Here is a 113,133-nt window from a genome sequence, read left to right on the forward strand (position 1 = left end):
TAACCAACTTAATTAAACTGAGCTACACTTTGCATTTGAAGGTAGCAACTCTAACTCAAACATGAAAGTAAGAAACTTGAACCCTTCTCTTGTTTACTGGAAAAATTCAATTAAATTTTAACTGGTCACCACTTGAAGCAGCTGCACTGATGTACTTTTCAAGTCTGCACTTAATTTGTGGAAAGAGCTGTGATGGATGTGGCTGGTTGAAGAAAATAACACAAGATTGTAACCTTGAGCTTTTAAGTTCTGCACCACAATATAGTGAATTATTTAGCATGCCTTTTGAACTAGGCTTGAATTTGTAGTCTCTGTCTAATGTTGTGATATGACCACAGTTCAAAAGTTTTAATGATCAATATTCTGTTAAAGCTCAGTTAGCTGCACAATTACAGCCACAACATTTGCACTTTACCTGATTTTTATTCAAGCACAGCTTTGTAATGTGTTCATGGAAGCTAATTTTGAGAACCAAAAATTATTTTTTTGGTTTTAAATATAAGCACTTCTTAATTGTAAGAATCACTCATTTGTATACAACCATAAGATTCCTGATTTATCACTTGTGTGTATTTACTGTTAATAAGCAACATTATGGAAGTCTAATAAATAGATTCAATCTTTTTGCCTTGGGCACCAACATCAAAACTTGCATCCTGTCTTATTTAAGTGGAGTAAGATGTTAAGACTTGTGGTACTGGATTCAAGTCAAGTGCTCCATTTTGAAAAAGGGCATCTTAAGAAATTAACAAAAAACTGACTTGGATTGAGTTGAAAACTGCCAAGGATTGATTCTTGAAAACTATAGCCATTTTTAATCAATGTTTAGGACTGCAGGACATTTCAAATGCTTTACTCAAATTCAAATTGTTAAATGTATACAAAATAGCCAGGTCTGATTTTTGTTTGAGGCTTAACCATTGAGCAGAGAATGCCTGCTTTTCACAATAATGCTCAGGCAGATTGGTGTCTACATTGCTCCTGCTGCTGACCATGACCCAATGAGTTCTGCTTATTTTTTTGATTTCTTATTGTCACTAGTACTAGAATACAGTGACAAGTATTGTTTCTTGTATGCTATACAGACATACTGTGCATAGGAAAGGAGTGTGCAGGATGAGTCAGTTAGCTAGGGTGTTGCAAATGATCAACTTCAGGTAGGACTGTTCAAAAGTCTGGCAGCAGGGAAGAAGCTGTTTTTGGGTCATTTGGTACATGATCTTAGACTTTTGTATCTTTTTTCCAACAGAAGAAAGGACCATATCTAGGGTGCGTGGATCCTTGATTCTGCTGGATGCTTTTGAGGTAGCAGGAAGGGTATAGTCAATGAATGGGAGAGTGGCTTGTGTGATGGACAGGGCTTTGTTCATTACCCTTTTGTAGTTTCTTGCAGTCTTGGGCAGAGCAGGAGCCATACAAAGCTGTGATACAACCTGAAAGAACTTTCTGTGGGGCATCTGTAGAAGTTGGTGAGTTATAGCAGACATGCCAAATTTCCTTGGCTTCCTGAGAAAGTAGAGGCATTGTGGGCTTTTTAAACTATAGCATTGGCGGAGGGACCAGGACAGGTTTTTTGTGATCTGGACACTGAGAAACTTGAAGCACTCAACCATTTTCGCTTCAATCCTGTTGATTATAGATGGGCATGATGTGGAGGTGCTGGCGTTGGACTGAGAAACACAGTAAGAAGTCTCTCAACACCAGGTTAAAGCCCAACAGGTTTGTTTTGGTAGCAAAATCCACTAGCTTTTGGAGTGCTGCCCCTTTGTCAGGTGATTGAGTTCTATTCACAAATGGCATATAAACACTACAAAATAATGATTGGAATGTGAGTCTTTACAGATAATCAAGTCTTAAAGGCACATACAATGAGTGGAGAGTATTAAGCATAAGTTAGATGTGTATTGTCTACAGACAGGTCAGTTTGTGAGATTTTGCAAGCCCAGGCAAGTCATTATGGGGTTACAGATAGTGTGATATGAACCCAAGATTCTGGCTGAGGCCATCCTCATGTGCAAAACTTGGCTATCAATCTCCGCTCAGCGACTCTGCACTGGTGGCCTTCACAACTCACGACAGCACAGAGTTGCTGAGCAGAGACTGATAGCCAAGTTCTGCACATGAGGATGACCTCAACCGGGATCTTGGGTTCATGTCATACTGTAACCCCCATGACTTGCCTGGGCTTGCGAAATCTCACTCACTGACCTGTTTGTAGACAATACACATCTCTTTAACCTATGCTTAACGCACTCTCCACTCACATTGTGTACCTTTTTAAGACTTGATTTACCTGTAAAGACTGGCATTCCAATCATTATTTTGTAAATTGAGTTTGTCTTTTATATGCCCTGTTTGTGAATAGAACTCCCAGTCACCTGACAAAGGGGCAGCACCCCAAAAGCTAGTGGATTTTGCGACCAAATAAACCTGTTGGATTTTCACCTGGTGTTGAGACTTTATCATTAGTCATATTCTCCACTATGCTTCCTGAAGTTGACTGTCGTTTTGCTGACACTGAGAACAGTAAGTGTGTAAAGGAGTATAGTAGGGTTGAGGGCACAGCTTCGTGAGGCACTGGTGTTGATTGTAGATGGAGGTGTTGCCTATCCTTACTGATTGATTGTGGACTGAGATAGGAAATCTAGGATCCAGTTAGAGGGAGGAGCTGAGCCCCAAGCCAGAGTTTGGAGCTGAGTTTTGTAAGAATAATGGTGTTGAAGACTAAGCTGAATCAATGCAAAATGTTTAACATTTTATACCAGTAAAAGAACACAAACCATCGTATGGATGAAGACGTTGGATGTCTGGATGGGTTAATCAAGCAGAGGGGTGAACAGCAGCCAGAAGGATGTCAGAAAATTAGTTATGTTATTGGCAGTGTTGGAAACCCCTTGTTTGGGTTTATGCATATTATGATTACTGGAAATTAATTCTGAAAGTGAGTCACCACTTAGCCGGTCCAGTTAAAATATGGGCACTGATAGATCTATTTCTCTTTGAAGTAACTTTTTTAAAAGTAAACATTTTGCTGCTTTTTAGACAGTTTGACGTCATATCCTAAGTGCAAACAGGAAAGTCAGGAGCGTACAATGTAAAACAAATTAGAGAAGACAAATTTGTGGAGGAGATTAAAGACTAGACAACCACATAAACAGTGAAGTAATATTTGGAACTTGTGGTTGAGTGTAAATGTACAATTGCCATTCCCAAAAAATTTCATTTGAAATTGTAATAGCAACTTATTGACTGTCATGTTGCTGTTAAACAGAACCAATGGCAAAGAACAGTTGGGTTAATAAATTAGAGCATCTAATCATTCCAGACACACTCAGGAAAGTGGAGCTAAAGCTGCAATCAGATCAGTCATGGACCAGAATTTTCTAATCCTGTACACCCTGCCGCTGCTGCCAGTATGAATGGAGAATTTGTTGCTTGGTCAAACCTCCATTTGTTGTAACAGGACTGGAGAATCCCAGCAGTGGGCAAGGTCAGAGAATCCCAGCTACAATCTTGGAGCAGGGTCAAAGCTACTATTTCTTGTATTCTCATATTTCATAGAAAATATGCTTGACTTTGTGATATTTCCCTGAATATTCATACTTAAATCTGGATGAACTAACCATCGGATTTTTAAAAATTTGTTTTCAGAATGTGAGCAATGGTGACAAAGTTAGTATTTATTGCCATTCCTAATTGTTTTTATGATGACCTAGCAAGCCAGTCAGATAAAGAAGCTCACATTTCATAAGGCAATTAAGACCACATTTGTGTTGTCTGGCATAGGTTGGGCAGATTTCTTCTTGAAGGAAATTAGTGAACTAAATGGGTTTTATGACCATCCAATAGTTTAAAGTTTCTGAACCATGCTTATTCCAAATTTAAATTCCCCCAGCTGCTCTAGTGAAATACAAACTCCCTTCCAGAGCATTAATCCAAGGCTCTGGAATACTAGTCCAATAACATTACCATTCTGCTATTTACCTCCATTAATCAAAGATTCTTTTATGTAGGGTCTTATGACAAACATACAAAATAGGAGCAGCAGTAAACCATTCACCTCATCAAGCCTGCTCCACCATCAAATGTGATTATGGCTGATTTTTCAATTTTGGCACCATATCCATTTTTGGAAATTTCTGATCTGAGTTTTGTTTTGTGGAGTTTTTTGCATTTAATTTTGGCCTTGGTGAGCATGAGGTGTTTCTCTGCCAGTATGAGTCAAGTGTCTCACTAAGAAGTTTTTACCAAACTAGTTTAAATTTAAGAACACACTAGAATATAACAAAAGAATTAGCATAACTTTTACCAATTACAAGACTTAAACATGACAGTATAACTGAACGGCCAGTTATTTCTGTTCCAAGTTAAAGCATCATCCCTCAGACTGAGTTAGCACAAAAATGGACAGAAATCCAAGCCAGCAGGTTTCAGATGGATATATCCTTAAAACTGCCACTTCAGAGGTAAACTTTATCTCTGATAGCTTCCAACACAGATGCATTCCAGAAAGTATGGGGTCCCTATCCCAAATATACAAAAGGTTGTGCACCACTTTTGCCATGTTTCCATTGCTTTATCCTCTTCCATCCTGTTACAAACCATACTGAATCAACTGCATTGATTTCCTCCTGTCTTTTTCTATGTATGGAGCAATGACCAAGCCATTTGAGGCTGTGTTGCATTATTTGTAAGAATAGGAAAAACTAAAATGATTCTGAATCCCAATCTCTAGCATTTGGCCCATAAAACCCTAATTTTCCATCGCTTGCCCATAGCTGTGGAGGTTGTAACAGTACAAGTGAATATGTAGAAACTACCAATGTTAAAAGCATCTCTGACTCAACCACCCTTTCAGGCAATGGGCTCCAGACTCCATGTTGTTTCTTCTCAACATGCCTTGCTTTCTACCTCATCTTGAAATCTATGCTCCCTGGTTTTGTAGTAATAGAAAAAGTTCCTATCCACCCTATTGATGCCCTTATCTGTAATCTTGCCCACTTTACAAGGCTTCCCCTTCCCCCACCCACCTTTTGCTGCTCAAACAGCCCCAGCCTATCCAATCTTTGCTCATCGTTCAGACCTTCCAGCTGAGCCAGCATCCTAGAAAATCCCATTTGCACCTTCTGCAATGCAATCATATCCTTCCTATAATGTGGTGACCAGAACTCTGTGCAGTCCCCTAGTGTAGTCTAATTAGAGTTTTATGCAGGTCCAATTATTCTCTCTGCTAATAAAGGCAAGTGTGCAGTTCTGGGTCCCTATGATCCTTCAGCACTTTCCAGGGTCCAACTATTCATAGTGCATCCCCTTCCCTTGATAGCCCTCTAGGGGAATTTCACAGTAACTTCATTACAATGTTAATGTAAACCATATTTGTGACAAACTAATTGCATAACTTCACACTTTTCCAGGTTGAATTCCATTTGCTATTGCTCTGCCCAAACTCTTGATATCCTCCTGCAACTAAAGCTGTCCTTGTATTCACCACCCTCCCAATTTTTGTCATCTCCAAACTTCTTGATCATGCCCCTACATTGAGTTCAAATCATGAATGTACACCACAAATAGCAAGAGCCCCATCACTGGGCCCTGCAGACTTGGAGTCATGGAAACATCTCTCTGCTTCTTGCCCCTCAGCCAGTTTAGGATTCTGTGGGCCCTTACTTTCTTGATTAGTCCATAAGACATTGGCCAAGTGACCTAATTCTGCTCCAGTCAAATCTGCTCCACTGTTCAATCGTGGCTGATGCTTTTTTCATCCCCATTCTCTTGGCTTTTCCCCACACCCTCTGATCCCCTTATTAATCCAGAACCTACTTATCTGCCTTAAAGATGACTTGGCCTCCACAGCCTTTTGCATAGGGAGAGTCTGCCTTGAGAGACTTTATCAGAAACATTGCTAGATTCCATAGACCACATGAAATGCATTAGTTTCATCATTACTCTAGTTATTTCAATGTGATTAAATTTGTCAAACAAAACCTTCACACAACAAATCCATGCTGACTATCCTGGATTAAACCATGTCTGTCCAAGTGCAGATATATTCTATCCCTCAGAATTATTTTTAGTAACTTTCCAACCACTTATAACTTTTTTTTAAATAATGGGACAATATTAGCAGTTCTCCAGGTTTCTGGCACCTTTATCTGTGACCAGAGAGGATTTGATATTACTACTGGTGCCCCTGATATTTCTTACCTTGCCTCCCTCAACAGCCTGGTCCTGAAGGGAATTTTAGGGGGGAGGTATTAAGCTCCTTCGTACAGAACAAAAGAACCTTATTTAAAACTGGCCAAATTATACTTCCCAAGTTCAAACGAGGACCTTGGTGTGCCAAAATTGAGAAACTAACAAATACATCAATTTATACAAAATAGGATAAGAGGGGATTCTATTCCATTTGGCTCAATATTGAAGCTGATCAGTCTGAATACTCCTTGCAAACTCCAGGCAAATGTGAGAATCTGATAATCTCGAATTCTGAGTGTAGAAGCTGGTCTGTAATGTTCTGGTTTTTCTCTCCCATACAAGGTAACATGGATTTTTCCTCTAGGTCTCATGGTTCATTGTTCTGACACTTGGAGGAATGGGAAACTTGAGTGAGGAGTGTTCTTATCTTTTATCCAACTGTCACCACAGTTGTCTCATCAATATGATATCCCAAGACAATTTTTTTTCTTAAAACATCCCTGCCTCTCAATGCCAATGTTCTCCCAATGGAAAACACCTTACTGTCCACGTAGACACAGGGAGAACGTGCTCGCTCCACACAGTGACCCAAACCAGTAATGGAACCCAGGTCCTTGGCATTGTGAGGCAGCAGTACAGGTCACTTGCTGCAGGTATGTTATTTCTTCACAGCTAATGAGATTTCTATGGAGGAAAAACCAAAAGGTAATGGTAACCAGTGGCACAAAACATTAAACAGCCTAGGGAGGAGCCTAACAATTGCTTTCCAGATACAAAGGCTTTTGAACAGCTTGTGGGATTAGCCTTTTAGCAACACCATTAAAGCAACTGGCTGAGGGATGCTTTAAGCAAGTTCCAGTTCAACAAAGTGCCACCTATTGACCTAGTCCTGATGGTCAATGGCAGATCTCTAAAGATGGAGGCTGACACTAGAACCGCAACTACAATCAAGTATTTGGATATCTCCAAAAAGGTTTGCAACCCTTGAGGTTGAGTCATTCAAAAGCTATTTTATCAACCTATATTGGAGAGATGCTAAGGACAGTTGCAGAAACAATATCTTAAAGGAGCCAAATAGCACAGTTAACAGTTTTGCTTTTGTGGTTTGAGGCTGTTTGGACCAAAAAATTGGATTGGCTGGAGATATTGAACATTCTAGATGGATGTTTCAAGAGCTCCTATGCGAAAGGAGCTCAGTGTCTTATACACTTCATCGTTAAGTAGAGTTGAAAAGATTGGAAAACTTGGGGGGTATCATTTTAAAAAAAAGAGCTTTTTGAATAGGCTGTACCCATAGTCCCCGTTTTGAAGTCAGATTGCACTGAGAATCTGTGGAGACTAAGTTAACTGTATACCAAGTAGACCAGATAGACTGATATTCATTCCAAGGATCGAAGACCTTATGCTAAATTAGTAGGTGTTTTAGTTATGCATACTAGCAGCTGGAGCTGGATGAAATCTCCCCAAAAGTTGGTCACCTTTAACGCTCACAATGTTATATTGGTACACTCACCTGTTATTGAGGTTTCCTCAGCCTCCTGCCATCTTCCAGCATGCATTGGAAAGCTTGTTGAAAGGCATCCTCAAAGTAACACAGGGCAAATTGAGAAGTATTAGGAAGTTTTAAAATAGTGTGCACCCACTCGAAATGCACTTTCCAAGCAGAATCTTGGCTTCAAGGTAAATTACAAGGGTCTGTATCCCCCAGAGCACTACTGTTCAAACTTTTTTTTCTGGTGCTCCACTTTTACTAAATGACTGTCCCTTGTGACCTATATCACATGGCATGTGTAATGAAATGTAATCTTTCCTTTTTTTTTTGGGGAGTCAGTTTCAGTTCCATTTTCCAATTTATTCAGGTCAAATTCTAGCAGAAAGGAAATTGGAAATTTCCCAAGTTCAAAATGTCTGAAATTAGACACTCTTACTGTGTATCAGCCTTCCACAGAAAATTGACAGCCATTTATTTGTGACAGATTTCTTGATGCACCTTTGGAATGCAAAGCTCACCTGATCAACGTCCTGCTTTGAGGTGGAAACTTTATGGGGCAGTCATTGCTTGTCTGTTTGTTCCCATCCCATCAATAAACTTCTGTGATGGGGGGATATCTCCCAAGAATAGCTACATTTTGCTGCATCAATAACTACATTTTCCATTGAAATCTGTGGCTAATGTCTCAATTATCCTTTGTGACATAAGAGTTGTAATTTAAAAAAAAAACCTCAATGGTTTTCCTGTTTTTTCCATATTTTTATGCATATGACGTAAATAATGAGTTGGATTGAGACAATGATCATACTCTGACCTCATAGCCTGTGTTCGTTTCAGGAAATTTGAGTCTTGGGCAGAGGCCATTGATCAGGCAAGCTGTAGTACTGCTGCTACAGTTGCAACCTAAATAGGATTTCCTGCACATTTGAAAAATACACCTCTTCTAATTCTTATCGTTTTCCCTTCATAAAGTGCATGCAATTTGAATTGTATCATACAGCATGAAGCTTTTCCTCCATCAAAAGTCTTCATTGCTGGCTATATCATTGTCTGAGAGGTCCTCATTATCATACTGCCTTCTACAAAATGTGCACTATAAACAGAACATCCTGTTGTTTTTTTTGACCAGGATCACAGAAAGTCCCACTTTTTTTAAAAACAGTGGTTAGCATTGCTCCCTCACAATGCCAGGGACCAGGTTCAATTCCCATCTTGAGACACTGTCTGAATGGAGTTTGCACAGTCTCTCTGTGTATATGTGGATTTTCTCCAATGATTTGTATTATCTTCAAATTTGGGGGTAATACACTTGGTTCCCTCTTCCAAATCATTAATATGTAATGTTGAACGGTTGGGGTCCTAGCACAGATTCCTGTGGAATGCCACTAGTCGCTGACTGCCCATCAGAAAAAGACCCATTTATGCCAACTTTTTGCTTCCTATTTTCTAATCGGCTTTTAGTCCAACTCAATACATTATTGCAATCCCATGTGTTTTAACTTTACATAGTCTATTATGTGAGACCTTGTCCAAAGCCTTATGAAAGTCTAAATAAATCACATCCACTTGTTATTCTCAGTCAATTCTACAAGTTACATCCTCAAGAATTCCAACAGATGCATCAGGCATGATTTCCCTTTTGTAAATCCATGCTGACAGTCTAATCATATCACTGCCTTCCAAATGCTGAGTTATGAAATCCTTGATATTGGACTCTAGCAATTTCCCCAGTACTGACATGAGGCTCACTGGTCTATTGTACCCTGTTTTCTCTCTACCTTCCTTTTTGAATAGCAGGCTTACATTAGCTACTCTTTAGTCTATAGGGACTATTCCAGAGTCCAAAGAATTTTGAAAAATAACCTCCAATGGATCTATTATTTCCAAAGTCACTTCCTTAAGTACCCTGGGGTGAAGATCATCAGGACCTGGAAATTTATCCATCTTCAACCCCATCAATTTGCCTAAAACCATTTCTCCACTAATGCTGATTTCCTTTAGCTCCTCACTAAAACATGTTTCTGTCAGCACTTCTGGTACATTATTCATGTCTTCCTTTGTGAAGACTGAACCAAAGTACGAACTTAATTCATTTCAGCCATTTATTTATTCCTTTTTAGGAATTCTCCCATTTCTGATTGTAAGGGTTCTACATTCAATTTTGTCTTTTTTTCTTTGCAGAACTTTAGAAATGTTTAGAGTCAGTTTTTATGTTCCCCAATAGCTTCCTTTCCTACTCTATTTTCCCCTTCTTAATCAATCCGTTGGTCCTCCTTTGCTGAATTTTAAACTGCTCCCAATCCTCAGGCCTATTGCTTTTTCTTGCCAACTGAATATTTCTTCCTTGAATCTGATCCTATCTCTAATTTCCCTTGTAAGCCATGGTTTGGCCACAATTTTTTTACCACTCTTGCATTAAACAGGAATAAAAAATTTCTGGAGTTCACCTATTCATTCTTTAAATGCCTGCCACTGCCTGTCCACTGTCTTTCCTTTCAGTAATATTTTTGAGCTCATCATGGCCAATTCATGCCTTATACCACCTGTAGTGAGGCTCCCAGGGAGCTTAGGCTGCAGCAATATAGGAAAGGGTTAACCAGGCAGCCTGGCTGGTAGACACATAACAAATTTCAAAAAACCATTTCCCAGACTGCACTAGACAGTCATACCCCAGGTGATACTCCTTGGAGATTATAGCAACAATAAAGAATCAATACCGGTTATCATGACTCCAGAACATATAGAGAAGATGTGCAAGTTCCATTGTGTCTCTGGAAAACTAATCCAATATTGGGGTCATGGTGACAATTGACATACGTTTGCATTCTTGAAGGAAACCGTAGGGCTTTGGTAGTCATAGAATCCTATAGAAGAGGCCGTTCGGTCCATCAAGTCTACAACTACAATCTCATCCAGGCCCTATCCCCATAACCCCATGCATTTATCCTAGATTGTCCCTTGACACTAAGGGACAATTTAGCATTGCCAATCCACCTAACAGTGCAGAAAGAGGCCATTCAGCCCATCGAGTCTGCACTGACCACCCAGGCCCTACCTCCATATCCCTACATATTTACCCGCTAATCCCTCTAACCTACGCATCTCAGGACTCTAAGGGCAATTTTTAGCATAGTCAATCAACCTAACCCACGCATCTTTGGACTGTGGGAGGAAACCAGAACACCCGGAGGAAACCCATGCAGACACAAGGAGAATGTGCAAACTCCTCACAGATAGTGGACCAAGCCAGGAATCGAATCCAGGTTCCTGGAGCTGTGAAGCAGCAGTGCTAACCACTGTGCTATCATGGGCTGTTGGAGGAACCACTGTGCCATCGTATTGCCCCGACTAGGCATTACAACAAGGTAGGCAGGATATGTGCAAAATAATGATTAAAGATAAAAGCACAGATCGATGGAGCAGCACAGTGTGATTAAAAAACAGAACTTTGACAAGTTTAAAGTAACTAGATGATGATCTAATCAAAATCTCGCATGTAACATATTGTAACATGAACAAGTATAAGAATGTGTAAGAACCTATGATTAGCAGAGTAGTTTGGAAACAAGCTGGAATTACAGCTCCGGTGCTGCTCTCCCTCATGCATGTTGAATAAAGCCGTTTTTGTTGAAGCTGTAAACAGTCTTGTAGACTCGTCGTTCAATTCCTCCAACATCATCATAGTTACCTTTATTGAGATTCAGGATCCTGAACAGGATCAGTTTATTGGGCAGTGAGAATTTACCTGGCGACCCCATTTTCAACATCCTGTGATCTCCCACACTTTAATAAACACTATTCTAGAGGACAAAGCTAAAACCATCAGTCACATTGTCTAAGAATGTGATGGACTTAAAATAATTTTTAGGAATGTTAAATTATTATGGGAGGTTCCTGCAGAATGTGTCCATGACTTTGGCTCCATTACACCAGCTGCTGAAGAAGCATCAACATTGGAAATGAGGAGAGGTGCAAAAATAGGCATTTACTAAAGTAAAGCAAACCTTACAGTCATCAACACTACTTATACATTTTGATCCAATTAAACCAGGCTGCATAACCAAATGAAATGGGCACTGTCCTTTCCCACAAAATTTCAGACAGTATAGAAAGGCCAATTGCATTTGTGTCAAGAACCTTATCAGATGCTGAGAAAAAATATTCTCAATTAACAAAGAGAGTTTTGCTGTAATCTACGTAATGAGGAAGTTTCATCAAAATATATGAAAGCACTTCACCATTTTATCAGATCTTAAGTCTCTGTTAGGATTATTTCAAGAGGATAAACCGGTACCACCAATTACCTCTGCGAGGGTACAGAGATGGACCTTGTTGTGAGCTGCATACAGCTGCTCTTTCCAGCATAGACCAGAGTCAGAAATATTGAACGCAGATACATTCAGATGCCTCCCTCTTCCACAGATAGTATCATCATTCCTTGTGCCACAAGGAGTGATGATACTTTGCACCTGTTGGAGACATTGCTTATTTCATTTGAAGTCCTCAACATACAGGGATCCATTTCTCACCAAAGTTAAGAAGATGGTGCTACAAGGTTGGCACTATGAGAAGTCAGAACAGATCAGAGCCTATCTATAGTGTAGCGTGGAAAATACGTGAGCTTGGCATGTTACTGTGACAGGGCTCATGTTATAGTGCCACTCCAGGGGTGACAGCTTTTACTACAGGAGCTGCATGATGCATTCCTTGGACAGAGCAGGATGAAGGCACTGGCCTGAAGCTATATTTGGTGACCTGGCATCAACAAAGGGATTGAAAGAATGGTCAGCCAGTGCTTGAGTTGTCAATCCCATCAGTTATTGCTGCCATCAGCAAATATGCATCTGTGGAGTGGCTGGGCCAGCCATGGTCACGACTGCACATAGATTTCACTGAACCATTTGTGGAACATATGTGCTTCTTCCTTGTTGATGCACATTCAAAATGGTTCAAAGTTGTTAATGAAGTCTACAATGGACATAGCCGCCATTGACAGTTTGGGCAGATTTTTGCCATCCAAGGTATCCCTGAGATTTTAGTGTCCGACAATGGCACATTTACAGCTGAGGCTTTCTGCCAATTTGCCAAGTCAAATGTGATGCACTTACCACTGAGCCTTGAATGGCCTGGCAGAGAGAGCCGTATGAATATTTAAAGTTTCTTTGAAAAACCAATGTCAGGCCACTGATATAAATTTCTTATTATTATACAATACTGTGCTGAACACTACCACTGTGGTTATGCCAGCTGAATTTTAATGGGGTATCGTCTACATATCCACTTGAAATTGGTGTTTCCAAATTTGTTGGTAGCTTGGTGGCTAAGTAAGCCTTCTAGAAAGAACACCACAACTCGAAGACAGGGGACAATGTATTCAAGGTCAACGACCTAACCATGGGAGAAATTTTGGTCCTGTTCTTTCTCCATTTCTTCCTCACAGCCAGGCCGCTCCACCACCAAAGTTTCATACATATTGGAAAGACAAGGTTGCTGTGTGAAAAAACATACATGTGGATGTGGTCTTTCTAGATTTTCAGAAGGCGTTTGACAAAGTACCTCACAAGAGGTTATTGCAGAAGGTCAAGGGACATGGAGTTGGGGGTAGGGTGTTGGCGTGGATAGAGGATTGGTTGTCAAATAGGAGGCAGAGAGTGGGGGTCAACGGGTGCTATTCGGATTGGCGGATGGTGACTAGTGGAGTGCCCCAGGGGTCGGTGCTGGGGCCTCAGCTTTTTACCATTTATATAGATGATCTGGAGGAGGGAACCGAGTGTAGGGTGTCGAAATTTGCTGATGACACCAAGATTGGGGGAACGGCAAATTGTGCGGAGGGTGTGGAGAGTCTGCAGAAGGATCTAGATAGGCTGGGCGAATGGGCCAGGAAATGGCAAATGGAATTTAATGTTGGCAAGTGTGAGGTGGTCCACTTTGGTAGGAAGAACTATTACTTACGGGGCGAAAAACTGCAGCAGGCGACAGTGCAGAGGGACCTCGGGGTCCTTGTGCATGAGTCGCAAAAACCCAGCCTGCAGGTGCAGCAGGTGGTCAGGAAGGTGAATGGGATGCTGGTCTTCATAGCGAGGGGGATTGAATATAAAAGTAGGGAGGTCTTGCTGCAGCTGTATAGGGTATTGGTGAGGCCGCAGCTGGAGTACTGTGTGCAGTTTTGGGCGCCGCACCTGCGCAAAGATATTTTGGCCTTGGAGGGAGTGCAGAGGAAGTTTACTAGGCTGATACCGGAGTTGAGGGGGTTGAGCTATGAGGAGAGGCTGAATAAACTGGGCTTGTACTCGTTAGAGTTTAGAAGAATGAGGGGAGATCTCATTGAGACATATAAGATGATGAATGGGATGGATAGGATAGAGGTGGAGAGACTCTTCCCACTCAAAAAAGACAGTAGGACTAGGGGGCACAGCCTCAAGATAAAAGGGGGGCGGTTTAGAACGGAGTTGAGGAGGAACTTCTTCACTCAAAGGGTGGTGAATCTCTGGAATTCTCTGCCCGTTGAAGCGGTGGAGGCTGCCTCGCTAAATATTTTTAAGACGCGGGTTGATGGGTTTTTGATAAGAGAGGGGATTAAGGGTTATGGGGAGAGGGCGGGAAAGTGGAACTGAGCAGCGACAGATCAGCCATGATCTTATTGAATGGCGGGGCAGGCTCGAAGGGCTAGATGGCCTACTCCTGCTCCTATTTCTTATGTTCTTATTTGAAGAGAGTGAGACCTGATCCATGGGACCAACAGGTGTCTCCTGTTGTGGATTCATGTATGCCAGTTATTGGTCCAGGGATACCTGCAGCCTTTCTGGACTTTAGGCAGCCTCCAGCTTCTTTGGTCAAGGAGGAAGAAGCCTCTGGGAAAGATGTTGACTCTGAATAGATGAGTTTGCTTTTGCTTCTGCCAGATCTGATTCTTCGCTTGCTGAAGGACACAGTATTGAGTTTCTGCATTCCATCATTGTTTGGAAGTCTCCAGATGACTGACTTTGTGAATGGACTTTTCCTATGGTGACTGTAATATGATACTGTGTTTTTGTGCCTAAGTATTGTGTTTCTCCCTTATTCTCATTCTTAGGCAGATTCAAGAATTAGGGGGAGGAGTGTGATAATGTGGCCCTTTAAGAGGTGATCCTTTGCAGACCACTTGATTGGTCTGGAACCTATGGAGCAGTGTATGGAAGCCAGGCCAATCAGGAACAAGGATGAGTGGCCTGGGATGGGGAGGATGTTCAGCTAGAACCAGGGAGGAGCAGAGAATAGATCTTTGCAAATGTTCTGTCCAACCTTAATCTTGCATATATAACATTAGTTAATAAAGTGTTTGGTATTGGAGACACATTGAGTCACCTCCAAATTTACTGCAGGATTATATTATGTTTGGTTTTGATTTGATTTGAATATTTATTATCAAATGTATTAGTATACAGTGAAAAGCATTGGTTCTTGTGTGCTATACACACAAAGTATACCGTACATAAGGAAGGAGAGAGTGGAGACCGTAGTGTTACAGTCGTAGCTAGGGTGTAGAGAAAGATCAACTTAATGCAACATAGGTCCATTCAAGTCTGATGGCAGCAGGGAAGAAGCTGTTTTGAATTGTTTGATATGTGTCGTCAGACTTATGTATCTTTTTCCTGACAGAAGAAGGTGGAAGAGGGTATGTCTGGGGTGCATAGGGTCCTTGATTATGCTGGCTGCTTTTCCAAGGCAGCACGAGGCGTAGACCATGTCAATGGATGGGGGGCTGGTTTGAGCAATGTATTGGGCTTCATTCATGAACCTTTGTAATTTCTTGTGATCTTGGACGGTGCAGGAGCCATACCAAGCTGTGATACAACCAGAAAGAGTGCTTTCTATAGTGCATCTGTAAAAATTGGTGAGAGTTGTAGTGGACATGCCAATTTCCTTAATGTCTTGAGAAAGTAGAGGCATTGGTGGGCTTCCTTAACTATAGTGTCTGCATGGAGGGACCAGGACAGGTTGTTGGTGATCTGGACACCAAAAAACTTGAAGCTCTTGACTATTTCTACTTCATCCCCACTGCTGTACACAGGGACATGTCCTCCACTATGCTTCCTGAATTTGATGAGAGATTGAGAGATTATTGTTGTTGCACCAGATTATCTCTTTCCTGTAGTGTCTTGAGATCGTTTGAGATCCAACCAACAGAGTGGCGTCATCAGCAAACTTGAAAATCAAGTTGGAGGGGAATCTCTAAAATGCTCACCTACTGATACGCCTTTCACCTGCCTGGCCTCATTTCTTAATATTGGGTTCAGAATTGCCTCCTCCCTTTTTGGGTTTTCTACATAATGACTAAAAAAGTTCTTCTGTGTGCAATTTAAGAATTGCTCACTCCCTACCTAGCAGATTGAAACTATCCCAGTTAGTATTTGGATAGTTAAAATCCCCTAATATTACTGCCTTATAAATACTTTTGAAATGTATTTACATATTTAATCCTCCATCTCTCCCTAACTGTTTGGGGGCCTATAGTACACACTCAAAAAAGTGTGTTTGTTCCTGTTGTGTTTTTTAACTTCTCCCCATCTGGTCTCATTTGATGATCCTTCCTCAATATCATCCTTCTTCACTGCTATAATTTATTTCTTGATCAATATGGTTATCCCCCTCTCTATCTCCTCTGAATATCCTATAACCCCAGGAATGTTGTGCTGCCAATTTTGCCCATCTTTCAGCCAAGTCTTGGTCATAGTTGTAATATTGTATTCCTGCATGCCTATCTGTTCCTTCACTCATTTGTCTTATTCCTCAGGCTCCTTGCTTAAAATATATTTTCTTTAGCCTTGCTAGACTTACCTCCTTTTTATTAAACCTACGTTTTCTCTATCTTTCTGACTCACTGTGTCACAGAGCCATAGAGGTTTACAGCATGGAAACAGGGCCTTTGGTCCAACTTGTCTGTGCCGCCAAGTTTCTACATTAAGCTAGTCCCAATTTCCTGCATTTGGCCCATATTCTTCTATACCATTCTTATACATGTAACTGTCTAAATGCTTTTTAAAAGACAAAATTGTATCCGCCTCTACTACTACCTCTGGCAACTCGTTCCAGATACTCACCATCTTCTGCGTGAAAAAATTGCCCCTCTGTATCCTTTTGTATCTCTCCCCTTTCACTTTAAATCTATGTCCTCTAGTTTTAAACTCCCCCAACATTGGGAAAAGCTGTTTACTATCCACCTTATCTATGGTCTTCATTATTTTATAGACCTATATAAGATCACCCCTAAGCCTCCTACACGCCAGGGAAAAACGTCCCAGTCTATTCAGCCTTTCCTTATAACTCAAACCATTAAGTCCCTCGTTCAAATGCTGCCCATTTCCTTCTAGGTGGTAGTGGTTGTGGATTTGGAAACTGCTGTCAAGGAGTTGTGGCCTTATTTTGTAGCCTTGGTTCATCCATGCTGCAACTTCGGATGTCTTGTTAAAATTGTACAAGACATTGGTAAGGCCACACTTGGAATACTGTGTGCAATTCTGGTCACTTGATTATAGAAAGGATATTATTAAACTAGAAAGAGTTAGAAAAGATTTACTAGGATGCTGCCGGGACTTGATGGATTGAGTTATAAGGAGAGGCTGGATAGACTGGGACATTTTTCTCTGGAGTGTAGAAGACTGAGGGATGATCTTATAGAGGTCTATCTTTTCCCAAAGGTAGGGGAGTTTAAAGCTAGAGGGCATAGGTTTAAGGTGAGAGGGGAGAGATACAAAAGTGTCCAGAGGGGCAATTTTTTCACACAGAGGGTAGTGAGTGTCTGGAATAAGCTGTCAGAAGTAGTAGTAGAGGCAGGTACAATTTTATCTTTTAAAAAGCATTTAAGATAGTTACATGGGTACGATGGATATAGAAAGATATGGGCCAAATGCAGGCAATTGGGATTAGCTTAGGGGTTTTAAAAAAAGGGCAGCATGGACAAGTTGGGCCAAAAGGCCTGTTTCCATGCTGTAAACCTCTATGACTCTAACTCACAAATCCTGGATTCCTGCTCAAGTCTGAGCCCTTGCTCTCCCGCATCAGTGTCAGACTCTGACCCTGCCAAAAATAATACCTCCCTGCACAGATGGGTCCATCAATTCTCCTGCGTGGGTGCTTGCCCCCACCGTCATCACCTGATGTCCCATTGCAAAAAGGTGATAAAGTTGAGATTGTGGACGATTGGAAATTATTGAAGAGGCATGTCATGGTGCATGCAGGATACTGGCTGCTGAGTATTGGATGTATGCGAACTGTAAGTCGATAGGTTCGCCAGGAATGTCATTGGGAATCAGCAGTGAGGGTGGCCTCTTTTACTTACTCACAGATGTTGGCCTCTTTTAAGGTCAAACCAAATAAACTCAAGTTAAGTCAGGACAAAATAAAAGGGGCAGCTCCCCGAAAGGAGGGGGAACAGGCCAAACCAAAGTCCAAAGGAAACTTGAAAACATCAAATTAAAATGTTATTATTAGAGTCGATAATGCACCCCAGTCCCTGCGGTGCGCAAGGGGGTCAGAAGGCGTCAACTGTGCCAGCGGACAACAATGCTCCCTCTCCAGGGACACCTGGCCGTGAACGTAGCCGTGGTCGAGGGGCAGACAGTCAGGATGGATGGCCCCCTCGATCACCCGCTGCCTGGACCTGTAAAGCAGTGAGAGTGGCATGAATGGGAAATGGGTATATTAAACAATTTGTGCAGTCTTCCTTGAGATACTGAGCTACTCTTTCACAGTCATAGGAGAGGTTGCCCCAGTCAAAGATGGCCGACGGCAGCGACTGTTACTGAGGCCGTGATCACGTGACAGGGACGGCGGGAGCGCGAGGCCGAAGAGCGACCGAGTGAGGAGCTGGTGTCGCCGGAGAGCGCGGGCTGCCAACATGTCCTACAATTATGTGGTAACAGCGCAGAAACCGACTGCCGTGAATGCCTGCGTTACCGGTAAATATCGTTAGTGCGGAAAGAAGCGCCAGCTCCTCTTGTGTTTACTCTCCCCTGCCCGGGTTTTGGGGAAGGAAGAGCGGTGGGCTCGGGCTGGTAGGGTCAGGCTTTGAGTAAGGCCTAGTCACAACATTCAACAGTGAGTGAGCAGCAGCAGGTAAACGCTGCAGTGATGTTTGGAGCAGTTAGGGAGTGCACAATTACTTCAGCTCTTGATATTCATACGGCCTAATGGTTAAAGTAGGACGTTAATGTTAAAGGAACATTCACTACGTTGAAAAGTGTGTGTCAGGCCTTGTGTGTTTTACTTATTAATATCTTCTAATTAACTTAAAATCTTGCACGGAGAACTGCTTTGAGAAAACCCCTCCCCAAGACAAAAGGTAAAAAGGGCCAAACAGTTTTTATTGAAGATATTGCTTCCTTAAATTTTACCTGCCTGCAAAATTGAATAAATATTTTTGTATAGATAGGCAGCTTCCCCTTATTTATTAGCCACTTTTTCAGATGTAGGTCAAAATAGTGTGTACAGTTGTAGCGGTTAATTGTACCAATAGGGCAGTGAAGGGCTGAATTCAGGCAATTTGAATCACACACTTCTTTCTTCCCTGCTAAATGTACTGAGGTGGCCAGATGCTGTCCTTTGGATGCCAATGCTTGTTGATTCCTTGTATTTAAAGGCACCTTTGAGCCTATACAGTAAATATTGTAGGCTGTTGCACTGTGTTTTATCACAACCAGATTCAATTCTCTACGTACATAATATCTGTACATGTGTACTTCTAAAGGGGGAACTGTATACTGGTGGAACATAAGAACAGACGTTTGCCTTACCATTGGGTGCTGACTATATTTATTCCTGCATTGCACCATTTTCACCTCTGAGGTACTTTGGGACATGAAGATGCTGATTGTAGGGTCAATAACATATCACTTATCTACAGAGTAAGCAGAAATTTATTTTTAATACTTGAATTTTATTTATGAGCTTCACTATATTTGTTTGGCAGCTTGAGCCATATACCTTTATGATGCTCATCTGTCAAAAACATTCATGGTTTTCTGTGCCTTTTGCCATTTCTCCAAATTAAATGGGTTTGCTGAAAATTTTCATGAGGATGTTGCCCTTCTGCTGAACTCGTTTGGCATACTGCTCACATTAATTTTTATAAATTCTATTAAGATGCTCTGTTCCTCCATTGTTGTGAACAGGATAGCATTTTTAGAATGCAGTCTGCGCACTTGCTGTATCTTTCAGCTCCCATTTTAATCCCTTACCTCAGCCAATACATTTGTTTTACTTAAAAAAAAGAAAAAGCACAGCCTCAAATACTCTTCATTGAATTCCTCAAGAACTTGGCAATTTGGAAACTGCAGCTGGAACCAAATACAATAAAAATACACAATAATATACATTAATTCTCCATTGCTGACTTCCTGCACCTTGATATGGTTTGAAGAAGGATGCTACTAACTGTGAAGAGAGAGCTTGTTATCATGGAAAATAACAATAGTAATGAAACATGCGCCAAACTGATGCTTCCAAAAAGCAATATCATCTTTTAACCAGCCAGTTTTAGGTTGGATGAAATGGCATTCACATGATAATTGCTGGGTCAAAATTGTAGGAGTTAAGTTCACCACATGCGCTCAAGAAGACCTGCCATCCCCTGGAGAGCAAGTAGGAATGGGCAATAAATGTTGATGTTGCCAGTAATAGCCTTTTCCTGACAATGAATTAAGAAAAAACAGTCATGTATTGTTTTTGAAGTTTTTTTAAAGTTTAATGGGGCAGCATTGTGGCACAGTGCTTAGTTAGCACTGCTGCCACACAGTACCAGGGACTTGGGTTCAATTCCGGCCCCGAACGATTGTGTGGAGTTTGCGTGTTCTCCCTGTGTCTGTGGAGGTTTCCTCTGGGTGATTTGGTTTTCTCCCACTGTCCAAAGATGTGTAGGTTAGGTGGTTTGGCCATGGCAATTGCTAATCAGTGTCGGGGATTAGCAGTGTCGATAAGTGGGGTTATGGGGATCGGGCCTAGATGGGATTGTTGTTGGTGCGGGCTCTTTGGGCTGAATGGCCTACTTCTACATTCTAGGGATTCAATGATATGATTCTATGAAACGCAGAAGGAGACATGAAATTAAATAACTGAGTTTTTCAAACACTTTATAATAGTATCTGTGCAGAGAGAAATATAATTGAATATTTTAAGTCCAACACCTTTCCTCTCCTGAACTGGGGAGTGGGCCAGTGGCATGGTTACCCCCAGAAGTTAGAGCTGGTTTTAATCCTGTAACTTTTTCCTGGGTAACTATTTTGAATGTCAGATTCAGTCAAAAGTTTTGGAGGGTTCCAGAAGGTACTTCTGGGGTATGACACCAAGCTGCCAATCTGTAACTGTCTACCACAAACAGTGGTTGAGGTAGATATCAGCGAGATTTAATGCTAAACTGGATAACAACACAAGGGAGAGAGGACTAGAAGGGTCTGGTGATGGTGTCACATGATGAAGGGTGGGATGGGGCTCACACAAAGCACGAATGCTATCAGGCTGAAGATCCTGTTTCTATGCTTCAGATTCAGTGTTGAATCTGGTAATCACGACAACAACTGCAGGTGGCAGTGAATTCTACTCTGAGTAAATAAATATCTTTTTTCATTTTTCGAAATTGGATTTATTAGTGAATACTTTACTTTGGTGCCTTGTTTTGGAGTTCCTCACAGGTGGAAGATATTTTCTATAGCTACTCATTCAAATCCCTTCATAATCTTCGAAATCTCTCATCAGGTCACCTGTCAGTCTTGCCTTTTCCAGAGAAAATGTCTAGACGGTGCATTTGTTCACTAAGATAGCAAAGCTCCTAAAACTTGTGATACTCAACATTTTTATTGTGGATATTCCTCAATTGGGGTTCTGAAAATTGATTTCTTGGTTGTTCCTTACCTTTTTACCAGTGCTTTTTAGTTGTTTAGGTTCCACGAATCAATTCTTGTCTTCGCTTTCTTCTGAGTTCAGATTATGTTTCAAGTTTCGATTATACTTCATTTAATAAATGGGATATGAAAGAAAGTAATGCATATTTGTTTATAACATTTTCATTTTATTTGCTTGGACTGTAAATGAGGAAGATTTAAAAAAAAAGGTATGGATGGTTATTTGATACCTGTTCTGACTTTCTCATCAGGTTTACGTGGTATGATTTCATGTCTGAAAACATTGGTTTAAATTTGTGTTTTGTTTTAGGTCACTTCACCTCGGCAGATGATCTGAATTTACTGATTGCCAAGAACACAAGGTTGGAGATCTATGTGGTTACACCAGAGGGTTTGCGCCCTGTCAAGGAAGTGGGCATGTATGGCAAGATTGCTGTAATGGAGCTCTTCCGACCAAAAGTAAGATATGCAAATATGAGTTAGAGTAATTTGGTCAGAAGCAATTTCTATATATTCTGCCAATTCTCTCCCTTTCTTGAGGCACATCCTTTGATATTATAAATTAGCATTTTTCATGAGATTCCGGGCAATGAATACCCAGTGGTTGGTTTCGTTTATGTTATGACTAGAGTCCTATCTTGTGTTCACTGCTGTCCCAATGCCCAAGTTTAGCCCAGAGTCACCAAATAGTGACCAAGAAAGGGATCACCAGCTGATTTTTTTCTTTGTTCCCCCCTACCAGTTCCTGGACTACTTGCAACTACTTCATTACTCCATTAAAATTCCCATAGAAGTTGACTAATTCAGCACATGGAGGGAAGTAACTGAGGTGCCCAAATTGTTCTTTTAAGTAGGTGGTTCAGTGCACAAAGCTTCGGCAATATGTCTCTACAGAAATATTCAAGTTCTGTACTACCATTCAATAGTTTAAATAGCATCTTGGCTTTGTTTGTAAAATTTTATTTTCACCCTTTATGGCACACTGTGAAAGGAAATCCATTGCGTCCAATGGTTAATGGAGAGAAGTCAAATATATCTTCCTGTGCTGTGAGTCATTGGTAGATAATTTCAAATGTACTATTAATGGGGAATTTTTTTCGGATGGATTTGAAGAATACTTGATGCGAAATCTATCCATGAAAAGACTGATAAGTGTTGCTCTGTTTTGAATCAGGGAGAAGGCAAGGACCTGCTTTTCATTCTGACTGCAAAATACAATGCCTGCATTCTGGAATATAAACAGAATGGAGAAAACATTGATATCATCACACGAGCCCACGGAAACGTACAGGTAAAATTAAGTTATGCTTCTGCATCCTGATCTACATGAATTTTGTATTGGAGTATTTTAAAAAAAAACTTAAATGCCTCTGGGTGGGATTAGAATTTGTTTTAGCATTTGAAGTTAATGCAGGATGAGTAGTGCAGCTGCAGTGGATAATCCTGAAATGTTTGGACGAGGCTTCATGCCTGTAATTCTTAAAGCAAAACAAACTTGGCACTCCACCTTAAGTCCCCTTTATGCACCATCTATATGTTGCCTTTCTGTACCATCATCTGCAAGCGTATTTCAGTTTCTATGTGTACAGTAATGACACCCAACTGACTCTCTTGAGTGCCAACATCGAGTTCATCGTTGTAATCATACTATTGAACTATCTGCTTGAGTTGAACTTTATAACAGCCGAATACCAGCGAAACTGAGACCATATTGATTGGATTTGCTGATACCCAAAGGCACCTGATTTTGAGTGGATTGACATCCCTGCCTAACTATTCAGACTGAATTAGTGGCACATCATCTTGGTGTTTTATTTTGGTATTTTAATCCCGAACTGATTTTCCTAAAGTGCATTTAAATGTGCTGTGTAAAGTTAGGTACTCAGTTTGAAGCTTTTGAAGAGAAATAGGTAATCAACAGAATGAACTACCATGCAACGCTATTTATGTTCACAGCTCAGCCATGATTATTTTCTAACAGCTCAGGGAGAATTAAAAATAATACTGTAAAATCCAAGGTGTGTCACTGCTGTTCACTTATTGTTTAATAAATCTGTTTGGCAGTTACAACCTTATCCACAACGAAGTGAAGTGTATGTTCCACTGCTTTTATAAATAAAGATCTCATGAGTATAGGGAGGGAAGCGATGGCTTACTGGGTATTACTACTGGGCTGATAATCTAGAAACTCAGCTAATGTTCTGGGAACCTGAGTTCAATCAGAGGATATAATGGCAGATGGTGGAATTTGAATTTAATAAAAAAAAACTGGAGTTAATCTACTGATGATTATGAAACCATTGTTGATTGTTGGAAAGACCCATCTGGTTCACTAATATCCTTTAGGGAAGGAAATTTGTCATCCTTGCCTGGTCTGGCCTACACGTGACTCTAGAGCTACAGCAATGCGGTTGATTCTGAACTGCCCTTGGGCAACTAGGGGTGGGCAGTAAATGCTGGCCAGCCAGTATTGCCCATGTCCCATGAATGCTTAAAAAAAAATTGTGTAACCAGTAAGTTGAAATGCATTCAAAAGTGTTTTCTGTTTAATCTTGGAAAGCCTACAAGCAACCTAAATATTGGGAGGGCCATACCATGCGCACTTATTATTCACATGTTGATACCAATTTTTAGAATAAAAATATAGACTAGAGGTCCAAAAAATGAGCACTTTTATGTCTCGCTCTAAACCCTCAAACTCATTCTGATTCTGCTTTGATGCTTATATTATATCCTCTGTTCAGCCACCAGAGTTGATCTTTAACTATTCTGCGCCCACACTCAAGAATGCCTTCCAAAACAATTTTTCCTTGAAGTTCAGTTCTCGACTTGAAAAGTCACCTAAAAGCCTATCTTAGGGTGGCATGGCGGCACAGTGATTAGAAATGCTGCCTCACTCTGCCAGGGACTAGATTCGATTCTGGCCTCTGGTGACTGTGTGGAGTTTGCGTGTTCTCCCCATGCACGGGTGCTCCAGTTTCCTCCCACAGTCCAAAGATGTGCAGGTTAGGTAGATTGGTCATGCTAAATTGCCCGTTATAGTTCAAAGATGAGTAGTTTAGAGGGTAAGTGTGTGGGGTTATGGGGTTAGGGCCTGGCTGAGATGCTCTGTTGGAGAGTCAGTGCAGCCTCGATGGGCTGAATGGCCTCCTTTGGCACCGTAAGGATGCTGGGATTCTTATTTAACCTTGCTTCTGCTCAGAAGCCCTCTTTTCCTGCTGGGCTTTCATATCTGTGATGAATTATTTTATGTAATATTTATCTATCACACAAGTATTCAATGAAAACCAAAAATGTTGAAGATCACTTAGAAGGCGAGGAAGCATACATAGAAATAGAAAGTTAAATTTTCAGTTTGATGACGTTTCATCAGAATATTGACAAACATTTAATAATATTCATCCTCTTCAGCTTCATGTAGGCGCCTGAACACCTGGTTGTCATTCTTAAACAATGCTAATACATCTTTGATGTTGTTTCAGGATCGTATTGGCCGCCCCTCTGAGACTGGAATCATAGGTATTGTGGATCCTGAGTGTCGCATGATAGGTCTCAGGCTGTATGATGGGCTCTTTAAAGTGATTCCGCTGGACAGAGACAACAAAGAGCTGAAGGCATTTAACATCCGTCTGGAAGAGCTGCATGTAATTGATGTGAAGTTTCTGTATGGCTGTCAGGTTCCAACTATTTGCTTTGTCTATCAGGTAAGAAGTCAGATTTTGTATGTGTGTGTCTGTTTAACCCTTCCGGGCTTAAAAATCTTTCTAACCTCCCTATTCAATTTACAATCATACAATCCCTACTGTGCAAAACAAAGTCATTGGAACCATTAAGTCTGCAGTGAACCTCTGACAGTGGCCATTGTCCTATCCCCGTAGCCCCACATATTTATCCCACTAATCCCGCTAACCAACACATCTAGAAATACTAAGAGACAATTTAACATGGCCAATCTACCTACCTTGTACATCTTTCCATTGTGGGGAGGAAACTGAGCCACCTGCAGAAAACTCATGCTGATACGGGGAGAACGTGCAAATTCCCCACAGGCAATCACTCAAGGTTGGAATTGAACCCAGGTCCCTGGTGCTTTGAGGCAGCAGTGCTAACCCCTGTGCCACTATGCTGCCCATTTGTTAGTGATTATTTTATATTGATGTCCTTTAGGCTTTGCTCTCCCCTGCGTCTACTCTATGTCAAAACCTTTAAGATCTTGATTACTCTTTTGGCGTTGTCTTGTCAAGAAGAAAATACATACAGCATGGATTCCTTCCTACTAGGCATACGGCCACATTACTGGTATCATCCTTAAATCTTTCTTGCACTACCTAGTACTTCTGTTTACACCAAGATTTAACATGATTTTTTTCAACTGTATTCTGTCAGAAATGAAGTCTAGCATTTGATTTGCTTTTTTTTGTGGCTTTGTTTATCTGTGTTGCTACTTTCAGTGGTTTGTGCACTTGGGCTCCAAGATCTTTTGTTCCTTTACTAAAGATAGAAAATAAGAAATTAAGTAATATGCAACCTGATTGTTTTTCTTGCCAATATGTAATATCTCACTTTTATCTATGTTGAAATCATTTGCCAACTATGTATAAGTTTTACAAGTTTATTAATGTTGTCATGTACTTTACAGTATTCCTCAGTACCAAATTTCCCCTGCCCACTCCAAAATTTGGTGTGTTGTCTGAAAATCCAGAAATTGTTTTGATTCTAAAATCATAACCATTAATAAAAATGTTGGCTAAACAGTGATCCCAGCACTGATCTTTGTGAAAAATCACTTTCCATTTTCTGCCAGGCTAAATAACTTTTCATTGCCCCTGCTCTGTTTTCTGTCTTGAACAGCAAGAAATCTTACACCAGGTTGTGAAACTTCTTAGTGTGCTTACCCCAGTCCAACGCCGGCATCTCCAAATTCTATCTTGAAGCCAGCTATCTATCCATTCTGCTGCTTTTTTTCTAAACTTTGCATTCTGGGACCTCATTCATTAGTATATTAGCCCTTTTGAAAATGTTGATAAATTGCTGCCTGCTCTGTTACTACTTCAAAAAAATGTAATGAGGTTGGCAAAGCAAGACCTTCCCTTTTGAAATTCATGTTGATGACTCGTTATATTTTGGTTTCTAGATGTTTCTCTAAGGATTCCATTACTGCCAAAAATAAGCTGACAGCTTTGTGGTTACCTGAGCGTGTTCTGTCTCCTTAAATATAGGTATAATGTTAGCTATTTGCCAATCTTCTTGGACTATACCTATATATATATAAAACATGAATTGTTAAATTGTGATAATGCCTCTGCCATCTCTTCCCTAGATTTTTCTAAAATGTTATTCATCTGGACAATGGTTTTATTCACTTTGATTAGTTTATTTGTTTCAGCTCTTGCTTTAAATGCAGTTGTCCATTTCTAATTTCATCATCCAATGTCATATTAACCTTTTCCTTTTCTATGGTAAATATTGAAGCAAAGTAACTATTTAATACTTGTTATTTCCCTAACATTTGTGATAGGGAATTTATCACAAATAAATTTTGTGATTTATGCTGTTCGTCATTCGCCTTATTCTGATCACAGCTTTCCTTTTATTAGTTCATGCATCTGCAATATATTTTCACTATTTTGTTTTATGTTCCTTTGTTACAGTTTACCTGCCTGATTATTTTTTCACTTGCTCCTTTATCATGCTCTCCCCTGCTGTCCAGGTACTCAAAACAAAGAGTGATTAAAAGCATATCCATATTAAGAGGATAGTCAGATAGTGGCAAAGTATAGATTTGCACTTAACATTTGATGGCAGTCTTATTCAGAGATTACATACACACAGTGCAGAAGGAGGCCATTCAGCACATCAAGCCTGCACCGATGACACTCCCACCCAGGCCCTATCCCCGTAACCCATGTATTTATCCTGTTAGTCCCTCTGATATTAAATTTAGCATGGCCAATCAACCTAACCTGCACATTTTTGGAGTTTGGGACGAAATCAGAACACCCGGAAGAAACCCATGCAGACACAGGGAAAATATGCAAACCCTACACAGACAGTGACTTGAAGCTGGAATTGAGCCTGGGTCCTGGCGCTGTGATGTGGCAATGCTAACCACTGTGCCACCATGCCACCCTTCTTCCCCAGGGAACAGTGGAGGCCAGGGTTACTGATTGCATTCAAGGCTGAGTTACTTGACAGATTCTTGATGTGTGAAGTACTTGTACTTCATTGTAGCGATGTACTGGATGGAAAATGAAAAGAACTGTCCTTGTAGTTGGAGCTGCTGTGTTGAGTTTGAGGTGAATGCACATTAATACTGCAGAATAAATAGGCCTTTGCTTTTCATCAAACCTGTACTGTACGTGACATTGAATACTTGGAAAAGCTAGATATCTAGTAGCTAAGCTAAAGTTTACTGAAAGCAAAGTTATAAAGTGTTGAAGTTTGCAATGAATTGTTTTCACAATTTGTAGTTTTCTTCATTTCACTGACAATTTGGTTTATTGTCAGCATTCTGTGTTGGAGAGGGCACACAACATTCTCATCCTTTCCATGGATCTCAGCCCTGCAGGTTCAGTTTTATTTACTGAGCTTTCCTGTTTCACTGTATACATTTTTTATGGATGTCATGCATTTTTAGCAAGCAGGTGAAATCATCCTGAGGCATGTGATTCTCCATACCTCACTGCAGTAACGGGTGGGAAAGTAGTTTTATGTTCTTTTTATCCCCAACAGTTTTTAGAGCTGGATAGGTTATGACCAAGATCAGGAACTTGCCTCACAGGAAATTGCCAACTTATTGATATACTTTTAAGATTCCTTTTGAAATTTTTTATGCTGTTATAGGATCCCCAGGGACGTCATGTAAAGACTTATGAAGTATCTTTGCGAGAGAAAGAATTTAACAAGGGACCCTGGAAACAGGAAAATATGGAAGCTGAAGCATCAATGGTCATTGCAGGTTGGCATCTTACCTTTTATAAATAAAAGTCCTTGGAACTGTTCTACTTTAACAATTTATGCTCAGAGGGTTTGTTGAGTGAAGGCAATGAAGCTGAGAAAGCAGTCATTTTCCTCAAGTTACAATAAGAAGAATGCACAAAGATGCACTATCCACATTAACTGCACTAAAACAGCTTTTGATTTAAATACTTGTGCAGCTACACAGTAAAGTTTAAAGTACCACACATCAAAATATTCAGGCTGCTTGTGACAAAAATTTAGAGGAATCATTGATTGTGAGCCTTGTCAGCATGAATAGTGGACCGCAAAGCCTGATTATATTCTGAACTGCTTTTCTTCATTCATTCAAGGGATGTGGGCTTCGGTGACAAGGCCTGCATTCAATGCCCATCCCTAATTGCCCTTGTGAACCACTGTAGTTGATATGGTATAAGTATACCCACACTGGGAGTTTGACTCAATGACAGTGAAGGAATGGCAACATATTTCCAGGTTGCTATAGTGAGTGGCTTGCAGGGAAACTGCTGTGTGAGGTGTTGCCCTGTAGCTGCTGCCCTTGTACTCTTAAATAGTAGTGGTCGTTGGTCTGAAAGGTGCTATCTCAGAGCCTTGGTGATTTCCTGCCCTTTCTAGCAGAGGTCACTAAATAGAAATCAGGATTAGCAATCCTGATTAATTCTCATTACCCTTTGTTAGTCAATTGCAACATCCCTGTTATTGTCAGGCTGATATCAGTTAACTCACTGGAGACTAGTAATTGAACATGAGATCCTGTTGCTCAGTATACTTTGGTATCAGGTCAGACAGTGAATTTGGCATTTTTAACAATCTGTTGAAGTAGAATACTTACAAAATTTTCTTCCACCCTGATCTTAGAGCTTCTCTATATTTCATTGGTTGGTAGGTAATGCTTCATTTTATAGTCATTGTGTTGCCTAACAAAACATCATCCTTATGGTGCTTAATTTTCTTTTGAAAGTTGGTTGGCCACGCTCCCTGACATCCCTAAGTATCAAATTAAATCAGGTTGTCTTGATTAAAAGTTGAATGCAAAGAATAGTTGCATTGTAGTTATGATCGATTGTACATGTGTTTTGTCAGTTCCAGAGCCATTTGGAGGAGCACTAATCATAGGACAAGAGTCCATTACATATCATAATGGAGACAAGTACCTTGCAATTGCGCCACCAGCTATCAAGGTATGAAATATCAGCAGAACTCAACAACAATTCTGAGCAAAATAATGGAAAACCTTTGAAACTTTAATTTGAAATATGTGTGGATTCCTTGGTCACTTGAGCCTAACCTGAGCTAACTTGTCTACTCTCTTGTTTCTAGCCTTATGCAGTATAGTCCTTTGCCATTTTTTCAGGTTTCTGCATGTAAAGACACTGTTGGCAGGAAATAGGACAGCGTTTCTGGCTGATGTTTTATTGTGGCAATGTAAACAATGAACTACCCAGTACTTGAAAAGTATGTTAGAATTTTTATTTGCTACCTTTTAGAATGCATCCTCGCAAGTCTCAACAGATCTGTGATGTTGGGTCTTCATTATGTTCTGTCCTTTCAAGGCCGACATTATGAAGAAGGACCAGATGCTACTAGAAATTGCACTGATGTAGAAGGTTGTATAGAGATACCAGACTTCTCATGCATTGTTTAGTCTCATTCTCCTGCCTCCAGCAACCCCTGCAAAGTAAGATCCTGGCTGCGTGATATTATATATCCTGCAAATAGGGAGTTTTCCAATGCTTTATCATTCTGGATTGCTTCTTAGTTTTATACTCTCTGTGGTAGTACTGTTGCTACTGAGTCAGATGGTTATGGGTTCAACCTTCATAAATAAAAGTTGAACATGTAAACTGGGCTGATATTTCTGAGAGCTAGTAAGTGTGTGCTGCATTATTCAAGATGCTGTTTTCCAGATAAAATTTTAAGCTGAGACTTTATTCAAGGGATGTAGAAGAACCATAATGTGTCCTGATCACGAATTATGCTTCACCAAGACCACTGAAACTGACTGTTCATTATCTCATAGTGTTTATGTGCACAGATTCGCTGCTGCATTTCCCTGTATAATAACAGTGCTGAGTTATTCATTGACCAAGACATTTTGGGATGTTCTGAACATGAGAAAGGTACTACATTAAATATGTGTTCTGTTTTTTCCATATGTGGATTAAGAGATTTGGAGTAGAAGGTTTTATTGCTTAAAGGGTAATGCAATTAATAGTGAAGGACGTCAAAAACATTGAAATAGTTCTTCAGAGAATTGTGCTGTCAAGGAACCTTGCACAACTGCCATACTTCACCTTCAGCTGTGCTGGAGACAGGTGTTTTGAGCATAATTGCCTCATTGGCTTAGATTTTGCAGTTAGCAGTGAAATAAGAGTCCTCACCATTGACTTTAGAGAAAGGTTTGCTGATTAATTTAACAAGCTCTGTGGTGAGAACTTGAGCTGTCTCAACAGTTAGTTGTAGCTTTGTTTAATGAGGATTCTCTCTAACGGCAGTGATGCCATCAAGCTGTGCAAATAGCCAATCACATGAGAGTTCTCGAGGATGGCTAACTGGGAAATAAAAAGCCCTAATAATCCAATCACTTTTTAACAACTTTACAGGGAACAACATAATGATTGGAGCATCGTACTCATGGGGTTCAGCTAAAAGCTAAATTTGAATAATCTTAAAGTTATTTAATTCTAACAGAGGAATTTAGAAGCATTCCACAGGTATAATTTTTCAGGGTCAGATTTGTTGTTCAGCAATAGTTATTACTCAGCTGAGCATTAAAGACCACATTGTATCTTGACAGCAGGGAGGTTTTTGCCAAATAGTTGGATTTCACTGATTGCAGACTTTTGTGGAAGGTCCACAGCGCAGTTTGTCGCAGTGCAGTGAGATAACAGACTGTGATTTCAGGAAATCCTAATTTCTATAGTGCTGTTTGTGCCCACTGGACATCTCAAAGGGCTTTAAAACCATGATATACTTTCAAGTATAGTTGTAATCTGTTGTAATCTAGGAAATGCAACAACCAAATTGCACACAGCAAACGCCTATAAACAGCAACGTGATAGTGAGCAGATAATCTATTTTTCTGATTTGATTAAGAGATGAACATTGGTCAGGGCACCAGGGACATTTTCCATGCTCTCCTTCAAAAATGGGGCCATGTGATTTTGTTTTGACATTGGGCATGGGCAAACATTTAACCAGAGGACCACCTTTGGATATGGAAGTTGTAGTGGAGGGGTGGTGGTTGTGGCCATAAACACTGAATAAATGAAGAATTATAATAAAGATACATTTTGGTACAAATAAACATAAAAGCTTAATTAGTAAGATAAGGTGGCTCACCACAGCCTTTTTAAGGCCAATTAGGGATGGGCACACTTGTTGGCCTAGATAGTGTCCTCGCACCCTGTGAAAGAATTAAAAAAAAGTCATTGTTGTAATTTATTACATACAATAATAAACCACATGTACCCACTTGTTCACTCATTCTTGGCTCAATCCAGTTCGGAACCATTGAAATTTAAAAATAAATCTGAATACTTTATTATAATTTATTTTCAATTATACCACAAGATTTCACTTTTAAACAAAACAAACTTTATTACATATGGAACAAATACAACAAAGCAAATATGATTAACCTGACAAAATGGTTTCTATTTTCACATATTTCTTCTTCCAAGAATTGTCTTATAAGACACATGAATCTTAAAAGTTGTTTACTTCTGTAGAGACCATCCATAAGAATGTGACAGTCTTTCAGAGAATTCTTCTTAGCTCTAGTTATTCTTAGAGATAAAATTTTATTTTACCATCTCTTGAAAAGATCCCCCAGTCTCTTACCTTGGTTACTCTTCAATACTTTCAAGCTAATTCAGCTGAGTATTTTCTTTTGCAAAATATGCTGTGGGGCCTAGATTCTCCCACTAGCTTCAAAATGAACAATATTCTAGCTTCTGTTCCCTCAAACTAAGGTTAAGCCTGACCTGCATTTTACATGGCCAGTGATGACTTAGTCCTTTATTCTGCTTACGGGGCAGGTCTATCCAATTGCCATTTACTTTGGCTAACCTTTCAGTTAGCTGCAAATTGCTTCAGTTCCAAATTAAACCAAACTCAGTAAACACCCAGACAGGCAGACTTGCAATGAAACGCACCATGTCTAGGCACAAGGCCCTGACCATTGGGCGGTTCTGTGTGTCCTGTGATGGCCACTGTCTGTGGCAGTTCTTGGACACCAATCGGTTTCAGTCTGCATTGCCCGTTGATAGGTTCATTTGTATTTGTTGTGCCTATTGACAGGTAGTGGAGAGTGACGTGAAGCTCTGATTGATCTCCCCCTAAAGCTGGAAAACATTGATCCATTGTTCCTGAGGTGACTAGGAGGTAGTGAGGCCACAAGGTGAAAAACATCTTTGTTTTCTCAAAAAAAAAGCATCTGGTTTCTCGATCTTGATCCAGGGTTGAGGAGGGCAAGCAGCCAGCAATGAGGCAAGGTTGAGTTGAAATGTGAGGCACAGTCAATAATGGGAGCAGGGGCAACTCGGGGAGTACTGGCAGGCCACAGCCAGGCATCTTCAGCCAGCAGCCAGGCAAGCTAGTTGTCATGAAGATAAGGTGTAAGATGTCAGTAATCGAGAGCCCAGACCAGGGCTAAGGAGGGTTGGGCAGGCCATAGGTAGGCAGCCAGCAGCAAGGGCAGTGTTGTCGATCAAGGTGAGGTATGGGTCATTGAGTGGAGCATCCCCAGGCCAGGGCTGAAGGGGGCTGGACAGGCAAGGCCACTGCTAGGCAACCAGCAGCAAGGCAGGTTCATCAAGTGGGGTGAGGTGCAAGGTGCTGGTCGTCAAGGGGAACTAAAGGACAACCTGACCCCCAGGCTGAGGAGTCAAAAAAAACCTGCTCTTTGAGGAAATTCATTTTCTTTAAACTCAAGATCAATATGAATTGACACTACCAATTTGGCAATCAAAAATGCAGAAAATTGATGGCGAGGGCAAGAGAACGAAGCTAGGTGAAGAGACAATTGTCATTTTACTTCAAAAAGTTTGAATATTGAACAGTGCATCAACTGCATATTCAACCTCATCTGCCAAAAGTATGGGTGAATTATCTTATGATCTAGATTTGCCGGTTTCCAGAGAAGCCACATTGCCTGAAAAAGTTGAACAAGAAGTGGAATTTGAAATGGCAGTGGAATGACAAGGTATTTCTTCTGTTGAAGTGAGGGAAGAAATCTACCCTGAAGACGTTGCTTTGGACCAAAATCTGTTCCACTGGGCATGTTAGATATTTTGTACTCAAAATTTTGAGAAAGAAAGATTGATATTGGAGGCTGAAAGCAGTTAGAAATCTTCATATGTCCCATTTTCTGGGGGTGAAGTCTACTATATGTTTGCAAATTATTCCCTTACTTGAGTGAAAGGAAACAAACCTTCGTTGACGTGTACTCTTAACTGGAGAAATGTTGGAAGAAATATTGCTGATTATGAAACTTCCAAAGCTATTAAAGCTATGTGTGCATTCGTTTAAAGGTGCACATCTGGAAGAATATGCGTTATGGGCTCAGTTTGAAAAGAAGTGTTCTTACCAAAGGAAAACACTAAATCTGGTATTATCATAGTCAAACTGCTGTTTTCTTTGTGACTCTTAAGAAGACATGATGAGCCATCATTATCAACTTGAAGAGGTAATATTTTGACCTGCTTTGAACATCACATTGAATTTCACGACCTTCTAAAAGAGCATTTGCAAAGTTATATTGTGGCTTCAGGAAAAGTTGTTTTAACGCACAGAACCTAAAATGATTTTATCACTATAAAGGTAGGGCAGCTCAGTAATTCAGTAATGATATAAAAGGTGCCAAATACTATTCCATAACAGTTGATTCAACACCAGATGTGAGTCATATGGACCAATTAACATTAATTTTAAGATATGTGACTAGCGACAAAGTTGTAAAATGATTTATTTAGTTTGTCCAGTTATAATCCCACTCTTCTAAGCATCAGAGACAATTGCTTTGGAAATCTACAAATCTAGGTTTAGACATCAAAAAATATTGTTGCTAATGCCAGAAATATGGCAGCAAAATGTTCAGGTTTATAAGCAAGACTGAACAATGCAAATGTGAAATATTCATCCCACGTTCCAGTCACTCCTTGAATTTAACCTGCAATTTTGCAGCTGAATTCTGTGAGGGAGCAGTACACTTTCTTGACTTTGTTCAAACTTGTTTTTTGTTGTTTCCACGTATCGGTGGGATATGTTGCAAATACAGTATGGAAAAACATTTGATGGTCAGATTTGACATCAGGTGGCCCACTTGTGCTGATGCTGTTTGGGCTTTGAAAATGAACTTTGTTGATATAAAGGAAAACTTATTAGAGACAGCCCTATCAAATTCAGAAAACCATGTTTGAAAGTTGGAGCAAAATCCTTGGAGAAGTTGAGAAGTATGATATTGTTTTTTTACTGTTTTACGGCATCGTCTACATCAAAGTATTAATGCAGTCACCAAATTTCTGCAGATTTGATACAGCTTGATTAAACGCTGCACAGTTGTTTGCCTCAGTTAAAAGGTTTGTCACGGAAATTCGAAATGACTGTAGCTCAGAAGTGGAACACTAACATTGACAACAAATACATGTACCTTCAAGAAGTGTACAAAATATAGGAAGTTATTTTTCTTTGAAACTAGAGACAATGAAATCACTTTAAAAGGAAAGAGAATGTCATTGTTGAGTCTGTTGATGTTATTTATGACAATGATGGTATAATTGCAGAGTAAAAGGGAATCTGTGAAGAAATCTTTATTTTATCTGCTTTTTGACAGAAGTTTGGATGAGAATGCTAAAGCCACTGATAAGAAATTAAGTGAATTCTACTGGGAGGACATAGACACAAAAACAAATAATTTATTTCATTGGTAGTAGAATCCCTACAGTGCAGAAGGAGGGCATTCATCGAGTCAGCACTGACTCTCTGACTGTGTCTTACCCAGACCCTCTCTCCCACGCTTTCCCCGTAACTCTGCACGTTTACCAAGGTTAATCCCCCACCCATATCTTGGGGCATTAAGGGGCAATGTTGCATGACCAGTCCGTCTAACCTGCACATCTTTGGACTTTGGGAGCAAACTGGAGCACCCAGAGAAAACCCACCCAGACAAGGGGAAACATGCAAACGCCAAACAGATAGTCACCCAAGGCTAGAATTGAGCCAGGGTCCCTGGCAGCAGTACTAATCATTGTGCCACCCCAATGATGAGCTCTATGCTTTGAGATCACTAGCTGATTTGTACAGACTTGTACATGAAAGTTTGCGGGACAGCTTTTCCAAATGTGGAAACCATTCCAAACTTTTTTGAACAATACCTGACACAGATGCTTCGATGAATGTTTTTTTTTGTATTGAAAAGAGTTGACAATTGTAATGACGATAACGTAATTGATGATTTTGTGAAGAAAACGTATAGAAGGAAAACTATCTAAGAGAAGCCATGCCAGCAAGGGTGAAACAAGAAAATCTTAATCTGCCTCTCTTCCATGTGTTCTCGTTTAAATTCTGTTTTTCAAAATGGACCATTTCTAGTCTGATATAGTGGCTGCAGCTGGTCACGTACTGATAGTTCTAACCACCATCGCTCTCAAGACTGGCCTTGAGAAAGTCTCTTCTAGGACAAAGAATGGAATCCTGCCGGGCAAAGCCACTGATATTGGATTTGGGCTCACTGGACACTCCATTCACGTGAATTTACGGCAATAACCTCTTTGATTCTGAGAGAGGATGGTAGGAAGTTAACTTTTATTTTTCAAACTGAAAGAGACTCTGAAATGTACAGATTGTCTGCGAATGCATCTTGTTAATTAGAATATTTGTTCCTACACTGAACAGGGCACACTGGCCTATGCTGCAGTGATGTTATTGGCTCATTTGTCCATTTTATTGCTCATCAGGTTCCATGTTTGTTCGCCTCAAAGCTTGTATTATTGACCATTTTTACTGTCATTCTGACAAGAGGTATATTTGGATTTCAATTCAGTAATTACTCGTACAGGTGTGTTTTTACAAGTTAAAAAGCACTAAAGCAGTTAAGTGGTGATTAATTTGTGTATTTTTGTGGCTTGGGCCTTTGCGTTTTGTGGGATGAGGTTAAGTAGGCATGAAGTTATTGGGAAAGGGAAATTAGATAATTTGGGGGCTACAGAAAAGGTTAGCGTGGGGCCCCTCAAAGTACAAGTCTACCACTGCCCCCAGATAAATTGAAACCAGAGAACTTAATCTAAGTTCCACCCATATCCGTGATAAGATAGCCTCTTTGGGCTGTTCTCAAATCGACCTTTTAATCATCCTTCATTTGCAACTTTCTTGATCTGATTAATTGTTTTTATTTACAACTTTTCAGGACTTAATGCTTTTAAGCTAACTTAGCTCAAAGCTCCAAATCCAAAACATCTGGATTGATGTTTTCTGGTAATCTCGAAAGCCTGTTATTTCAACTACCTCTCTAGCTGTTAACCTCTTTTTGATTTCTTTTGATTTATTATTGTCACATGCAATAGTATACCGTGAAAAGTATTGTTTCTTGTGCACTATCTAGATGATGCATACAGTACGTAGAGAAGGAAAGGAGAATTTGCAGAATGTAGTGTTACAGTCAAAGTAGGGTGTAGAGAAAGATCAACTTAATGTGAGGTGGGTTCATTCAGAAGCCTGATGGCAGCAGGGAAGATGCTGTTTTTGAGTCAGTTGGTACGTATGCTCAGACTTTTGTAATTTTTTTCCCAGTGGAAAAGATTGAAGGGAATATGTTTGGGGTGTGTGGGGTCCTTAATTATGCTGGCTGCTTTTCTGAGGCAGTGGGAAGTGCAAACAGTGTCAGTAGGTGGGAAGCTGGTTTAAGTGATGGACTGGGCTTTATTCACAATCCTTTTTAGTTTCTTGCAGGCTTGGACAGAGCAGGAGTCATATCAGTCTGCGCTACAAACAAAAAGAATGCTTTCTATGGTGTATCTATAAAAGTTCATGGGAGTCATAGCTGATATGCCAAATTTCCTTAGTCTTCTGAGAAAGTAGAGGTGTTGGTGAGCTTTCTTAACTGTAGTGTCAGCATGGATGGTGGACCAAGACAAGTTGTTGCTAATCTGGACACCTAGAAAACTTGAAGCTCTCGGCCATTTCCACTTTGTCCCCATTAATGTAGACATGGGCAAGTCCTCCACTATGCTTCCTGAAGTCGATGACTATCCTTCATTTTGTTGACATTGAGGGAGAGATTTTGTCGTTGCCCTAGTTCATCAGATCCTCTACCTCTTTTCTGTGCTCTGTCTCATTGTTTGAGGTCTGATCCAGTATGGTGATGTCATCAGCAAATTTGAAAATCAAGTTGGAGGAGAATTTGGCCATACAGTCAGAGGTTTAGTCAGGGGTATAGTAGGGGGCTAAGGACACAGCCTTGTGGGGCACTGGTGTTGAGGATGACCATTGAGGAGGTGTTGTTACCTATTCTTACTCATTGCGTCTGTGGGTTCTGAAGTTCAGGATCCAATTGCTGAGGGGGGAACTGAGCCCCACATCATGAAGTTTAGAGATGAGTTTTATAGGAATAATGGTTTTGAACCTAGAAGTGTAATAGACTGCTACTTGTTCTAATTGCATTTATCCCATAAGTTAAACATTAATTTTGAAAATTAAAAATTGCCTCTAATGTATTAACATGAACCATGAACTAGGTATTCATGATAGCAGTTGGCCACCTGGGGCTGATTGAGGTGTTACCCTTGAAAGTTGTTTGGAAAAAACATTACCTCACCATAGTAATAAGAGAACTTCAACTTTTGTGTTTAATTGTCTGATCCCAACAGATGCTGTGGCAGTTGACATCATCAGTTATAGTGTCAGTTTGTAATCGCTGTCAACATTCAGCAAATTGCACATGAAAATGACCAGTTCAGTGATAGATATGTTGGAGTCCTGCTGGAGCCAGTAGATGTTCACTATCATGGGTCAGATAAAGAAACAGAAAATTGGAAGCAAAATGAATTGCTTAAAAAAGGCTTGCATTTAGATAGCGCCTTTTTACAATCACAGGTGTTCTCAGAGTGCTTTACGGCTGTCACTGTTGTTTACCAATTTGCACATAGCTAGGTGCCACAAACAAATAAATGATCAGAAATCTTTTTGATGACACAACGGCAAAATATATTGATTGAGGGATAAATATCGGCCAATACACTGCGAGCTTCCTTGCTGTTCTTCAATAAGTGCCGTGTGATATTTTACGTCCAGCTTGGTGGCAAGGTAGAATCTCAGTTTAAATTCTCATCTGAAAGATGGTGCCTCAGACAATGCAGCATTCCTTTAGCACTGCATTGGGAGTTTTAATATGCTTCCGAAAAGTAATCAGTTCATAGGGAATATGTTTAGGTGGGATAATTTGCTTGAAGACATACTGAGTTGCCAAATGTGGAAGAACGGTCAACAGTATTGATTACAAAGATGCTTCTTCGTCTTGCAGAAGAGACTATCTGTGCCTCAAATGGATGTGGTGAGGCACAGATATAAATGGTGCAGAATTAAAGACAAACTATTGATTAACAGAATTGGATGGTTGAAGTCAACCAAATGCAAAAATGCTCAGCTCATTTAAATGTATTGCAAAGGAATCTCTAACTTTTGGTTTAATCATATCATGTAAAGACATTGACTATCATGAAATAAGGATGGCAAAAAGTACAAAGGTACTGAACTATACTGTGAATTACTCAGTTTAATTAACCTGTGTATTGACAAAACATCATTGCTTCTCACCATTTCCTTTAATTTGATAAGGTGCTTATTCAGTTATAATTGGAAGTTAATTACTGTTGAAAAATCTCTGGATTGTTTTGGAAGTGAATGGTCTTCAAGTCTTGTTATTTTGAATGTGAAAGGGTCCTTAATTGTCTTATTTCTTCTCCTTTCTGCCAGCAAAGCACGATTGTTTGCCACAACCGTGTGGATCCCAATGGATCCCGGTACTTACTGGGAGATATGGAAGGTCGTCTGTTCATGTTGTTATTGGAGAGAGAGGAGCAAATGGATGGGAACATTACTGTCAAAGACCTCCGTGTAGAACTGCTTGGAGAGGTCAGGACTGCAACATTACCCTTTTAGTGAACTTGTGTTGGCATGTGGCTATTTGTCTGATATAATAGCCAATTTAGTAGCAATTTAATGTGCTCAAATGATATTTACTTTGCCATAATAGCAAAAAATGGGCTAATTTAAAAGAAATGGGTTAACACTGCATTAAATGAAAATGTGTGTTATGAACATTGTCAACATTCATCTGCCAATATTAATTCCTATTCTTAATTTTTTGAGGGAAATCATGGATCATGTTTTTGCCCTAATTATTGTGTTATCATATTGCAACGACTGAATTATTTTTGCCATTGACTATAGTTAGAGGAACTTTAAAAACACAGATTTGATGGCAGCTCTTTCACCCACCAGTAACTTTATGGGTTTGTTATGCTGCAGTATGTAAAACCTTTCATCTTTCTGTGTAATTCTCAGGAGCATTATATGCTTTTAGAATGAATAACTTGGATCAAGCAATGAACTATAAACACAATGTTAATGTCATACTATTATGTTAAATCTCACTTGTCCTTCATAGACATCTATTGCTGAATGCTTGACCTATTTGGATAATGGCGTTGTATTTGTTGGATCTCGTCTTGGAGATTCTCAGCTTGTCAAGGTATGTAATTTAACCATAATAGCTCTCTTTGCCTGCCGAAGTTTCATTAGTTTTATATGTATATAGTCGTAAAAACTTGGTGCAGCATGTTACTGGACTAATAACTGTGGCATTGAGTGGATGTTTCAATCTAATGAGTTTGTGGCCTTTCATCTCATACAGAGTGAAGAGATGCTACCTTTATATTCTCCTTGTATTCACTATCTGGGAATTATTTGACATTGGGTGGGGAATGTGGGTGGAGGAGCATTACATGTTCAGTAAAATTATATACATAGATAGAAAAGCATATGTAACAAACCGAGATATTGTTGATATTTTTCTATATCTGAGTTATCATGTGAAACATTCTGTTTCCCTGGTAGGTATTTTGTTATTTCTGACCTCAATTGACTTTCCTTGCTGAGTACACTTGCTCCTATTCCTCTTCTACTGAAAGGTGTGTGACATTGACCCTGGGCAAATGACCGTCTAATTTTAAGTTTCCTCCCTATGAATAGACTGTTCGTGGCTCTTTCCCATCTGCTGATGGGACACTTGAAATTGGAGACAATGATGTGGAATTCACACATTCCATTCGCTAATTTGGTGTGGTGGAATATTTCACACATGGTTTATGGAATACTACGGTTTCACAGGGGTTTGTTGATTTGCAATGGATATAAATATATTCAGCTGATTCATAGAGAACCTGTGATCAGGACCATATGGCAAAATTCAACGAGTACTAAAACACGAGTAACTGGGGTTTTTGAGATCACATAAACATTCATTTTCTCCATCTTAATTAAGTACATTTTGGAAGTATAAACTCAAGCCAAACGTATGTTTCCTCAGGATACTTAGCATCAGAAACGTGCAAATTAAGTGGCATAAAACATCTTGGCTAAAAAAATTCAGTTTTAAATCTGTCTTTGTTATAGCTAAACGTGGACAGCAATGAACAAGGATCCTACGTTGCTGGCATGGAAACCTTCACCAATTTAGGCCCTATTGTGGACATGTGTGTAGTAGATCTGGAAAGACAAGGACAGGGCCAGGTAAGGTGGAGCGTTTCGACCTACTTCTCTTTATTATTCTATGGCTGTTCTGTCTTTTGAGGAGGAGATGAAATGATCGTCTCACCATTGTAAATCTTTTCATGTATTGTTAAAATATTTGCATGGCATTTACAAGGAGTTTATATTAAGGTGAAGAGTCTTGTCAGTATGATTGCGCCTATCAGTACAGTAATTTCACAGGCTTAAGGGCATGGGATGTAGCAAGGTAGTTAATCAGAGATGTTGAAAGCTATCCTACCTATTCTTTGGTGACTGGTTGGATTACTCTTGTTATGGTGGCCAAAGCCAGTGGTGATGTCTTGCTACCCTTTTTGAGTTAGCTGTATTCTTTTTATGTTTTGGGCTTTCTTTTTTAATTTAAAGGTGTTTGGAACAAAATCAACCCCTGCTGTCCATGTTTAGCTGTAACGAAGATCATTTGCTCTGGTGCTGTGTTGTGATGTTTGATTACTCAGCTGGAGTCTGAGTCTGTTGTTAGGTATTATCAGTAAGCTAGTTGACTTCATTTGGAAAGAGCACAAGTGGGTCAGGCGAGAGCAGAGGGAGGCAACCAAAATTGACTTCTTCATCCCTAGGCTAGGGAGAGAGGATATTAAAGGGTACAAGGAAGGGGAGTGGGATTAGACCGGGTGGGACATTAAAGGGTGTAGGGAGTGAGGGGGAGAGTGGGATTAGACTGGGTGGGATATTAAAGGGTGTGATCAACAAAGGAAGACATGCCTGTGCTGTTGAAATTAAGTTACTTGCAGCCCTAAGTTAATTTGAGTTTGTTTCCTTGTTTGGCTTGCAAAAGAGCACCTTCTAGCTACCTAGAAGGGCAGATTGTGATGAGGATATTGTGATTCTGCAATGGCACATAGATTGGGTGACGGTGAAATCTTGACAAATGAAGTGTAAGGTCATGAACATTAATAGGAGGAAACACAAGGGAGATTATTATCAAAATGGGAGAGAGACTGCCAGTGAATGAAGTACAAAGAGATCTAATGTTCTAGTGCATGAATCACAAAAAGCTAGCAAGCAGGTCCAACAACTAATGAAGGCAAATAGCATTTTGGGCTTTCTTGCAAAGAGACTGGAGTTTAAAAATAGGGAAGTTTTATTGTAATTATAGAGTGTTGGTGAGGCCTCACCTGGAATGCTGCATACAGTTTTGGTTCCCTTACCTTAAAAAGGATATGCTAACATTGAAGGGAGTCCAAAGGAGATTCACCAGACTAACTCCTGAGATGAGAGACTAAATGGTCTGGGTCTGTATTCCTTGGAGTTTAGAAGAATGAGAAGTGACTTTATTGAAACATATAAAATCCTGAGGGGGCTTGACAGAGTAGATGGTGAAATGTTTTCACTAGTGAGAAAGTCTTGAATAAGGTTACAAGATAAAGGGTCGGTCATTTAAAACTAAGGTGTGCAGAAAGTTCTTCTAGCAGAAGGTGGTGAATCCTTGGAATTCTCGTCTCAAACTATTTAAAGTGAAGGCGGATCAATATTTGAGAAGTGAAGGAGCAGAGGACAATGGGAAAATAGCACAGCAAAGAAGCTGAGGCTGGCATAGATCAGTCATTGGATAGTAAATGGCGAGGCAGGCTTGAAGGGCCCGGTGGCCTACTCCTTCTTGTATTCTTGTGTACTTTATGTTAACTGAGAGAAAACTAGCCTATATTTCTGACTCGTGCATACTAATAAGAACTTTGGATTTGGTTTGCTTATGAAGTCCTTCATGCTCAAGTAGCTTACCAATAATCACTGTCTAGGCTCAGCCATAACAGTGGTCACTTTCAGATTCAGGAATGCAACAAATATCCAATTGATTGCACCTTAGAGTTGAGAAAGTTAACTAAATGTTTTCACTCTCAAGATTTGTTAATTAACAAAAGAAAATACAAAGTCTTGGCAATTTCAGACTTTCAGCAGTGAAAATGCACCTAGTGACACACCTTTCTGGTAGCATGGTTATAAAATTCTGGGTTTTGTAAGAATGTTGTATGTGTATGTGACTGATCATATCTTTCTCAATAAAGCTGGTTACTTGTTCAGGAGCATTTAAAGAAGGTTCTTTGAGAATAATTCGGAATGGAATTGGGATCCATGAACATGCTAGCATCGATCTTCCTGGTATTAAGGGTATGTACTCAAAATCTACCAAATAAAAAGCACCATCTTTGCTGTGATTAAATGTGTTTTATAAACAGTTCAGTGACATATTAAGATTTGATTTATGTGTTTGATAGTTTTGAAATAATTTTGATACAGCCTTGCTTGCTTTGCTGTTCCCTATACCCATCCAAAATGGATAAAATGATAGTTGACTTCAGTGTTATGCTTCTGATGTCTTAATTAATTTTGTGATTTCAGTTCTGTCCAAGGTATGAATGTAACAGAAACTCTTCAGATTTTTTTCTGAAGACTCTGATTGGGTTGTGGCTCCACATTCAGTGGCATACCTGTGATTGCTTGTTTAGGCAGTCATTTGTGTGAACAATCAATCAGTCTGGATCAGTAACCTTGATTATTTCCTTCCATCACTATCCTCGGCATTTTAAAGCCAATCATTTTGGTCCAACTGCTGCTGTGATGAACTCATTCTGGCAGATTCCAGGGTTCAAAACTGGGTGCAATCTTTTGCTGTGTGTGGGGATAGTAACACTACATGCGATGTACTTGCTTGAATCGTTTGTGTGGGAGCTTGATTAAATAGAAAATCTGTAGACATGTAATTAGCTTGGGTGACCAGCCAGTTACTCAAAAAAGCTTTTGCAATGTGCACCCCAACATTTTTATAATTCCTACAACCAATTGTAAATTTATCCCTTGCAGCTGAAGTTTTCGCATGAAGAAGGGATGCTTACTGATATACCGGAACGAACCAGCTAGTCAATAATGAGAGAAAGGGGAATAATTAGGAAAAGTGAATATGTGCCCTCTTGTTTTCCTGACTGCATAATGTTAACAATTTTTACTTTTTTTGATGCTGGTGATCACTGAGGGAGTGCTGCCTTATTGGAAGTGCTAGTTGTTGGAATGGATGTTGAACCAGAGCTTGGTCTGCTTATTTTCGATATTCAGTGGGCATTAAAGATCTGGTAACATCTTTTCAAGGTGATCCAAGAGCCCTCCTCTGATGGCCTTACTCAGCCAGTTGCACCAAAAAACAGATTAAGCTGTGTGCAAAATGCGTATTCTGTTTGCATTTTGAGATTTTTTTTTTCACTTCCTGAGTATTCTATCCTTCTCAGGTCTATGGCCACTACGTTCTGATTCCACTCGTGATACAGATGATATGTTGGTACTGTCGTTTGTTGGACAGACTCGGTAAGGAGCTGTTCCCTTACATTTTTACTTTATTGTTCTGTGCATTGGCTTCTGCTTTCTAATTTTTAGCTGATGAATAATATCAAATTGGTTAATTGGAAAAGTGACAAGATGTGCAGGGGGTGGGATGCAGGGAGGGGTGGGGGAACCTGCAGAGGGAAAAGTGGGGGTGGGACATGCGGGTGGGGTTTGGAGTGGAAAATGCTGGAATGGACATTACTGCAGGTAGATTGTTCAGGAAATTTTCAAAATCTCGACATACCCACTGGTGCAACATGGAGCCATGAACTGTTGGGAGTTAGCAGCAACTGTGTTCTGTGAAGAGCATGCCAGAAAATATACATGCAACGTTTGTTTACCAGTGTGTTAAAACAGTAATGAGAGTTATCTTGCCTTTAACTTAAAGCACTAGTTTCGTACAAAATAATGTTTATTGTTTTTGTTACTTTTGGTTTGTTTGTTACAGTAAAAGTCTTGAAACTTGAAATCTTGTGCAATTCCTTTGAGTGATCATTGGGAATTCAAATATCTAAGTTATTGGTCTCTGTGGGGATTGTTACAATTTTCAATTTGAACATATAGTTACCCTTTTATTGAGTTCTCATATAATTGCCTTTCTATTTTGTTCCCTCTTTTGTCCATTTTGTTTTCCATACAGTATATGATAAAAGGCATTTGACTTGTTTCCCGGTTTTATAGTCAAAGGCAAACTAATGGTTGCTGGAAGCTCACAACTAAACCAGGTTAATTAATTTTTTGTCCTGCTTCACTTTGCCTACCTTCTTATGAGTCGCAAAAACCCAGCCTGCAGGTGCAGCAGGTGGTCAGGAAGGCGAATGGGATGCTGGCCTTCATTGCGAGGGGGATTGAATATAAAAGTAGGGAGGTCTTGCTGCAGCTGTATAGGGCATTGGTGAGGCCGCAGCTGGAGTACTGTGTGCAGTTTTGGTCGCTGTACTTACACAAGGATATTTTGCCCTTGGAGGGAGTGCAGAGGAGGTCTACTAGGCTGATACCGGAGTTGAGGGGGTTGAGCTATGAGGAGAGGCTGAATAAACTAGGCTTGTACTCGTTAGAGTTTAGAAGAATGAGGGGAGATCTCATCGAGATGTATAAGATGATGAATGGGATGGATAGGAAAGAGGTGGAGAGGCTCTTCCCACTCAGAAAGGACAGTAGGACTAGGGGGCACAGCCTCAAGATAAAAGGGGGGTGGTTTAGAACGGAGTTGAGGAGGAACTTCTTCACTCAAAGGGTGGTGAATCTCTGGAATTCTCTGCCCGTTGAGGTGGTGGAGGCTGCCTCGCTAAATATTTTTAAGACGCGGGTTGATGGGTTTTTGATAAGAGAGGGGATTAAGGGTTATGGGGAGAGGGCGGGAACGTGGAACTGAGCCACGACAGATCAGCCATGATCTTATTGAATGGCGGGGCAGGCTCGAAGGGCTGGATGGCCTACTCCTGCTCCTATTACTTATGTTCTTATGTGCATGTGATTTTTTTGAAATAGTGCAGATGGAATCAGAAACTTGAGTGTAATTGGAACACAAAGCTAAAAATTGACTGAGTTCAATCATTTGGAAGAAATAAACTGTTTTCACTGGCGTCTTGCATTCTTACTAACCTGGTGTGAGCCAGTCAATAAATGTTTCATTGTCATGACCTGCAATGAGTGATCTGCAGGAGTGGGGATAGGTCCCTAATCTGCCTCTTCCAAAGTCAAATCACCAGCTGTAACTCGCTGTTCTAGTGTTTTCCTTGAACAGAAGAATCCACCAATTTGGGTTCCAGTTAACCCAGGAATCTGATGAGGAGAACTTGGAGAGAGAGAAATTTTATTGAAAAGACTGACTTTGAGCATGTATTTTCACTACCTGCAGTGTGCTGATGCTTAACGGGGAGGAGGTGGAAGAGACTGAAATGCCAGGCTTTGTTGATGACCAACAGACCTTCTACTGTGGAAATGTGGCCCATCATCAACTCATTCAGGTGTGAAAGATCTGGGATACAGCATTTATTTGTCAAGTGGAAGCATATTATATCTTGGTACCATAGAATCCCAACAGTGTAGAAAGAGGCCATCTGGCCCATCGAGTCTGCACTGACCCACGTCACCCTACCCACGTCCTGCCCTTCCAATCTATCCCTGCAAATTTATCATGGCCAATCCACCCAATTTGTACATTTTTGGACTGTGGTAGGAAACAAGAGCACCTGGAGGAAACCTGTACAGACACGGGGAGAATGTGCAAATTCCATAGTCACCCAAGGCCAGAAATGAACCCGAATCTTGGCACTGAGAGGCAGCAGTGCTGATTACTCTGGCATTGTGCTGCGCCATAAATCAGTGGCCCCATCTGCCAACTTGTAATGGCAGTATCAGTCAACTAAAGAAAAAAGTGCTGCTGTTGTAGCATTTATAGTTTTTTTAGTTAGTAAATGGCACAATGTGAGAACAAATGTAACTTAACAGAAATGTACTGCCATTGGGTTTGAAATTCTATGCCTTAAGTTTTTCTGTTATCAGAAAATGATAATTGCGTAATAAGCATTCCATAACAACTACTTTCATTATCTTAATTTTTTTTTCTAATCTGAGTTAAGCCCTGTTCACATAAATCAGATAAATCTAAACCAACCAGTAGCTGTTCTATCTGTCTATCCCCAACAATCAGCAAAGTGATGAAACACTGACAACAATGCCACCACATGTGACTTGGTCACCAGTAAGGTACTAACAGCTCAGTTTATTTTCCACCATATCGCTCAACTATAGACTTATTAGGCTTTGTCCAAATACAGATATAAGACCTCAGTTAAGAAGGTGAGATACCCGACAGTATGCAAATATTATCTCTAGTGCTTGTGACTTGTGTGCAAATTTGGGACTTTTCCTCTTCCTAAAAGTTTTTGTATTATCCATGCTAGTTTGTGTGCCTTAGGATGAGTAATTAGCTTGTACCCCTTATATATTATTCATTGCCAAGATTCAGTTGTAGCATTTATGTGCCATTTCAAGTGCCAATGAGTGTTTCATCATGCAGATAACGTCTGGTTCAGTGCGACTGGTCAGCCAAGAGCCCAAATCACTGGTTAGTGAGTGGAAGGAACCAAATGGAAAGAATATCAGTGTTGCATCCTGTAATAACAGCCAGGTGGTTGTGGCAGTGGGCCGTGTATTATATTACCTGGAGATTCACCCTAAAGAACTCAAGCAAATCAGGTAATTGACCCATATAATGGTGACGTAACGGTAATGGAATTGTAATTACAATAGTTATGGTTCTTCTTCATTTCACATCAACCATCCTATTATCCATCAATGTAAATATGCCACTTTGAGGAGGTGGTGCAAGGCAGTTTTGTGCTCTTACCCATACCAGTTAAAGCAAGAATTTACACATGTATTGCCCCTTTCTTGGTCTGAGGCTGTCATTAGAACATAGAACATAAGAAATAGGAGCAGGAGTAGGCCATCGAGCCCTTCAAGCCTGCCCCGCCATTCAACAAGATCATAGCTGATCTGACGTGGATCAGTTCCACTTTCCCACTTTCTCCCCATAACCCTTAATTCCCTTGTCTATCAGAAACCTATCTACCCGTGACTTAAATATATTCAGTGAGGTAGCCTCCCACTTCAATGGGCAGAGAATTCCAGAGATTCAACACCCTTTGAGTGAAGGAGTTCCTCCTCAACTCCGATCTAAACTGCAACCCCCCCCCCCCCCCCCCCCCCCCTTTAGAGGCTGTGCCCTCTAGTTCTGCTATCCTTTCTAAGCAGGAAGCATCTCTCTACCCCTGCCCTAAATAGTCCCTTCATTATCTTATGTCTATAAGATCCCCCCTCAGCCTTCAAAACTCCAACGAGTACAGACCCAGTCTATTCAATCTCTCCTCATAGGCTAACCCCCTCATCTCTGGTATCAGCCTAGTGAACCTTCTCTGCACTCCCTCCAAGGCCAATATATCCTTTCGCAAATGCGGCGACCAACACTGCACATAGTACTCCAGTTGTGGCCTCACCAGTGCCCTGTACAGTTGCAGCAAGACCTCCTTGCTTTTATATTCTATCCCCCTCGCTATAAAGGCCAACATTCCATTTGCCTTCTTGATCACCTGCAGACTGGGTTTTTGTGATTCATGCACAAGGACCACCAGGTCCCTCTGCACCGTAGCATGCTGCAGCTTTCCGCCCTTTAAATAATCCCTCCTACTATTATTCCTACTAAAGTGGATAACCTCACATTTGCTAACGCCCACTCACTCAGCCTATCCAGATCTCTCTGCAGACTTTCCGCGCCTTCCACGCAATTTGCTTTTCCACTCATCTTCATGTCATCAGCAAATTTTGTCACCCTACACTCAGCCCCCTCCTCCAGATCATCTATGTAAATGGTAAACAGTTGAGGCTCCAGGACCGATCCCTGCGGCGCTCCACTAGTCACCAATTGCCAACCAGAATAGCACCCATTGATTCCAACTCTCTGCTTCCTATTAGACAACCAATCCTGTATCCATGCTAACTCCGTAACCTTTTGCAGCAACCTTTTGTGAGGCACCTTATCAAACGCCTTTTGGAAATCTACAAACACCACATCCACCGGTTCCCCTCTATCTACTGCACTAGTCACATCCTCATAGAAATCCAATAAATTCGTTAAACATGACTTCCCCTTCACGAATCTGTGCTGCGTCTGCTCGATCAAACCGTTCTTTTCTAGGTGTCTTGTTATTTCTTCTTTGATGACGGATTCTAGCATTTTTCCAACTACGGACGTTAAACTAACCGGCCTATAATTCCCTGCCTTTTGTCTGCTACCTTTTTTAAACTGCGGCATAACATTAGCCGTTTTCCAATCTTCTGGCACTTGCCCAGAGTCCAGTGAATTTTGATAAATAATTTCTAAGGCATCCGCTATCACCTCTGCCATTTCTTTCAGAACCCTGGGATGCATTCCATCCGGTCCCGGGGACTTGTCCACCTTCAGTCCCGTTAGTCTGTCAAGCACTACCTTTCTAGTGACAGTAATTGCATTAAGGACCTCATCTCCTACCATCCTTATATGTTTAATATTCGGCGAGCTATTTGTGTCCTCCTTCGTGAAGACCGACACAAAAAACTTAGTTAAAGCCTCAGCTGTTTCCTCATTCCCCACCACTAAATCCCCCTCTCATCCTCCAAGGGTCCAACATTCACACTAGCCAGTCTCCTTTATATATTTGTAAAAACTTTTACGATCATTTTTTATATTTAGAACTAGTTTAGCTTCATACTCTATCTTTCCTTTCTTTATCACTTTCTTGGTCATTCTTCATTTTTTAAATCTTTCCCAGTCTTCTAATCGTCCACTATTTTTAGCCACTCTGAACGCATCAGCTTTTAATTTGATACTCTCCTTTATTTCCTTCGATAACCACGGCTGGTTATCTCTTCTCTTATAGTCCTTCTTTACCATCGGAATATATTTCTGGTGAGTACCGAAAAAGATCTCCTTAAAAATCCTCCACTGTTCCTCAGCTGTCCTACCAACCAATCTGCACCCCCAATCTACATTTGCCAATTCCTCTCTCATCCTGTCGTACTCCCCTCTGTTCAAACAGAGGACACAGGTTCGGGATCCTACTTTCTCATCCTCCATCTGCATCAGAAATTCAACCATACTATGATCACTTGTCCCAAGAGGATCCCTCACAAGAAGATCCCTAATTCTACCTGCCTCATTACACAGTACCAGATCTAAGATAGCTCGCTCCCTCGTAGGTTCCGTTACATACTGTTCAAGGAAACTATCCTGACAGCATTCCAAAAACTTTTCCTCAAGCCCACCGCGTCCGACTTGCGTCATCCACTCAATATGCAGATTAAAATCCCCCATAATTATTGCCATTCCGTTTCTGCATGCATCAATTATTTGTTTGTTTATAGCCCGCCCCACCTCAAAAGTTATTTGGGGGCCTATAGACCACACCCTAAAATACTTTACAGACAATTAATTACTTTTGTACTGCAGTGACAAGGCAAACATAGTTTCACAGCAAGGTGAAGAAGGCTTGAGGGGTTGTGTGGTCTACTACCTGTAATGATCCCAGCTGTTTTTTATATTGACAGTCCAGTGCCAGAATGGAACAGTCAATAGACCGCAACTTTTACTTTTTAGAGACACAGATGAAAGGAGTCACAGGACTGCCAAATAACTCTTAACAAAAGAAAATACATTTATTAAACATAAAAAGATTGACTGTGATACAATACTCCTTCATCCCTTATATCTTGATAGAGGTACACACATTTTTAAGGGTAACATAAATTACAAATATTTTGTACTATGTTCTCAATAAGTTACAGTCCATGTAAATCAACAATCAAAATGTAGTCAGATGCACCATACTCTGAAACCAAATCCTCCCCAGATGCTTTTCGCAGAGCCAGCTGGTCTGTCTTGAAGGATCTGCAGAAGGATCTAGATAGGCTGGGCGAATGGGCCAGGAAATGGCAAATGGAATTTAATGTTGGCAAGTGTGAGGTGGTCCACTTTGGTAGGAAGAATGGTAGGAAGGACTATTACTTACGTGGCGAAAAACTGCAGCAGGCGACGGTGCAGAGGGACCTCGGGGTCCTTGTGCATGAATCGCAAAACCCAGCTTGCAGGTGCAGCAGGTGGTCAGGAAGGCGAATGGGATGCTGGCCTTCATAGCGAGGGGGATTGAATATAAAAGTAGGGAGGTCTTGCTGCAGCTGTATAGGGCATTGGTGAGGCCGCAGCTGGAGTACTGTGTGCAGTTTTGGGCGCCGCACCTGCGCAAGGATATTTTGGCCCTGGAGGGAGTGCAGAGGAGGTTTACTAGGCTGATACCGGAGTTGAGGGGATTGAGCTGTGAGGAGAGGCTGAATAAACTAGGCTTGTACTCATTAGAGTTTAGAAGAATGAGGGGAGATCTCATTGAGACGTATAAGATGATGAATGGGATGGATAGGATAGAGGTGGAGAGACTCTTCCCGCTCAAAAAAGACAGTAGGACTAGGGGGCACAGCCTCAAGATAAAGGGGAGGCGGTTTAGAACGGAGTTGAGGAGGAACTTCTTCACTCAAAGGGTGGTGAATCTCTGGAATTCTCTGCCCATTGAAGTGGTGGAGGCTGCCTCGCTAAATATTTTTAAGAAGCGGGTTGATGGGTTTTTGATAAGAGAAGGGATTAAGGGTTATGGGGAGAGGGCGGGAAAGTAGAACTGAGCCACGACAGATCAGCCATGATCTTATTGAATGGCGGGGCAGGCTCGAAGGGCTAGATGGCCTACTCCTGCTCCTATTTCTTATGTTCTTATGTTCTTGAACTCTTGATTTCCACAAGAGTATTTCCACTCTTGTAAAACATGTCTTCGAATCTTCTCCCAAATATGGTTCTTCTTGGATGCCTTCACCAAGGATCCACTTCCAGGATTTCGATCTTTTTTTCAGTATTCCTCTGCCTTGGATTGTCACATGCATTCAAGCTTCCACGCAATCTCTCAATTATCCAACCACACCAATAGAACACCATGATGTCACAAGCTGTATTAAGGTGTCGCCAACCATAAATCAGATGTCTGGCTTCATGCTTGCTGGCTTTACCAAGTCTGACCTTTCAGCTCTGTTTTTACTGGGGGCCTACATCTGTCCTTTCTTTAAATTCAATGAACAGTGCCCTATTCAGATTCAATTTCTTTGTCCTTTTGACTTCAGTCTTCCTGGGATTCTCTTTCATTCCCTGGTTTCTGGAACTATCTGTTTTTGCATTCTGGGACTTGCTTTGTATCCCTTACACCAATGTCGTGTCTCTCTGCTGGCAATTTCTGTGGTAGCTTTTTTTATCCCCTCAAACCTGGTTCCAACATTTTTGTTTTTCAGGTGGGCCACTGGTTGCTATGCAACAGCTTAGTCTTTCTTTACACTTTGTTTTGTTTTCACATTTAAGCACTAGATTGTGTCTGAATTGTAATTAAAGTGGCGAAAAGCCACAGACATGCAGGCTCCTTTGATTAACATGAAACTAACTAAAGTCTTTACCCTTTCATATACAGAAAAACAAAATTAAACTTACTGAAAATGATATATTGTTTCTAATATCCACAAATACAAATATAGATTACTTAAAACTTCCTCTCTTTCCTGACAGACTCCTATTTCCTAGTTTAGATTCCACAAATTCCTGATTGATTGATTAAAAACTGTATTGTCAGGGATATGTTAAAAACCCTCTTTCTTCAAATAGTGCTATTGAATTTTTCCTTTTGTTTGAGCAGGCAGATAGGGCCTCAGTTTAATAACAAAAACAGAAAATGTTGGAAGAACTCAGCAGGTCTGGCTGCATCTATAGTGCGAGGAATAGAGTTAACCTTTCAAGTCGAGTATAACTCTTCTCCAGAATGATTGACAGTGCACCAAAATCAACATCTGTGACTGTAATATTCCTTCAGTATGAAGTTGAGATTTTAGCATATGTCATGTATTCAAAGCTTGGAATGGAACTTGAACTTGTGACTTTCTGGTCAAGAACTTGATGAATAAATTTCAATTGTGGAAACTTGCATTTTGAATAAATCCACTTGCAATAAACGAGGACTTAAATTTTATCACTCTAAGATGAATCTGAAACAACACCTTGTGTTGCAAACTAATAACACCCTGCAGCTCAATTCCTTCTTCCAAACCCAATAATACTTCACTTGTAAATCCATAATATTTGATGACAATTGCATTGACCTTCAAGGTGTAATTTCAAAGGAAACAAAACTTCATAATATGCTGACAGTGTATATCGAAAAAGAAAATGTGAACCTAGGACTTTGGAGGAGTGAATGTTCCTTTTATTTGCTCTTTCAAAGCTTATTGTAGTCATGGGCAAATTGGGTAGTCAGTTTTGCTTTGTAATTTGCAACCTGATCTGTTCTACTGATGTCCCGTGTTAATGTCAGAGAAGATAAATCTACTGTGAGGAAGGACAAATGGATTTCTGATGTGAGAATCCTTTGTTTGTAAAACGAAAACCCCATAACCATTAGTATAAAGTTCTTTAATGAAGATAAATCAATATTCTACTTATAAAACTTGAGTTTGGAGACAGATGCAGTGGAAATTGACCAAATATCATTTTTTAAAAATTTCCACCAGCTTTATAGAGATGGAACATGAAGTGGCTTGCCTAGACATCACTCCATTGGCTGAGGGTAGCAGTATGTCACCCTTATGTTCCATTGGGCTTTGGACAGATATTTCAGCTCGGATCCTCAAACTACCATCATTTGAAACACTGCACAAAGAAATGCTTGGAGGAGGTAAGAGAGAAGCAACATTACTCGTGAAAAGGGACTATAGGGAACTGGGTAGGCAGCTGAGGAAGAGAAAAGCAAAGGTAGTAATCTCAGGATTGCTGCCTGTGCCACGGGAGAATGAGGGAAGAAATGAAATGAGGTGGAGGCTGAATGCGTGGCTGAGGGACTGGTGTAGAGGGCAGGGATTTCAGTTCCTAGATCACTGGGACCTCTTTAGGGGTAGGTGGGACCTGTACAGTAAGGACGGGTGGCACTTAAATCCCAGGGGGACTAATATCTTGGCGGGAAGACTGGCTAAGGCTACCGGGGGGACTTTAAACTAGAAAGGATGGGGGGAGGGAATTGTGATGGGGAAACTGGGACGGAGGAGGTTAGCTCCCAGGTAGGGGAGGACCGCAGGCAGTATGGGAGGGAGGTTAGACAGGGGGTAGAGAAGGGAAATGCCCAGACTGAGGGGCTGAAGTGTATATATTTTAATGCAAGGAGTGTAGTGAATAAGGTAGATGAGCTTAGGGCGTGGATTGCTGCTTGGGAATGTGATGTGGTGGCCATTACGGAGACTCGGATGTCTCAGGGACAGGACTGGATACTTCAGGTGCCAGGTTTCAGATGCTTCAGGAAGGACAGGGAGGGTGGCAGAAGAGGTGGTGGAGTGGCACTGTTGATCAGGGACAGTGTCATGGCTGCAGAGAAAGAGGATGCCGTGGAGGGACTATCTACAGAGTCTCTGTGGGTGGAAGTTACGAACAGCAAAGGGTCGAAAACTTTGCTGGGTGTATTCTATAGGCCGCCCAATAGTGACAGGGAAGTTGAAGTGCAGATAGGGAAACAGATTCTGGAGAGATGTATTAATAACAGAGTTGTCGTGATGGGAGACTTCAATTTCCCAAACATCAACTGGAATATCCCTAGGGTAAGGGGTTTGGATGGGGAGGAGTTTGTTAGGTGTGTTCAGGAAGGTTTCCTGACACAGTATGTGGATAAGCCTACGAGGGGAGAGGCTGTACTTGACCTGGTACTGGCGAATGAACCAGGGCAGGTGATGGATCTCTCGGTAGGAGAGCATCTTGGGAATGGTGACCATAATTCTATCTCCTTCACAATTGCATTGGAACGAGATAGGATCAGGCAGGCTAGGAAGGTGTTTGTCTGGAGTAAGGGGAGATACGAAGAAGTCAGGAAGTTACTTGGACAAATAAACTGGAAGGAGGCGTTCTTAGGGAAAAGTATCGAAGGAAGGTGGCGGATATTCAAGGAATGTTTGTCTGGAGCTTTGCATGACAACGTTCCGATGAGACAAGGGGGTTTTGGTAGGTCACGGGAACCGTGGTGCATGAAGGCTGTGTTGAACCTAGTCAGGAGGAAAGGGAAGGTGTACAAAAGGTTCAGGGAACTAGGAGAGGCTAAGGATCTTGAGGAGTATAAGGACTGTAGAAAGGAGCTAAAAAGGGAAATTAGGAGAGCCAGAAAGGGTCATGAGAAGACCTTGGCGGGTAAGATTAAGGAGAATCCCAAGGCCTTCTATAAATATGTGAAAGGTAAAAGGATGAGAAGAGAAGGGATAGGACCTATAAAAGGTGAAGGGGGAAAGGTCTGTGTGGAACCAGAAGAAATGGCAGAGGTGCTAAGTGAGTACTTTGCCTCAGTATTCACGGTGGAAGCTGATCTGGGAGATTTTGCTACGGATTTACAGCAGATGGAAAAGATTGAGTTTGTAGATATTAAAGTGGAGGATGTGTTAGAACTTTTGAATTCTATCAAGATAGATAAGTCGCCGGGACCAGATGGGATGTACCCCAGGATACTGTGGGAGGCGAGGGAAGTGATTGCAGAGCCCCTGGCGATGATGTTTGCGTCGTCAATGGAGACGGGAGAGGTTCCGGAAGATTGGAGGATTGCGGATGTAGTCCCTATTTTCAAGAAAGGGAACAGAGATAGCCCGGGAAATTACCGACCGGTGAGTTTGACCTCAGTGGTTGGTAAGCTGATGGAGAGGCTTCTGAGGGACAAGATTTACGAGCATTTGGAGAGGTTTGACATGATCAGGAATAGTCAGCATGGATTTGTCAAGGGCAGGTCGTGCCTTACGAGCCTAGTTGAGTTCTTCGATAATGTGACTGAACACATTGACGAAGGAAGTGCCGTGGACGTGGTGTACATGGATTTCAGCAAGGCGTTTGATAAGGTCCCCCATGCAAGACTTCTTGAGAAGGTGAGAGGGCATGGGATCCAAGGGCCTTTGGCCTTGTGGATCCAGAATTGGCTTGCCTGCAGAAGGCAGAGAGTGGTTGTGGATGGGTCTTTTTCTGAATGGAGGTCAGTCACCAGTGGAGTGCCCCAGGGATCTGTTCTAGGACCCTTGCTGTTTGTCATTTTCATAAATGACCTGGATGAGGAAGTGGAGGGATGGGTAAGTAAGTTCGCTGATGACACGAAGGTCGGTGGTGTTGTGGATGGTCTGGAAGGATGTCAAAAGTTGCAGCAGGACATAAATAGGATGCAGGACTGGGCGGAGAAGTGGCAGATGGACTTCAACGCGGATAAATGTGTAGTCGTCCATTTTGGCAGAACCAACGGGATGAACGAGTACACTATCAAGGGCAGGAGTCTTAGTAGTGTTGAAGAGCAGAAGGATCTTGGGGTCCGGGACCACAGGACTCTTAAATCGGCCTCGCAGGTGGAGGAGGTGGTCAAGAAGGCGTATGGTGTACTGGCCTTCATTAATCGAGGGACTGAGTTTAGAAGTCGGGAGGTAATGCTGCAACTTTATAAGACCCTTGTCAGGCCTCATTTGGAGTACTGTGTGCAGTTCTGGTCGCCTCACTATTGGAAAGACGTAGAAGCTATTGAAAGGGTACAGAGGAGATTTACAAGGATGTTGCCTGGACTGGGAGGCATGCCTTATGAAGTTAGGTTGAGGGAGCTCGGTCTCTTTTCCTTGGAGAGACGAAGGTTGAGAGGTGACCTGATAGAAGTTTATAAAATGTTGAGAGGAATAGGTAGGGTGGATTCTCAGAGGCTATTTCCCCGGGTTGAAATGGTCGCTACGAGAGGACACAGATTTAAGGTGCGGGGTGGAAAGTACAGAAGTGATGTTAGGGGTAAGTTTTTCACTGAGGGTGGTGAGTGAATGGAATCGGCTGCCGTCAGTGGTGGTGGAGGCGAACTCGCTGGGGTCTTTTAAAAGACTTCTGGATGAGTATATGGGGTTTAATGGGATTGGGGGTTATAGATAGGTCTATAGATTGGTAGGTGTTGATGTGTTCGGCGCAACTCGTGGGCCAAAGGGCCTGTTTGTGCTGTGGTGTTCTATGTTCTATGTACTGTTGGATTTACTGAATTTTTACTTGGGGCGTATTTCATATTTTCTAATTTTAATCACATTGTCCTTTGTTTATCATGGATCAGGATTTAATGAAAGGAATTATAATCGCTTCAGTTGTATTTTAAACTTCTTGCCATGAAGAAGTCAAGGAAAAATGTTAATAAATTAAACAAATAGTTTAAAATTTTTAACAGAACATTAAAAACTAATAATTTGGCTTTTTTTTTTGTTTTTATTCCAATTCAACCAAATCAAGTCTAATTCAGAGTCTCAACAAGTTGAGACATTCCCGATCCAAGCCGACGAGAGGGTTCTTACCTTCTGTCTTGGGCTTGATCTACATGATCCATGCTGATTGGAGTAGGAATAGCTCCTCCTCCAAAGCTTGATCTCATTTGCATCTTAGCCAAAAGGCCAAGATGCCACTTTTAAAAATTGCTTCAAATGAAGCTAAAATGTAACCTAATGACTTTAACCAAGCACAGCACGTTGATACTACACTTGATATTAGCCAAAATGCATCACAGGTCAGCTAAGTACTTGGCAACAATGGATTAGACTTGATAAAACAATTTCTGTGGTTGAGTAAAAGTATTTTGTTTTATTTATATTTATTTGCATAATTTTGAGAGAGTGTGAGCGAGGAAGACAACAGCAAAACCTCTCACCATGTAGAAAAACCCATTAGTTTTTTGATGAATATGACGACTGCAGTTTCAAGCTTAAAGGGAAGTTATAAAGTTTCCTGTGATAACTACACAGTACTTCTAATGTGCACATGTTTAAGACTAATTGTAGTAATAATCCATGATACATTACATTGTGGATAAAATCTTACGGTAATGTTAGATCACAAAATGGGCTTTTATGCTTAGATTTCTGACGTTAGAACTGTCAAATAAAATTTTATATTCTGGCTTGGCATTTGCACATACAGCAAGAGAAGAATATTGTCTTTCCATTCCAGAACTCTAGTCGTGTCACTGCTGTACTGCTAATCTGCCTACTTTCATATTCAGATGAGTATATTGCTGTTTCAAAGTTGAAATGAGCTAAAGATAAAAGTGTAGCCTTTAGAGGAGGGCTGGGACCTGTACTTTAAAAAAAGTCGCACAATATTGCTATTGGTTTAATATCAACACGTATGCTTATTTCTGTTAACCAGTCCTTGATTATTATTGATTGTCTCTGAAACATAGCCACTTCCCTTCTTCGTTTCCTGCTATTCCTTTGTTTTCACAGAGATCATTCCACGATCCATCTTGATGACAACATTTGAAGGCAGCCATTACCTGCTGTGTGCTTTGGGTGATGGTGCTCTCTTTTACTTTGGACTTGAAATAGAAACAGGTGAAGTAGTATTCAGGGAAATTTGGCTGCACCAGATATATATGTAGGCTATTAACAATAGAAAGGTAACAGTTAATATCAGAGTGCTCAGTGTTATTGCTTTATACAGTCTTACTCATATAAGTGCTATGAAAATAAATATTTATTGTTTAAGAAAGGAATTACATTTATTTGTGATTTTGTTACTTGGAGAATTTCTGATTCCTTGGGTAACAAGGAGTGAAAATATTGTACAAAAAACAGATTCTAGCAAAATTGAATCTAATGGATAAAAGGGGCTGTGACTGTGTGGATGTGAAATTGGCTGCAGACCAGATAGAAGGGAATTAGGGTAAACAGTTGATTTTAGACAGGAAAAAAAAATGCAGTGGTGTTAGGACTATTATTTATTTTAAATTTGGTTATACAGGGCACGACTTCAAAGTTTGCAAATAACATGAAATACAGAAATGTGTAAACCGTGAGGAGGATAGTAACAGGTTTATTGAACTTATCAGATAGAACTGAAGTGGAAGCAAGTCACCCTTGATCGTGAGGGACTGTCTAAGAAGAGTAACTGGTTTGAAGAGGACATTGACAAAATTTTCAGGGCTTTGAGGGGGAAACAAAGCAGGGGTACAGGACTAATTGAATTTCTCTGTCCAAGAGGCAGCATGTGTATGATGAGCCATGAGGCCTCCTTCTGTGCCATGAGATTCTGAGGAAGGAAAATTAAAGGGCTGTCCAGTAGTAAGTTGTGTTTGACAGATTGATGTGTGCATGCTCAGTTTTTGTTTCACTGGGTTGCAACATTTCCCCCTCCTCCAATGGACTCATCTGTAGCTCAGTTACTGTGCTCTCTGACATCTGGTCCTTATGGTCACCTGTCAAGTGCTTCAGCCCACTTGTCAGGCGAGGCCTGTGATCACAAATTTGCTGCCTGTATTACTGTACTCTCTTGGGCAATCCCTCTAAGCCAGGAATGATGTGATTTTACAATAAAAATGAGTTCTGAGGAGTAAATATGTGGTCTACAATCTTGGTCATTGATGGGGCAGAATGTAGTTGGGTGGGTGGGTTGCCCGTGAATTAGCTGAGTTGAGTTGTAGAGTATGATGAGCACACTAAATTAAATTTCTGTTTAGATTAATGAGAAAAAATGCCCAGATATCCTTTTTCTGATCACTATCCTCTGCTAAAAAGCGATTGTTAGGATGTGATCAGACTCAACCATAGTCACACTACGGTCAAGTAGTCTGCTAGTGCTGAAGAAGTCGTTTGTGTAAAATATAAGAGGGTAACGTGCCTATGGAACTGTACTGAAACACAAGTCATGCAGTTTAGTTGAGGAAAGAAAATTGGAACAGAGAAAAAGAGACAAATTAATTTTGATTTTGATTATTACTCATAGGGATAACCTAATGCTTTTAAATTGTATTTTTAAATTAGGTTTGCTGAGTGACCGAAAGAAAGTCACACTGGGGACCCAGCCAACAGTTCTGCGAACCTTCAGATCTTTATCTACCACAAATGTTTTTGCCTGTTCTGACCGCCCCACTGTCATTTACAGCAGCAATCACAAGCTTGTTTTCTCGAATGTTAACCTCAAGGAAGTAAACTACATGTGTCCTCTTAACTCTGAGGGATACCCTGATAGGTTAGTGGTGAATTAACAATTTCCAGTGGGTGGAGACACTCCAAAGGTTGATTCCTTTACCAGAAACAATTTTCTAATTGCACATAGTTTGCAGTATAGATTTGGGTTGACCTTTTATTTGCTAAAAATCATTCATGTTTTGTCACTTTCCATCTTGATTTCTTTACTGAAATTTTTCACCCCCTAATCTTCTGTGATTGCTTTCTGATTTTCTTTTCTTCCTCTGTCTGACAGCTTGGCTTTGGCCAATAACAGCACTTTAACCATAGGAACCATTGATGAGATTCAGAAACTACACATCCGTACAGTTCCCCTTAATGAGTCTCCGAAGTAAGTGTTCCTCACCTATTGTTCTTGTCACCAGAATCACACATAAATAGTTTCAAGATTTTGGCTTTGTGGTTAGTATTGAATATTGTAACTGTTAAGTGCATTAAGCTTTCTTTATATTGTATGCAGTCATGGATGACTTGGTTCTGGGATTGCTCTCTGATATATCCTGTTGCAGCACCAGCCAGCTTGTTGCACTATGTGGAAAAACTGTTTTTTAAAAATATGTTGTTCTGTTTAATTCTAGTGAATTCATTAGAGTATTCCTAACTATGAGGAACTTCTTGGTCTCAAATGATGATAAATCATATATTGAAAATCCCCCCATCACAGAACAGTTTAATTAGGGGTGAATGGGATAAAGAACAATCCCTAAATCATACAGTCTTTTCCATGGAGCTGATTTGACATTTTGATCCGATGATTTGTGGTTTGGGAATGAGTGTTTGAAACAAACCTAGATTGTGGATTTCCAACATCTGCACCTTTATATTGAACTATGGATTATGTGGTCTGGAACTCAATGGTGTATGTGACATGTCATTGTACGCAACAGCTTTGTTGACAAAGCTCGATACTGTTTTCAACAGGACCATGCATTCCTTAAAAATGTTTTCTCTGCTTTGAGATCTCCAATATATTATCTGTACATAGTGTCATAATTTTTTTTCATACAAATAAGAATTCTTTATTTACAATGCCTTTCTGCTTACCTACTTGCTTTTGAGACCCAAAGTAGTTATGCAAGCTGCTACAGATTTAATGTACAAATTTGAATGTTGCGGATGGTTCCATGCATTTTAGTTGGAAAATGGTAGTTATTTCGCTTACCTCCCTTCGTTTAGTCAATAATGACACGCAGGAAGGTAATTCGGGATGTTTCACAAAGGTCAAATATTAATTTTTTTGACGGCTGAGGTCATAATATTTTGATGGTGATCTCATATCTACACTTCAATTTTGTTATAACATAGAACTGATCTGAAAAGATGCCAAATCATTTCTTTGCACTGGAGCCTCTGTTGTAGGGAAACCTACCCACATGTAGCAACCTGGACAGATGCTCCTGGATTGATCGGGACACAGTGCTGTAAGGTGTACGGGTTGGGCATCGGGGGGCCACCAGTGAAGCTTGATGAATGTGATTCTGTTAGTCATGTGGTCAGTGTGCTAAAAAGAAATGGCACCCACTTGTATTCTTAGCTGCTGTCCAGGCTAAGTACTGGCGCTATAAATTGTTTAGCTACCAGAATATTATTTGTAGACCTTGAAATGTTCTCATTCAATGTGTTACTGAGCTCATCCATTTTTAGATTATTGGCTGTGTTTTTTTTTTACAGTAGTTGTGTGTGTATATGGTTTCAATACATAAATCATTTATTAAGGTTATTTGAAGATGACTTTTATGCAATCCATGGGAGGATCAAATATGACCTTTGCTCTGAAGCATTTGCTTCAAGTGATTGGAACAGGTTTGAAGTGGTTAAAAGCACCAGTAGCAAATGAGCACATCATTGTAGAGGTCAATGGTTTCCTTATGATGAATAAATTGCATTGTGTAATATACAAGTATTTAGTATAGAAAATATGAAAATCTCAATCAGCACTTTCTGGTGACTGCTATTCATTCTGAGAGGGTTATCCCCTTCACCAGACCCACCTGGACCTCAATTTCCACATGTTACGCCGTTGTTTAAGAACGGTGCCAGGCAAAAGGCAGGGAATTATAGGCCGGTTAGTTTAACGTCTGTTGTAGGTAAAATGTTAGAATCCGTCATCAAGGAGGAAATAGCGAGGCATCTTGAGGGGAATTGCTTGATTGAGCAGACGCAGCATGGTTTCGTTAAAGGGAAGTCGGGTCTGACAAATTTACTGGAGTTCTATGAGGAAGTGTCTAGGGCGGTGGATAGAGGAGAGCCGGTGGATGTGGTCTTTCTTGATTTTCAGAAGGCGTTTGACAAGGTACCTCACGAGGTTATTGCAGAAGGTCAGGGGACATGGAGTTGGGGGTAGGGTGTTAGCGTGGATAGAGGATTGGTTGTCAAATAGGAGGCAAATAGGTGCTATTCGGATTGGCGGATGGTGACTAGTGGAGTGCCCCAGGGGTCGGTGCTGGGGCCTCAGCTATTTACCATTTATATAGATGATCTGGAGGAGGGAACCGAGTGTATGGTGTCGAAATTTGCTGATGACACCAAGATTGGTGGAACGGCAAATTGTGCGGAGGGTCTGCAGAAGGATCTAGATAGGCTGGGCGAATGGGCCAGGAACTGGCAAATGGAATTTAATGTTGGCAAGTGCGAGGTGGTCCACTTTGGTAGGAATAATGGTAGGAAGGACTATTACTTACGGGGCGAAAAGCTGCAGCAGGCGACGGTGCAGAGGGACCTCAGGGTCCTTGTGCATGAGTTGCAAAAACCCAGCTTGCAGGTGCAGCAGGTGGTCAGGAAGGCAAATGGGATGCTGGCCTTCGTAGCGAGGGGGATTGAATATAAAAGTAGGGAGGTCTTGCTGCAGCTGTATAGGGCATTGGTGAGGCTGCAGCTGGAGTACTGTGTGCAGTTTTGGGCGCCGTACTTGCGCAAGGATATTTTGGCCTTGGAGGGAGTGCAGAGGAGGTTTACTAGGCTGATGCTGGAGTTGAGGGGGTTGAGCTATGAGGAGAGGCTGAATAAACTAGGCTTGTACTCGTTAGAGTTTAGAAGAATGAGGGGAGATCTCATTGAGACGTATAAGGTGATGAATGGGATGGATAGGATAGAGGTGGAGAGACTCTTCCCGCTCAGAAAGGATAGTAGGACTAGGGGGCACAGCCTCAAGATAAAGGGGGGGCGGTTTTGAACCGAGTTGAGGAGGAACTTCTTCACTCAAAGGGTGGTGAATCTCTGGAATTCTCTGCCCGTTGAAGTGGTGGAGGCTGCGTCGCTAAATATTTTTAAGACGCGGGTTGATGGGTTTTTGATAAGAGAGGGGATTAAGGGTTATGGGGAGAGGGCGGGAATGTGGAACTGAGCCACGACAGATCAGCCATGATCTTATTGAATGGCGGGGCAGGCTCGAAGGGCTAGATGGCCTACTCTTGCTCCTATTTCTTATGTTCTTATGCTTGCAGTCCACACAAATGAGGTGGTTTTAGTTTGGTTTATTACAGGCCAGGAATATTAATTGATTATGCCTGAGCAGCGCTTGAAGCGCCACTACACTTAGTCTTAGCGTGCAACAGGTGGCCTCATCATCTTGAGCAAGAGAAATAAAACCCAACCAGGATTTCATTTCCTATTTGCTATTCAATGGCTTCTATGGGAAAGTGGGACAGATTTGAACTCAATTTCAATCTCAACACTGTGTTGGAATGGCTTGCTTCCACATGCACGCTTTAATGGAATGTCCTGTTACCCACTATGTGAAAGATCATTTAAGGTGTAGTTTGGCGCAAGTGATACCTGCGGTACTACACTTAGCAAAAGCCAACAAGGACAATGGCAGAAGAGAGAAAGCTGGTACAAAAAAAAATGCAGCTGCTGAACCCAAAAAAAGTATCAACATATTGTCTGGGTTGACAGCCTTTGTAAATATTTGTTTTGAGTTTTATTTAAAAAAAGCTTCAGCATTTATAAAATATTCTTAGGATTTATGAGAACAGAAATAATTTTATTTTAACAATTGTGTTGAAACCATTTTGATGTACAGTGCAAATGCCAGTGATGTGCAATAAAAACAAATAATGGTCAGCAGGTCAATCAGCAATTAAGAGAAAGACAGGTTAATATTTTGGCTGAGATTTCTCAAATGTTTTATTGGAATTTTTTTCCAGACGCCCGGATATGTTCACTAATTTTTGTTTTTATGTCGCATATGGTGACAGTTTGGAGGCTGTAATTGAGGGGATAGCCTGTCTAATCAGGAAATAAGCAAGGTGATAGTTTTGTTGCTTGTGTTGATACAGAGTAATGAATAGTTGACAACAAGTTACAAGGCAATAATTCAGTCGAGCACTTCTATGCAATTTGTCAGAACGCAATTGAGTGTTTATGATGCAGCAAGGGATGTGCAAAGTGTAATATTTTGTGATGTTTTGTGCTCATCATCAGGATGGTTTTAGTGCTTGGAACAGAATACTTCAATTTCAGGGACAGTTTCAACACATCGCACCTGGGTCAGGTCAATACATTTCCTGTGCTGTGCTACAACAACCTGGTTGATCCAAACTGTGACCAATCTAAATAACATCACCACGATAATACCAAATAAGGATAAGTTTTATGTCACTGATGGCAAATACATTTAGATTGTCCGTTCTTCACAGTGTCTAGTTTTTTGTTCTCCTCAGGTGAGGGAGCAGCACTCCAAAAGTTTGTGATTCCAAATAAACTTGTGGGACTTTAACCTGGTGTGAGACTTCTTACTGTGCCCATCCGAATCCAACACAGGCATTACTACATCATGCTGTTGATTGAAATACTTACGCAAAAGTACAAAATATTCTTCTTTGTTAGGCCTACAGCAAAATTTGCTCATCCAAATTTCCTTTATTTTGTGCTTTCTCTTACATTTTCTTTTGCTTGTTGTGCAGGAGAATTTGTTACCAAGAGGCATCGCAGTGCTTTGGTCTGGTAAGCAGCAGAGTGGAAGTGTTGGACCCAAGTGGAGGTACCACTGTACTGAGACCAAGTGCTAGCACTCAGGTAAATGCTTACTTAGAGAAAATGCTTTAAACTTTTAGACATTAAAATCTTTTTAAAACGGGCACGCATTGAAAAGTGGACCACCACTGTTCATAAGGAGTAAAAGTGATGCCTTGTGATATTATTGTAAGACTGTAAATCCAGAAACTCAGCTGGGGACCTGGTTCGAATCTGGTCACAGCAGGTGGTGGAATTTGAATTCATGAAAAATATCTGAAAATAAGAATCTACTGATGACCATGAAACCATATTTAATTGTCAGAAAAACCCATCTGGTTCACTAATGTGAAGGAAATTTGCTGTCCTTACCTGGTCTGGCCTACATGTGACTCCAGAGCCACAGCAATGTGGTTGACCTTCACCTGCCCTCTGAGCAAGGGCAACGAGGGCTGGGCAATAAATGCTGGCCAAGTAGCACCGTCTGTGTCCTGCAAATGAATATGAAAAAAAAAGCTCCAGACCCTCGTGTATCCTTTGCTGTGGAGGGGATTTTTGGACAAGGTCAAGATCTGTTGGAGCTCAGTAAGGATTAGGATGATGGTTGATTGGGGTTTAGTACAGGACAGGATACAACAGCAAGGTTTTGGGTGGTTAGAAATTTGGAAGGATGTCGGAGGAATCCAGTCTAGAGGTTAAAAAGATTTTGTCAAATGTTTATGTTTATGTGGTCATGGGCATGTAGTAGGTCATAGGGCAATATAATGCTGCAGGGCTGGAGGTAAGTGTTCTTAGCAATTTATAGGGCATAAGGTTTGACACTCAATTCAAGGTCAGAGAGAATGCTGTGATTTATGTTTGGTTCAACGTGAACATGCAGAAAGAGTGATGGAGGCAAAGACAGGTGTGAAAGTAAAATGTCTTCCTTGATGTTCAACTCTTGAACATCATGCCTCATTCACAACTTGGTGCCCAAGTGGCAGTCCAACAGCATGGAAATGATCTAGGGGAGAGATGGAATTTTTGTTTGGATGTGCAACTGAAGTATGTCATGTTTCGAGAAAGAGAAAGGAACCATGCATGGATCTAAAAGTAATAAAGGAAAGCAATTGCTGTCAGTCAGTGGTTTCATATTAGCAGTTAAAGGATTTCCTTGCTGCCCTTGACCACAAAATGGTGCCTTTGACCAGAAAGGTCTCGCTGCTTTGGCTAAATCGAAAGCAGACTTTGAGTAAGCTTCAGTTAAAAATCAGGATTCTAGTGTAAAATACATGAGAGTTGGTTAAGAATATAAGAAATAGGAGCAGGAGTAGGCCATCTAGCCCCTTGAGCCTGCCCCGCCATTCAACAAGATCATGGCTGATCTGAAGTGGCTCAGTTCCAGTTTCCCGCTTTCTCCCCATAACCCTTAATTCCCTTGTCTGTCAAAAACCTATCTACCCGTGACTTAAATATATTCAGTGAGGTAGCCTCCACCACTTCAATGGGCAGAGAATTCCAGCGATTCACCACCCTTTGAGTGAAGAAGTTCCTCCTCAATTCCGTTCTAAACTGCCCCCCCTTATCTTGAGGCTGTGCCCTCTAGTCTTGCTGTCCTTTCTGAGCAGGAAGAATCTCTCTACCTCTACCCTATCCATCCCTTTCATTATCTTATAGGTCTCTATAAGATCCCCCCTCATCCTTCTAAACTGCAACGAGTACAGACCCAGTCTATTTAGTCTCTCTTCATAGTCTAACCCCCTCATCTCCGGTATTAGCCTAGTGAACCTCCTCTGCACTCCCTCCAAGGCCGAAATATCCTTGCGCAAGTGCGGCGACCAAAACTGCACACAGTACTCCAGCTGCGGCCTCACCAGTGCCCTGTACGGTTGCAGCAAGACCTCCCTGCTTTTATATTCTATCCCCCTTGCTATAAAGGCCAACATTCCATTCGCCTTCTTGATCACCTGCTGCACCTGCAGAGTGGGTTTTTGCGACTCATGCACAAGGACCCCAGGTTCCTCTGCACTGTAGCATGCTACAGCTTTTCGCCCTTTAAATAGTAATCCCTCCTACTATTATTTCTGCCAAAGTGCGTAACCTCACACTTGCTAACGTTATACTCCATCTGCCAGGTCCTTGCCCACTCGCTCAGCCTATCCAGATCCCTCTGCAGACTTTCCACACCCTCCACTAAATTTGCTTTTCCACTCATCTTTGTGTCATCAGCAAATTTTGCTACCCTACACTCAGCCCCCTCCTCCAGATCATCTATATAAATGGTAAATAGCTGAGGCCCCAGCACCGATCTCTGGCACTCCACGAGTCACCAACCGCCAATCAGAATAGCACCCATTGATACCAACTCTCTGCCTCCTATTAGACAACCAATCCCCTATCCACGCTAACGCCTTACCCCCAACTCCATGCCCCCTAATCTTCTGAAGCAACCTTTTGTGCGGCATCTAATCAAACGCCTTTTGAAGATCGAGAAACACCACATCCACCGGTTCCCCTCTGTCTACTGCACTAGTCACATCCTCATAGAAATCCAATAAATTTGTTAAACATGACTTCCCCTTAACGAATCCGTGTTGCGTCTGCTCTATCAAACCATTCTTTTCTAGGTGCCCTGCTATTTCTTCTTTGATGACGGATTCAAGCATTTTTCCAACTACAGACATTAAACTAACCGGCCTATAATTCCCTGCCTTTTGCCCGCTACCTTTTTTGAACAGCAGCGTAACATTAGCTGTTTTCCAATCTTCCGGCACTTCCCCAGAATCCAGCGAAGTTTGGTAAATAATCACTAAGGCATCTACTATCACCTGCCATTTCCTTCAGAACCCTGGGATGCATTCCATCCGGTCCTGGGGACTTGTCCACCATCAGTCCCGTTAGTCTATCAAGCACCACCTCTCTAGTGACAGTAATTGCATTCAGGCCCTCAACTCCTACCATCCTTCTACCCTTAATATCCGGCAAACTATTCGTGTCCTCCTCCGTGAAGACCGAGGCAAAAAAGTTATTTAAGGCCTCCACCATTTCCTCATCTCCCACTACTAAATCCCCCCTCTCATCCTCTAAGGGTCCAACATTCACTCTAGCCAGCCTCCTCCCCTTTATATATTTGTAAAAACTCTTACTGTCCTTTTTTATATTTAGTGCTAGTTTAGCTTCATAGTCTATCCTTCCTTTCTTTATCAACTTCTTAGTCATTCTTAATTGATTTTTAAACCTCTCCGAATCTTCTACTCGCCCACTACTTTTAGCCACTCTAAACGCATCAGCTTTTAATTTAATACTCTCCTTTATTTCCTCCGATAACCATGGCTGATTACCCCTTCTTCCACATTCCTTCTTTACCATCGGAATATATTTCTGCTGAGCACCGAGAAAGATCTCCTTAAAGATCCTTCACTGTTCCTCAGCCGTCCTACCAACCAATCTGCGCCCCCAATCTACATTTGCCAATTCCCCTCTCATCCTATCGTACTCCCCTCTATTCAAACAGAGGACACAGGTTCGGGACCCTACTTTCTCATCCTCCATCTGCATCAAAAACTCAACCATACAATGATGGCTCATCCCAAGAGGATCCCTCACAACAAGATCCCTAATTCTTCCTGCCTCGTTACACAACACCAGATCTAAGATAGCTCGCTCCCTCGTTGGTTCCGTCAACACTGTTCAAGGAAACTATCCCGACAGCATTCCAAGAACTCCCTCAACTCCACCACGTCCGACTTGGGTCAACCAGTCAATATGCAGATTGAAATCCCCCATAATTATCGCCACTCCATTTCTGCACGCATCATTTATTTGCTTGTTTATAGCCTGCCCCACCTCTAAGTTATTATTTGGGGGCCTACAGACCACACCCACCAGTGTCTTCCTCCCCTTACTGCTCCTTATCTCCACCCACAATTCCATGTTCTGCTCTTTGGAGCCTATATCTTCCTTTATAACCACCTTAATGTTATCCGTAATCAACAAAGCTACCCCACCCCCTTTTTCCTCCCGTCTATCCTTCCTAAACACTTGATACCCCTGGACATTCAGCTCCCAGTCCCTGTCACCCTGTAATCATGTTTCCGTAATGGCCACCAGATCATATCCATTTGTGCTGATCTGCGCCACCAGCTCATTCACTTTGTTCCGAATGCTTCGTGCATTCAGGTAAAGTGTCTTTATCCCAGCCTTTATCTGTACCCTATTTGAAGAAACGCTATCAACCTTTCTCAGGCCCCCTACTCCCTTTATTATTGGGACATCCTCAATGTTTTCCCATGTCCGTACCCTCTCTTTAACTTTCGATATTGTAATTTCTCCTACCCCTGCACACACCCCCTGCGCGCCCCCCCCCCCCCCCCCCCCCCCAATTAGTTTAAAGCCCTATCTACAGTCCTAGTTATACGATTCGCCAGGACTCTGGTCCCAGCATGGTTCAGACAAAGACCATTCCATCAGAACAGGTCCCACCTGCCCCAATACTGGTGCCAATGCTCTGTAAATTCAAACCCATTCCTCCCACACCAATCCCTGAGCCACCCATTCATCTCTTTAATCCTATTTACCCTACCCGCATCTGCACGTGGTTCAGGGAGTAATCCAGAGATAACCACCTTGTCGGTTCTGCTTTTTAATTTGATACCCAGCTTTTCGTACTCCCTCTGCAGATCCTTAGTTCCCAAAATTAATACAGGAGGAAAAGAGAGGTTGAAAAAATATTGGCCAGCAAAATGAATCCTAAATATATTTTAATTGTATAATGTATAAGAAGTTAACTTGGGCAAAAGATTGGACTATTAAGATCCGAGAGGCAGAGGATCTGGTTAAAGTATTAAATGATTACACAGCACCTGCCTTTTGAAAGGATGTTATTGAGATTACTCTAAAAGAGGAGAGGGAAGTTATGATCAGGACAAATAATTGATGGAAACAAGGCACTAAAAGGATCACTGAAGTTGCTGAGTCACCTAGACCAGGTGAAAAACATCCTAGGTTGTTGTAGGAAGCGCAACAAAAATAGAGGTACTGGTTGCAGTCTTTGGAAGCAAGGAGTAGTACTAGAAGACTAAAGTGTTGCTAATGTTATACCATTACTCAAGAAAGAGATTGAGGATAACCCAAGAAACTACAGCCAGTGAGCCCAATTTGGGAGGTCAGGGCAGTTATTGAAATCATTACTGGGAAAAATAAACTTCCATTTAGAGAGGCATGGGCAAATCAAATAGAGCCAGAATGGATTTTGTAATGGTAATATTGATTTTCTCATTTGATTGAGTGGAGTGGACTGGACTTGATGTGGCAAATGTAATGCAGGAGACTTATTAGGAAGTTAGAAGCTCATGAAATTGAGAGGAGATGTGGATGTTTGCTTAGTGATATGAAGCAAAGAGTGGTAGATGTTTTCAGACTGGGAGTTGGTTTGGAGTGGTTTCTTGGAGTTAGTTTTTTATCCATTAATCCATTTTATCCATTTTTTATAACTTTTTTTTATTAATGATTTGGCTAGAAGAAGCAGCATTTTAAAGTTGCAGATGATGCAAAACAAGACAACTAATAGGTATAGAAGAGGATAGTTATAGACTTCAGGATGACTCAGACAGGATGGTAACATGGGCAGAAGATTGGCATCTGACATTCAGTGTATTTAAGTGTGAATTGATACACTTTCTAAGACATAATTTAGAACAGATGAGTAAAGTTGGCTTTGTCGACTTGAATCTTGGAAGGCATACTTTTTCAGAGATTACCTTTATTTAACCATTAATACATATTAAATAAGAAAGGACAACTCAACCTCTCCTGGAGACTTAAGTGCTTTATTTTGTTTGAAATTATTTGTTTGCGATGTGGACATTGCTGGCTAGGCCAGCAACTATTGCCCATCCCTCTTTGTCCTTGAGAAGGTGGTGGCGCTGCCTTAAACCGCTGCAGTCTGTGTTGTAAAAACACCCACTATGCAGTTAGGAAAGGAGTTCTAGGATTTTGACCTAGCAATAGTAAAGGATGGTATGTGGCTTGGAGGGAAACTCTGAGGTGACACTGTTCCCATGCATCTATTGCCCTAATGTTCTCAGTTTAGAGGTGGTGGGTTTGGAAGACACTGTTGAAAGAGCCTTGGTGCATTGCTGCAATGCATCTTGTATACAGTTGGCCAATTTACCAGATGATGATTGCTCATAATCTACTGAATCTTTAATGCCCTATTTTCTATCAAACTAGGACTGATAAGTTCCAGTTGACAGTCGTGCGGATGCTTTGGTTCTTGTATTATTTGTATCTGCATTCACATCTCGGCGATTCCTTCAGGCATGCTCCAACCCCTTTTCAAAATTATTCAGAGTTTAGTGGGGTTACCTCATAATGCATGTTATCTGTGGAAGATCTGGGCTTTATTATCTCAAAACTTTTCTGATTCTATGGCAACTCAAGATCTGATCGTGATTACTGAGTGCCTTTGACAGATAATGCTTGTTGAAGTGCCTTGATGTTCCTGTTTCACAGTTTGCAGTTAATGTAATCCAACTATCATTAACGTTCATCTTCCTGTTTGAGATGTTTAACATAGTTTTCCCCCTCAGCAGAGACACATTGGTGTTCATATCCGTAAATCCTTTAAGTTGACCAGGCAAATTGATTAGGTGATTACATATTACTTGGGTTTATAAATGCAGAGACTAGAAAAGCAAAGGCATCCTTGAACTTTATAAATCATGTATTTTAAAATAATCTGGAGAAGATGTAGTAGAAGCATTATTACAGATATATTGTTTGTTTAAAAACAGTGTTAAGCCAGAGCATTGGTGAAGAGCTAATTTTATATTTATTCTTGCGGGAGCTTAAACTTGTCCAGGAAATTAAACAATCAGCTTAATCTGGTTAGTTGAAAAAGAAAAACAATCTTCACTAAAAGGGAAAATGGAACCAAAATTGTAATAATGAATAGAAATCAAAAACATAATAAATAGTCAACATTAATTTCAAGAGGGAAAGTCTCATTAAATTTTTTGAATAGAAACAGATAAAACAAAGGTAACGTCAATGTAATAAGTCTAAATATACTAATGTCTTTGATGTGGTACTGTGCCTCATCAGTAAGATCAGTGCATGGAATGTTATGTGACAACTAATAGTGAGCATCAGCTCTGGTCTCTATTATTAACAAATTTTAAAATTTATTTCTTGGGATGGAAAAGTTGCTGCACGCGTTGCCCATTCTACAGAGGTGGTGGTGGTGAGGCAGGATGGGATGAGGAACAAGAAGAGGATAATATTGGCATGAACTGGCAGTGCTGGATGGCCTTTTTTTTCTTTATATTCTATGTCATTCTATAGTTAGGCTCCAGCTAAAACACTCTGGACAGTTTTGAGCTCCACACTAAGGAAAGATATAAAGTCATTGGAAAAGGTAGAGAAAAGACTTTCCAAGATATTACCAGGGTTGATGGACTTCAGTTAGAGGAGAGGTTGGAGAAGGTCATGTAGCTCTCCTTGGCATGGAGGATGGATAAGAGGCAACCAAAAATAAAGATGTTGAGATATTTTGATGTGAGTAGATAGTGAAAATTGATTCCTCTGACCAGATGTTGTAGAATTAAAATTAACAAACGATGTAGAAGAAAGATTACAATAGATGTTGTCACAGAGTTGTTGGGATCTGAAATACTCTACCTGGAGAGGTGGTGGAAGTTGGTTTGATAAGTAATTTTAAAAGGGAGTTGGACAGGTCCTTGTGAAAGAAGTGTATCTGTCCTTCACGGAACTAGAACAACAAACATTGACCTAAATGTGCAATATGTTTCTGAAATTCTGAACGTTTTGATGCTTCAGTGAGCTGCCAAAATGCCAATTGATTCCAACCAGAGGGAACAGTTGGTCTGCAATACAGATAAAAACAAAGCAACTTAAAAGCAACCAAAATAATTTATTGGATATATTTAAATTGTTAGTACCCTTGTTGATGCACAAATAAGTAATAGTAGGCAGTGATGCTGTGCTATCTGCAATTTGTGAAGAGTGCAAAATGCTTTGATGACTCTTTGATACCCCTTAACATTTCTTCCCCAAGGCCTCCAACGCAACCTATCTCTTACCCAAAGCATATCTTCTCCAAAGAACACTCAGCAATGCTGCAAGATGTATATCAAGAAATGATAACATACAAATCTGATTGTATAGTTCTCTAAAATGACAGCACCTATTTAAATCATGTAACCATTGCCAAGTAGAGACCAGTTATTTCTCTGGGGGAAGAGGGGAAAATGAAAATGTAGGACATGGTTGCATTACACACTTTTATGTTTAAATAGAGTACTTTCTGTTAATAGAATCTAAGATGACCATCATCTGTTGGAATCATTCCCTTAATGTAATTAATTGCAGAGCAAGTAAAAGAAAAGTAGCACTGAAGGCATGTTTTGTAGCAAATCTTTCAAAGGGCACAAACTGGGGAGGCAAGCTACAATGATCACAAGGCTGTAATGAGGACCAATGTTTAAAAGTATTATTATGTATGCACACTGATTTGTTAAAGGTGGCACGGCTCTCTGGCTGTGAATGTACTGTGTTCTTCATTTCTTACCTTGTTGAAGTATGCCTTGTTCTCCCTTCAGGCTCTTTCTACCAGTGTTAGCTCCAGTAAGCTGTTCCCAAGTAGTACTTCACAACATGAGAGCTCATTTGGGGATGAAGTGGAAGTCCACAATCTACTAATCATAGACCAACATACTTTTGAAGGTAAATAGAGTCAGTTTTTTGAAGTTTCACCAAGCATCTTAACATTTCACCTAACTGCTGGCAGAATGCAGGTTGAGTCAGGCCAGAGGGAGCAGTTGGTCTGCAATACTGATTAAAAACAAAGCAACTTAAAAGCAACCAAAATAATTCACTGGATGTATTTAAATTGTTAGTTACCTTGTTGACACACACATAATTAATAGTAGGCAGTGATGCTGTGCTATCTGCAATTTGTGAAGAGTGCGAAGTGCTGCCAGCACACCTTCCTATTTGTTTTCTTCGAAAAGTTTAGTTCTCTATCAAATACTTGTCACTATTAGCTATAATATTTTACAGAACTAATTATTTCTCATATTGTGTTTGTTATGTTCCTGCTTTTGGTGGGAAAAATGCATTTGCCAGATGTAAGAGGCACTCATGATTTGAAATACAAGCAGAAAATACTGGAAATACTCAGAAGATTAGGGAGCTTCTGTGGAGAGAAAAAGACTTACTATGACCAGGAGTATTACTTTTGATTTTATTCCTTTTCTCTCTAGTGGTAATAATGCCAGTTCAACTGCTGACCTTGTTGCGAGCAAACAGCGCTATGGATCTCTATTTTGTTTTGTTTTGTGCAAACTTATGTAACCAGGTTGTTTGTTCAGATCCCTTTAGTTTTAACAAGACATTGTTTCCTGTTTTCAGTTCTTCATGCTCACCAGTTCCTTCAGAACGAGTATGCACTAAGTATTGTGTCCTGCAAATTAGGCAAAGATCCGAATACATACTTCATTGTAGGCACAGCAATGGTATATCCTGAAGAAGCAGAACCAAAACAAGGGCGAATCATTGTGTTTCAGTACTGTGATGGTAGGTCATGTCCTCAGCTTATATTTGTTGTAAACCAGTTTCTAGAAGGTCCAATTAGTTTTATTTTCCTCTAGGTCCCCAAACCCAATGATTTCAACATGGTGTAGATTGTGGTGCTGTGAGAGGCAATGGTATTGCTTCTGCCCTGCAGAATTCTCCCTGCACCATCACTGAACAGTCCTGACCCAAATGTATGTTTACTGAAGGCTTCCGAACCATTACATTTCACTTGTACTATGACTGAAGTTCTGAACCATAGAATTCTCCATGTACCAATACTGAAAAATACTGACTGCCCCTTCTCCTACAGTACAGTTGGAGTATATGTGCGGCACGGTAGCACAGTGGTGCTACCACTGCTCTGGGACCTGGATTCAATTCCGGTCTTGGGTTCTTCCTGTGGGTTTCTTCCGGGTGCTAAGATTTCCTCTGACGGTCCAAAGATATGTGGGTTAGGTGGATTAGTCATGCTCAACTGTCCCTTAATGTTAGGGAGATTAGCAGGGTAAATCCGTGTTACAGGGATCGATGCTGGGTGGGATTGTTGTAGGTGCAAGCTCGATGGGCCAAATGGCCTCCTTATGCACAGTAGGGATTCTATGTCATACCAGAAGCGCAGACAGTTACAGGATTCATTCAGACCTATTTTTGAAAACTCTATCAACCAGTGCTCTTCCTCCAATTTACCCACACGCTTCTCAATGGACTTTTCTTTAAAGAACAAGATTTGATATTTTAACTAACATATTGTTTCATTAAACAGGTAAACTTCAGACAGTAGCAGAAAAAGAAGTAAAAGGTGCTGTATATTCTATGGTAGAGTTCAATGGCAAGTTGCTGGCAAGCATCAACAGCACGGTATTTAAGCCTATAAGATTTTGAGCTTTTCTTTGCTGGGGGACCTTGCTTTGTATAGAGTCTGCCTGCTTAAAATTGTCCTTTGGTGAATGTAAATTGTTCGTGGTGTCAGTGTTGTAGTCTTGCTGTGTGAAAAATCTAAGAATAGAAGCTGTTTTTGCCTGTTAAAAATTGGCATGTTTTGTAGTTTGGTATGTTTTTCTTTGTTCTCCCCCTTTTAAGGAGGCTCCTGTTGCTGCACATAATGTCTCACTTAGCATTCTGTTGACACCAAACGGTCTGCAACTTTGCATGTATTTTTACATTTTATTCGCTCTTCCTGGGTTGGGGGGAGAAAAATCAGTTCCACTGGTTTCAATGTATGAACTGAGCAGTCAAAGCCAGTCCTGCCACTCTGTGGTTTTGTCCCCAGTTAAATTTCACAGTTCAGCACGTTTTAGTAATATACATAAGGGAAGTGATTAATACAATAATTATTTTTTGGTGCTCATGTGGTAAGTAAACACCAACATGGACTGACTGAGAGTGGTAACTACCTGTTGCTGTTCTGCAATTTCTGCACAAGTCTGACTCTAGTGATTGGGTAACAGTAGCAAATATCTGTACCAGTAACATTGTATAAAACAACAATGATGTGAATGACTAGTTATTACAATTAACTAAGAAATATGGAGGAGGATCTTGACAGAATTTCCTACCTCTTCAAGTAGTGAAATAGGATTTTTAAATTGTACCCAAAAACTGAAATTATTAGAAGTATCTAGTTTAATAACAATGCCAATGTAATTGGAACTTTTAAGTGTTTTTGCTAAGTTATGTGTAATATATAAAATATATCTAAGCAAAAATGTACTAATCGGTGAAAGGAAAACTGAGCTTCCACCTAATGCAATCTTTGCCTGTCATTCTTTAATCACCTCCTCTATCAGTAGCAGACCAGTAACATAGAAATTAGAAACAGGAGTAGGCCATTCGGTCTTTTGAGCCTGCTAACCACCATAACTTTATTCTAATACCATGCAACTACAGAATATTCATTCCAGATAGAACCTAATTTTGGAAAAGATGTACTTTATAATAGTACCACCATGTTGTCTTCACAGTTTATCTGGATGCTTTCCATTCAAGTGGATATCGAGTAAACATTCCTATTCCCATCACTTACAGTTCACTGAAATCCTACTGACAACTTCATTTTCTTTTTCATTACTGAGTGTATTTTTTTCAGGTGGTGAGGACGAAATCTTAATGTATTTACTGTGTTTTTTTTGTACTGGACGTGATGAGATAACAAATATGATTTTTCACTTTAGGTGCGATTATATGAATGGACTGCTGAAAAAGAGCTACGCACTGAGTGCAACCACTACAATAATATCATGGCCCTCTACCTGAAAACAAAAGGAGACTTCATCCTAGTGGGAGATTTGATGCGCTCAGTGTTGCTTCTTGCATATAAACCAATGGAAGGGAATTTTGAAGAGGTACAATGCAACTTGAGTTTATACTGCATTTTTCCTCCTCCTAGTTTTCTGCTGCTTAGAAAGGGCTAACATGTTGGCCCATCATGTGTGGGGCATAGAGATTAGTATTAGGAAAATGTTCACCCATGTAAAATATTACAACACAGTTTGTTTGTATCTTCACCTCAAGTCTATGTACAATTTTATGTAAGAGGTCACTGATGAGGAGTGGAGAATTTGGCTAAATTATTTTTCCCACCTTCCTTTACCTGGTGACGTCAAGACTAACTTTGACATCCTAGCTGTGATTTGATCTCAACCAGCTAACTGGGCTCAATGCCAAAACCATAGCTGATTTCAATGTAGCAGTGTAATATTGGCCACCAATGAAAAAGTTACATCTTGAAACTAGATGCTCAACAGATCCAGATGAAATTTATTCCATAAGAGAAGCAAGGGAATAAATAGTGGAGGCTGTGACGATAATTTTGCAATCCTTTTCAGCTACAGGCATGTTGTGAGATGACTGATAATGTTGTACTACTTTTTGTAAACAAAAAGAAAGGACACAGTGATTGGTTTATTGTTACTTGATCAATCAGTCTAACTTCAGTGGTGGGCAAATTATTGGGAAAACAAAATTGATCATTATTTAGGCACAGATTAATCAAGGACAATTGGCATGGATTTGTTAAGAGAAGGTCATGTCTGACTAACAATTGAATTTTTTTGAAGAGCTAACCAGGACAGTCAAAGATAGTACTTTTGATGTAGCCTGCATAGATTTTAGCAAGGCTTTAGATGTAGCAGACTGGTTTAAAAAAAGTATAAGCTCTCAGAATTCAAGAAAAAATTGCAAGTTGGATCCAAATTTGGCTCAGTGGCACGAAGCAAAGGACAAAAGTATACTTATGACTAGATGACTGTTTCCGTTGTGGCTTTGCCATTGCAGGGCCCATATTAGATCCCTTACTACTTGTGTATATAACAAATTACACTTGGTAAGGGGCATGATGCTGAACTTTGCAGATATAAGTGGGCTGTGAGGTTGATGATGAGAAAGAAGGCTGTTGGAACAAATCATTGGACTCATCAGGTAAGCAGAAAAGTGGCAACTGGAATTCGATCCAGAGAAATCCACGGTAATGCATTTGAGGAGAGCAAACAAGCTAAGTGATACACTTCTCACTATTCATTTATTTGTGTAACGGAATAAAGGAAACTTGGTATGCATGTCCATAGATCCCTGAAAGTACCAGATCAGGTGGAAAAGTTGACTAAAAAGGCATACAAAATACTTTATTGGCTAAGGCACAGAATGTAGGAGAAGAAAGGTTATAGCCTGAAACACTGATTTGGGATGAAGCTAGAGTACGGTGTACAGTTTGGTCACTACATTACAGAAAGGATGTGATTGCACTATAGTACAGTCAGAGGAATTTGTTGAGGATATTGAGGGATAGAAAATTGTAGCTGTGAGAAAGGATTAAACAGGGTTGGTTGTTTTCCTTGAAACAGAGGAGGCTGAAGGAAGATTTAATTGAAGTAGAGAAATAAGGGGCCTAGAGAATGGGTAGAAAGGATCTATTTCTTAAGCTTTTTGCTAGTTTCAGTAATCTGCTGTAGGTAGATTATTTCAATCCATTTAAATCAATTTTATTCCATTTTAGTGGATTGTTTTAAATCTTACACCCACAATTATTGCTCATAATCGCTGACTGACTGAACCTCTTATGATTGCAAGGCTTTGGCGGAGAGTAAACATGCACCTTGTCTGCATAGACATTGTGGTTTGTATTCTTTCCTCCACCCTCCCTACTGTAAAGCAAATTGTTGCCTTTAAAAGTGGAAAAATATAATTTCTGTACACAAGGATCATAGTTGCACTGAATACGTACGTATTGCACTGGTATTTAATTATAGGGCTATTCGGACAGTCTGAGCATCTTTGCTTTCAATAAATTTCCTGAACGTGCCTTCACCATTGCAAGACAGAACTTATTAGAGCATAAAGTAAAAGCAATAACTGCAAATGCTGGAAATCTGAAATAAAGACAAGTCTTTGATAGACTCAGCAGGTCTGCTGGCATCTGTGGAGAAACAGAATTAAATCTTTGAGTCTATCATGTGGATTCAACATTAACCAGATCTGCTGAGTCTATCCAGGAATTTCCACTTTTTATAGCTTGTCCTTTTTCCAATTTCCAAATGTACTTCAAATTTGAAATATTTTGAAGTGTACCATGTTTGGTTTGTAGGTAATAATGTCAACCAATTTGTGTGCAGGGAAAGTACCATTAAAAATACCAAAATGGTAAATGATCAGTTACAGTCTTAAAGTTAGTGAAATTGGTTTTGAGACAAATGTTGACCAGGCTATTGGAAGGATTCCAATCTTTTCAAATAGTGAATTGGGACCAAGTAGATAATGCCTCAGTTTAGTGTCTCATTAATATACATCACAAGCCTCTTTCTGCTTTTTATATTGTTATATTAATGAAAAGATTTAATTATTTTGTTCCTTTACTTTTACATAAGATTGCCCGAGACTTCAACCCTAATTGGATGAGTGCTGTTGAAATACTGGATGATGATAATTTCCTGGGTGCAGAAAACTCCTTTAACTTATTTGTGTGTCAGAAAGACAGGTGAGCAGGTTCTGTGAAAATCACTTCACTCTTGCATGCATTCCACGTGCATGTTCCTTTTAAACCTTTCAACCCAGTATATGATGAATAGGCTCTGGCTTTCGGTATGAGGTGAAAGATCACAGAGGAATTGTAAAAGAATGCTCTTATAGGATGAATACCCAGCCAGCTCTGAAATGCACAGATCAGTTTGAAGTATGACTTTGGTTCCTTTATGCATTGGAAGTTAAATCTAAAAAATGTAGTTTCTGCCGCCTAATTTTAAAAAGGTTATACAGATTTGTTCTGCACTCAGGTTGTAAAAGCTGACAACTTTGCACTTGTGCACGATGACATGTTAGAATTCAAGCACTTGTAAATTTAACTTCTCTGAATTTTGTATCCAACCTCAGACTGATATCAAGTGAGACTTCACAGGGTTAGAGCACAGCAAGGTTTCCAATCACTTCCTCAGTTCCATCACATTGATCTCTCTCTCTCTCTCTCTCTCTTTGTCTCTCTTTGCTGGTGTTTAGCTTTGGGACCAGAGGATGAGCCATCTGACTGTTGTCCTTTAAAACCACAGCATCATTTACATTTCTGAAAGCAGTTATTTATTCCATATTTAATTTCTTAGTTTAAAAAAAGTTTCATATATTTTATTTTGAACTATGGATTTTTGTTGGGTACATTTTTTGTTTCTATAACATCTTTTTGTATTTTCACCTTGCTGTCAGTACAGCTGCACAGGAGATTAAGATTTTATTTTGCGGAATCATAGATGCAAATTCACATCCTGCCATCTTGTGAAAAGAACAGCAGTTTTTGCATGCTCCATTGGGCTACCAAGATCAATTCTTCCTCAAAAATCACTGTTCCCCACTTGTGTTAATGATATAAATTAAGGTTAAGTATATACAAGTGGTGGGCACTCATTGGGTGATGACAAGCTGATCTAAAGTCACTACCTGACGCTGGTGGTTGGGTTGTAGAGTTAGGAGCTAAACATCTGTAATGTTGCCCTTTGAATAAATCTATCAGTAAAGATTAACTTCTGGCCCTGTCCTTCACCAACTGGGTGTTAGAAGTTTAAAAAATTGTATCTTTTTTGCACAATACTTCTAATATGAGCTTGCATCATCTTGAAATTCAACTTTTATCAACACATTTTCCAGCCAGCCTTCCATCCTTCCCTCATAACAGCATATTTACACCATTATCAACATCGTTGCTTCCCTTCATCTCTGTCATTGCAAAGCTCCATTAGTTTCCCATCTCCAGGCAGATTGACTCTGACCATTTTTATTGACCTGCTGTTTTTCAGAAACCAGGGAATGCTGCTCCCTGAACCCCCTGCTCCTCGTTGCACGTTATTCACCATTCTTTCTGCCACTATATCCCAGCCTTCAATAATGTATTTATTTTGGTTCTAACCTAAAATCACTCATCATTCATGCTTTAGGCACTTTCCTTTTTTATTTTTCTTCCAGCTCAAATGTTGAATGTTTTCCTAATTGGGCAAATGTTCTGAGATATCTTTTTTCCTGTGAGGAGCACAGGATACAACTTTAAATATTCAATCTGTAGTAATTTCTGCCATTTCTTTGACCATAAAATGAAAGGCGTTGGAATTGTACATGCAGCAATAGTTCTGTGTTTTTGTTTTCAGTGCGGCTACAACAGATGAAGAAAGGCAACACCTCCAAGAAGTAGGGTTGTTCCACCTTGGCGAATTTGTTAATGTGTTCTGTCATGGGTCTCTGGTAATGCAGAATCTTGGTGAGACCTCCACACCAACGCTAGGTTCGGTATTGTTTGGCACAGTCAATGGCATGATTGGTGAGTTTGCACACTTGAATATTAAGCAGAACAAGAGCTTACAAAGAATGCTTATTCCAGTACCAACAGCAATATCTTGCATTTAGTCATAATTTTTTTTTAATGTGGTAAAATGTTCCAAGTTGTTTCACTGGAGATTTATCAAAATTCACATTGGACCATGCAAGGAATTATTAGGACTAATAACCAAAAGTTTGGTTAAAGAGGTAAATTTTAAGGGGCATCTTAAAGGAGGAAAGAGAGAGGGAGAGATGGATTTGTTTCAGGAAGGAGTTCAAGTTTAGGCCTAGGTGTCTAAAAACATGGCTGCCGCTGGTGAAGCACTTAAAATAGCTAATGTACAAGACACCAGATTTGGAGGAATGGATTTTAGCACCAAAGCAAAGTCTAATGGAGTAATGGTTTTAACTAAGATTTTGAGAGGGGGGGACACACAGAATGCACTTTAAAGAATTAACCGTTAAAATTGTTTGCATCTACTGCTTTAATTTGTAATGATTAAGGATTGATGCAAAAAATGGTAGTGTTGATGTCCTGATTTTCCTGGATCATATCAGTTATGGTCATTCACTCTTGTAAATACAGATTTGGGTATTGAGAAATAATTAACAGCAGGATTAGAAAATTGCAATTTAGGTGACATTCATGGAATGCTGACTAATTATGTATTAATTATATGTAGATAGTAGGCATTATCTGGTGATTCACTTGATTTTCTATAAATAAGACAGACTGAAAGTGTGGTTGTTGGGTTAGGAGGTAGATGGTTGTAATGTCAAACTCTAAATAAACGTGTGTAAAAAAAATTGATTCCAGTTTCAATTGGCTTTCTGGATTTTAACATGGTAGCAGAAGGTGGTGTCTAAAAGAGAAGACTAGAAGTAGAGGGAAAAAATAATTTAGACAGAAAATTACAATCCCAGTCAACAAAGTGGAAAATGCAGAAAGCACGTGCAAATTATCAGGGCATGTGTTCTCAGATTCTAAGCTATATGACCAATGGAAGAATGAAATGGATATGTAGACACAGTTACATCACTACTGAAGAGTAAAAAAAAGTGTATGGCCTTGGCTACCAGAGTTAAATTAGTTTGAGAGCAGCTGTATGTCAGTTGGTGGTGAATGATGGTTTTCACCTTCAATTAGAGTTTGAGTGAAATTTACAAAAAAGTGATCTGCTACGTGTAAATTGGGTAGAAATTGGAAAACAGATGGACATTTAATGGAAAGCTAGATAAATGGATTTTAACAGATTGTATGAAAGATTGATGAAATTCAATTTGGGAATCAGGAGCAGTGTTTAATTTACTAAATTGTGATAAGGTCCCGCTAGCTCTAACTGTTGTTCAGTTCTTGGAGACAAAAACTCTGTTGGATAAAGTGCCTGCTGCCTTGAAAACTTCCTGAGGAAACAGTTATTCCTTTCAGCCTTAATGGGACAAATGGGCCATTCTTCCATGGCAAAGAATAGAGGACTAAATGATTCCCAAACTTTGGAATGGCCCAAATATGGGATGCAGGTACCAATACGATGACACAGGCAGAAGAAGGAGGGTAAAACCACCGCCCCTTGATATTCAGTAGTGTTACCATTACTGAATCCCCTACTATTAACATCCTTGGGTTCCCATTGACCAGAAACTCAACTGGACTCGCCACGTAAACTCAGAGACTACAAGAGCAGGTCAGAGGTAAGGAATACTGCAGTGAGTAACTCACCACCTGACTCCATCATCTACAAGGCAAAAGTCTGGAGTGTGATGGAACACTCCCCACTTTTCTGGGTGAGTGCAGCTCCAACAACACTCGAGGCTTGACATGATTCAGGACAAAGCAGCCCGCTTGATTGGCATCTACAAACATCCGCTCCCTCCACCAGCAACGCTCAGTAGCAGCAGTATGTACTGTTTACATGATGCACTGCAGCAATTCACTGAAGTTGCTTAGCTAGCACCTTTCAAATCCATGAGACCATAAAACATAGGAGAAGAATTAGGCCATTTGGCCCATTGGGTCTGCTCTACCATTCAATCATGGCTGATATTCTTCTCAACCCCAGTCTCCTGCCCTTTCCCCATAACCCCGATCCCCTTATTAATCAAGAACCCATCCATCTCTGTCTTAAAGATGCTCAATGACCTGGCCTCCACAGTCTTCTGAGGCAAAGAGTTCCACAGATTCACCGCTCTCTGGCTGAAGAAATTCCCCCTCATCTCTGTTTTAAAGGATCATCCCTTTATCCTGAGATTGTGCCTCTGGTTCTAGCTTTTCCTACTAGTGGAAACATTCTCTTTCCACATACACACTTTCCAGTCCTCTTAGTTTCCTGTTTCAATAAGATCCCCCCTCATCCTTCTAGACTCCAACAAGTGCAGACCCGGAGTCCTCAACCGTTCCTCATACGACAAGCTCTTTATTTCAGGAATCATTCTTGTGAACCTCCTCTGGACCCTTTCAAGGCCAGCGTATCCTCCCTTAGATACAGGGCCCAAAACTGTTCACAGTACTTCAAATGAGGTCTGACCAAAGCCTTATACAGTCTCAGAAGGACATCCTTACTCCTTGTATTCTAGCTCTCGGCATGAATGCTAACATTGCATTTGCCTTCCCAACTGTTGACTGAACCTGCATGTTAATCTTAAGAGAATCTTGAACAAGGATTCCCAAATCCCTTTGTATTTCTGATTTCCTAAGCATTTTTCCATTTAGAAAATAGTCTATGCCTCCATTCCTCTGTCCAAAGTTCATAACCTCACAATTTTCCACATTGTATTCCATTTGACACTTCTTTGCCCATTCTCCTAACCTATCCAAGTTCTTCTGCAGCTCCCCTGCTTCCTCAATACTACCTGTCCCTCTACATATCTTTGTATCATTTGCAAAATTAGCAAAAGTGCCTTCAGTTCCTCCTTCCAAGTTATTAACGTATATTGTGAAAAGTTGTGGTCCCAACACAGCACGGTAGCACAGTGGTTAGCACTGCTGCTTCACAACTCCACGAACCTGGGTTTGATTCCTGGCTTGGGTCACTGTCTGCGTGGAGTTTACACATTCTCCTCATGTCTGCTGGGTTTCCTCTCGGTGCACCGGTTTCCTCCCCCAGTCCAAAGATGTGTGGGTTAGGTTGATTGACCATGCTAATAATTGCCCCTTAGAGTCCTGAGATGCATAAGTTAGAGAGATTAGCGGGTAAATATGTAGGGATATGGGAGTAGGGCTTGGCTGGAATTGTGGTTGGTGCAGACTCAATGGGTCAAATGGCCTCCTGCACTGTAGGGTATCTACGATTCTATGAACACTGATCCCTGAGGCACACCACTAGTCACCAGCTGCCATCCTGAAAAATATCCCTTTATCTCCACTCCCTACCTTCTGCCAGTCAGGCAATCCTCTATCCCTGTCAGGATCTTACCCTTTACACCATGGGCTGTTAATTTATTTAACAGTCTTCTATATGGCACCTTGTTAAAGGCCTTTTGGAAATCTAAATCAATCACATCTACCGGTTGGTTCTTTACCTGACTTCCTTTTACCTCCTCAAAGAACAGATTTGTCAGACGTGACCTCCCCTTGACGAAGCCATGCTGACTCAGTCCTATCTTATCACGCACTTCCAAGTACTCTGCAATCTCATCTTTAATAATGGATCCTAAAATCTTACCAATGACCAAAGTCAGGCTGACCAGCCTATAATTTCCCATCTTCTCCCTCCCTACCTCCCTTCTTAAATAGTGGTGTTACGTTAGCTACATTCCCTACTCCAGTGATTCTTGAATGATCACAGCCTATGCCTCCACAATTTCCTCAGCTATTTCTTTTAGAACCCTGGGGTGTAGTCCATCCAGTCCGGGTGATTTATCCACCTTCAGACCTTTCAGTTTCCCCAGAACTTTCTCCTTAGTGATGGCCACCACACTCACCTGTGCCCCCTGATTCTCCTGGCGCTCTGGCATCCCACTGGTGTCTTCCACCGTGAAGACTGATGCAAAGTGACTGTTCAGTTCCTCTGTCATTTCTTTGTTTCCTATTATTACTTTTCCAGCCTCATTTTCCAGTGGTTCAATGTCTATTTTTTGTCTCTCTCTTACCTTTTATATGTTTAAAAAAAGGCTTCCTATCTTCTTTCATACTACTAGCTAGCTTATACTCATATTTCATGTTCTCCCCCGTTATTGCTTTTTTAGTTGTCCTCTGCTCACTTTAAAAGTCTTTTCACTTGCCACTTTGCGTGCTTTTTCTTTTGCTTTTATGCTATCCTTGACTTCCCTCGACAGCCATGGATGCCTCATCCTCCCCTTAGCATGTTTCCTCCACCTTGGGATGAGTTTCCGTTGTTCCTCCCGAATAATCCCCAAAAACTCCTGCCATTGCTGTTCCACTGTCTTCTGTGCTAGGTTCTCTTTCTAATCAACTGTGGCCAGCTCCTCCCTCATGTCTTTGTAGTTATCTCTATTTAATTGTAGTGCTGTTACATCTGATTCCAGCTTCTCCCTCTCAAACTGCAGGATAAATTCTAACATATTGTGGTCACTGCTCCCTAAAGATTCCTTCATCTTAAGTTCCCTGATCAAGTCTGCCTCATTACACATCACTAAATCCAGAATTGCCTGTTCCTGTTCCCTGGTAGGCTCTGTGACAAGCAGTTCCAAAAAAACCATCTCTTAAACATTCCACAAATTCCTTTTCTTGGGATCCACTACCTACCTGATTTTCCCAGTCCACCTGCATATTGAATTTCCCCATGGTTTTTGTAATAGTGCCTTTTCAATCTCCGGATTTATTTTCTGACCCACATCCTGACTGTCTTTTTTTCAACATCTGCAAACACTGAATTGATGATTTTTAATCTCCTATCCTCTAAATGTCATCTCTTGCATTTCTTATACCAAGGTCTCAAACAATCTTACTTTAGGTGAAAATAAAAGGATTGTTTTGTGTATGATCATCTCCCGCTTTCTTTTATAGATCGGGATTACCTTTGGTACCTTTAATTACATTGTGACGTAAATCAATTCATGTGGTTTTTTTTTAAAAGTTAGCAGTGTGGAATGTGAAATCTTCTCAGCCAACTGTGCCAACAACCTTGTTTAGAAACTGTTGGGAATTTATTTTCTGGTTCCTGAACTCTTTACCTATGCCCATCATTATGAAGCCCATTTTTAATTTGTTACTGTCCTGTATATTTCCCTCTTGAGTGGGATCTTGATCAATTGGGCCAGTGGGCTGACGAATGGCAGATGGAATTTAATTTGGACAAATGAGAGGTAATGCATTTTGGTAGATTGAACCAGGGCAGGACTTACTCAGTTAATGGTAGGGCGTGGGGGAGAGTTACAGAACAGAGATCTAAGGGTTCGTGTTCATAGCTCCTTGAAAGTGGAGTCACAGTTGGACAGAGTGGTGAAGAAGGCATTTGGCATGCTTGGTTTCATCGGTCAAAATATTGAATACAGGAGTTGGGACTTTTTGTTGAAGTTGTACAAGTCATTAGTAGGGCCACACTTGGAATACTGTGAGCAATTCTGGTCACCTTATTATAGAAAGGATATTATTAAACTAGAAAGAGTGTAGAAAAGATTTATTAGGATGCTACCAGGTCTTGATGGATTGAATTATAAGGAGAGGCTGAATAGACTGGGACTTTTTTCTCTGGAGCATAGGAGGCTGAGGGGTGATCTTATAGAGGTCTGTAAAATAATGAGGGGTATAGACAAGGTAGATAGTCATATCTTTTCCCAAAGATAGGGGAGTCTAAAATTAGAGGGCATAGGTTTAAGGTGAGAGAGGGGAGAGACAAAAGTGTCCAGAGGGGCAGTTTTTTCACACAGAGGGCAGTGAGTGTCTGCAACAAGCTGTCAGAGGCAGGTGCAATTTTATCTTTTAAAAGCATTTAGATAGTTACATGGGTACGATGGGTATAGAGGGATATGGGCCAAATGTGGGCTATTGGGATTAGTTTAGGGGTTTTAAAAACAAGGGCGGCATGGACGTTGGGTTGCAGGGCTTGTTTCCATGCTGTACAACCTCTATGACTCTACTGCTAGGGGGCCTGTATATAACTTCCATCAGGGTCTTTTAACCTTTGTGATTCCTCAACTCTACCCATAGGTATGTCTTCTGATTTTGTACTGTTTCTTGCTATCAGTTTAACTTCATTCCATACTAACAATGCAATCCCTTCCCTTTTGCCCATCTGCCTGTCCTTTCGATAGGACACATATCCTTAGATATTTAGATCCCACCGCTGATCTCCTTGCAGCCATGTTTCTGTGATGCCCACAACATTGTACTGGCCAATTTCAATGTGCGCAACAAACTCATTTACCTTGTTCAGTATATTGCGCGCATTTAGGTACAACACTCTCAGTCCTGCATTGACCACCTCTCTTCTCATTACTTGATGCCTTTTTTGCTCTGCCTGAATTAGATTCCTGCTATACTCTGTTCTATTACATGGTCTTGAAATTTTACTAACTTCTCCTGAGCCCTCAGCTCTACAGCCCTAATTATACGATTTGCCAGGACTCTGGTCCCAGCGTGATTCAGCTGAAGTCTGTCCCATCGGAACAGGTTCTGTCTTCCCCAATACTGGTGCCAATGCCTCATGAATTCGAACCCATTCCTCCCACACTAATCTTTGAGCCACATGTTTACCTCCTTAATCTTATTGGTCTGTGCCAATTAGCTTGTGGCTCAGATAGTAATCCAGAGATTATTACCTTTTTTGTTCTGCTTTTTAATTTTTCTCCTAGCTGTTCATACTCCCTTAGCAGAAGCTTTGTTCCTGTTCTACCAATGTCATTGATATCTACATGGACCACGACAACTGGATCTTTACCCTCCCACTCCAAGTTTCTCTGCAGCCCAAATGAGATATCCTGAACCCAGGCACCAGGCAGGCGACACAACCTTCAGGATTCTCGATCTTAGTCACTGAGAACAGTGTCGGTGCCCCTAACTATACTATCCCCATTTATGACTATATTTCCTTTTTCTTCCCCGGACTTGAATGGCTCCCTGTCCCATTGTGCTATGGTCAGTTTGCCTATCCTCCCTGCAATTCCCGTTTCCTCCCACATGGAGCAAGAATCTCAAATCTGTCGAAGTTCAGGGACTGAGGCTCCTGCAACCCCACCTCCTGGATCCCTGTACCTGCCTCACTCACAGCCACATCCTCCTGTCCTGACCACTGGCTGAATTCAAGATATTTGATCTAAGGGGTGTGACTGCCTCCTGGAATGCAGTGTCCAGGTATCTCTCCCCCTCCCTGATGTATCGCAGCATCTGCAGCTCAGAATCCAGCTCATCCACTCTGAGCCAGAGTTCCACAAGCAACCAACACTTCCTACAGATGTGCTCACTGGGAACCACAATGGGGTCCAGCACTTCCCACATCATGCACGAACAACACATCACCTTGATCCTCCATCTCTATTTAATTAGTTTTTAATTTGGGCTTTAACTTTTTTTATTTAAACTTTATTATATATCTCCTTATTACCGCAGTCTCAACGCAATTTCTAACCAGTAGTTTAAGTGGATTTTCAAATTTAGCACAGCTCCCTGTTAGCCAATCAAATCACAGCCTTCCTATGATGTCACTTCTAAGTTTTTTTTAGTCCAAACTCTGTCAGTTTCATATGCCACGATCACTTCCATCTAGAAGGGTAAAGGCAGCAGATAATGGGAACATCACCACTTGCAAGTTCTCCTCCAAGCCACTTATCATCCTGACTTGGAAATATATCATCGTTCCTTCGCAGTCACGATCCTGGAATTTCCCCCCAATGCATTGTGGGTCAATCCACAGCATGTGGACTGCAGCGATTCAAGAAGGCAGCTCAGCACCAGCTTGCGCATCCCAAGTTGCCCTTGGCAATAAATGCTGGCCAGCCAGCAAAGCTCATGTCTCTCAAATGGATGAAGAAAATTAAGCATCTTGGCAGAACTGGCTGTTAAGGAAAACAGAATTGGAGCAGTAATATTAGGCAGCTGAATCCCAGGAATAGCTAAAGAACAGTTCATTGGTCCTTCAGATATCACTTAACAGATTTCTGAAAAAGAAAATGAAATTAGCGATGAATCTGAACATATACCGGTCGTAGGAAATTAGTTGTGGAATCATTTAACTCTGCAGTGTTAGTTCATGTTTTCATTTCAGCATATGTGGAACAGATTGGTTGAACTATTATCTTGATTCGCTAATTAGTGAGGATTGACACAATGTTAAGGAATATAAAAGTACTACTTTATGTTTGGTGATGACAAAATACATTGAGGTCACTAAAGTGAGTTGGCTTTCCACGTTAGATATTTGAAGTAAGAAGCCATTTTATCAGTACAGGTGTCGTCTGCAGTGAGATACCAATGCTGTGACTTAAACCTACTAAAAAGACACAAATTAGCCTTGACTTGAGCGTGATAAAGCAATTTGTTTTGGAAAAATCCTATGACCCAGCCACAGCTTAAACTTGTTTTTTAGATGAGTTTTAATGGCATTCGGTGATGAGAATCAGAAACAAAAAAAACTTATAAAATTATATGGATGATTTGCTCACCTTGTCAATAATTAAAAATCCTAATAACAGTTGCAGAAGTCGTTGATTAGCATATGTCCTAATAGAGAGTATATTACTGAGAGGAGTGAATTCTGTAAAAAGTATTGGAGAATGCACTGTCTCCTATTTTGAGGCTTCTGTTGGATGTGACTTTCACAAAGTAGTTCCCATGGATCTAAAGGTATGGGATAAAGAAAGACATAATTGCATTCTATATTTTGTAGACCTGGTGACCAGTTTCAGTTGTCCAATTGTAATGCTTAATTGAAAGAAAATCATAGACAAAGTCATAAAGAAGTAAGTAGGGGAGATCATAGGACACCAGCAAAGTTTCTGCCCGATGAAGGGGAATGTACCACTGAAGAATCCATTGACGTGTGAAAACACGAACATTGTGGTCGTAAATCCCATAACTGAAAGCCCTTTCAGCAATGGATTTTACAAAAGCAATCGTGCTGTTTTTGATGAAATGCTGCAGAAAATTTCAATGATCACACTAAGCTGACAGCCATCCTGGCATGGACAGTTCGTGCAAAATATTCACTCCAGATGCTTTGAACAAATAGTTCTTTCAGTTATTTTTTGGATGAAGTCCCAAATGGCATTTTGTACTATGCAATAGTTCATTTGTTCCAGCAGATGCTGCAATTACTTCCACTTTTTCTGTGCATTTGAATGCTTTATGTATGAGAAGTTGGTCTTTCATCAAGGTCAATGTTTTGGAGAAGCTCTGGAGAGCACTTGGGCATTGTAGAAGACTACCTGAGACCAAATTTAATTCATAAGATTTGGTGTATTATAAAATGGAGTGTCAGAAAGAATGGAAAGGCCATGGTATGGTAATTAGTTATGACTGTAAGACAGTACAGATCAGACACGGTAATCAAACTGTTCAAATTTGTTCTTCATGGTTAATTACAAAATCTAGGACTGAACAGCTGATGAAAGTAAACAAGGCACCTTGTGCCTCAAATGTTTACGTTTGTGAAGTCATGAAATAAAGAATTTGGCAGATCAGTAGCTATACTGTCCAAAGGCAATTACCCAGTATGAGTACTTGGGTTACATTTATTCCAGAAAAATAAAGTGAATGGAAGGATGTGACAACTGTGGGATGCACAGGAAAAGTGACTGGCAAGTTTAAAATTTGGTCAAATGCTGGCCAAGAATTAAAGTCATGGCATGGCAAAATGGTGTGTAAAAGTAGAAAGCAAGCTCAGAACAAGCACTGATTTCTGTTTGTAGAAGTGATGTTTACATCAGTAAATGAGCACATACTAGAGAAGAGCCTCTAATGATGCAAGACTGAGATCTTCCAGTAGTAGTCCCAACAGATACAAAAGTGGAAATAGAGAATGTAGCTTGAATAGATTAAATAAAGAAATAAGAGCCATAGGACAGTCTGCAAGAAGCAGAACTCCTCATAACAGAAGTTTTGGTGGCAGTGGATAAATTAATAATCGAGGTGAAACAAAGAGTTGGATTGTTGGAGAGAATTTTGAATTTGAGATACTAGATAAGAATTAACCAGCTATTGGATTCTTATGGCATAGAAATAAAGCTAACACTATATATTTAAAACTTATCGCTATTTTGAAAAAAAAAATTCCTTGAACAAATAAAATTTACAAGACACTTGGTCACAAGATTGGGCCTTGATCTGGGAGCTAGTAATTATTTTAGAAACGTAGAAAAACTACAGCACAATACAGGCCCTTTGGCCCACAAAGTTCTGCCAAACATGTCCCTACCTTAAGAGATTACTAGGCTTACCTATAACCCTCTATCTTACTAAGTACCATGTAGTTATCTAAACATCTCTTAAAAGACCCTATCGAATCCGCCTCCTCCACCGTTGCCAGCAGCCCATTCTACACACCCACTGGTCTCTGAGTGAAAAACTTACCCCGACATCTTCTCTGTACCTACTCCCCAGCACCCTAAACCTGTGTCCTCTTGTGGCAACCATTTCAGCCCTGGGAAAAAGCCTCTGACTATCCACTCGATCAATACCTCTCAACATCTTATACACCTCTGTTATGTCACCCCTCATTCTTCGTCTCTCCAACGAGAAAAGGCCGAGCTCTCTCAACCTATCCTCATAAGGCATGCTCCCCAATCCAGGCAACATCCTTGTAAATCTCCTCTGCACCCTTTTTTGGCTTCCACGTCCTTCCTGTAATGAGGCAACCAGAACTGAACGCAGTACTCCAAGTCTGACCAGGGTCCTATATAGCTGCAACATTATCTCTCGACTCCTAAATTCAGTTCCTCAATTGATGAAGGCCAGTACACCTTACACCTTCTTAACCACAGCTTCAACCTGTGCAGCTGCTCTGAGTGTCCTATGAACTCAGACCTTCTGATCTTCCACACTGCCAAGAGTCCTATTAATATTATATTCTGCCATCCAATTTGACCTGCCAAAATGAACCACTTCACACTTATCTGAGTTGAACTCCATCTGCCACTTCACTGCCCAGTCTTGCATCCTGTCAATGTCTTGCTGCAACTTCTGACATCCCTCTACACTATCCACAACACCTCCAACCTTTGTGTCATCAGCAAACTTACCAACCCACCCTCCACTTCCTCATCCAGGTTATTTATAAAAATCACAGAGTAAGGGTCCCAGAACAGATCCCTGGGGCTCTCCACTGGTGACCAACCTCCATACAGAATATGAGCCATCTATAACTACTCTTTGCCTTCTGTGAGCAAGCCAGTTCTGGATCCACAAACCAATTTCCCCTTGGATCCCATGCCCCTTACTTTCTCAGTAAGCCTTGCATGGGGCACCTTATCAAATGCCTTGCTGAAGTCCATATATACTACATCTACAGCTCTTCCTTCATCAATGTGTTTAGTCACATCTTCAAAAAATTCAATCTGGCTCGTAAGGCAGGATCTGCCTTTGACAAAGCCATGCTGACTATTCTTAATCATATTATACCTCTTCAAATGTTCACAAATCCTGCCTTTCAGGATCTTTTCCATCAACTTACCAACCACTGAGGTTAGACTCACTGGTCTATAATTTCCAGGGCTATCTCTACTCCCTTTCTTAAATAAAGAAACAACATCCGCAATCCTCTGGAACCTCTCTGGTCTTCATTAATGATGCAAAGATCATTGCCAGAGGCTCAGCAATCTCCTCTCTCGCCTCCCACAGTAGCCTGGGGTACATCCCATCCGGTCCTGGCGACTTATCTAACTTAATGCTTTTCAAAAGCTCCAACACATCCTCTTTCTTAATATCTACATGCTGAAGCTTTTCAGTCGGTTGCAAGTCTGTACTACAACCACCGAGATCCTTTTCCATAGTGAATACTGAAGTAAAGTATTCATTAAGTACCTCTGCTATTTCTTCCAGTTCCATACAAACGTACCCACCGTCACACTTGTTAGGTCTTATTCTTTCACGTCTTATCCTCTTACTTGTAGAATGCCTTGGGGTTTTCCTTAATCCTGCCTGCCAAAGCCTTCTCATGACCCCTTTTGGCTCTCCTAATTTCCTTCTTAAGATCCTTCCTATTAGCTGTATACTCTTCTAGTTTTCTCAGTTTCTAGAATGTCACTTCTTGTTAGGGTGCTACTAACAGATTGATAGCACACCTGGGACTGTTAAGATCAATTTTAAATCTTTAGGTGACACAAAGAACATAAAATTAGTCACTCCTGAGGTGCTTCACATGCTAATTTTCCAGATGGATAGAGTGTAGTTGCTTTTATATTGAGCCAAATCTTCTGATCTCTGGATCATCAGAGATTAGCAGTATGAGCTTTGTGCTTTGGCACCCTATGGAAGTTCTTATCCATGGACTGCAGTGGAAATTAAGATTCCAATGAGCAATTCCCTGCTTCCTGAGACCTTTCACAAATGCTTCTCCTCTGTCCAGATTAAAACTCAATGTGATACCCTTCCGGGCCCAACTACGCATCAGGCCTGTCTACTCCCAATCCAACTCTCCACCATCCCCCTTGAATCTTATATGGTCAGAGTGTCATTATAGCACAAAAGGAAGCCATTTGGCTCATTGAATCCATGCAGTTGTCAGTTGAACAATCCAGTTACTCCCGTTCCTTGCTTTGTCTCTGTACCTGAAATGTTTATTTGCCTCGTGCATATCCAATTTATTTTTTAAATTATTGGTCATTAGCAAGATAATTGGATTCAAAATTGGCTCTGGTAGGAAGCTGAGGGTGATGGTTGTTTCTCAGACTGGAGGCCTGTGACTAGTGGTGTGCCTCAGAGATCAGTGTTGGGACCTTGTTATTTGTTGTTTGTAGAAATGATTTGGATGTGAACGTACAAGGCATGGTTAGTAAGTTTGCAGATAATACAACATCAGGAGATATTGTTGACAGTGAAGAAGGTTATTAAAAATTACAGAAGGATCTTGGTCAATAAGGGAAGTGGGCCGAGGATTGGCAAATGGATTTCAATACAGGTAAGTGTGAGGTGTTACATTTTGGAAAGACAAACTAGGGTAAGACTTGTACAGTGAATGGTAAGGCCTTGCGAGTGTTGAGCAACAGAGGAACCTAGGAGTACAAGTATATAGTTCATTGAAAGTGGTGTCACAGGTAGATAGGTTGGTGAAGAAGGCATTTAGCACACTGGCTTCATCAGTCAGGGCAAGTGTAGGAGTCATGTCATTATATTACAGTTGTATAAGTTGTTGGTGAGGCCACACTTGGGAGTATTGTGTACAGTTTTGGCCACCCTGCTATAGAAAAAACATTGATAAACTGGAAAGAGTGCAGAGAATATTCATGAGGATGTTGCCAGGACTAGTGGGCCTGAGTTATAGGGAGAGGGTGGCCAGGTTAGGACTTTATTCCTTGGAGCATTGGAGAATGACAAGTGATTTTACTGAGGTTGATAAAATCATGAGGGGCATAGTTAGGATAAACGCATATAGTCTTTTTTCCAAGGAAGGGGAATTAAAAATGAAAGGGGAAAAGTTTAAAACGGATCAGAGGGGCAACTTCTTCACACACAGGGTGATGCGCATATGGAATGAGCTGCCAGAGAAAGTGGTCGAACAGGTTCAATAGCATTGAACATTTAAAAAGAACATAAGAAATAGGAGCAGGAGTAGGCCATCTAGCCCTTTGAGCCTGCCCCGCCATTCAATAAGATCATGGCTGATCTGTCGTGGCTCAGTTCCACATTCCCGAAAAGCATTTGGATAAGTACATGGATGGGAAAAGATTAGAAGGATATGAGCCAAACGCAGGCAGTTGGGACTAGCTGGGAGGGCACTTGGTTAGCATGGACTGGTTGGACCTAAAGGCCTGTTTCCGGCTGTATTCCTCTATTTCTACTCCCTGTCAGTAGTGATTCCAGGGGGTGTGATGTAGATAACTGTTCACTGTGGGATAATGTACTTTACAAAAAATGTGAACAAGAAAAGGTTGCAGATTGAACTTGCTGACTTGAAATAAATGTTGGAGGAAAATGAAATCTCAGATTAATTGTGTGGATGTAAGTTACCTATTTTACAAAAATCAATTTATATGCAAAAAAATTTTAGTTGTTTCAAGGAGTGGCAATTGATAATGTAATGTTTTATACAGAGTTATTTTTCCTTTGATATTGTTCTGTGTGGATACTGATCAGATTGCAGCAGGCAGCATCACTTGCCTCTTTGGTGGCAGACCTAATCCACTCAGTGTCAATTGTTCGGGATGCTGTGGAATTATAAATTGGTTATAACACAGAGAAGAGGCTATTCAGTTTATCATGTCTGTGACTGCTCTCTGTAAAACAGCTCTGCTCTCTCCCTTGTCTTTTGCACAACCCTGCACATCTTTTCTGTTCAGATTTTCCAATTCTGCTTTGGAAGCCATGAGTCATTTGGTTTTAAAAAGCCTGCACATTGTGTAACAAGCTGTCTATCTCTGAAACAGAATTTATCAGAGTTAATATTTGCACTGTGATTCCAGTGACAAGTCATGCACAACTGCATACATAAGAACATAAGAAATAGGAGCAGGAGTAGGCCATCTAGCCCTTCGAGCCTGCCCCGCCATTCAATAAGATCATGGCTGATCTGTCGTGGCTCAGTTCCACTTTCCCGCCCTCTCCCCATAACCCTTAATCCCCTCTCTTATCAAGAACCCATCAACCCGCTTCTTAAAAATATTTAGCGAGGCAGCCTCCACCACTTCAACGGGCAGAGAATTCCAGAGATTCACCACCCTTTGAGTGAAGAAGTTCCTCCTCAACTCCGTTCTAAACCGCCTCCCCTTTATCTTGAGGCTGTGCCCCCTAGTCCTACTGTCTTTTTTGAGCGGGAAGAGTCTCTCCACCTCTACCCTATCCATCCCATTCATCTTATACGTCTCAATGAGATCTCCCCTCATTCTTCTAAACTCTAACGAGTACAAGCCTAGTTTATTCAACCTCTCCTCATAGCTCAATCCCCTCAACTCCGGTATCAGCCTAGTAAACCTCCTCTGCACTCCCTCCAGGGCCAAAATATCCTTGCGCAGGTGCGGCGCCCAAAACTGCACACAGTTAGTGCACTTAAGCAGTTAGAGTAACGCTGTCCACAAAGTCGCTGTTTCGAAATAATTTAGTACTTGCTTCTGGTGACAAGCACAATAGATGAGGAACTTTTACTTTGGAGACTTATTAAGGGGAGCTGTCCCAGATGTGGAGTTTGTGACCTCAGTCCTAAGGTTGACCTTGGCGTTATCCAATCAGGGTATTGTAGGAACAGTCCTCATATGCTGAAAAAATAAGCTGCCTGATATTCTCAGTAAAAGTGGACGTAAGTGAATTCCCAAACAAACTTGTGCTCAAAGCTGCAGGGGCATTATGACATTACCAAAACAATTGGGACAAAGTCTCTGAAAAATCTCAGTGGGAATGGACAAATCAAAATCAGAAAAGATTGTAAAGAATAATTCTTCTGTCTCAGCAGTATCAATAATGCAATCTCATCACTTTTTAGAAAAATGTTTTAATGTAAGTCTTGTTTCATTAATTTAATTATCTCATTGACTGTTTTACAGGTTTGGTTACCTCATTGTCTGAGAGCTGGTATAACTTCCTATTAGAAGTTCAAAATCGACTGAATAAAGTTATCAAGAGTGTGGGCAAGATTGAACATTCATTATATCCTTTTCATGAGTTCAAATGATTGGATTAGTTTGATGGTTTTATTAAAGAGGTAAAGAATGCAAGCCAAGCTCCTCCCCATTCTTTCCCAGAATCTGGTGTTCAGCAGGTCTAGGGTCTGAGTTCATTCTAGGGACAATCTTCAACCATGGAAATCAATGGACTGCATTAAAATACCACTTTTTAAAATCCCCCACCCCCAGTTGTCCTGTTCTTGCCATATGCGGTCATGGACTGCTTCATTATCTGATCAAATAAATTATCTGATTCAATAAAACTGAACTCTGCAATCACCAGCAAACACCCCCATTTCTGATATGATAAAAGGTAGCTAAAAGGAAAGATGAAAGGGATGAAGCAACTGGAAATGCTTGGGCCTGAATAATTCTTGCAGTGATATCATGGGGCCAAAATGACTCATCACCAACAGCCTCAGCAGTTTTCCTTGTGTTAATCAGCCTGTGAAAGATTTTTCTGCTGATTCCCTTTGACTACAACTGTACCAGGGATCCTTCATGCCACATTTCGTCAAATGCTGTCAAGTATAATCATTCTTACCTCACCTCTGGAATTTAGCTCTTCTAAGAACATAAGAAATAGGAGCAGGAGTAGGCCATCTAGCCCTTCGAGCCTGCCCCACCATTCAATAAGATCACGGCTGATCTGAAGTGGCTCAGTTCCACTTTCCCGCCTTCTCCCCATAACCCTTAATCCCCTTGCCTATCAAAAACCTATCTACCCGCGTCTTAAATATATTTAGTGAGGCAGCCTCCACCACTTCAACGGGCAGAGAATTCCAGAGATTCACCACCCTTTGAGTGAAGAAGTTCCTCCTCAACTCCGTTCTAAACTGCCCCCCCCCCCCAATCTTGAGGCTGTGCCCTCTAGTCCTACTGTCCTTTCTGAGCAGGAAGAGCCTCTCCACCTCTATCCTGTCCATCCCATTCATCATCTTGTATGCCTCAATGAGATCTCCCCTCATCCTTCTAAACTCTAATGAGTACAAGCCTAGTTTATTCAGCCTCTCCTCATAGCTCAACCCCCTCAACTCTGGTATCAGCCTAGTGAACCTCCTCTGCACTCCCTCCAAGGCCAAAATATACTTGCGTAAGTGCGGCGACCAAAGCTGCACACAGTACTCCAGCTGCGGCCTCACCGGTGCCCTGTACAGTAGCAGCAAGACCTCCCTACTTTTATATTCAATCCCCCTCGCTATGAAGGCCAGCATCCCATTTGCCTTCCTGACCACCTGCAGGCTGGGTTTTTGCGACTCATGCACAAGGACCCTGAGGTCCCTCTGCACCGTAGCGTGCTGCAGTTTTTCACCATGTAAGAAGTAGTCCTTCCTACCATTATTCCTACCAAAGTGGACAACTTCACACTTGCCAACATTAAATTCCATTTGCCAGTTCCTTGCCCATTCGCCCAGCCTATCTAGACCCCTCTGCGTTTATCTACGTTTAGACCAAGGACATGAGTTCTGGAGCTAAGTGGTCCTTGTGAATCCTGAACTGAGCATTAGTGAACGGGTTAATGGGGAGTATGTGTTGCTGGGTAATAGTGTCCACAATACTTTCCACACCTATTGATGATCAAGAAGAGATTGGATTGTATTTCTATAATGTGGAAATGCTGACATTGGACTTGGGGTAAGCACAGTAAGAAGTCTCACAATACCAGGTTAAAGTCCAACAGGTTTATTTGGTAGCACAAGCCACTAACTTTTGGAGTGCTGCCCCTTCATCAGTTGAGTGGGAGCTCTGTTCATAAACGGCACATAAAGACACAAACTCAATTTACAAAATAATGGTGGGAATGTGAGTCTTTACAGGTAATCAAGTCTTAAAGGTACAGACAGTGTGAGTGGAGAGAGGGTTAAGCACAGGTTAAAGAGAGAGACTTATATAGTCTCCAGCTGGGACCGTTAGTGAGATTTTGCAAGCTCAGGCAAGTTGTGGGGGTTACAGATAGTGTAACATGAACCCAAGATCCACTTGAGGCCATCCTCATGTATGTGTAACTTAGTTATCAGTCTCTGCTCAGCGACTCTACGTTGTCATGTGTCATGAATTGTTTGTACATTGAGCTTGTGTCTTTATATGCCCTGCTTGTGAATAGAACTCCCACTCACCTGATGAAAGGTCACCACTCCGAAAGCTAGTGGCATGTGCTAACAAATAAACCTGTTGGACTTCAACGTGGTGTTGTGGGACTTCTTATTGGATTTCTATATACAGGACATGCTTGAGTAACTTTCTAGTTTGTTAGATGACAGTTACCATAGTAACCAACCAATAAAGAGACCTGACTTGGGGAGGTAAAAACTTAACCTTGTCAAAGAATTTTTTCAGTCAGTGCAGAGTAGGGGAGTAATTTATAAAAATGTACCTTAAATATTTCTTAAAAGTCATTAAGCATAGATACAACCTTATCATCTGTATGGTCAAAGCCTTAACTAGAAAGCCTTATTTGGAAAGTCCATTAACCACAAATTTACAGTGCTTTTAGTGTTTTTATAACTGTATTTTCACTCTGGTCTTTTTTTTAAACTTTTATAGTCAGAATTGGAGAATAAATTCCGCATTATGTCCAAAACAAAAACACAATGAACAAGGAATGTTATAGTGATGTCGGACTGTGAACTCTGCATAAAATATTAATTGCCTTTGCAATTGTTCTGTGATGTTTATAAAATAATCTACAGCATCATGGTTCTAGCACTTTCACTGCTCTTAGTTCAGAATCTCTGTGAAATAGTGCACCAAGGAGTGTTGGGATTGAGGGATATGGTGACATGAGATGGATGGGATTTGTATGTAAAGCTGCTCGAATATGGACCATCTTTGCTGTTTCGTGCTGATAAATTGCTGTTCAAAAGAATTCTTCCATGACTACTCTTTACCTGGAGATCGTTTCACTCTGAGCGAAAAACTGAACCTGCTGCAGGATTTATAGATGGAGACCTTATTGAGAGTTTCTTGGATCTGAGCCGGCCTAAAATGCAGGAGGTGGCTGCAGGCCTACAGGTAATGTGTGACTGTGTAACTAATTAATCAAGATACCTTTTCAGATGATGTGAATTATTAAAAACTGTTTAGTGCATTGATTATTTATTTTTCAATTGGCCAAAAATGTCACTTCATCATATGCTTTAGACCCATCATAGCTCTGCACGGAAAGCCAATCTCCAAATATAACATTCTTAAGAATCCAGTCTTTAGATGTATTTGTTTGTAATGTGGAATTTTCCACACATGTACAAAGAAAGATCACTATTAAAAATAGAAAATGCCGGAAATACTCAGCAGATCGGGGAGCATCCGTACAGAAGACAGATTGATGTGAAAAATAGTTTGTCTCCACAGATGCTGTCTGACCTGTTCAGCATTTCCAACATTTACCATTGTTGTTTTTTGATTTCCAGCATTTGCAGTATTTTACTTTTGAGACATTGTTACTACATTTAACTTTTTCCAAATATAATAGGATTATTCTACAACATATGAACATGCAAATGGTGTTACATGGGATAAACTAGGTGCTTCTTTTCCACTTCATAGCACAAACACAACAGCAACATACAAAAGCATGAAAGGTCATAGTCATCGGACTTGCTTGTTTCATACCAAGTTCTGAGGAATAGCACGTTCATTTTATCCACCTCCAGAAGACTGTTTATCTTTCCATTTCCTAGAATAGCAATATTATTAATTGAAGCAGATTCATATTGGAAACTGCCTATATAAACTTATTACACTAAACACCTTCACTAGCACTAGAACGTGTTGCAGTGATTCCACCTTCCCCCATATCCTTTGATCCCCAAGCGCTATATCTAACTCCTTCATGAAAACAAGCAATGTTTTGACTCCAACTTCTTTCAGTAGTAGCGAATTTTACAGGCTTACCATCATCTGGGTGAAGAAATTTCTCCTCTCAATCCAGAAAGGTTTACCACTTAGACTATGATCCCCTGCTTCTGAACACCTGGAAACAACTTTCCTGCATACACACGTCTAATCCTGTTATAATTTTATAGGTCTTTATGAGATCCTTTCCCCCTCTTTTGAAGCCCAACTTCTGAAACCCAAGAGAAAAGAAGGTGGTATGGAATTTGGGGAGAGAGACTCTTGAGGTTTTTGAGCAAATTGACATAGGGAAGGACAAGGTACTGGAGGTGTTGGCAGGCTTAAAAGTGGATAAGTCTCCAGGTCTGGATTAATTGTGCCCCCCGGCTATTTTGGGAGACAAAGGAGGAGATTGCAGGGGCTTTGACCCAAATTTTAATTTCTCTCTAGCCACAGGGTAGGTACCAGATGACTGGAGAACAGGTAATGACATTCTGCTATTTAAGAAGGGTTGTAGAGATAAAGCAGGGAACTGCAGACTAGTGAGTCTCATGTCAGTGGTAGGGAAACTATTGGAGAAGCTTCTGAAGGACAGCATCCGTCTGCACTTGGAGAGGCAAAGCTTGATCAGGCATAGTCAAGCATGGCTTTGTCAGAGGGACAAATTTGATTGAATTTTTTGAGGTGGTGATCAGTTGTGTAGGTAACGGTAGTGCAGTTGATGTAGTTTATATGGATTTCAGCAAAGTCTTTGACAAAGTCCCACATGGAGATTTGTAAAGAAGGTAAATGCATGGAATACAGATTAATTGATAAAGTCGATTTAAAATTGGCTCAGTTGTAAGAGGCCAGGTGATGACAGATGGTTGCTTTAGTGACTGGAAGCCAGTGTCCAGTAGCGTACTACAGGGATCTCTGTTGGGTCCCCTATTGTCCAGTGGTGTATCACAGGGATCTGTGTTGGGTCCCCTATTATTCGTCATTTATATAAATGACATAGATGACTGGGGAGGGGGGTAGGATTAGTAAGTTTGTGGATGACACAAAGATTGACTAATAGTGAGGCTGATATGTTGGGCTGCAAGAAGATGTAACGGATTGGTCAAATGAGCAGATAAATGGCAGATGGAATTTAAGCTGGAAAAGGTATACACTTTGGAAGGAATAATTTGACAAGGAAGTATTCAGTGAATGGTATGACACTAAGAAGTTCTGTGGAACAAAGGGACATTGGCATGTTTGTCCATAGATCTTTGAAGACAGAAAGGCTTTTAGTGGGGTGGTGAAAAAGGCATAAGGGACATTTTTTTTCCTTTATGAATCGAGGCATAGATTACAAAAATGGGAAAGCCAAGTTGGTGTTGTATAGAAGTGTGGTGCGGCCACAGCTAGAGTACCATGTGCTACTCTGGTCACCTCATTATAGGAAAGATGTGAGTGCACTGGAGAAGTTCCAGAGGAGATTTGCCAGGAAGAAGAGAGGTTAGGTAGGCTTGGGCTGTTTACGTTGGAGCAGAGAAGACTGAGGCGCAACCTGATTGACATGTACAAGGTCATGAGGGCCTGGACAGAGTGGGTAAGGAGAAGCTGTTCCCCTTAGTTGAAGGATCAGTCACAAAGCAACATAGGCTCAAGGTGAGGGGCAGGAGGTTTAGGGCAGATGTGAGGAAAAACATTTTTACCCAGAGGTCGGTGACGGTCTGGAATGTGCTGCTTGGGAAGGTGGTAGAGGTGGGTTGCCTCACATCCTTTAAACAGGAATTGGATGAGCAATTGCCACGTCATAACATTCAAGGTAATGGGCCAAGTGCTGATAAATGGGATTAGGTGGGAGTTCAGGTGTTTCTCATGTGTCAGTGCAGACTGAAAGGGCCTCTTCTGCACTATATGATGAATATAATCCTAACCACCTCAGTCTCTTCTCATTTGTCAGTCTCACCATCCCAGGAATCAATCTGGCACACTTCCACTGCATTCTCTCAATAGCAAGAACATCCTTACACAGATAAGGGGCCCATAACTGCAGACAGTATTCCAAGTGTGGCCTCACCAAGGCCCTATATAATTGGAGCAAGACATCCCGGTTGTGTACTCAAATCCACTTGCTATGAAGCCCAGCATACCATTTGTCATCTTTACTGCCTGCTGCACCTAAGTGCTTACCTTCAGCAACTGGTAAATGAGGACACTCAGGGTCGCATTCTCCTCTGTCAATCTATAGCCATTCAGATAATCTGTCTTCCTATTTTTGCTACCAAAATGGAAAACCACATTTATCCACATTATACTGCATTTGCCATGCGTTTGCCCATTCACTCAGCTTGTCCAATCGCACTGAATCATCTTTGCAGCTCACAGTTCACCCACCTAGCTTGTATCAGTTGCAAATTTGGAGATATTAGATTTAGTTCCCTCATCTAAATTATTAACATATATTGTGAATAGCTGTGTCCTAGCACCGATCCCTGCACTATCCCACTGCCTGCCATTCCTACTCTTTGTTTCCTGTCTGCCAACCAGTTTTCCATCAATCTCAGTACACTACCCCCATTCTTATGTGCTTTCATTTTACGTGCTAATCTCTTATGGGACGTTGTCGAAAGCCTTGAGAAAGTCCAAATAAACCAAATCCAGTGTCTTCCCTTTATCATCTCTACCAATTACATATTCAAAGAATTCCAGTAGATTTATCAAGCGTGATTTCCCTTTTGAAAACCCATGCTGACTCTGCCTAATTCTACAATAAAGGCAAAATACTGCGGATGCTGGAATCTGAAACAAAAACATAAAATGCTGGAAAATCCCAGCAGCTCTGACAGCATCTGTGGAGAGAATAGAGTCAACGGTTCGAGTCTGAATGACCCTTTCTCAGATAAAGGGGAACCTGTAGATTTGTACTTAGATTTCAAAAAAGATATTTGATAAGGTGTTAACATCAAAAATCACTACACAAAATAAGATCTCATGGTGTAGAGGTAACATATTGGCATGGATAAAAATTGGTTAGCTAACGGAAGCAGAATATAGGGTAATAAATGGGTAATTTTTGAGTTGGCAGGAAGTAACCAGTGGAGTGCCACAGGAATCTACTTATCTGTCTACAATCTATGTCAATGATTTGGATTAAGGGATCTAATGTATGGTTGTTAAATTTGCTGCTGACATAAAAATAGGAAAATAAGTCATGTAAAGGACAAAATAAGTTTGCAAAGTAATATATATATTATCTATCAATCTAAATGAGTGAGCAAAGATTTGGCAGATGGAGTCTAAATGAGGGAAATGTGAATTTGTTAATTGGCAGAAAGAACTGCAGCATTTTATTTAAATGGAAAGAGATTACAGAACTCTTTCCATTTAAATACAAAAGGACCTATCTGGTTGTCCTGGTACATGAATCACAAAAGCAACTGATTAGGAAGGTAAATAGAGTGTTGTTACTTATTGAAAAGGGAATGGAATAAAAAAGGAGGGAGGTTTTGCTATGATTATACTGGGTGAGACTACATCTGGAGTACTGAATAGTTTTTGTCTCCTTATCAGAAGCAGTTCTGAGAAAATCCACAGGACTGATACCTGGGATAAAGGGGTTGTTTTATGAGGAAAGGCTGGACAGGATGGGCTTGAATCTGTTGGAATTTTGAAGAATGAGAGCTGATCCTACTGAAATATACAAGATCCTGCAGGGATTTGACAGGGTGGATGCTGAAAGAATGTTTTCTACTTATGGGAGAGACTAGAATTAGGGGGCACAGTTTAAAAATCAGGGATTTCCCACTTAAGACAGATATTTTTCTTCCAAATATTAAACTTCGGAATTTTCTTCCCCACGATCAGTGGATGCAGAGTCACTGAGTATTTTTAAAAATATTTTTATTAAATTCTTTTAAGGCTGATTTGTATTCTTGACTTACAAAGGGTGTTGAAGGGGATAGACAAGGACATGGAGTTCAGGCTACAGTCAGATCAGCCATAATCTTATCAAATGGCAGAGTAGGCTCGAGAGGCCAAATGGCCTACTCCTGCTCCTAATGCATATGTTTGTATGCACCCAAGCAGAAATCCTTGCCCAGCCAGATACTTAGCTAATTCATTCTTGAAGGACCTTCTCCAAGGTGGCACACCTGCTGTTGCTGAGGATCAGCTCTGATTGTTTAAGATCTTTTGCTGATTAGGAGTTTGAGTGTTGAACCAGTGGGCAAATCCTTTGCTGTGTAATTGGCACTTTTTTTCTTGACACTTACATGATTGATTTCATTTTCAGATTGATGACGGAAGTGGGATGAAGAGAGAAGCAACTGTAGATGACCTGATAAAAATTGTTGAAGAGTTGACCAGAATACATTAGCTTGAACGCGGGCTGTGTTGTCAGTAAATCAGTGGTATTGCTGGTATTATCAGAGGGTTGCAGTGAATCCTTTATAAACAATAAGAACAGCTACAGAGCAACCATGAAATGAACGAATAATGCTTGGGACGCAAAGCCTCTTCACTCATAGCTGCGTTTCATCACTCTGTTCTGAGCTGCTGAGTTAGGAAACCTTTGTTCATGTGGAAGGCAATTTCAGGGCAGGCTGACAAAAATGACATTTTCCCTAGTGTCTGACATTAGACAAGGCCAAAAATTAAATGTAAAATTACCAACAGAAGTTATTAATTCTCCAGCTATTGTATTTAGCGGGATGAATGTAATTCTCTATAGTTTTTGGAGCGATGGAATAGGCAAAAGTGATAATAATGTGGGACTATTGGGATTCAAGTTGAGGGCTGCTCAATTTTAATCCTTAGCTAAGTGCTCAGTGCAAATAAATTTATGTATTAAGAGTCTGCTGTGCTCCCAGTGATTGTTCTTTGAAACTTTGTGATGAAAAGTGTAAAGATAGTTTCTGCAAAGAGAGCAGTAAGTGTTACAATTTTGCCTACTAGAACTAAGACATTGAGGTTAGCACACTAACTCAACTGGGGCTTAAATTTGAATGCAGTTCACATTGAAGATTTTTCTCTTTCTTGGCTGTAAGTTTCATGCTATAATTGAATATGAGCAAGACTGAAGCCAGTCTTTTATGCTGTTCTTGTTGAACTGTGGATAGTTTAATGCTGAAACCTTGTGGTCACCAAGCTGAATAGTCTCATTGATGTGGGAAATTTAAAAAATCCAATGCAGTTGGAGGCAATTCTCTGAAATTAAGATTAGTAAGGCACATTATTAGGACAGTGTAGAAGTACCATTACTTTTAACTTGTGCTGTACTTGACCAAGGAATATTTGTTGTTGACATTGAATGCTTAAAATAGAAAATAGTTCAGTTCTTGTGCATTAACCAACAACATAATAGGTTAAAAATAAAGTACATTAATAAAAAATGTACAGTAACATGCAGCACTCTAATTGAATATAGCTGGAATGTGTGCCCAGGACTCATGAATTGGCATGTCACTTTTTGGTGATGTGATACTGTAAAATGAGCCTGGGATAGTTGTTCAGAAAAAAATTATTAGCATCCTGGGGTTCTTGAGCACCTTCTATTTGTGATTTATCTGTAACCGAACACCAGCGTCAAAAGTATGTTGTAAAGAACAGCATTGAGTGTTATAACTGTAACTTAGTATGCCTTAAAATGACAGCATAATTACAGGCCTCAAAATAAATAGCAAAACTTGGCAAATTTGCACTGTAGAATTGAGCATACTACCTTTCTTCCTGTTGTGCCCCCCCCCCCCCCCCCCCCCCCCCCAAAATCCTGGCACACTTGGATTTGGACATGAGTGTTGGTACAAAATCTCCGGTGAGTGTCTGAAAACAGTTTTGGTCAATTATATAAATAAAAAAAAATTCCATTAGCTGCCTAATGGGTTTTTCTTATGCACTGTAGTAATGCTAATGGGAGAACTTGCATTTCATTGATGCTAATCGATTTTGAGCTGTGCTGTGGGAATTAGTTTACTGTAGTTTAACTTCAGAATTTGGATTTAGGCAGTTGACCGTATATTGTCCATCTTGCATGTATATCCTTTACATTCAGAAAGACAAAACTTGATACTAAAAATTCTGAAATGCAAATAATAAAAATGCTACAGATACACAACAGATTTGTCAACATCTTGAAGAACAAAAGTTGACGAATAGATCAAGTGGAATTCTGTTAGGCCCTAATTTGAGTTTTGAGGTCCTCCTCTTACCCCTAGGGGCTGTGCTTATCAAAAAACCTGCTTTAGGACTTAACCTTTTTCTTAAGATTTAGAAATTAAGAGAAATATGTGCCTCCCCCACTCAACAAAAGCACTGGCTGAAAGGTGGCAGCATTAAACAGAGCAAATCCTTACACGTGGGCTAATATTTTGGTTAAAATAAAGAGTGGTTGGCCATTAAACTAGGAAATAATCTAATGGTTGCTTCTATTTGCAGCGATTCTAAGGTCTATTGTGAACTTGGCCTCGTATCCCTTGACAGAGAATCACTGAAGATGATATGCGGACTATGCATAGTACAGTGTTGTGTGCCTATTTCCTTTGGTTTATAGTTAGAGCCCCCTTCATATCGGAAGAAATTTTAGTTCTTCCCATTATGGCTGTTTAAACAAAATGTGTCCTTTTGTAGGCTGAAAATAAAACTGCTTTATAAATAATGAACAGATGTGCACTGTGCGCGAACCTTTTAATGAATATTTGTTATTTTCTTCAATAAATCTCAGTTTCAAAGTGTACAAAGTACAGTTTCAATTTATGTCCATGGGTGAACTTGATAGATCTATGTGGCTAGGTACTTGAACCGGAGTTCAGTTCTGACTGGGATGAAGGATTCCTTCCTCTGACATCAAGGATCCTGTGTGCCATGACATGACTATTCTTAAAACCACCCCCCCCCCCCCCCCCCCACGCCCCCCACTCCCCTCCTGATATCTCCTGGGCAAATCCTGATGAGGCATGAAAACTCGGAGTGGGGGAATGACCACCTAACTGTCAATTACAGATCTTATTTTGTGACGTTGTAAAAGTCAAATAGGAGGCAGAGAGTGGGGGTCAATGGGTGCTATTCGGATTGGTGGTTGGTGACTAGTGGAGTGCCCCAGGGGTCGGTGCTGGGGCCTCAGCTATTTACCATTTACACAGATGATCTAGAGGAGGGAACCGAGTGTATGGTGTCGAAATTTGCTGATGACACCAAGATTGGTGGAATGGCAAATTGCGCGGAGGGTGTGGAGAGTCTACAGAAGGATCTAGATAGGCTGGGCGAATGGGCTAGGAACTGGCAAATGGCATTTAATGTTGGCAAGTGCGAGGTGGTCCACTTTGGTAGGAATAATGGTAGGAAGGATTATTACTTACGTGGCGAAGAACTGCAGCAGGCGACGGTGCAGAGGGACCTCGGGGTCCTTGTGCATGAGTCACAAAAACCCAGCTTGCAGGTGCAGCAGGTGGTCAGGAAGGCGAATGGGATGCTGGCCTTCATAGCGAGGGGGATTGAATATAAAAGTAGGGAGGTCTTGTTGCAGCTATGTAGGGCATTGGTGAGGCCGCAGCTGGAGTACTGTGTGCAATTTTGGGCGCCATACTTACGCAAGGATATTTTGGCCTTGGAGGGAGTGCAGAGGAGGTTTACTAGGCTGATGCCGGAGTTGAGGGGGTTGAGCTATGAGGAGAGGCTGAATAAACTAGGCTTGTACTCGTTAGAGTTTAGAAGGATGAGGGGGAAATCTCATTGAGACATATAAGATGATGAATGGGATGGATAGGATAGAGGTGGAGAGACTCTTCCCGCTCAGAAAGGACAGTAGGACTAGGGGGCACAGCCTCAAGATAAAGGGGGGGTGTTTTAGAATGGAGTTGAGGAAGAACTTCTTCACTCAAAGGGTGGTGAATCTCTGGAATTCTCTGCCCGTTGAAGTGGTGGAGGCTACCTCGCTAAATATTTTTAAGACACGGGTTGATGGGTTTTTGATAAGAGAGGGGATTTAAGGGTTATGGGGAGAGGGCGGGAATGTGGAACTGAGCCACGACAGATCAGCCATGATCTTACTGAATGGTGGGGCAGGCTCGAAGGGCTAGATGGCCTACTCCGGCTCCTATTTCTTATGTTCTTAAAATCCACTGTCTATGAGGGCTTTTGATGAAAGTATTAAACGAAATGCACTACTTTGAAGAGAAACAGTTGAGTTTCCCCACTGTCACGGCCGATATTTATCCCTCAACTAATATCACTAACAGAATTTCTGGCCAATTATCCTATTTCTGTTTGTGGGATTTTGCTGTATGCATGTTGGCTGCTGTGTTTCTTATGTTACAAGTGACTGCACTTCAAAAAGTGCAGCTTTTTGGGACCTCCTGAGGTTGTGCAAATATGAGGTATGTCTTTAAGAGCTTGCTTGGATATACTGTATATTAGGCTACTAATTTTGGCCAACAAATTAGGTTTAATTACAAGATTAAACAAGGACAAACAAAATTTCATTTTTAATATCTTATTCTGGGGCCCAACACACACTTTTAGTCTTTACTTATGGCACATTAAACAACTTGTAAAACTTATCAAGAACACGAGACAAAAAGTTCTCTTTGCTGCTTACAATTCAGTATAGGGAATTAAAGAACTAGTATTATTCAATATATAAAAAAACAAAGCGCAGTAAAAGACCAAGCAAATTAGATAATATCTGTAGAGAAATAGTTGAAGTTTCAGGTCTGATATTTCATCAGAATTAAGAAAGTTCTAGATATAATAGGCTTTTAGCAAGGGGTAGGTAGGACAAGCACAAAAATATCTGTGATAGGTGGAGGATGGGAAATTGAATGATGGTTGATTCTTGGCAACTTGTTGCATAGCTCTTCAGTTGTGGAAAAATTAGAATAGCTGGATTTTCTTTGAACAGGTAAAGGTGACCAAAATAATAGAGTTTTGATTGGATAAATAGAGAAACTGTCCATTGGCAGGAAGATGAGTAATCTGTTATGACCCCAGTTGATATAACTCTACGAGAAAATCCCAGAATGAAATCCTGGCTGACTGTAACTTCTATTTTTTTTGTTTCATCCAATATGGAGGAACAGAGTTATAGGACTGCTACTTAGATAAAAATTTAACATGAAAAATGGATTATAGTGTAATACAGAGCAGCATCATGGCAGTGGTTAGCACTGCTGTTGCACTACATCAAGGACCCGGGTTCAATTTCAGCTTTGGGTGACTGACTGAAGTTTGCACATCCTTATGTCTGTGAGTTCCCTTTGGGTGCTCTGGTTTTCTTCCACAGTCCAAAGATGTGCAGGTTAGGGGGATTGGCCATGTTAAATTTTGCCCTTGTGTCCCAAGATGTGTCAATTAGGGAGATTAGTGGGATAAATATTGGATTTGTGGGGATATGGTGTGATTGGGATTCTCTGTCGGCGAGTCGGTGCAGACTTGGCTGAATGACCTCCTTCTGCACTGTAGGTTTCTACAAAAAGGGCAAAAGGGAATGATAGAGCAAGAAAAGAAACCAAAGATATGCTGGTAACAAAGAAAAAACTGAAACAATCAAAGAAAAGAAGACAAAATGTCTATGGTCTGAAAGTGTTGAACTCGATGTTGAATCCAGAGGGTTGTAAATTGAAAGATGAAGTGCTTTTTCCTGGAGCATACATTTAGTTTCACTGAAACATCGCAAAAGGCCAAAGACACAAATGTCAGAGAGAGAGAGAGCGAGGTGGAGAATTGAAATGAAGCTTGGGATCATGCTTATGGACAATGGAGGTGTTCCACAAAGCTGTCACCAAATACTGGGTTGTACATTATATGTAAGGGACAGAGGAACTAGGAGGAGGCTGCGAAGTGTGGGTAACTGTACTTAAGGTAGTTGTGGGAGTCAGTGGGATTATCATGACTTTTTGATAACCTATCATCAGAAATGGAGACCGAGAATTCAAGGAAGGGAATAGGTGGTGGTAGACCATGTGAAATGGAAGGGTACAAATTGGAAACAAAATTGATCAAGTTTTTCAATTCAGGGCATGAGATGTGGCACTAATACAGTCATCAATGCACCTGGAAAAGAGTTGAGGGAGGGTCCCAAGTAGGCCTGGAACAAAAAATATTTGGCATAACCTATAAAAAGGTAGGTATAGCTAAGATGTGAGACATGGGGATACACATGGTGCTATTCATCAGGCCCTGTGCTCTCAGGGGTCCTGGGCTCATTGGCTAAGTAGCCTGTCCATCATTAAACTATCCACACATCAGACCAGGAGAGGAGGAAAATCTAGGCTGAAAGGTAGCCTGCTTCCGATCCCTACTTATATGTGAACTCCACTAAGGCCAGCTCAGAATGTGCACCACTAGAGGCAAATGCAAGATAGGTGTTAGTTAAATCCAACTCAGGTCCTCTCACTCTTTCCAAGGTCCTGATCTTGTGTTTGTAGAGAACATGCGGGGAAAAGTCTAGATTTCTCTCCACCACACCCAAGTTAATGACCGCCATCGTTACTGGGGTAATGTGCAGCAGGGTGTATTGTGTTGTCATCCTGCTCCAGACAGAAGAGTAAAGAACTGTGAATTTCTATCCTGACTGATGGATTTTGGAAACTACTTTTACAGGGACTTAAAAGAGGAGGATTTACACACGTGGTCGGCCAAAATTTGGCAGATGGAAATTAACATGGTAACTTATTAGCTAAATGGAGAGAAACTTCAAAATGCTTTGGTGCAGAGGGATCTGGGTGTCTTTATGCATGAGTTGCATAAAGTTAGTAGGCAGGTATACAAGATAATAAGGACACACATAGAACTTTGGTGTTCATTGTTAATGGAATAATGTATAGGGAAATGCTGTTGCAACTGTACAGGGCATTGATGAGACTGTATCTGGATTACAGCACACAGTTTTGATCCCCTTGAGGATGTAAATGCATTTAAGATGGTTCACAGAATATTCACTAGATCGATTCCCAGGATGAAGAACTTGTCTCATGAAGACAGATTGGGCAATTTAGGCTTGTACTTGCCAAGGTTTATACAAATGAGAGATCTATTTGCAGTATATAAGATGCTAAAGCAGATTGACAGGGTAGATATAGAGCGGATGTTTCACCTTACTGGACATTCTAGGAGAACAAAGAACAACACAGCACGGGAAACAGGCCCTTTTGGCCCAACAAGCCCACGCCACCATTTTAACATTGTGAGTTCCCTCTTCCACCCAGGAGAGGCCATAGTTTTTGATTAAGGGGTGATAGATTTGAAACAGAATTGAGGAGGAATTACATCACTCAAATGGTTGTGAACCTGTGGAATACCCCAGAGTGCAGTGAATGCCATAACACTAAACAAATTTAACAGGACATGAATGGGTTTTTAATTGGTAGTGGGAAGAAGGGTTTGGGGGGTTGGGATGGCAGGAAGATTGAGATGAGATTTAATTGGTAATGGGATGAAGGGTTTGGGGGGAGCGTGGGATGGCAGGAAGATAGAGGTGAGGTCAACCATTGTATTGAACGGCAGAGCAGGCTTGAGGGGCTGAATTGACTACTCTTGCTCCTAATTCTTATGTCTTTCTGAATAAGAATTAATATGTGCTGAATATTTTATGATAAGTTATAGAAAATGCTTAATCATTCATATATTAATAGACAATTTAAAATGGTAAACAAATATTTGCACTTTGCAGACAAGGGAGTGCCTTCTTAGCTCCAGCAGTCAATATTGTGTAGAATCAGCATGTATCTCATCACGAACTTGGCTGATGTTATCTAGTGTCCCAACCTGGAACACTGGTTCATGATGGTGTTTCATTTAGTTCACAGGAATAGTGTGAGGAGTCATGTGCAAGACTCAATGAGAACAGTAACTCGCCCATTTGTAGTAAAATACCTATTAAAGACTATTTATTACAAGGCACGTATACATGGACAGGACTATAATGATCAAAGACAGCTATGGAAAAGAACAACTAAACATACTAATACAGTTTATGTAGAAATTAACCTGTTTGATCCAAAATACATTTGACTCTTTCAGGACATTCCTCTTCCC

At 40.8% G+C, this 113,133-nt stretch overlaps 2 protein-coding genes across 3 annotated transcripts in view; both read left to right on the forward strand.

The window, feature by feature from the left end:
- LOC145343889 (lysosomal membrane ascorbate-dependent ferrireductase CYB561A3-like) overlaps positions 1-642 on the forward strand; it is a 19,445-nt gene extending 18,803 nt beyond the window's left edge. For both annotated transcript variants that reach the window (XM_080190377.1, XM_080190376.1), the window contains exon 6: positions 1-642. This exon is cut by the window's left edge and continues 333 nt beyond it. The gene's annotated coding sequence lies outside the window, so the exon portion shown is untranslated.
- A 17,853-nt stretch (positions 643-18,495) lies between these two features.
- On the forward strand, positions 18,496-106,861 carry ddb1 (damage-specific DNA binding protein 1). Its single transcript, XM_080190378.1, has 27 exons — positions 18,496-18,624; positions 21,872-22,020; positions 22,736-22,852; positions 25,044-25,265; positions 28,405-28,519; positions 29,623-29,720; positions 39,511-39,669; positions 40,205-40,288; positions 41,212-41,328; positions 43,371-43,473; positions 44,586-44,661; positions 46,541-46,649; positions 47,705-47,883; positions 53,809-53,972; positions 58,537-58,644; positions 60,073-60,280; positions 60,515-60,610; positions 65,184-65,295; positions 73,833-73,956; positions 74,644-74,808; positions 75,572-75,666; positions 76,980-77,150; positions 79,668-79,777; positions 81,426-81,595; positions 97,180-97,282; positions 100,188-100,311; positions 105,398-106,861. The coding sequence occupies exons 1-27, from the start codon at positions 18,564-18,566 to the stop codon at positions 105,479-105,481; spliced, it is 3,423 nt and encodes a 1,140-aa protein (XP_080046504.1). The 5' UTR covers positions 18,496-18,563; the 3' UTR covers positions 105,482-106,861.
- Positions 106,862-113,133: the final 6,272 nt, after the last annotated feature.

Source organism: Carcharhinus amblyrhynchos, chromosome 6 (assembly GCF_965287045.1).
Source record: "Carcharhinus amblyrhynchos chromosome 6, sCarAmb.v2.hapA, whole genome shotgun sequence".
NCBI lineage: Eukaryota > Metazoa > Chordata > Chondrichthyes > Carcharhiniformes > Carcharhinidae > Carcharhinus > Carcharhinus amblyrhynchos.

What these genes read in the sequence shown, in the direction of transcription:
- ddb1 (XM_080190378.1), top strand. Translation starts at nt 18,564, where the DNA reads ATGTCCTACAATTATGTGGTAACAGCGCAGAAACCGACTGCCGTGAAT. An exon ending in GAGATTCTCAGCTTGTCAAG is followed by an intron (nt 40,289 to 41,211) that starts GTATGTAATTTA and finishes TCTTTGTTATAG; the next exon opens with CTAAACGTGGACAGCAATGA. An exon ending in TGGAAGGGAATTTTGAAGAG is followed by an intron (nt 77,151 to 79,667) that starts GTACAATGCAAC and finishes CTTTTACATAAG; the next exon opens with ATTGCCCGAGACTTCAACCC.